The sequence below is a fragment of the Esox lucius genome, chromosome 10 (genome assembly GCF_011004845.1).
Source record: "Esox lucius isolate fEsoLuc1 chromosome 10, fEsoLuc1.pri, whole genome shotgun sequence".
Lineage (NCBI taxonomy): Eukaryota > Metazoa > Chordata > Actinopteri > Esociformes > Esocidae > Esox > Esox lucius.
Genome location: NC_047578.1, coordinates 2,902,513 through 3,044,781, shown reverse-complemented (window position 1 = coordinate 3,044,781; position 142,269 = coordinate 2,902,513). Strand labels below are relative to the sequence as shown.

The following is a 142,269-nucleotide window of genomic DNA, read 5'->3' as shown; positions in this document are numbered from 1 at the left end:
TATGATGTTTTTTATTCATTGGTCCCCAGCTCCTGTGTGTCGGCTTCACTTTCCCTGCAGTGATATTTCGTGGGGCAGGGCCAGGGCTGAAACACACGTCCATAATAATGATTTACACAGTCTGTTAGATGAGACTGTGGGGACTGACATTGGGGTCTTTTAAGGATGTGAGGACTTCCTGCCATCGTCTCCATTGTAAATTATGCTTCCAGTCTCTGTCTGTCTGTGTCTCTCTCTCTCTCGCTTACTGTCTCTTTTTCTCCATCTGCCTTTCTCTCTGACTGTCTGCCTGTCTGTTTTTCCGTCTGTTTTTCTTTTTGTATTTAATGGGGCTTTGTTGGCATGGGAAACATTAGCTCGCATTGCCAGAACGAGTGGAAATGTCTCCGCAAGGCAGGTACTACGTTCGTCTCAGGCTTCGGCTGCACCGGCCGAGAATGAGTGCGAGTGCCAAATCACACCCTGTCACCTATGTAGCGCACTGCTTCTGATCGGAGCCCCAGTGTTTTAGTGCAGGACGTGAGCTTCGGTTTCAATTAGGGACACTGGCAGTCAGAGATGTTTTATTTTACTGTGGCTGTGGATGATGCTGTGGATGATGCTGTGGATGATGCAGTGGAGGCAGTTTTCTATGAAACGACCAGAGGACTCGGATGCTGTTTCATCATTCTCTGGCTTTAAATCAGAGCTTTGTCCCAGACCGGCCTGCCGGCGTGACGAGACTGACCGCGGCACAGCAATCGTCGACGCCTCTGAATTACCGCTAACAAGTCTGAAATTCATCCAGCTCATCCCACTGTCTGTCGTGGACAATTTTATTGAGCGAAATGTATTGGAAAGACAATATATTTACCTCAGTGCAATTGGAAGATCCCCCAGGAACCCTCTCAGGTGCCAGAACCGTGGGCAATTGGTTTTACATCGCTGTGCCTCCGAGGGGGGCGGGAGACACTGATGTGAGTTATTTAGCCTTTCGTCCTAAACGAGCTCTGTGGGCCCATGTGTCGCTCCAGCGCCGAGCCAGATTAACGGCAGCAATAAGCCGGGCCCTCATTATGGCGTCATAAAGTCAGACACAGGGTTAGAAGGGCCCGTCTGAATCACCACGGCCGAGTCTCCAATGGCATCGGCTCTCTATATATGGAGCACTCCCTTTGGGCAGAGCTCAGTGCACCTTTTAGGGAACAGAGTGTCGTTTTGGAGGTGGCCTAAAAACCCACTGGAATTCACTCAAAAACATTTTACCCAGTGAACAGGGCCCGGGTAGGATTTCTTATTAGTGCTTCCTATCTGAACAAGGTTGTTTGCATGTATGCACTCTGTTGCTTCTGCAAGTCTCTCTGAATTAGGGCTTCTGCTAAAAAGCCCAAAAAGCAACCACTGTAGGGGAAGGAAGGTTGGTAGTAAGTCCTGCTCTTCCGTCAGTGGCGTCTGGCCGTCACAGGCATTTTTTTGGAGGGGGGTTCGGTTGGAAAGATCACGCTTGTATTGGACTCTTAAAAAAAGAGAATGCGAAGGGACCAACAACAGTTTTGATCGTTCAAGGTATTTTTGGAAGACACTGTTTGTAAGACAATGGGTTTTATGTAACCTTTGTCATCCTATGAACTGATTTGGGAAGAAAGGGTCATTTGATTATTCTTTGACACCCAAGAAAACTTATTTGAGGAAACCATATACAGTATAACAATTTACAGGACACTCTATTTCAAGGTGATTGTCAGAATTGTTTTAATGGTTTTTTTTACAGTTGGTTGATTCTTTTTACGCCTCTCAAAAATGCACAACACACAGTTTCTGAACAAATCTGTTAGTAGCTGGATTTTACTGGGCTGTTACTAAGATGTTATTGCACTATAGAACACTTATAGTCCACCCTTTTTTCATGCAAATTTGATGAAGCAGACATCTATCATTGATGAGACGATCATCTAGTCTTTGTCGTTTATGCCAGTATTTATGCCAGTATTTATGCCAGTATTTATGCCAGTATATATGCTAGTATTTATGCTAGTAGTACAGTTAAAATCTAAAATGTTTGCATTGTAGATAATCCTTACAAGGATGTTGTTCGATGTATGACATTACAACGACATTTTGCTCCTGGTGTAGAAGCGGTATGTTGTCGTCTTGGTTACAGACACACGGTTCTAGTAAGGTTCTAAGCCATCGCTGGTGATAAATACAATAGTCAGTGACTGGGGTGATCCAGGATGGACAAGATGGTCAGGCCCAGATTATTCAGTTTTTATTCTGCGATTCTCAATTAACGGTTCATTGCAGCAACTCCGGATGTTTCCGGAAAAGCAAAAGATACAAGCGTGTGTTTTCCGACACACCTTGACAAACCGTTTTGCTTGTTTTCCACACGGCTCTCTCAGCAAAACCCACGTGCTTGGCCTGGGGAACTTTCTCTGGCCAAGAACCTGGGTGGCGTCACTACTGTTCCGAACTACAGTTATCAACACCTCTGGTTAAAATGTCTTCCCACAGCCTTGGTTACGTCTGGAGAATGTCTGAAGGGGTTAACAATCTCTGAGATTTTTAGTTAATTTTCCAATGTCACTTCAACCTGTTAAACCATCCGTCTCTCCCTGTCAGTTTTCTTTAACTCTCTTCTTTCATTTCTTACCCTGTCTAGTATCCTCTTCTCCATCGCCTTTTAGCCAGGTGTCCTTGCTTGCCCTCTCCCTTTACTTTCACATCATGCACCTCTATCCGCTTGGAGGACCAGGCCAGTCAAGGTGTCAGTGCATTCAGGGAGAGAAACACTTCTGACAAATCTGACTCCATCCTAATCTGTTCCAAGGGCCGTTTAGTCTTTACATAGCCTCCTTACAACTTCTTTCCCACTGTGATGGTCTGGCCACTCCTCTTTTAGGAGCCATTTCTTCAGCCCATCTGGTCGCTCCCCTTTTAGGAACCATATAAACCCACCTGGCCACTCCCCTTTTAGGAACCATATAAACCCACCTGGCCACTCCCCTTTTAGGAACCATATAAACCCACCTGGCCACTCCCCTTTTAGGAACCATATAAACCCACCTGGCCACTCCCCTTTTAGGAACCATATAAACCCACTTGGCCACTCCCCTTTTAGGAACCATATAAACCCACCTGGCCACTCCCCTTTTAGGAACCATTTTCACTCTCTTTTGTCCTCTTGTCTCCCCACTCTTGGCTTCCATTTCTTTTAGGAACTCTTGTTCATCTTTTGGAAACGGTCAAACATATTAATAACTTGGAATATGGAAGTCATTTATTACCTTAACTCTCCTGTCTAGCATTATGTTTTCAGGAACCTCTACAAAACACAACCCCCAGTGGATTCTCATGTTTTTTTTGGCAGTGAATCTAACAGAAATCGCAGTCTTGAAAGCAGGTTGGGAGGCTCTTTGTCCTCACCTCAGAGTGTTTGTTGGCATACAGATTGTTTTCAGTAAAAGCTGAGGGGAGAAATTAGACTTCATCCTGAATGGAACCCTTTGCCCTATGCAGGTCCCTGGTCAAAACTAGTGTACCATATAGGGAATAGTGTGCCATTTGAGACGTAGGCACAAAAGGCTTTTTGAAGCAAGATTAAAGTATTCTCTGCACTGTCCTCCCTGGTCTGAAGTATTAATATTCAGAATACCTGGCATGCCTCGTGTTTGAGACATACATTAGTAGGCAAAGAGAAGAGGTGGTACAATGTCAGGTTATGCTAATGTTGACTTTGTGTTTGGCATAGAATGCCTTGACTCCTGAGGTAAAATGTCATGTCATCGTAATATCACGAGACTATTTTGCATTTGCAGATATTATATGAATCAACCACTGTAGTATCCCAGAGAACAGTCAGTCTTCGGAGACTCAGTGTTCCCTCTGTGTTCCCTCTGTGTTCCCTCTGTGTTCCCTCTGTGTTCCCTCTGTGTTCCCTCTCAGTGTTCCCTCTCAATGTTCCCTCTCAGTGTTCCCTCTCAGTGTTCCCTCTCAGTGTTCCCTCTGTGTTCCCTCTCAGTGTTCCCTCTGTGTTCCCTCTCAGTGTTCCCTCTCAGTGTTCCCTCTCAGTGGTTCCTCTCAGTGGTTCCTCTCAGTGGTCCCTCTCAGTGGTCCCTCTCAGTGGTCCCTCTCAAAATTCCATCTTTGTATTCCAATCAGGGTGTATCGGTCATGAGGCAGAGCAGAGGAAGATAGAGAGCGGATGGTGGACAGGAAGACCAAGGGAAAGAGAATGGTCAGAGGAAGATGAGAGAAAAGGATAGGGAGAGATAGAGAGGATGGGGGAGAGTGAGAGGATGGGGGAGAGAGAGGGAGCGGATGGGGAGAGAGGGAGCGGATAGGGGAGAGAGAGAGGCAGGCTTGGACATGGTTTTATTAGGGCATCGTTGCAGTTGGAGTCTGTATTATCCCAGAGGAGACCGTGAGCAATGCAAGTGCACTTTGGTTGGTTCCAGTTGGCACCCTATTAACTATAGAGTGCACTGCTTTTACACAGTACTACCTAGAAAAACAGGGCGCCATTTGGGACACACAGCGCTGTCTCTTACCCTTGACATCACAAACAGGGCATCGCAAGAGCATCCAACAGTCCTCCTCCCCAATGTGTCACACGCCCCAGGGACCCCAGGAAGAGGAGCTGCTGCATGTGCAATAGTTAATCAGGGTCCTAATTAACCAAACCAAAACACCACAGGAGTGAATCAGCTGATGCAGTGTTCCATTTCAGTGTTCCATTTCAGTGTTCCGTCTCATTATTTAATTTCAGTGTTCCGTCTCAGTGTTCCATTTCAGTGTTCCATTTCAGTGTTTCGTCTCTGTGTCCTGTGTTCCATTTCAGTGTTCCATTTCAGCGTTCTGTCTCTGTGTTCTGTGTTCCGTCTCTGTGTTCCATTTCAGTGTTCCATTTCAGTGTTTCGTCTCAAAGATAAATCTCTGTGTTCCATCTCAGTCGAGCGGAGGAGAGTTGGGAGGGGGGAAGCAGTGATTTATTTGGATGGTGTCATTTGGCCTAGCACTACTGCCCCCCCACAATACCATAGTCCCACATTATATGCACCTACTTGGTTTAGGAGGCAGACCTCAGCTATGCCAGAAGACATTGTGCTCTCTAACATTAGATTAAAGTGTGTGCAGCTAGGCTGTTTCTATATACATAGTCTCAAGTACAACTGAAAAACACATGAGTCTATAAAGCAGATCATTCAGTTTATATACAAACAGTTTTTGGTCATTTATTAACTGTTGCTCCATCTACAGAACATGTCACTCAATCTTTGTCAATTGGCACTTTGGTATACAGTAGAATGACTACAATGCTACTACTGTTACCTCTCCTGTTTTTCTTTTCAGTCACAACACATAGCAATGTGCTGCTACCCTTTTCCGTCCAGAAAAAGAATGTCCCAAGCATGGGTCTGGTGACAGCTACTACTCTGAAGAGTTGTGTCTGGGCTCACCTCCTAAAGAGAACTTGACCCTGGAGAAGGACTTTAAAGCCTACATAAGCCGTTTCCGTCAACAGCATCTCGCACCAGACGCCAAGCTGAATAACCTACAGAGAGCCCAGGAAGAGGTTGAGGACTGTAAAGAGATGACAAGCCTCATAAAAACCATGCGGACAAATAGAAGAACAGCCTAACCGCGACATTAGGTGTTCCAGTGACACAAACGGGACCTGTTCACAGCGTGTGGCTTGACAATGAGGGGTAACGGAAAAGCCCCGGGAACAACGCAACAGGGAAAGCTACATCAGCGTCGACAAGCGCATAGCTGGAGAACCCTGGGCGTTATGCTGGCCTGCCTAAACCCATCCAGGGGACCGAGAGCTAATGTGACGCCCGTGCAAAGAAAGCCACGACACTTCCAAACCCTTAATGACCACACCTCTAACCCCAGGATCAAGACGGCGAGCAGCTGCAGAAGCCGTCCAATAGAACACAGGAACGAGGACTATTTCTCTCACAGCCAGCTTTGAATGGGAGACATTGGTCCACACACACACTGGTGACAGATGGTTGGCCCCAGTTTGTAGCCTCTGAGCTGGCTTTTGTTTTGCGGAAGAGCAACATATTGTGCGTGTGACGAGTAGACCACTTGTCCCCCAAAGCAGTGCTGAAGCAGAGCAGGCTGGGACAACCTTTCTGATTAAACGAATGCGGTCCTAACAAAACTCTCGCCGCCCCCGGTACCACCCTAATGGCTCAAGCTGCTTCCCCAGATCAGTCGAGAACAGGGTGTGAAAACCCACAACTCCTTTTCCACCTCTATTCAAAACCAGAGTGGCCGGAGAGCTTTTTTCATGTTGAAAGGTAATAGAATCAATGGAAGACAGAGAAGCTACCCGGTACCACGGGCAAAGTAGAACACAGATAAAACATGTTTTTCTTCATCATGGATTGGCCCGAGGACATCAGCTGCTCAGGTCGAGTTCCTTCAACATCTCGACATCAATGGGGAACCTGAGTAGAAGCAAACTGAGGCCTACTGGACAATCATAACAACACAAGCTCTGGTCCCATAATAACACAACCTTTAAATGTAAATGTAGAGAGACACATATAGCTGAGTGGTTATAGAAGACAGGACACTTTCTGTTCATTAAGTCACCTTGAGTTTGCCAAAATGCACCTGGAAGCACCTGTCAAAACTCCTGGTGGAATGTTGAGTGGACAGATGAATCAAAAGAGGGGCTTTTGTTTGACTCGTCCAGCTATGTCTGTGGAAAATCATACTCTGCATTCCACAGTATGGACCCTATATCAAAGTTAAGCCTTGTGAAGCTGTGGTTGGACCCGAAACAAGCAGTTCATGCTCAAAGGCTTACAAATGTTGCTGAGTTCTGTCCGGAAAAGTGAGACAATGTCTTACATGGTGATGTGAAAGACTTTCCACATATGAACAGTTATTGAGTGTAAGCGGGCAATCGCTTGCTCAGGGGGGGACATTGAGGGGCTCTATTAACTTAGTGAACCGAATAAATGATATACAAAGTTAGGTTTTGGTTAAAGATCTGAAAACAACATGGAGTCACGTGTGTTGTAGAGGCAGCGTGCTGCCTGGAAAGTCGACTGTGACGAAGCTCAGGTTAACTCCAGCCACCTCTCCCATGGTTCTGTTATGTCACAACGCGTAACAGCGTAACAGCGTAACAGCGTTCATGTCCCTTGCAACAGTGTGACAGCCAAGTGTCACTGTCGAACTGGGCTGCCCGGCTGTAACCGGGCCTGATCACGCCGACTGAGCCTGATTCCCAAATGGCACCTGGTATATTACACTACTTCGGGCCAGAACCCAATGGGAATTAAAATGTTTTCAGGGAACATGGCACCATTTGGGACACGACCAGGCTTTGAAGCTCCTGTAGGACATCACAGAGCCAGCCCCGGGGCTCGTTCTGCCTGCCCCCCTGCCATTCTGCATGTCTTTACCAGGCTCTGACATGCCCACATGTCCAGCCACTTACCACTGAAACACAAAGCCCTGCCGACTCTGTACATTCTGGGGAATCTCTACTTCTGCTGTTACCTGTGGTTGACAGCTACTAGACAAACTACTACAACCACTAATACTACTGTGTATCATAGTTTTGTTTTGTGTGTACGCCGGAAAGATCCGCTGCTGTTTCATACTTTTACAACATGTGCAATGATATCTTTGCTACTATTAATAATAATAGATTAGATTAGATTCAAATGTATTGTCACAGAAGGGGAACACGGCCGTGTTGAATGCTGAGCTGAGGTCTATGAATAGCATGCTCACATAGGTGTTGGTTTTGTCCAGGTGGGTCAGGGCAGAGTGTAAATCTGTGGAGATGACGTCCTTTGTAATAATAATAATAATAATAATAACAATAATGCATTATATTTATATAGTGCTGTTCAAGAACCCAAAGATGCTTTACAAAATGAACATCTGTAGACTTGTTCGACTGGTAGGGATCCAGTGTTGGGGAGGCAGGACTTAAGGTGGGCCAGAACTAGTCTTTCGAAACACTTGATGATGAGGATGGGGGTGAGTGCAGCAGGTCAGAGGTCATTCAGGTTAGATGCAGATGACCGCTTTGGCACTGGCACAATAATACTGCTTCTATTATAAAACGTACAACAAAATATTACATGGAAATAACCTTGCTGTTATCCTTGTTAATTACCAGGTTTAGACAAGCCGACAGCCAAAGCTGTTGATTTTGCAATACGTCAGACTGACAGTAAGTATCTGTGTCTGACTTTGATCTAAAGAGGAAAGACTGATGAAGCTGCTGAGCCGGAACGTAAAATATGAGCCTTTCTGGTCGGCATGACTACCTCCTCACACGCTTTCCTGTGTCCCCGATGTCATCCTACTCCCTCTGCAGCTGATGGGGCATTTTGTTGGGGCCCTTGTGACACGGCGTCCGTTACTGTGTGTACTAATCATAGTACCATGAAGCATTGCAGAGCTCACATTCAGGCCGCAGGGACGGAGATGGGATGTTAAGAAGAGGCTTTACCTCGAAGTTGCCAACCCCAGGATGGACTAACCAAAGTGCCAGTCCTGGTAAATCCTCTAGACAAAGTAGCGGAGGCGTGTTATTCCTTTTTCACTGTAGGATGTCAGGAAGGTGAAGGGATGACAGTGGGACCCCGACCGTGAAGACGGAAAGTGCTTCCGCACCAAATGGCACCCCGTTCCCTATACAGAAGTGCACTACTTTTGAAGTGCTGCGATAGTGTGCAGTGTGGAGGGAGTGGGGGTTAATTTAGGACGCCGCCGATGTGTCAGTGTCTCTTTTCTGCGGGATTATTGAGCCGCTGTGTAGTAAGTGGCTTGTGAGTGTATTTGATGTGCTTAGTCTACTGCTGCCAGAGACCGTTGGATCCTACTGGGTTCTGATACGTGAAGGTACTGCAGAGCGGGATCAGGGAGCTGGTTCCCCTCTCGTCTGTCATTTAGCTTTCATTTGACAGGCTTTTTCTTTCTGAGACATGGTTCTGTTGTGCAGAGCACTGGTGCCTCCCCTCTAAGCAGAGGGCAGAGTATGTGTTTGTGTGTGTGAGTGTGTGTGTGTGTGTGTGTGTGTGTGTGTGTGTGTGTGTGTGTGTGTGTGTGTGTGTGTGTGTGTGTGCGCGCGCGTGTTTGAATGCGTGTGTTTGAGTGTGTTTGTATGAGTGTGTACATGTGTGTGTTTGTTTTGGTTTAACAGATCAAATTAAGGACCAGAAGTCCCCATAACGATAATAAAATATGGAAACAGCTGCCCTTATTTTGCCGCTGCAGAAAGTATTTGGAAAGCAAGGAGGCGGCATCACAAATGTCCCCCCTATCCCTCGCCGGTCTGAAGGGCACTATGCAGGGAATAGGGTGTCATTTGGAATACAGTCAGGCTGTTACTTCACTGCTGTGACGTTCTTACCCCGTAAAATACCCGGTAAAATAAAAACTGCCATCATGCCGTCAACAGACAGCCTCTGGTTCTCAGTGTCTTTATAAAATGCCCCTCAATTAAAGTGCAAGGACAGCCTGACCCTGGTGTTCGAAGGACTGAGTGCCACTGGGGGGCTGGTTTGATTGAAGAACATTTCCTCTGTGCTGACAGCTCCATCATTGACTAAGATGAACACAGCACCCGCTGTTACTGAGCCGTGTGGTTTTCCCACCCAACTGCTTAAAATGCGGTGACTTTAAAAAGTCGCTCTAGCTAAAGAGACAATCTGTTAATTCTGGGGTGTGACATGACAGAACGACACATCATTCTTAGGAGCGGAGCAATCTTTTTTTGTCTATTCGTAATTAGATATATTTTATTGGATACAAATGTGAGAGGGTAGAGGCTGTGCTAGAACAGCAATGGGGTGGGTTCAAACCCATGTCTGCTTTTGTATGTTCCAGAGTCTGACCCCCCCCACACAACAGATCGATTCACGTCGGACCTAATCACACACACTGTGGCAAAACAACATTAACTGCCCAGCCAACTATTCCATTGCAGTGACACATTCTCATGAAAAAAATACAGTTTCCACCCGATCTCTCTCTCTCTCTCTCTCTCTCTCTCTCTCTCCCTCTCTCCCGTGGAGGGCGTGTGTGTTTTTGAATGGGAGTTATTGAGTTTGTTTTTATTTATTTATTCTTTTGATGAGGATCTTTTCTGACAGAATAGACCTCCCCAGCTCTGCCTCTGGATTCCAGCGCGGGTTTCATCGCGGAGCTGTCGGACGGTCAGATTGCAGGGAGGGATGGATGTTTTCCCGAGCTCACCACTAAGGGTTGCGCTCTGTGACAGGCGCCTCAGGACTCTTGAGGGAGAGGCTCCATTCGCATCCCATAATGCACCCCACGCCCTGTGTAGTCCAGACATCTGGTCAGTTGCATTGCTCTACAGAGATTGGTTGAGATCGACGTTCAGAAGGCCCGAAGGGAGCAGGGCCACTGCTCACCTTACCTCATGACGAGGAGAACGTTAATCAGAACGCTGCCCTGACATTGTGATAACATTGCTGTTGCGTTTGACGGCTGGAGATCGGCATCAGCAAGTTTCTGTTAGAAAAATACCATGAGAACAAACGGTAGGTGCTGGCACTCTGGCAGTTATAGAGACCTTGCAGACAAATCGTGCCCCCCCCCCCCGCCCCCCCCCCCCCCCCCCCCCCACCCCCCCCCCCCCCACTTGACCAGGGACCTCAGAGCAGCCCTTGTTTTATTGCAGTGAAATGTAGATTTAACGGTGTAGTGGTCGATATGAGGGATTTTTACATTCTCTGCAGATTGTAATCTTGTCAGCACCAGCAGACCATTCGGACACACATCCTGCTTTCTGGAAGACCGGAAAACGACCGGGCTTTTCATTGTTTTGTATTTTTCGCAGATAGATTTTTGCTCACTCACTTTCCCCCGGAGTGCAATGCAGATACCCGGAAACCAAGACAAGCGATGTGACAAGGCGACATTTGACCGGGGCCCATATGAGCTAGTCATGGTGAGTTCACTAGGAACACACTTTGGATCACACTCAAAGAAGTCCTGAGCCACTCTCAGTAGTGAATGCATATATTTTCCATGCTGGTTCCCTGTGGGAATAACTGGCAAGGCTGTGGTTGCCAGTGCCAAACTGTGGGGTCTGGGTGTGTAGCAGTGGGATTCTGGATGATAACTGTACCTTAGTTTCTCACTAAACGACATGTCCCCTCGCTGTGGAGATGCGCTGGTCTTGGCATTATGAAGTCATCCAATTACTTTCACCAGGGCGCGGCAACATTGTTTGCTTTGCATCATTCGGCGACCCGCAGACAGAAACAGCCCCGGCTGCTCAAACCTTCAATTTCATGTGAAACAATGACCGTCTGAACGATCCCAGAATGCCTGAGTCAGTCGGAGAACAATGAGAACCACAGACCTAATATCTCTCTGAAACAGTTGCTGATAATCTCCCTAAATCCTTCAGAGGTTTTTATGTGCTTTTACGGCTCTGTGCTTATCATCGCTGCTTTTTCAACCCCCCCCCCCCCCCTGAAATATTAACATTAGCTTATCAGAAAGAGGAGCATGGGGTTACCATAAATCAGTTGATCTCACCGGTGTGGCCTTTTCAAGTGGCTACGGGTGGTATTGTAGTGGTGGTTGTGTAGCTAGAAGATATATTACCTCACACACAAGTGCTTCTTTCTACAGCTAGAGAGCTATTACTGTCACCAGCGGTGTTACAGATATTTGTGTCTCAATCTAGTTGTGTAGTTTTGTATTTTGCCCACCAGGGCCTTCTAATTTAATAAGTGCATTCTATCTTCCCAATTGTCTACTTGAACTATTAACAAATGGCTCCTGATAACTTGCTGCTCGCTAATGACTGTTGATAACTTGCTGCTAGCTGGTACTATTTTATTTGTTGACAAATAAACTAGTACTGGGGGGTCAATTTGTCCTTGTTTTGATCATCAGTGTCTGTACTGTAGGGGCAGTCCCTATAAACCACAAACAACCACATGTTTTTTCGGAGACTGATGTTTTCAGTCACTCGAGTGGGTTGTGAAGTGGTTCTGTATGGTTTACAGTGAATATTTTCTCTGAAGCAAACAGTTTTGTTGACTTGTTCCGCTGAGTTATTTGAGGAAGGAGAATGTTCCCATTTAGCGTGGCATTTCTACCACCAGTATTGTCGGTTCAATTCATATGGGTGACCAACTACAAAATAGGTTGAAAATGTAACCTACCAATTAGTCCAATTTACACATTCGAAGGCCCTGCGCCGTTCTCTCACCTGAGTATCTTGCCTGGGTTTATTACTAGTCAAATGTCAGACCTCAACTTGCACTTTGTTAGAATTGTCAAGTATGTAAAATGTGAGTTTCTATCCTTTTTGCTCCCCTCCCTGTAGTTTTGTCTGATGCTCTCCACCCTGTAGTTTTGTCTGATGCTCCCCACCCTGTAGATTTGTCTGATGCTCCCCACCCTGTAGTTTTGTCTGATGCTCCCCACCCTGCAGATTTTTTGATGCTCCCCACCCTGTAGTTTTGTCTGATGCTCCCCACCCTGTAGTTTTGTCTGATGCTCCCCACCCTGTAGATTTGTCTGATGCTCCCCACCCTGTAGATTTGTCTGATGGTCCCCACCCTGTAGATTTGTCTGATGCTCCCCACCCTGTAGATCTCTCTGATGCTCCCCACCCTGTAGTTTTGTCTGATGTTCCCCACCCTGTAGTTTTGTCTGATGCTCCCCACCCTGTAGATTTGTCTGATGCTCCCCACCCTGTAGATTTGTCTGATGCTCTCCACCCTGTAGATCTCTCTGATGCTCCCCACCCTGTAGTTTTGTCTGATGCTCCCCACCCTGTAGATTTGTCTGATGCTCCCCACCCTGTAGTTTTGTCTGATGCTCCCCACCCTGTGTCTAAACCCCCCAGAGTCTGAGTGTGTCTGGTCTGGTTAGCATGGCTAACAGGGCTAATAATTATTCTCTAACTTACTTGTCTAGGCCCTCGATGTAAATTCCATGCAGGCAGTGTCACTTGTTCATTCTGTTGTGTAGATCTATTATCCACAAGGTGGACAGCCAACGTCCTGACAACGACTGAACATTCATTACTGGGTGACTGCAACCTCTACCCTTGATTCATCTCTCTCCATCACAACTCACCATCGCTCCCTTGATGTACATGATTACATTGTGAGTGTGTTTAGTCAAACAGTGTGTTTAGTCAAACAGAGTGTGTTTAGTCAAACAGAGTGTGTTTAGTCTAGCAGAATGTGTTTAGTCAAACAGAGTGTGTTTAGTCAAACAGAGTGTGTTTAGTCAAACAGAGTGTGTTATGTTGTCCCCTGGAATTGGAACTCGAAACTCTTGGAATTCCCAGAATTTCAAACGGTTCAGGAGCATCAGTCTAACTTAATGTGTCTTCCACCTATTGTTGAGCATCTCCAGAAAATAATAGGTTTCACCACATCTGACTTGCACATCTGTGAAGGCACAATTAATGCTGAACAATATATACAGGTTTTGGAGCAACATTTGCTGCCATCCAGGAAATTTCTCTTTCAGGTAAGGCCTTTTCAGCAAGACAGTGTCAAACCACATTCTGCATGTCTCCATAGTAAAATAGTCTGGGTGCTAAACTGGCCTGCCTGCAGTCCAGACCTGTCACCAATGGAAACATCTTGGACATAAGTCAAAGGAGACCTCAAACTGTTGAGCAGCTGAAGTCCCATATCAAACAAGAATGGGAAAACATTTCACTTTCAAAACTACAGCAATTGGTCTTCTCAGTTGTCAAATGCTACAGAGTGTTGTTAAAAGAAGAGGTGATGCAACACAGTGGTAAACATGCCCCTGCCCCAAAAATGTTTAAATATGTTGCTGGCATCAAATTCAAAATGGGCATGTATTTTTCCTAAAATAATAATATTTCTCAATTTCAACATTTGATATGTTGTCTTTGTACTACTGTCTATTAAATATTGGGATAAATGATTTGCACATCATTGCATTCTGTTTTCATTTGCATTTTACACGGCGTCCCAATTTTTTGGAAAGAGGGTTGTAGATTATGATGATTATTTATGCAAACATCTAGATGCAGATTATCATGCAGCTTTGCATTTTATTACTGGTTTAAACTATTGCACACATCATTGTCTTTTATGAACATCATTTGGCTGGGACTTTCTGGCTTCCAGAAGGTTAAGACATTGGTTGATGTTAATTTTATCAAATGCGCTCTCAAGACTGGCTAGACTTAGAGATACCACATCTTTATTCAGAGGGAGTACCGCTTTTACCCATGGAATGAGCAGATTTACCTCATGTTAGGTGTTTTGGTGCCTATAATGTGATTCAAATGCTTGGCAAGTGAACTTTTTTGTGTTTTTCATGCTGAGGAAGGGTGGCAGTTAGTTCGGATGGCAAGGTTTTGAATGTCCTTGGACCATGATGCCCGTGTGGCACCTGGAGAGAGATTGATGGAGGTGGGAATGTGCTCAACAGATGTGTTCCCCTCCCATTGATCTACTGATGGTCCAGGGGCTCCTGTCTCACAGTTGCACATTTGACCCTTAAGGTACCGGACATGTTGACTGAGAACGCATCCATTTTACAGTAATTAACTGGGGAAAGTTACAAAGGAGAGGAAGGGGGAATAATTTTTTACTGTAGAAAACTTTACTGTAAGTTGATCTGGATGAGAGCATCAGTTAAATGACTAATAACAGTTTGGTGCGTGGTGTAGATTGGTGTGTGTGGTAGGCCGATGCATGGTGTAGATTGATGCGTGGTGTAGATTGATGCGTGGTGTAGATTGATGCGTGGTGTAGATTGATGCGTGGTGTAGACCGGTGCGTGGTGTAGACCAATGCGTGGTGGTGACCGGTGCGTGGTGGTGACCGGTGCGTGGTGTAGATTGATGCGTGGGGTAGACCGATGCGTGGTGTAGATTGATGCGTGGTGTAGACCGGTGCGTGGTGTAGACCAATGCGTGGTGGTGACCGGTGCGTGGTGGTGACCGGTGCGTGGTGTAGATTGATGCGTGGGGTAGACCGATGCGTGGTGTAGACCAGTGCATGGTGTAGACCGGTGCGTGGTGTAGACCGGTGCGTGGTGTAGACCAGTGCATGGTGTAGACCGGTGCGTGGTGTAGACCGGTGCGTGGTGGTGACCGGTGCGTGGTGGTGACCGGTGCGTGGTGGTGACCGGTGCGTGGTGTAGACCAATGCGTGGTGTAGACCGGTGCATGGTGTAGACCGGTGCGTGGTGTAGACCAATGCGTGGTGGTGACCGGTGCGTCGTGTAGACCGGTGCGTAGTGTAGACCGGTGCGTGGTGTAGACCAATGTGTGGTGTAGACCGGTGCGTGGTGTAGACCGGTGCATGGTGTAGACCGGTGCGTGGTGTAGATTGATGCGTGGTGTAGACCAATGCGTGGTGGTGACCGGTGCGTGGTGTAGATTGATGCGTGGTGTAGACCAATGCGTGGTGGTGACCGGTGCGTGGTGTAGACCGGTGCGTGGTGGTGACCGGTGCGTGGTGTAGATTGATGCGTGGGGTAGACCGATGCGTGGTGTAGACCAGTGCATGGTGTAGACCGGTGCGTGGTGTAGACCGGTGCGTGGTGTAGACCGGTACATGGTGTAGACCGGTGCGTGGTGGTGACCGGTGCGTGGTGGTGACCGGTGCGTGGTGTAGACCGGTGCGTGGTGTAGACCGGTGCGTGGTGTAGACCAATGCGTGGTGGTGACCGGTGCGTCGTGTAGACCGGTGCGTGGTGTACACCGGTGCGTGGTGTAGACCAATGCGTGGTGGTGTCCGGTGCGTGGTGTAGACCGGTGCGTGGTGTAGACCGGTGCGTGGTGTAGATTGATGCGTGGTGTAGACCAATGCGTGGTGTAGACCGGTGCGTGGTGTAGACCAATGCGTGGTATAGACCGGTGCGTGGTGTAGACCAATGCGTGGTGGTGACCGGTGCGTGGTGTAGACCGGTGCGTGGTGTAGATTGATGCGTGGGGTAGACCGGTGCGTGGTGTAGATTGATGCGTGGTGTAGATTGATGCGTGGTGTAGATTGATGCGTGGTGTAGACCGGTGCGTGGTGTAGATTGATGCGTGGTGTAGACCGGTGCGTGGTGTAGACCGGTGCGTGGTGTAGACCGATGTACTAACTTGTGGTTGTAAGCTTGTGGTCTGTTTCCTGGAGTGAGCTATGTAGGGAATAGGTTGTCATTTGGGACACAAATCTTCTCTGTCAGTGAGATCAGCCAGACTTCATAATATGGTGAGTCAACTATTTAGGGTTCCCCCTAGTCTTGTTATTAAAGCTACTCTGTTGCTGTTCTGGCATTGCCTGTCACTTACACTATATAACGGGGTCCAATCAGGGGTCTGCCTCTCTCTTTCTCTCTATCTCAATATCCCTCTCCTTTCCCCCCAACCCCCGTTTCTCTCTTACTCATTCTCCTCCTCAGTCTGACTCCTCCCCTCCTGCAGTTTGCCGGATTTCGCTCCTCTCTTTGATCCTGCAGTACCTTTTCATTTTTTCGAGGAGATAAGAACACGGACGTAACACAGAAGTCCACTCTGAGTCATGCAGATCCGTGGTTTTCAACCGCTTATATATATATATATATATATATATATATATATATATATATATATATATATATTATATATAGTATGTAATTACAGCAGCGAGTATTAACAGTATTATTATATTGAAAAGACAGTTGTGAAGACAGTTTTCGATGTATTTTCCCATAAGTTTATTGTTAATTGGACGGGAAAAGGTGGTGAAAGGAGAATTTTTTTTCTATTAGAACCCGCGTTGCCGCAGTGAATGTAGTCTACCCCTGACACCACGTCGCGACGCACTGGAAAACACAGACGCACGCACACACACACACACACGCGCACGCACACGCATGTTGAAAATACAATCCTAATTTACTGGTGTCTATTACTTTCCTGGAAAAAAACTTTCCTAAATGGATTATACAGCACACAACTTTTCTCCCAGGCTCAAAAGTCTCCCCTCTCATTAGGGCCCTACATTGGGACTGGGGTGCCATTTGGGACATGCAAAGAGAACTGCTCTCAGGAGACACATCGAGGAGATTACGTTTGACAGAGCCGAGTGCGAGTGGGCTCTTAATATCTGTTGTTGTCACACAACAATCTCTCTGATATCCTTTCCAGGCTAAAAATATTTCCCTAACGTCTGTCTGCCTAATTTCAGTGTCAGAGTGTGTCGGCTGGTGGTTGCAATGTGCCAACGCTTGTGTTTATTTAGTAGGAATTGTTGTTGTCGTGATACTAATTCCTCTCTTACCAATATAAATTGAACTTCACTGAACTTCACTGAACTGTGAAATTTGAATGAACAGTTACTGCATGTCATTGTTCTCCTCATTAGAAGCAAAAATGAGGGTTCCTCGCAGGTTAATTAGTTGGTGCTGTGGTTCTATGTGGAGCGCTAATGACCCAAAGAAATACTCAAGCTCGTCTATAATTCAGGGCACAAAATGGTTTTTGTTATTTTATGGATAATTACATTAAGGTTTGGCTAACTACAGTGTTTTTATCAGATTGGTCTGCTCACAGCTCTTTGTGTTCAGCTGTGAGAGTGTCATTCCTGTTTATAGAAGGGGTTGTGTAATGTCATGAGTTTATATATGACTATGGGCGGTTATGCTATTTTGTCGCAGGAACTCGTGGTAATTGGGAACAGTTTACTGCAGACGTCAGTAGTCCTTCATTCTCTCCAGTGGGCTGCTTTGGTACCGTTTTCTCAACAGAAACACCTATTTTAGTGGCTCTGGATAGAACCTCAGGAAAGAGTTCTTCATAGCATAAACAGGTCACCTTGAGATTCTTTACGAACATGGTTATTTATGGGACCTTCAAAAGAAGGGTTTTATATACAAACATGTTTACAAGCCGAATATGCCCTTTCTGGTATTATTTAATGCACTGTGTGTGATAAACTATGTCCACAAGTTTTGTTTTAATATTTAATATTGCAGGGCCTGTTGTGTGACCAACAGTGCAGTCCCTAACAACCTGCCCCAATGCACAGACATGCACTTTGATGCACTAATCGAATGTTGGTCCGGCGGTAGAATCGGAATGCGTAGTGTGGACGCATTCAGCGTGACACACCAGTGTCTGAGGGGAGGAGGGAGAACGGGAGTCTGGGTAATCGTGTTTAAGGAGAGTGATGGATGCTCACCAAAGCTCTCTCTATCTGCTCACTCCATCGGCCAGGCTGTAATGGCTGCCTGTGTTCATCTCCACAGACATTCCAGTGGCTACATTTAAAGGGTCCAAGGTGTCCGTGAGGAAATGCCTCCATAATGCTCCGCTTATTAAAAGAAAGATTTAACCTCCACTGTTGATGTTCCAACTGTAAAAATAAATAAATTAGCATTGAGGACATCAAAACTCAGCAGCACCGAACCAACCTTGAATTTAAGCTCCATATCGCTGCCTCTTCATTCACTTTCCTAAAGCAGAGGGATTTCTCAGTTCTCATTTCAACATATTCAGCATTCTATGTACAGTGTACGTATCTCCGGCCCCTGTCTACTTAGTATTTTATTTTGCACGGTGTGCAGAACCCAGAGGAAAATACACAAAGCATGAAAGATTCTTGCCAAGCGAGCCGGTTGGAGAATAACAATGGGAACTCTGCGACACCTGAGACATAACTCAGTCGAGTATGGAGTGTAGGTAATGTGTTTAGGGGTTTGAACCCACGCAATGCTGGGGCATCGGCATTCTTGTGAGCTGCACACATTCCCACTCATGGAAAACAAATGAATTTAACAGAAATTTTAGACCCCGGTTATGCTAGAATGGCACATTTAATCCTGTTCGTGTCCAAAATGGCACTCTGTTCCTCTTGTAGTGCCCTACTTTTGGCCACTAGCACCCTGACATACAGGAGAGAGTCACTGTTTACTTTACAATAACACCACGAAGGCTTTTAGGAAGGGATTAATCACACGTCTCCTGGAGCTGTGATTATGTTGGAACGTTAGCCTAACACATTGAGCATCTTGTCCTGTGATGGAATGAAAGTCTCCATCGCCTTAATAAGTACAAGGAGCTTGTTCTTTATGCTCGGAAGTTGGCTTTGAACTGAAGAAAATGAGAAAGTAGACCAAAAATAGAGGCATTGCTCAGTCTGCGCTTTGGACTAACATTACATCAAAGGTTTTCTAATGTTTGTATTTTATCCATTTGATCCTATTTCTACAGTAGTTTCCTGACACATTTTTGAAGGTATTTTTAAAACCTTGTGGTTGATATTTTTGGAGCATTTTCATTGCCTGTGTTTTTGTCATATCTCGCCAACACACAAATCCAACTTTTTCTGGTGAAAACCGCAGATGTTGTCTTAATTTGATTATTGGGTAGTAATAGGAATTTCCCTGCTAAGCATGAATTTCCAAGACTATTCCTGTCTAAAAAGACATGAAGTTTATAATATCAACCCAGACAAATAAGTATATTAATTGCAATCTACATAACACTTCACATTTCCAGTTGTTGCGTGATACTTTTCCTAATGCTACAAACTGGCTCAAATTAAGAATCGACATCTGTACCTATTCATTGCTGTTTTTTTATGTCAGATTCTTCATTCCTTCACTGGGCAGTGATGCCCTCACAGTAATGCTCTTTAGCCTGCAGTTCCCATAGGCTGCAAATATCATTCCACATCCATTTCTCCTTCTTTATACCTTTGTCTATACCTTCCCACTATATACAGTGGGGAGAACAAGTATTTGATACACTGCTGATTTTGCAGGTTTTCCCACTTACAAAGTATGTAATTTTTATCATAGGTACTCTTCAACTGTGAGTGACAGAATCTAAACCAAAAATCCAGAAAATCACATTGTATATTTTTTAAGTAATTCATTTGCATTTTATTGCATGACATAAGTATTTGATGCATCAGAAAAGCAGAACTTAATATCTGGTACAGAAACCTTTGTTTGCAATTACAGAGATCATACATTTCCTGTAGTTCTTGACCAGGTTTGCACACACTGCAGCAGGGATTTTGGCCCACTCCTCCATACAGACCTTCTCCAAATCCTTCAGGTTTCGGGGTTGTCGCTGGGCAATACGGACTTTCAGCTCCGTCCAAAGATTTTCTATTGGGTTCAGGTCTGGAGACTGGCTAGGCCACTCCAGGACCTTGAGATGCTTCTTACGGAGCCACTCCTTAGTAGCCCTGGCTGTGTGTTTCGGGTCGTGGTCATGCTGGAAGTGGAGAGGTTGGAGTCTGTTTGATTGAGTGTGTGGACAGGTGTCTTTTATACAGGTAACGAGTTCAAACAGGTGCAGTTAATACAGGTAATGAGTGGAGAACAGGAGGGCTTCTTAAAGAAAAACTAACAAGTCTGTGAGAGACGGAATTCTTACTGGTTGGTAGGTGATCAAATACTTATGTCATGCAATAAAATGCTAATTAATTATACAATGTGATTTTCTGGATTTTTGTTTTAGATTCCGTCTCTCACAGTTGAAGAGTACCTATGATAAACATTACAGACTTCTACATGCTTGGTAAGTAGGAAAACCTGCAAAATCAGCAGTGTATCAAATACTTGTTCTCCCCACTGTATACTAAACCACTCTATACCTTCCCTCTGTACAGTTGTGTTCAAAAGTTTGCATATCCTTGATAATATATGTACCATTTGTAAAGAAAACATGAGTGAGCAGGCAAAACATATGTCTTTTATTTCTTATGGGATTCACATTCAACTGTAGGTCATAACAGAATGGGACAATCATAAAACAAAACATGGCAACAAAGAAAATAATTAACTGACCCCTGTTCAAAAGACTGCATACCCTTAGTTCTTAATACTGTGTATTGCCCCCTTTAGCATCTATGTGCAGTCTTTTGTAATAGTTGTCTCTGAGGCCCTGAATTCTTGTAGGTGGTATAGCTGCCCATTCGTCTTGGCAAAATGCCTCCAGGTCAAGCAAAGTCTTTGGTCGTCTTGAACAAACCGCATGTTTGAGATCTCTCCAGAGTGGCTCAATGATAATAAGGTCAGGAGACTGTGATGGCCACTCCAGAACCTTCACCTTTTTCTGCTGTAACCACTGGAGGGTCAACTTGGCCTTTTGCTTAGGGTCATTGTCATGCTGGAAAATCCAAGAGCGTCCCATGTGCAGCTTTCGTGCAGAAGAATGCAAATTGTCTGCCAGTATTTTCTGATAACATGCTGCATTGATCTTGCTGTCAATTTTCACAAAATTCCCAGTGCCTTTAGAGCTCACACACCCCCAAATCATCAGTGAGCCTCTACCATGCTTCACAGTGGGGATGGTATTCTGTTCACTATAGGACTTGTTGATCCCCCTCCAAACATAGCGCTTATGGTTGTGACCATCAAGCTCTATTTTGGTCTCGTCACTCCAAATGACAGTGTGCCAGAAGCTGTGAGGCATGTCAAGGCTGTTTTGTGGCATTGGCGCAGTAAAGGCTTCTTTCTGGCAACATTTTTGTACACAATACAAGTATTGTTGTATTGTGCTCCTTGAAACAACTACACCATCTTTTTCCAGAGCAGCCTGTATTTCTCCTGAGGTTACCTGTGGGTTTTTCCTCTGTATCCCAAACAATTCTTCTGGCAGTTTTGGCTGAAATCTTACTTGGTCTACCTGACCTTAGCTTGGTATCAAGAGAACTCTGAATTTTCCACTTCGAAATAAGTGATTGAACAGGAATGACTGGCATTTGCAAAGCATTGGATATCTTTTTATATCTTTTACCATCTTTATAAAGTTCATTACCTTGTTCTGCAGGTCTTTTGACAGTTTTTTTCTGCTCCCCATGGCTCAGTACCTAGCCTGCTCAGTTTATCCACGTGAGAGCTAACAAACTCCTTCCCACTGTATATACCACCCCTCCCTCCCTCCCTATACCTTCCCACTGTATATACCACCCCTCCCTCCCTCCCTCCCTATACCTTCCCACTGTATATACCACCCCTCCCTCCCTCCCTATACCTTCCCACTGTATATACCACCCCTCCCTCCCTCCCTCCCTCCCTCCCTATACCTTCCCACTGTATATACCACCCCTCCCTCCCTCCCTATACCTTCCCACTGTATATACCACCCCTCCCTCCCTCCCTATACCTTCCCACTGTATATACCACCCCTCCCTCCCTCCCTTTACCTTCCCACTGTATATACCACCCCTCCCTCCCTCCCTATACCTTCCCACTGTATATACCACCCCTCCCTCCCTTTACCTTCCCACTGTATATACCACCCCTCTCTCCCTCCCTATATCTTCCCACTGTATATAACACCCCTCCCTCCCTACCTATACCTTCCCACTGTATATACCACCCCTCCCTCCCTTTACCTTCCCTCTACATAACTCCTCTCTCTCCCTGTCTATACCTTCTCTCTCTCTCTCTCCCTCCCTCCCTTCCATCCCTTTGCACACACAATCCCTTCTCATTCCGCTCTCGTCAGCGAGCATCTGTCCCCTAACCGGACTGAAGAACCCTAACCTCAACTTTCTGCTTGGCTTTTTTTGGGGTCCTGTTCGGCGCACAATATAGTTACTTAGCAACACAACATTATTCCGACCACCTGACGGACAACGCTGGAACCTTGACAGGTCAAGTGCACAGGGAACTGGCCAGTAACGCTGAGCTTGGAATGTTTTTCAGGTCATCTGCCAAGCAGAAAATACTAGAACAAACAGCAATTTGGGATTTGAATGGGACAGATGTGGAGTCCTTAGTCATCTGTGGTCTATTGAGACATACCTGTCAGCTTTAAATCTCCAGTGAACGGGAACCTGGACAGGTGTGTCTGAGTTTTTTGGCTCTCATAAATTCTATAATGTAGCGCTCTCCTTGAGGTACCAAGCTAGCAAATAATATCAATATGTGCGCCTTTTGTGCACCATATCATCAAAACCACTCGCTTTCAAAATTGGAATGTCTTTCCTAACCAAGATATGATAGTGATTCTACTTAAAGATTATGCAAATATGACCAACATATTACACAGCCATTTTAAAATGGGAGGTTTAAACTATTATTTTTTAAATTGCACAAGTCCCAGACTGCCTCTTGAAGAACTCTTGCCCAGTGAACAGCCTTTGTGTTGGATGCTGCAGGTTTACTCACATATCGTATCAAGGTCCTTAAAATGTGCGGAGACAGGAGTCCCAGCTGGTCCAGACAGCCAAGTGGAATTCAGACATTTCAGTGAAAGGGGGAAACTTCCTGGCTTCAGTTAAATGGTAAAGTAGTCACACTAAAGCATATAGAGCTACAGTCTGGGATCTGGGTGTTTGTGGTCTGGTCATTTAAATTATTCAATCATTCTATTTGTGGGTAATAACACAAATGAATGCCTCATTAACAGAGCACGACTGTCATACCTAGTTATGAGTTAAAATATAAAACACAGTTTAAAACATGTTTAAGACAAGAAGGTCATGGACTGGAAGTCTTGTCGATAGAATTCTGTCATTGCATTTGAGATGGTTTCATTTCCAAATCTGCCCCATCCCAAAAGTGTTTACCAAAACAAGACTGATGTTCATATTAAATTGCACCTGACTTTGAAGTAAATACAAAAAAAGTTTTTAAATGTAAGTTCCGTTACATTGGAGAATAAATAATCAAGCAGGATAGTTTAAGTCTATGAAGTTCAGATGCTTACCAAGACCTTAATACCAGATATGTTGGAAAAGGGTTTCAGATATAGTAGTCAGATGGCAGATGTTTTAGCTTCCTGAACTTCTGTCTGGTTGTATATTAATTATAAATGTTCAGTGATCCCGCTACCATTTATAACGCAAACATTTCCCCCTAAAATGTCCTTTTCAACTGACCAACGGTTTATTATGAATACTTTTTTCAAATGTATTTTTGTACTTAGATTAAATGGCCTGAAAGGGGGCTTGCTTGCTGCTGTCCCACAAACACACAGCTAAAAGAAACACCCCAACGTTTTCTTCGGAGGTTCTACACCCGTTTCCGATACCACAAAGCAATGCAACGCACACAAGGTGGAAGAATCCAACGCTTGCAACACCCCGCGAGCTCTGCAGCCTGGTCGGGCGATGGAGTCTCAGTGTCGATTAGAATGAATGGACTTCCTCCGCAACACGCGTGGGCGTCACTCTGAATGCAGTTCGTGGGTGAATAAGAACACGATGTTGGAGTTCCCCACTCAGCGTGGTTTCCAAGACAACGTAATGTGACTAGCAGCTCTAATGTGGCCAGTAAAGTACGAGTTTTAAGCCGCTCCATTATTTACTGTAACATCTTAAAGAATTCAGTTTTCATGACAGCGTAGTCAACTGGGATCTCAGGAGGAAGGTCACATGATTGCAGATGAATAAATGCAACAACCATGTCACGTTCACTAGCGCATCCGTGGTACTCACGGTACTAAAAAATTAACTGGAAATTCATCCTGGGAAATATGCAAGTTATGCATGAAACGCTACAACAGGGCTATTGATAATTCTTCAGAGTGTACAAAAAAGGTTTGATTTGACCTAGTGGAATCAAACCTTTTAAGCTTAAACATTTATCATGCAGTTTTTCCTCAACCATTCCCCCTGCCCTGCACAAGATACAGGATCAGGGCCAGAGGCCAGAGCTGTCAAAACCTCAGTCACACGTTTAGACACTTACTGTAACCACTTGGTAATTTGCAATAGATATTTTGTTACTGTAGTCGATTATTAATTTAATCACTTAATAAATTACAATAATTTTTTAGTTACTGTAGACATTATTCACTTAACCACTTATTAATTTACAATAGTTACATGGTCATTGTATTCATTCACTCATTAGCCACTTAATAAATGAGTCACTTACTGTAGTCCTTCATTGAAGGAGCTAGAGCACTTTTGCAAAGAATGGGCAAAATATAGCTGTTTCCCAATGTAAAAACCTTCACTTTTACATTATGGATTTTTTAATGCTGATCAGTGGCAAAACCTAGTGAAATCGATTTTGATTTAATGTTGCATCACAACAAACTGTGGAAAAGTCCAAGGTGTGTGAATACTTTATTATTTATGGCTTCAGATATATATTTAGATTTATGGTACCATGCTGTGGCTGACCTCCAGAATGTGTGTGGTTAAGTGTGTTTTTGTGTGTGTGTTTGGGTGTCTCATCCATTATGAATCAGGGTCTTCACTGACAACATGGATCACTAACTAAGAATGAAGTTATAAGATTTTTAAGTAGGCCATAATGCAAATGTCTGGCACTCAGACAACTTCACAGACGAAGAGAAGGGCAAAAGTGGTGGATAGAGCAAGAATAAGAGAGCTCATAGTACATAAGTTTATGTGAATCTTTCTGAAAAGCTGACAACAATTTAAACCCAAGCAGCATGTGAGAATGTCTGATAATTCATTGTTTGGATTGGTTGCGGTTTTGTTTTCCGTAGTACAATAATTCATGACGGTAACAAATGTGAGATGAGACGCTGGTGAGATGGAAAAGGTCTGATTATTCAGAGGGGCTGTTTTGTCTGTCAACAACACACTCTGCACACCACATACACACTCTGCACACCACACACACACTCTGCACACAACACACACACTGTACACACCACACACCCCACACAAATATAAATAGTAAGAACCTTTCTTACTCCTATTTCTTCTAAGTAATCGAGGGAAAATAAAAGGCATAATTAATTCAGATCTCTTCTATACTATAGAATATATATACTTCAGATCTCTTCTATACTATAGAATAGGTGCTTGGAAATAATAGCATTAATAATGTATTTATACTCCAGGTGGCAGACACACACACACACACACACACACACACACACACACACACACACACACACACACACACACACACACACACACACACACACACACACACACACACACACACACACACACACACACACACACACACACACACACACACACACACACTTGTTGTTAAACACGTGTGACCATTTGTTAACTCCCACCTCTTCCCTCCCTCAACCAGCTCATCCCCGCATCTGGCCTTTTAAAGTCAGACTCCAGAGGCTTGTAGCCTGGCGCTGATTACATGTGCTGACGATGTGAAGGAGAAAGTAGAATTTCTCTCGAGCCTCAAATTATTTTTCCATCCAATATTCATAACCGTTATGTAACGGGGGCATTTGGCGTTGGGCGAAGGGGCCGTTTGGCATGGGCTGGGGGGTGGGTTGGAGGGACTGGAGAGTTCAGTGTGGCTGCGAGGACTATGGATGGATTATTAGGCCAGACGAAATTATCTTTTAATACAATATTCATTTAATTGAGGTATTTAATATTATTCAAAATTTTAGTTACATCTAAATTTTACTTGTATTTCATGATTGATTATTGCATTTTGTTTCATTCAATTTCAATATAATTACATGTTTAAAGTCAATACATACAGTAGCAGTCAACATTTTGGACAGACTTCCCTATTCAAGTACTGTATATATGTACCTGTTCTGGTACTATATATAGTATTCACTTTCAATATGGTTGAAATTTCATTTATTGTCAATGTGGTATGTTTTTACAAACTATAATTTCCAGTTTAACAAACTTTAATACAGTATATTCAGTATCTTGTATGGATTAAGATTCTGTTTTCATATTTAATTAGAGACTTGTGATTTAAAAACTGCCCTGCCAAATTCCTAGTGCTTTGCCAGCCAGGAAAAGTAAAAGAGCAACAGTAATCTAACTCCCTTTTAGGCAGTCACAACATACAATAGAATATCTGTCAGATTAGCTACAAAAATTATTCCATGCAAAGATAGTGACCAAGAGAGGTAGAACAAATAGCTCAGGTGGGGATGGCTTTGAGCCTGAAGATATGAACGGGCAGTTCCAAATGCAGCTTCTTGTAAAGGATCTTGTAAAGGATCTTGTAAAGGATTTTGTAAAGGATCTTGTAAAGGATTCAGATACGCTATAAGGGTGAGATGGCTCAGGCAGGAAGATCCAGATGTGGGATGGCAATTGTCTGGAATAAGACAGGCATCACTTCCTGTGTAGGGTTCTCTACTGCTGTTACAGAGGATGAACCTGAAGGTTTTAAGGGCAGTCCAGAGGTCATGGCATGGTTCTTTGCGCAGGGGTCAGACATATTGTAGAGGTCTTGTCAAGGTTGAGCTTGAGGTGTTGGACCCGACATCCAAGCAGAAATGTCAGCCAGGCCAAACATAAATGAGTGTCACTTTTAGGGATTCAGGCTTCTAATTGGAAGGTTCCCGGTTCGAATCCTAACTGAGCCAGTTGTGCCTGTGAGCAAGTCACTTTACCCTGTGTTGCTCCTGAGAAAAATGTCCCTGTACTTACTATAAGTCATTTTGGATAAATGTGTCTGCTAAATGATTAAAGTGTCTATCCATCTACAAGGCTGACTGATTTGAGTTTAAATGCAGCCCTGAGAGAGCAAAATTAGTGTCACAACACTGAACTGAAGAAACCCAAGAGGACAGACATCAACCTCTGCAGCTAAAGATGCAGAACATTTGACCCATCAAATGTTCTGTATATATATGCAAATCTCCTAAATGACAGAAATGGAAACGTGATGGGACATTTCTTGCAACTGTGGTTACGTTGCAGGAGAACTGCATTAAACGCTGTGAACCCACTATAGAGTCAAGACTCTGGTTCGCTTCCATGTGTCTGGTTTGTGTGAATGCAGTATTTGCTGTGTGCGCTGACCCTGGGAAAACAGACTCCAGTTATCCCACAGGACATCAGGGGGAGTCGAAAGGAAAGCACAGCTCCCAAGGGTTACAAACATTGAGGTACGGCTGGAAGGCAGACGCAACAGATTTTTTTCCCCGTGACAATTATGCTGGCAAGGCTGCACAGTGAATGTGCTCTGATCAAACACAACGCTGAAGATCAAATCTTCTCTCTGGCTTGTTAGCGGGGGCACGAGGGCTCGGAAAAGAGAGGCTGCAAGCATCACCGGAATGCATGTTTCGCATTCCCAAGCTGCCTTTCATCAGTTGAACCAAAGACAATACAGACGTTAATTATTTCAAGACTGGGGATGTCAGACTACCCCTGTGGAACACAGGTGACCCCGCCTCCGTTATGCTCATCATGCAGCCGGTCCGTCTGCAGGCTTGTCCTTCTTTCCTTAAATATGGAAAGTGTGTGTTCAGTCTTTGCTGTTTGTTTGCCTGTGGAATATACTAGCCCATTCACTGATATGAAATTAGAGCGTTGATTTGAAAGAAACCAGGTCTGATCCTCAACGTGTGGCGCTCAGGCAGTTCTCTCTTAAGGGCTTGTTTACATCACGCTCAGAGTTGGGGAGTAACGGATTACAAGTAACGGATTACAAGTAACGGATTACAGTGCAGTGAAAAACAGTATCTGTAATCCGTTACATTATCAACTATAATGTTGTAATCGGATTACAGATACTTTTGAAAAAAAGTATGATTACTTTTATATTACTTCAATTGAAAAATAAGTATGTGCACGAAATAATTGTGACACGCTGCATGCTTGTTTTTTTAATGTAGTGTTTTAAAAACATCACTATTTGAACCAAAATAACAATTGAGCGCCTCAGTTGTGTGTGTGATAATAATGGGCGCAAACGTGGACGCACATAAACAGTTTAGTGACTGATGAAGCACTAGTTTAATTGGTAAAAAACAATTAAACTAGCATGTGTATCAATATTAGCCGACTCATTTAAAGGTGATTTAGTTATCTTTCTCAGAACAATGATAGGCGACAGGCCTACCTCGTGTTATATATTAGTTCAAGTGTTATATATTATATCGTTCAAGTTTCAAGGTTTATTTGTCAAATGCACCGAACAACACAGCCGAGAAGAGTTGCACAGAAAAACTCAGACAGGAAATGTTTTTGAAGATTAGGCAACTATTTGTTAGATAGCTGTAACATGGGCTGCCTTCAGGATAAAACATGATATGGAATTAATCAGGATATTTAAGGAGAAAAGGTGTGTTGGGAAGCACTCTGCCGAAGGATGATGATTTGCATTTGACGCAACCACCTCAACTCCGTCCATACAGGTAGGATGTGTGATTCTGCTTGATTTGCATCTCAGAATATTGCATCCATTGGTTATCATTGGCTGCTGACGACATGGACTTTAAGCTAAGAGTGGAGGTGTATAATCACAGTTTATTATCATTTGCGATTTGAAAATCAATTGCTGGTGGCCCTAATGATCATATTTTGTTCGCACAAGTAAAACGTATTTGTGCGGGTGTTCACAATGGCAAATGTGTGTTCGCGTGCCTTGGGTTTTTGCAACGTTTTGACAATGTTGGTGGTTGTGTAGATTAATGTATGTGTGAAAAAATTCTGATATCTTAATTTTTATATACAACAATGTCAATACCCTTTTTGAGAAATTGCCATTTAATTTTTAACAATGTTTTGAAGCAATCAGAAACATGAACAAAAGGTTAACACATCCTTTGATTTTGGGTTATGTTCAGATAAACAGCCATATTCTGGAAGATCGAGGCTTATTGGATTAATTGGGACAACTGAATATCTGACAGACTTTGAGCATGTAATGTAGAGATGTAGCCCAATCATATTGAAGAAAGCAATGGTTTAAAAACACGTTCCAAAGGTGCTGTACAAAACCCATAAGTTAAAATCCAAATTCCGTTTTTGGCCAGCTATATAAACTCTAACACTGACTGATCCTGCAACTGGTTATAGGCTGTTCCAGTTTGTTTTCTAATGCCTATTAATATGAAAGCAATCTAAAAGTAATTTGAGTAATCTAAAAGTTACGTTACTGATTACAAATGTGGACAGGTAACTTGTAACTGCAACGGATTACATTTAAAAAGTAACCTACCCAACCCTGATCACACTACATCTTCCAAAGCATATGAAAGAAAGTAGCGTTTACTCAATTATTCACGCAATCGACGGCCCCAATCCTAAGTGGTACATCTTGAACATGCCAGTGTAAATTTAACACGCTATGGAAATTATTATGCAAACTGAGATCAGGTCTATCTAGCGTTTTATTCGCTCTCTCGTAATGTAAACAAGCCCTCAGTCTGCAGTGTTTATTCACTGCCCCTCCCCTCTTTTCCCCTCACAAGTGTGGCTGTTCAGAGGTATGGCAACGAGTCTGAAGAGTAGCTAAGTGCGTGGAGCACAGTGCTTGTAATGCCAGAGTCCTTGGTTCAATTCCTACAGGGGAACTGTATCAAGATGTATGTACTTGCTACTGTGAGTTTCTCTGTATAAGAGTTTCTTCTAAATTATGCAAATGCAGTCTCCTTTGTTGGTAAAACACTGGGCAATCTTACCATGATGACGATGGGGAATGCCCCCTTTTCCCCTACTGTAAACCAAGTTGGAGCCTGCTAAACAAACAGTACGAGGCAGGACACAGCCAAGGTCCAATCATACTGTGGTACTGGAGGGTAAACCACGGCCGCATCAAGACAGCCTCATCTCAAAACGCCATGTTATGCTGTGAACTGTTTGCAGTGTAGCTGGCTAGTTACCTAAAAAATGTGCTTGATTTTGTGCCCCTTTGGTTGCTCCTGATTTAAAAAGGAAATAAAAATGATTTTAGTTATTCCAAGAGTTTGCATTACATTTAATAACAAACAGCTGAATGCAATAGTCAGCTGTTTGTTTACTTATTCAAGCCAGATAATTTCACTAATTAACATGTGATGAAAGTATTGACATGACAGACAGTTAAAACTTACCATTGAAAGTGGTGGTATTGTAATGTAATGTTGCTAGCTGATATGACTGCTGCCTCTAAACTCAGCTAAGACATTTGATTCATCTACTATGCTTTTAGATTGGTTGGATGGGAGTTTGATGTTATCTTTGTTCCACTTTTACCGGCTGTCAAAGTAACAGAATGTTACAGATCTAAATTTAGAAACTGAATTTGAAAACTACATTTGACAAATGAATTTGAATGAATCTTGAATGTATAAAACATTGGTAAACATTACATTACAATTTGGGAATGTAAAACACAGAGATTGGATGTATAAATATAGAATTTTAATATAGAATTCCATTTACGTTAAATTTTAATACTGAATGCAAGAACCAATTCAGTTTCACAACATGAAATATAAGTTGAATTTAACAGTTCGGTAACACAGTTGTGCATTACAAATTCACCTTTTTATTAAAATGAAATGTTTGAAAGCAAATTAAAAAAAATAAATAATTAAAATTACATTTTTGAAAGACACTAAAATCATAACAGAGAGGACGGGTAAGTATTGTATGGAGAGGATGGTGTGATGTGGGTTTCTTTTTGTCTTTGTATTACAGAGGTGCTTTGCTTCACCTCTCAATCCCCACAATAACACGTGCACACACAAACACACTCTCTCACACACACGTTTGTTTTTCTGTCCTTCAGGGGACCAGAAACACAGAAATCCCTGTTCCCAATCTCTGAAGCCTGTTGATAATATTTCTATTTTCTTATGTGATTTATTTAAAATGTATGAGTTGCCCTTTAAGCCTATTTTTATTGTTTGAATGGGACCATTTAGTCTGGAGATAACAGAGGGGGGTCAGTAATTTTGGGGTCATCAGGGTCCAGTAATTGTTTTTTTTTCATTCCCAAACTGGGCGTAGTCACATCTCATTCTTTCCCCTTCCCAATGTATAAATACTCTAAGGGGTGTCATTGAACTGGGAGAACACATATCTGGGTTCATCCAGAGTGTCTCACCTGCTGATTTCGTTAATTGTTTTGGCTGCCTAAACCCAGAACTTTCTTTCATCTCCAAAGTTTGGCTGACTTTTACAGCAACTGCCCTAAAACAAGAGCCCTAAAAACAAAACCCTATCCTTATCCCTAAACCCAACTGTAAACCCAACCATATCCTTACCCCTAAATATAACCTATAACCTCTTGCCCAAACTTCAGCTAGCCCCAATGCTTAAACCTAAAAGTAAACCCAAACTCTAACACTTTAATTGTAAGTTTTACCTAACCCACAAGCTGGAAATAACAAAGAAATTGTGAGGACCAATGTAGGCTGAAAGAAAGAAAGCTAGAACAATAAATACTGTGTGCAATTCTGAAATCCCCCTTGTTGAATCACCCTAACCCCCCCACCCCCAAAAGAAACCAAATTGACTCAATCCATGCAGAAATGGTGACCGTGCACCCACTTTCAAATATAAATTATGAATAAGGATTTAACGGTAAACAAGCCAAGCAGCCGGGGAAATCCCTACAACACATTTACACTTGGCACCATCTGGCAACACACACAAACAAACACACATATAAACATAAACACATAGTCAGTGCTTTGCAAAACATAAACATGGACAACTATGGAACAAACACACCCACCCATTAAATCAAACACAAAACACGCAAACCTGAGATATTCCCAAGGCCTTGACTTTGATTTAGAGGTGGTGTACATTAACTTTGTGATGTGATGGTTATTGTGATTTTTGTTTTTACAGGTGCTGGAGTTTATCAGCTTTGGGATTTGATGGTTTTCGTAAGTTTTATTATGGGGTGCTTGGGTTCATCAGGTTTGGGATGTGATGGTAATCTTAAATTTGATTAAGAAGTGCTGGAGTTTAGCAGCTTTGTGATGTGATGTTTATCTTGACTTTGATTAAAATGTGCTGGTGGCAGGGGCGGAGCTTAGCTTTCTCTCCCATGGGTGCAAACATTAGTCGCAGATGTGCCCCCCCACTCCTTCCCCACTAAAATCGTTACAAAACTTTGGCGCTAGCTGCTTTTGGACCTGGATCATAACAACCCCCCCCCCCCCCCCCCCCCCCCCCCCCCCCCCCCCCCCCCCCCCCCCCCCCCCCCCCGAAGCTGCAATCCTGCTCCTGTCTATCCATCTTGTCATGCTCCTGCTGCTCTTTGCAGCTTTACTAAAGATGTTTCTCAAGGGCACATATCACTATACTACATTTTTATAATGTATTGCTTTTCTTTTCTGTGAGAGGCAGACATATCTACGTTCCATTTTCATGTTTTTTACTTAAGCTCGCCATCTTCCACATCAGCTTTGTTTTGGAGTTCATCAGATTTGTTATGTGATGGTAATCTTGAGTTTCATTAAGAGGTGTTGGAGTTTATGTGGTTTGTGATGTGATGGTTATATGAACCAGAACATCAGAGGCTTTTTTCACACGGAAATACAAAGTAAAAGTCCTTGTGCACTTTATAGGGAGGGTGCCATTTTCCGATGCAGACTCTCTGTGCCGCCCCCCCCTCCCCCCGTCTGCTGGTGCAGGCTGACTCATACAGATACATGATAATCTAAGACTCTGCCTCCATCACATCTTTGTTTACAACACACATCACACATCCTGCCTCTAATACATCCCATTGTAGCATACACATCTCTCCCTTTCTCTTAACACATCCTACTGAAACATCTGAATCTTTCCCAGTCTCTTAACACATCCTACTGAAACATCCGAATCTTTCCCAGTCTCTTAACACATCCAACTGAAACATCTGAATCTTTCCCAGTCTCTTAACACATCCTACTGAAACATCTGAATCTTTCCCAGTCTCTTAACACATCCTACTGAAACATCTGAATCTTTCCCAGTCTCTTAACACATCCAACTGAAACATCTGAATCTTTCCCAGTCTCTTAACACATCCTACTGAAACATCTGAATCTTTCCCAGTCTCTTAACACATCCTACTGAAACATCTGAATCTTTCCCAGTCTCTTAACACATCCTACTGAAAGATCTGAATGTTTCCCAGTCTCTTAACACATCCAACTGAAACATCTGAATCTTTCCCAGTCTCTTAACACATCCTACTGAAACATCTGAATCTTTCCCAGTCTCTTAACACATCCTACTGAAACATCTGAATCTTTCCCAGTCTCTTAACACATCCAACTGAAACATCTGAATCTTTCCCAGTCTCTTAACACATCCTACTGAAACATCTGAATCTTTCCCTTCCTCTAACAATTTCCATTGTAGCATCTCACTGCATATTATGCACTCTACTTTCACCTCCAAATCTCTCCCTGACTTACACATCCATCCTTCTGTTACACTTAAATGTATCTGACTGTAACACATCTTACAGTTACATCTAAGGCACTGGAGGCTCCCCAGGTGGCCTCTCTGCTCCCTACCACAAACACACATTCACACATCTGAGTGGAGGAAGATCTTCCCACCCAATCTGGCTTCAGACAACACCCGAGGCTTCAGACAACACCCGAGGCTTCAGACAACACCCGAGGCTTCAGACAACACCCGAGGCTTCAGGCAACACCCGAGGCTTCAGGCAGAACCTTCAGTATAGAACGTCTCCCAACCATACACCTCAAACAGGGTTTAAAAGTGTGTGATTTGTGTAAGAATTGTCTGGGGTTTACACTGTGGTGTAAATCCACGTGAGAATGATTTGCGAGTGTGTGGTTGATTAGGGGATTGGAGAAGGGCTGTGGGCAGGCAAATCTGATGTCTGACGCGTGGAGTTAGAAGAGACATGGCAACTTGGGTGACTCCTGTGTGAGAGTCAAAGGTGCCTGGTGGTTGGGTATCTTGAATTCTGATTGGACAGTGAGTAGTTTCAGAACACTGCAGTGCCTGCCCCCACTTTTCTCTCCCACATTCATGCATGCGCGCACACACAGACACACACACGCGCCCCACCATGGGTTGTCTCCAGTCGATCTGTGTGGGGGAGTGTGTGATGCTCCAGGATAATCATGAAAAATGAAACTCACGCTGTAAAGAGAGAGAATGAGCAGGAGACAGAGAGAAAGGGGGTAGGGAAAAAGGGAGAGAGAGAGAAATAGAGAGGGGAAGAAGAGAGAAGGAAAGAGGTATCGAGAAAAAGCAAAGGGAGTATGCAATATTTGTGCCAAGGATATATCCATGTGTAATTTGAGAGGACTTAAACAAATAAAATAAGGGAGAAACACATTTCATGGAACAGGAAAGACGCTCCTGTGAGGTAACTCCTTCCTGCTAAAACATGGGCCTGGCAACAGGGGCACTTAAGGTTTGTCTTTTCATTCGGCTCTCCCGCGGCGAGCCAGGTCATCGGCTGGCAAGGCTCCGCACATCCCTGTACGCATCATCAAAGAGCGCCAGCAGGCTGCCAGAACAGAGAGGAACGGCAACGGCAGCTGCAGAGTACACAGGGAGACACTCCACCGTACATTCCCTTATGTCATTCCCTTATGTCATTCCCTTATGTCATTCCCCCTCTTCTCCAGCTCAAAACCCACGGAAAGGAGAAGACCAGAGGGGAGGTTGCCTCGGGCTGAGTCGGCCGATGGGTTCTGAGGAGACAAGGATGGAGGACACGACGATTGTGACACTGAGATCTTCCCTCCCTCCTACACATAGAGGATCATCTCTGCTCGAAGGTCACGGAGACATGAAAAAATGTCATTCCATGAGAATGTGAACTTCTACTTCTAAAGAAACAGGAATTGTTCTGATTTTAAGCCATTACCAGCGGGATTTGGTCAAGGTTGAACTTCTCAGGGCTAAATTTGAAGGGGATGGCCAAACCCTTACGGACATGGGAGATTCAGAGAAAGGCCCTGCAATACGTCCTGGCATCCTGTCCGAGGGGTGGGCCAATTCATGGCTTCTCAGGCCGGCCGAAACAGGACGTAGGCTTCTGTAAAGCACTCGTCCCGCCAAGCCTCTGCCTGGTCAAGGCCACTTATGAACAGTGACACGTTGTCTGCAGCTCAGTTACTTACTTCCTGTTGTAGGGTAAAGGGGTGGAGCCTGTGTTACAAACAGCACTCTGTCCTTTTTGGCCCTTTGAAGCCACCGTTGTGCTGGTAAATAATACATTGTATTTCCACGACTGATGCTTCACTACAGCGCTACAAGGCAAGGGAAAGGACTGTGTCACTCTCTATTACCTGAATCCCAGTGACTTTCATTATATTTAATCATCACTATACCATTCATATAACCGCCAAACCGCACTCCGTTATATCAGTGTAAAAGAGGGGCCTTGCTTCATTGCATATGCCATATAATTCCCAAAACACATTAACGACACGTAATTAAAATGAACGGCAGCCTGAGCTGGGACACCTTCCAGGCTAGGATAATGGCTAGGATAATGGTTAGGATAATGGCTCCATCAGAGCATATCGAAATATTGATCGTTTTAAGCACATGCAGACAATCTCCCGCCGTAATTCTGAATAATGATGCAACGGCATGACAATTCCTTCTGTGGCAGCGTCCTTAAAAGGCCTTGTGTTCGTTTCACACAGCGATAGGGTCAAAGGTTATGCAGACGGCCATACATCTCTGCAGGGTTTGCCCTTTTTTACGGATGCACTCATTCGCCATAATTCCATTTGCCATAGGAAAGCCTGAATAGCTGGAATCGGCCAGAAGCTGCATGTTGACCAGCTGCAAAGGAATAAAGCTCCATTTGAAGGCTTCCACCTGAGTGTCTTTCCGGTCTTTCCCTATTGGCGGATTGATTCAGGACGGTGAGATGGCAAGGCATGCATTTCACCCAGCACACTGTCCTCTATAGTTCATTATTGATAAGCAATACAGCATGAGGGGGTGTGGTGAATGGCCAATAAACCACAGCTAAGAGTTGTTCTCAGGCCAAGGCATCACAGCACTATACCCAAAACCCCCAAGATGCCTTACTGCTCTTATAAACCGCCTACCAAGGCAATTAATAATGTGAAAAGTTTTCATGTCATACCTGTGGTCTCATGCAACACGGCTTTCAGCCAATCAGCTTTCAGGATTCTGTGCACCAGTGGTTATAATTCATTAGAAACTGTCTGTTTCGAATCCTGAATGATGATTTGTAATAGCAATAAGGCATCGCGTGTTTGTGGTACATTGTCACGATGCGCCGTGCTGAGGAACAACTTTTAGCCATGATATACTGACCATATGCCACACCCTTTCGCTGTGTTGCTGAATTATGTAAAGCACTATTTCTGGGTATATACTGTAAATCCCTGTAGCTCACTGGTAACAGCATGGTAACAGCATAGTAAGAGCACAGTAACAGCATGGTATGAGCGTGGTAAGAGCGTGGTAACAGCATGGTATGAGCTCAATCTGCGCGGTATGAGTGGTTTCATTTCAATAGTGTCTGCTAAATGACTGAAATGAAAATATAGTAACAGAAATTGTGCAATATAGGGTCCCATTTAGTGACCCACACAGCCATGATCGCTGAGAGCTCAGTTTTGAATAAATCTCCCCTGGTGGAATGTGTTTAAGACAAAATGTCCCCTCAACTCTTTTCAGTTTCCACACTGTCCTTGTGATCTCAGTCAGAGTCTCCTGTCCTTTGGCAAACTAATTTCCGTTGAAAACACTGCGTTGGGTCCGCAACTAAAACCCACTGCCTTTTGAGCCAGTGAGACTGGGCCTCTGGGAATGACTGCAGTAAAAAACAATTACAACCAGCTTCAAGTCGTTCACCATGCTCACGCTCTAACGCACACGCACATCGTCCTAATTGGAGGGTTATGTCGGGTTGCGCCGGGCGACAAGTTGTCCCCACCCACCAGCATTTAATGTCTTCGGGTTTAAACACCAGGTCCGCAATCCACGCGACTTCTGACTGCGTTAAACCAATGGACCTCAGGAAATAACAGTGTTTCTAAGTACTCCTCCACAATTCCCTCTAAATCACACAACCCTGATCAGCTACGGGGTTACGTAAGTTGCTTTAGTTGCTATGATACAGGCAGAAGACCGGGGACTTCTGAGAACGTTTTAAGTAGCATTATCACCGATCTAATCGGCCAAAACGGCAATGGGCCTGGCACCTCGGGTTTCCAGTCACCCCCAACACATGGCGTCCGGCTGGCTGCAGATGGCCAGAGACATGGGGCACGTCCCGAATGGTAAACTACTCCCTACACACTGCACTACTTTAGACCAGGGCCTGTACCGTGAGGGTGAATAAGAGCTGCCTTTTTAAATGAGGTCTTGCTAATCTCTGCCTGCCAGATGCTAACGTTTCAGACACAGTGGTGGAGCTGCATATCACGTCGATGGACGGCGTCTTCGCCCCGACAAATCCTCTTAGGAACGGTTCGCAATATTCTTCTCTGGCGTGACACCGAACCCAAATCTGTCTAAACGGACTGACAGAATAACGGAAAGAAGGGCATTAAAGTGGGACAGCATGATTGTTCCCATCTCTTTTTTGGGTGATGTAATCCCCCCCCCCCCGACCCACACTCCACACACACTCCACACACACTCCACACACACACACACACACACACACCTTCTAATCTTCCACCCCCTTGTGGTTTTGGCAGGGGCGGGGCTCTGGGTCTTGTCGGCTACCTTTACGAGCTGTTAGAATTGCAGAAGCCATGTTTACAAACGACCAATTAAGTGAGAGATCACGGGAGCCTGCATACCTGCCCAGGAGGGAGCATTCAATCTAGAGGGGGGGGGAGCAGAGGACAATTCAATCTAGAGGGAGGGGGAGCAGAGGACAATTCAATCTAGAGGGAGGGGGAGCAGAGGACAATTCAATCTAGAGGGAGGGGGAGCAGAGGACAATTCAATCTAGAGGGGGAGCAGAGGACAATTCAATCTAGAGGGGGAGCAGAGAACAATTGAATCTAGAGGGAGGGGGAGCAGAGGACAATTCAATCTAGAGGGAGGGGGAGCAGAGGACAATTCAATCTAGAGGGAGGGGGAGCAGAGGACAATTCAATCTAGAGGGAGGGGGAGCAGAGGACAATTCAATCTAGAGGGAGGGGGAGCAGAGGACAATTCAATCTAGAGGGAGGGGGAGCAGAGGACAATTCAATCTAGAGGGAGGGGGAGCAGAGGACAATTCAATCTAGAGGGAGGGGGAGCAGAGGACAATTCAATCTAGAGGGAGGGGGAGCAGAGGACAATTCAATCTAGAGGGGGAGCAGAGGACAATTCAATCTAGAGGGAGGGGGAGCAGAGGACAATTCAATCTAGAGGGAGGGGGAGCAGAGGACAATTCAATCTAGAGGGAGGGGGAGCAGAGGACAATTCAATCTAGAGGGAGGGGGAGCAGAGGACAATTCAATCTAGAGGGGGAGCAGAGGACAATTCAATCTAGAGGGGGAGCAGAGGACAATTGAATCTAGAGGGGGAGCAGAGGACAATTGAATCTAGAGGGGGAGCAGAGGACAATTGAATCTAGAGGGAGGGGGAGCAGAGGACAATTCAATCTAGAGGGGGAGCAGAGGACAATTGAATCTAGAGGGGGAGCAGAGGACAATTGAATCTAGAGGGGGAGCAGAGGACAATTGAATCTAGAGGGGGAGCAGAGGACAATTGAATCTAGAGGGGGAGCAGAGGACAATTGAATCTAGAGGGGGAGCAGAGGACAATTGAATCTAGAGGGGGAGCAGAGGACAATTACAGAAGGAGTTCTACATCTCTACCGACCACGAGGACAGACCTGATCCGTACAAACTTAAGTTAAATGAATAGGCTGTGATGTTTTTCCGTTATTTTGTTTCACAATAGCTAAGTGAACTCGCAAAATGAAAAAAACTGCAGTTAAATAAAATCCTGCTAAATAAAAAAGACGGGAAACTCATTCAAAGTAGAAGCTGGGCAAACTGTCGAGCAAAAATAAAAAAGCTGGTTAGAGTGTCACGCCGCATCCCCATCCCTCCCTTCCTTATGAATCTCCTCATTTAAGCCACAATGCCTTAGAATATCCCTGGTCTAGCAGGAAAACGGTATGATTCGGTGTAGCGGTGAACCCTGAAGGTGTTGTGGCACCAGCCTGGTGACAGCCAGTGGGTCTGCTGGCCGGGTTTGAATCCCAGGGTGGACGTCCTTGGGCCGGGACCAAGAAAAAGAACCAACGCTCCTGACTAGCGAGGAATAGATTTGTGAGTGTCAAGCAACAACACAACTGCACCCCGTCCAACAGTGACAACACAAGAACCGAGTCCAACAGTGACAACACAAGAACCGGTATTGTTTTTTTCCGCTCTGCCTTGTATTTGAAACACAGGCATGGCATGGTTTTAATTGAATGGGTCTACAGGGCTGGACACAGCCAGCGATCGATCCGTCAGTGATATTGCGTTGTAATACATCTAGAACACAAATTGTCTCACCGACAATGACACAGCAAACAAAACAGGCAACATATGAGACAAAGAGAGAGGCGGTGCTAATGTGAACAGGAGCTGCCCTCTCTCCACATCAGCCAGCGTGTTTGAATGTGTGTGAGTGTGTATGTGTTGGGGGGGGGGGGGTGGGGGGCGTGGGGGGGTTGGGGTGTCCGCAAGGGAACCAGACAAGCTGAATCATGTACCCCCAGTTGCATACAGAAAGACACATTTCATTTCCACAAAATGAATTCACATCCCTAGAAACAGAGACGCAGTCGATACGGACTTATCCATGTCCTCCATTCCCTCACCTTCATTGGAGAGAGGAAACGTGGAGTGGCTGGAAAGAAACGAAAGCCCCAAATGTAAACCTATTCCCAATGAAGTGCACTGCTTTTGACTTCAACCATATAGGCCATGATGAAAACAAGTACACTACATAGGATATTAGAGTGCCATGTAGGACTTAGACAAGATGCATTCTGGGAAGGAAGAAGTAAGAGCTGAACAACTGGGCGGTAGAGGAGAGGAAGAGGTTATCTCACTGCTGATTCCCTCTTCCAGATTCCCCTGACCTGTGTTCCAAATAATATCCTTTATAAAGATCTACCCTCCTGTAGGTTTTAAATCCAACATTGTTCCTGGAGATCTACCCTCCTGTAGGTTTTAACTCCAACACTGTTCCTGGAGATCTACCCTCCTGTAGGTTTTAACTCCAAACCTGTTCCTGGAGACCTACACTACTCACCAACCCAAATCCAGCCCAACTGATTTTAATAATTAGCTGGATGAAAAGATAAATCAGTTGAGTTCCAACTGGGGTTGGAGTTAAAACCTACTGGAAGGCATATCTCCAAGAACCAGATTGGAGATAAAACCATACAAGGTTGGAGTTAAAACCTACCAGATGGTAGTTCTCCATGAACAGGTTTGGGCAGCTCAGCTTTAGGGCATTATCATAATGGGTCAAAGGTTAAACACTATAAAGTGTCAGGGGGCTTCTGGGACACGACATGGCTAATAACCAGGAGAAGGAAGGCCAGCAGACAACACAGTATTTCAAGGGTACCTACATAAGGTCTTCAATATGCATTCATAAGCCATACATAACACATTAGCACTACATTTAGACTTCATTAATGCTTGCATACTGTTTGTGGACCTGCAGAAAAAGTGCCTGTTGCTTCAGCGAAAACCAATAGGGCTCCAAATAAATCAACAAATATTAACATTTTAGCAAGTCCTTATTATTGTACAGTACCCTTCAAACGAAGTGTTGACAACCTCTCTTTTTGTTAAACACAGGCTATGTAACCATTATTCTGCATAACGTTAAAATCTGAGTGCACATCTTTTTCAACATGCACTTGTTTTGGTCTCTGGGGTGTTTCACTGAAATAGCTGCACTTTATTAGAAGCCGTCAGTAGCCTCGTTGGGCTCACCATGTCGTTTGGTTTTCAAAAATATATTGCACAGTGTAGACAGTCCCACATTCGGATGTGTTTGTGCTACCTCCCACATTCGGATGTGTTTGTGCTACCTCCCACATTCGGATGTGCTTGCTGTGTCCTGGAAACAAGCAAATGCTTTGGCAACGAAAGACAAACTGATTCCTCCACATTGCTGCCGAGTGCCAAGATGAAACTCCATCACACCAAATGAACGGGCTGCCACCCTGCTCCACCCTGCTCCACACTGCTCCACCCCAGCTCCACCCTGCTCCACCCCAGCTCTCACAGAATGGCGTTGTGGATTGTTCTCTTCCACCGCCAGCAACAAAAAATATTCCGGCCCAAACTGATCCAAATTATCCGCAGCCGTCCTCCCAAAACGTTTTATTAATAGTTTATATATATCCAACGGGAATAAACATAAACAGGGTTTTTAAAGGTTTGGATCAGGTTTCTTTAGGTTGGAAGGTGCTCAACGCTGTAGCATAAATCCCAGTAGAGTTTTGCATAATACGAGGATTTAACGAAAACACTTCACTCCCCCTCCCTCACAGGTTTCCGGAGTCAATGAAAACAGTGTGATCCAAAGAGGGGGGGGGGGGGGAGAAACTCACACTCCGAGTAATCGACACACACGCTAGCATCCCACCAAGACCCGTCACTCCAAGCTGAGGCGGGGCCACCTGTGCTTTTCACTGGAAAGGCCCTGAGCCGAAACTCTGTGAGCACTGGTGCTCCAACTGACCCAGCAGCCGGTCCACCGAGTCCTCCTTGTTGTCCAGCTTCAGATACCTGCGGCCACAGCCCGGGTCGAGCCGGGGCCAGCTGCAGTGCCTCTGCTCCTCCTCAGAGGTCCGAGGCCCAGGAGCTCCACGCAACCGCCTCCTAAGCCGGCCATGTTGACACACACATCAGAGCTGGGCTCCCTCCCCGTGGGCCCGGGTCCTCCGGGTCGCGGGTCCGATTCGGCCAGACCCGCTCCGGAGCGGGGGCCGTGACGGCCGTGGGGGTGGGGGTTAGTCCTGTAGCTCAGACTGTGGGAGCGCCTCGGCAGGGGAACTGTAATCACCGACGCCTCCCGGTTCTCCCCACCGAGGGCGGACACCGAGCCGGTGGACACCGGGCAGTTGTCGAGCCTAAAGAGGTGAGCGGGCCGGGTGTCCGGACGGGAGTCTCCCCACCCCCGGCTCGCAGTCATCGCGCCCCGCGGCTGAAGTCTGTGCTGCTGGAGTTGCAAGAGCCGGAGTGGAGGACGGGCGTGGCGGTCGAGCCCTGGTGGTGCAGGGCCTCCGTCCACAAGGTGTCCCGCTGGTATGGATACTCCGCCCCCTCCTCCGTCTCCCGGCGACCCCCGCAGGTTCGCAGCAGGGGCTCTGAGTTCGCCAGCTGCTGGAGGCAGATGATGTTGAGGTGTGCCGCCGGCAGGCTGCTCACCCACTGGTATTGTCGGGACATGGAGTTGACCGCCGCCATGTCCGAAAGGTCGGCCGAGGGCACGGCCGCCGACACGGAGCAGAGGACGCTGCGCATCTGGGCCAGGAGCATCTTGGTCTCGCGGTCGCGGTTCTCGTACAGCACCGTGTTGGCACAGATCAGAATGAACAGGCCCACGCCCATGATGACCGGGCCGAGGAGCTTCATGCGCTCGCTGTGGACCAGGACTGGCCCTGGCCGGGAGGCCTTTAGCCCCTGGCTCAAAGCTGGACGACTGGGACTCGGGGACCCCGCCGCCTCCGACACCCTCCGGCCCTGTCCGAAGAGCTGGAGCTCTTCTGTCCAGCTCCCGAGCAGCTGGGGGGACCGGTGGGTCCGGTAAGGCCAGTTACCCCGCCACCGCCAAGGCCAGTGCCCACTACCACCACGACAACGCCCAGCACGAGGAAAGCCCCCGGCATGGAGCGGATACGGAGCTTGCCTCGGATCAGGCCCTCCTTCTTCTTCCGGCCACGCAGGCTGAAGTGAGACATCCGTTGGCGGGGTGATGGGGAGCTTGGTGTGGGGCCCCCGGGGCCCCCGGCCTTCTGGGTATTCATAGTGCTGTTCGGCCCAGCGCCCTATCGGAACACTGTGAAAAGAGGGCAGAGATCTGAGCTACATAGAGGTCGGCTCTGTAACCCGTGCTGTTTTAAAAATTGTCTTAATGAATATACTGCTGTTGTAATTAATTCCCAAACCCTTTCCTTTAGGATTGTTTAGTTTCTCCTTCTTAGTCGTGCATAGTTTTGCTGTGACCTTGACAAGACGCACTTAAATTTTATTCAACGTGACTAGACAAGCTCAAATTAGCCACCTAAAATTCATTACCATCATGTTGCTTCTTCCATACTCAATAAAGATACATATTTAAAGATACATATAATTTATTTTTGAAAAAAAGAGAGTAAATTAACATTAAATGTAAAGATCGTTATAAAAGTTTGTGTTCATTTAGCTTTTAATTGTGTGACAAAACCAAATGTCTTCCTGTTGATACATTTTATTTATTTATTTTCCTGTTTATGAGTACGGTGGCCCAGTGGAGTCTGGCCTCAAATCCGAACTAGTGCTCCACTCAGCGCTCAAACTTCTTTCCTTCCGTTAAAAAAAAATCACACAAAAAAGAGAGATACTGATGGTATTTTGACAAGACTGCAACCCTTGCATGGGAGAAACTGATTTTAACAAAATGTTCTAACGTAAATAAGCTCAAACCATTCATGAATCTTTAAATTCTAAAGGTGCAAAAACAAACACAGAGAATACTGAGACATGTTGTTCCACGTAATTGCCCATGTGACCCTAAACAACTGTGTGGTGAGATGAAAAAAAAACACCTTCAAACTCTGTAACTACAATAAAGCAACAAAGCATGCAGTTTTACCATAATCGACTTGGTCATCTATTTTACAGTGAACTGATGACAGTATATAGAGCTCAAAACAAATTAAAGTCTAATTGTAACTGTCACATGGAGAATGTCTTCTACACCGTTGGGTAAATATTAATACAAAGACAAACCAAATTTGGCCACAGTTAATTGAAGTTATTTTGGTGTGATGCAGGATTAATGATAAAACATGACCCAATTTAGTAGGTCCTTTGGTCTCCCGAATTACTTTAATAGGTAGTTTGTTTTATTTTTTAAGCAGTTGCTTTCAGTTGTGATTATCACAGTACACTACCTTTAAAGCATAAGAGTTAGTCCCCTCAGTGACTGTCTTCCTTGAGGAATGGCAATGAAGGCCATTATTGCTCCAAAGCCTTTGTCACGATTACTGGCAGCTCTGCATTTAGTACTTTGTGCACCTTCCCCGGCCAACAAAAACAACACAGAGTCTTCTATAAAGCTGTGAGGTGGGAGAATATTTAGCAAGGAATCTGACACCATGTATCAACGTGGAATCTCCCCAGACCCTTCGAAAGTCCTAGGTCTGGCTTGTGGACCCTCCTCTTCAGCTCACCCCACAGGGTCTTTGGAACAGCCCCGGCAACATCACATCACCTTACTTCACAGTTATTTTCTGCATGGACATCCTTTATATATGCCAACCCTACCACTGGAATTTGGATTGTGGCCAGAAAGCTACATTTTTGTTTAATCTAACCATAAAACCCAGTTCCAATCAACATTCCAGTGATGTTTAGAAACTCCAGGTGTTGATGTTTATATCACTGTAGGAAAAGAAAGGCTTTCTTCTAACGTTCAAAAGGGGAACATCTAATTGTAGTTTAGGGGACTTGATGACCCCAAGATTTAACAAACATTTGCAACTTTCTAACTCTGTGGTCACACGGGTTTGTCTCATACACAGTTGTGAACATTTGAAAAACGCAGACAGACTGATAATGCCACAGTTCAGACCATTTGGTTCTAGTTTATTAAAGTTCTTTAGGGTGGCGATTAAGAATAAATTATGGAACACGACCCAACCTCATAGGTCCTGTGGGCTCCCCAATTGCTTTTATTGGTTGTTACACTTTCTTTTTTAAAGCAGTTGCTTGGAGTTGAGATCTATCACAATATACTGTATCTTAAAACTAAAAGGCTCCATGTAAGTTCATCCCAGGTCCAGTTGATGTAAACTCCTCAGATACTACCCTTACAGTGGAGATGCAGCCATTAATGGCTAATTTATGAAGGTCAACAACCTTTTATCTCATTTCATTTGTGTGTTTTCTAAGCATCCCCATGTTCAAAGGTGAATAAAATAATTTTATGCGAGTGTCATCTCAAATGAATTCACAAATTAACTTAGATGTTTTTTATATATCTTTGGGAAGATGCAGTACTTCATCTGTATTTGGTTTATTATTTATTTGTAGGGGTTTCAAAAATTGGGCCACATGTTTTTCAGAATAATATTTATTTCTTGATAAATTATCATTTTCTTTTTGAAGAATTTCACCAAAAAGAAACGTACAAATTCTCTCATATCTTGTAAGCTCAAACTATTAATAGACTTTTTGCTCACCTTCACCAAGAGAGGGCATGGTACTGGAGGCGCTGTATGTGCTCGCAGGGTATTTTTCAAAATCCTTTTAACATTGCAATTTCAGAAAAAGTATTATTAACCCGTATGTGATCGGTTAGTAAATATACCTAGGAATTTTTATGTCAACGCTAAATAAATCAAAAGTTTCAGCAGAAGTCCTGGAAATATTAGTCTTTTCCGGCAAAAAGACGACGAAACAACAAAGAAAGAATACAAAAAAGTTGACTGCGCTGTGCTGTTAAAAAAGTAAATTGATTGCGATCACTGGTTGCAGGAGTTGCTTTAAAAAAAAGAAACCCAGACACCGCGTGCTGGAAGCAGTGGGTTGTATCGGGAATGTAAATGTTTTCAGCATTATTCCACTAAACACTGTCCACGCTTACTCACTATGTTACGCAGATTTATTTTCTGGAGAAAAGAAATCTAACAAAACGTCCTAGAAAAAGATAAATTTCTACAAGCGGCCAGGTCCAAGCTCCTTAGCTAACATTCCAATCTCTGCCAATCCTTGTTATTGAAGGAGACTGGTACCCATGCTAAGATGAATTGGCCACTCGTCATTCCTGTAGCACTCGGTTAGTAGCCTACAAATATCCATGCTACATGGTCTGTCAAACGAACTGTTTTATGGCTGGTGTAGGGCTAGGCTACCCTGTTGCATGTTAACTACAACACTGGTTTGTATCCTATCATGCCTTGGTTTGTCTTATTTGATCTAACTGGGGAGGACAACCGTTGCGGTGTTTTCACAAAGCTTTTTTTAAACTCTGAAAGTGTCTTTTTTGTGCTGAAACATTCCTGTACAACAGCCATTGTGCCAAAGGTATTCTAGATTAGCTGCGTAACTTGGCTGTGCACAGGCCCAAGTCGTATACTATTGGCCACTCTCAGAGGTCAGATGTAAGACCTTCTCCAGACCAAAGGGTTATGGGGTTTGAACCCCCGTCGCGTGATATAGATTGCAAAAATCTAGTTACACAGCATAATTAAATCAGTCTGATCCCCAAAAGGGATGCTCTCTAAAAGGGAGTAATTAATGATGTTTTGTAAACACTGTCCAAATGAGAGCCCCACAGAACATCAACTAATCAACATGTTTTTAGAATAGCTGCCTGGCGTAAGAATATTCCCAGTAAGGCCATTGATATGGTCATCATAAATGAGTGATGTAAACCAGACCTCACCTTTCATTAGCTAGCTTGTTTTTCCACTCTTGCTTTTAATGAGTCTGGAATGTGGAGTATGGCCAAAAGCTGGCATTATTAGTCACAAGCAGTAAGCTCACAACACAACGTTGTAATACGACTAATCTCCGTGTTTGAATTCTAGATACATTAAGCTATATAATTAGCTAAAGTGCCCCCTGTCCCAAGGCAGCCACTTAGCCAAGGAATGAGTCTTTGCGAGGGCAATCTGAATACTCAAAATTAAAGTCACGTGATAGTTTTTGGGTTTTAAATGTTATACTTTACTTCTCCAAGGAAATCTACATATAGGCTACACTTTCTCAATCCTCTTCCACGTTTTTTTAATCTCAAAGCATTTCTTGATAAGGCCAATATATTATGCATAAGATGCCAACATAGAATACAATGTTGGCATAACAACATGCATTCTGCAATGTGTCCATTATTATGTACGTAATATGCGTTAATTTGCCCATCAATAACTTAACTATGCTATTGCGTGCAACATGCTATTACGCGCGCTCCAAATTGACATCGTATTCCACTACCAATAACTGAGTATAATATCGTTTCTTTCGAATTGCCATTTTAAGAAAATTTTACATATCCAATTCAAACCAAAAGTAAATAGCGGTTATATGTCGTTCGCGTCATACTACGGAACCAGTGTTGCATTCCTTCGGTAGTCTACTGATTGTTCGTTATATTGTGTTCACATTACCCTGTCTCATGAACACGTCTAGGTTTGAAAGCTAATTTTATTTCAATTTAAATATGAAACGTGAGAAATAATACAGTTTCAATTGTACGCTTCAGACCCTGTGGATAGTCGTTAACTTAAGCAGATGTGCAGTAGGGCAAAAGAACATCTGACCTTCCAGAAAAGGCTGAAATGTTTCAACATGAATGGTCGGAAGTTGCCGCTCTAACCCAAAAATTCCGCAACACTGTAACAATCCTCTTTTCACCACCAGCTGTGTGATAATGATAGCATTTGAAGGTTAACTGGGAAAGTTATAGCCTACTTGCCTTCGATGCCGTATTCTTCGTTGGTATTCATTGTCCCCCAGCACATAACGATACAGTATCCTTAGTTAATCCTCTGATATAGCCTTAAAATCTTTCGTGATGTCCATCGGTGAAGGAACGTAATTTGCCTATAATTTAATCCAAAACGGAAGGATCAAATATGCGCGTGGTACTGTGGCTGGCCGTCTCATATCTTCGTCTCAATGATGTGTTTCTTTAGGCTATAACCTGGTCATTCGTAACGGGGGAGATATGCATTTTCAGAACCATCTAGCCCGACAACAAAAATTACGCTACTTGTGGTCGTCCTACTCACGGAACTGTCCAAACCTTTACACTGCTACTTTTCCTTGGCGCCTCCTTTCCTTCACTAGCCGTGATGCGTACCCCTTCGTGGAATTGAGCATTTAAGTAGGCAATACTTGCCAATGCCTACAGATGCATTTTGAATACTGCGTATGACATGTTCACACGTACAAGAATAGCGGTCTCAGAAATGTCTTAAATAGAAGAAATCTTAAGTATTACAAAAAACTAAAAAGAAAAATGTTTTTTTTTCATACATGCTTCGAGTGGCATGCAATAAACTGTGGTCTGCCCCTTGATAGGTTTTAAATATTAATGACGATAGTGAAGTGCCTGGTTAAACGAAATCGACTATGCAAATTAAACATGGACATACAAACCATAAACATAGCCTTAATGGCAGCAAGGATGAACAATAACAGTTCAATTCTGCATATGTATGGTAGTCTACCGTGAATGTGGTTTTCGCTAACCGGGAGGGTGAAATTCAATCAAATCCTCATTGCAGTGTTTACGCAGCTCTTCTCAATAGTACAATAAACTCGACTGGTCTTGGGTACCGTGAAAGCTACTAAGCAACTACTACCACGGACTCTCTACATGGCTTTCATGCTTCATAATTACAAGTGTAGGGACGGGATAAATATTGCAAATGAAGACACTGCGTAAACATTACTACGGCGTTGTGAACGAGCCCGTATTGTGATACATGCAAAACATTGGGAAAACCGGCGACATCAATTACATTACTTTGGTAACCGCTCTCCGCCAACATTGAATGAGTCCGTCAACACGAATGCTGTACTGTCAAATTAAGACTACGCCATCTTGTGGCCAAACAAGGTAAATTCATATCCAATTTGGTTTGCAACCCGGGCACCAGTAACTGAATTAGGCAACCGTTAACTAATCATAACATAACCCCATCAGAACAAAGAACTAAGCTTACATAGAATACATTAAGTAGAAACTCAACTCATATCCAGAGCAATTTAACACATTTATATAGTTTTTACAGGACCACACTGGCAATCAAATGCAGACTACACCCTTGACCAACTGGGTTAAACATGACCAAACCAATACCCCTCCCCACTTTCTGATTTCAGCGGGCATGTGTAATGGTGTGTACAGGTGTGCTTTACCAAATATGAGGTGCAACACTGACAAAACTGACTGAAACCTTTTGTTTGGAAGGAACACTGGTGATGTCAAAACACATGGCGAGCTGGAGATGGACAGACGACTCCGAACCATTCAGCGTGGGGCTTTAATTTTTTATTATTTTTTAAGTAACCGGTAAAAGGATTTTTCCACAAATTGAAAGAGACGCAACAGAATAAAATAACCCCCCCCCCCCCGAAAGACAGTTAAAGCACAGAACGCTGATGTATGTGATACAAAGTTTTAGACACTACAGCACTTTTACACTTGTCATTTCAACCTATAAAAACCTATCCAAGCGAATACATTTTTCATATTTTACAAACACCTCGATTAGAAGACAACACTACTGGGGAAAAATACAGACTGGACCACACTATATTTAAAAAAGAAATAAAAATAAAAGGGGCGAGCAAATGGGTGAAAGACACGTAGAGCGTGAGTGCCTGTGTTTCTCTACAACTATTTATAAAAAACAGAACCGAGGTGGGGGGGGGGGGGGGGGGCAAGGTAACAATGGGTGATTTTGGCACCCCAACTCAGGACTGCGATCGAGAGCGGGAGCGAGAACGAGACGCGGAGCGAGATTTGGAGCGGGACTCAGAGCGCGGGGAGCGAGACCGAGCCTTGGCCTCGGCGCGCGGGGAGCGAGACCGAGCTTTGGCCTCGGCGCGGGGGGAGCGAGACCGAGCCTTGGCCTCGGCGCGGGGGGAGCGAGACCGAGCCTTGGCCTCGGAGGGAGACGGAGATTTGGACTTGGACTTCGGTCGGGATTCGGCAGGGGTGGGTGAGCGGGAACGCGAACGGGAGGCCACCCGTTCAGCGGGGGGTGCCTCGTCGTCGCTCTTCGCCGGCTCGCGGCTCTTGGACCCAGACTTCTTCCTGGTACGATCCTTGACCCCTGACCTGGAGCGGGAACGGGACCTGGAGCGGGAGTCCTCCTTCCTGCTCCTCTTCCCTTCTTTCTTACTGCTCTTTTTGCTCCGACTCCGGCTCCTGCTCCGGCTCCTCCCCTCCTTGGCCTTGTGGGCTCCGTTGGTGCGCTCCTCCTCTTTGCGACCCTTGGCCTTCTCTTTCTTGCCACGGGAGCGACTGCGGGAGCGGGAGGCAGCTCCCCTGGGGAAAAGGAAGGAGCAGCTAGGAGTTAGATGCAGCTAGGAGCTGGAAAAACTAGCCATCACCCTTAGCACTAGTGTCAAGAGCACATAGGAATCACACACAACTGTAACCTGTTTGGGAAAGCGACAAGCCCAGGAAAAAGCCCAGGCACGCGCTGATTCTGCTCACCTGGAGCGAGAGCGAGAGCGGCTGCTGCTCTCACTGCGACTGCGACTCTTGCGTGACCGACGGCTCCTGGAGCGCGACCTGGGGACAGAGGACAGACGTGAAATGCCAGCATAACGGATCACTCATATCTGGTGTTTTCCCACAACTTCTAAAGGGGGGGGGGGGGCATGTTGAGATGCTTCATGAGACCAGATGTCATGAAATCTCTGTTGTTGTCCAAAGCACTCATCCTCCCACACAACGTAGAATAGCGACTACTCTGACAGCAGGGTGTCCACGGGTCCATAAAAAGTCTTAAATCAAATAAAAGGCCTTGAAGTCTAAAATTGCAATATTTGGTCATTTTAAAAAGGTTCTTTTATTAGGTTCTGTCAACTTTGTGAAGTGATGTGTGGTGGTTTTTGCTTTGGTCACACGCAGAGCGGAACCGCGATTTCAGTCAGAATGTTAGATGTTGGCAAGACACGTGACCATTGGCTGCTTGTCTCCCAACACAGTGGTTCATGAGGTAGATAGCTAGCTAGTACCACGCCAGGTCATTTAGCTAGCTACATGGTGGACGTTGGCTGTACAACGTCCCACAGGTACCATGGGAAAGTACAAATTCAGTCAGAGGTCGTTGGACAATAGCAAGAGTAAGGAAACAAAACGCACTGCGTTTTGCAAGATCTTTCAAATGTGGCACTAAAACTAAAGCTGTGGAATCCCATATGAAGCGTGAGAAAGAAAAAACAAACAACGCCGCAAACAGCCCCCAAAAAATGCCAGGCATTTCTCAGTAGTGTTTGATCGAATCACAGATGGCAGTCCCAACAAGCACAGCCATGCCCGGCCAACACGTAAACTCAGATACATCTGAACCAGAAGATGTTTTCTGAGGAACGTGTCACCCAGTAGCTCTTCTGTCACATGGTATCTGCAGGTTTCAGCAAGGTAACATTTAAGAATGTAAGACTTTAAATGCCACTTCGAATCCAATTTGAGACCAACACCACATGCAAAAAATACATAAGGACACCAATTTGACTGAAGTGCCCACCACTGTTAGAGCAGTAAGCCTACTGCAATAACATTGCTGCCTCTACAGAGTTGCTATGCCCATAGACTGATGGCCCAAATACACTTGAGGCAGTGCCGTGACACCCATCCAAAACAAACCCCATCAGTTTCCCTAAATCGATTTAAGGCGCGTGACCGCAATTGAACGGAATACCAGACAATACAACAGACAAGCAAACTGTTTAGGAAAGAGGCATGTCAATCATATGAATCAAGCGCTAAAACGGTAATCCAATGTGTTGCGGCGTAGATAGATTTGTTTTATTCTGGCTACCCAGTTGGTCAGTTCTGTTATCTTGTATAGGCTAGGACTACCTTTCTGCTGAGGTAGTTTTCGGATCAGTCAGACTCAACTGTTGTATCATATATTAGTTACATCTGCGGATGGTAAGCAAGGGCATTACCCCTACAGCAGTGTTTCTTAATCCTGGTCCTCGGGACCCAAAGGGGTGCATGTTTTTGTCCTAGTACTCATACTCCTGATCCAAATGTTACCCTACCACTTGATTGACATAACCAACCTATCATCAAGTCTTTAGTTTGAATCAGATGTGTGAGTGCAAGGGCAAAAACTAAAACGTGCAACCCTTTGGGACCCGAGCACCAGGACTGAGAAACGCTGCCCTACAGGGAACAGGGCGACATTTGGGCCCCTTGTTGTTACCTGGAGCGGCTGCGACTGCGGGAGTACGATCGCTTGCTGCGCTTGGCCCCCGGCCGGTCCTCGATGAGCCGGATCTTCCTGCCGTTCACCTCGGTCCCGTCCAGCTTCTCCAGGGCCCGCTTCATATCGGAGTACAGCCTGAACTCGATCACCCCCTCGTTTCTGCGGCCCTTGTTGGTGTCGGCGTAGGTCACCTCACCCGCCTGCCTCATGTAGTCCTACCGGGAAATAAAAGAAAACCAGACCAATCGTTCACTCCGACATCGAACAGTGATAAAAGTGTAAACAATGCGTAATATCACCAAACAAATCTTCGCCAACGAGACCACACAAAGGCATCACGGCCAAAAGGAATTCTCTGCTCACGAAAACCGTTGAACTGTACCTTTAGGTCCTGCCAGCTGCAGCGGCTGGACAGGTTCTCAACAATCAGCCGATAGTCTGTCCTGGCTGGCGGACCGTACCGGTCTCTGCCGCCACGCCCATACCCGCCCACGCCTTCAAGATGACAAGGAGAGAGCACCAGAGATTAGGACGGGGACGCGCCGAGCCGACAGCTTCAACACTAAACTCCAAACTAGATTCTGTCAACAAAGTCCATTTAAAATCTGGGGGAAATGTAATAGATAAAGGGGGAGGGGCTAAGTAAAGAAAAGAAGCTATACAAAGAAAAGGGTTAAAGAAAATTAAATGAAACCTGTGTGTTAATTACTTTGTCAAAGCCTATCCTTCATCTTTAAAGCTTTTTTACTCTAAGTAACTAAATCACTAAAACTGATTCAAGTTTGAGTAGAACTGAATGCAAAATTCTACATACAAACTTAAATCAAAATAGGAAGGTATATTTTCATAATATAAAAAAATAAATAAAATAAAAATCTCACTGAATACAGTACTTACGGTGAACTAATGTCAAATCTAACTAACACATCTAAAAAGACAATGTACAGTTTTTTTCAGGCACCTATAAGAGCTCCACCCACATCTGTTCCTAACCCAATGGTATCCTCACCACCCGGACCGGGCCTAATGGGAAAAGCGGTCTTCATTCACAATGGCTCCCTTTTTTGGTCTGCCCAGGGGCCCAGAATGGTCAAACCACACTCTTGGTTGGAAAGGGGACACCATGGCCAGGCCAGCAATAGGGGCAGGCAGTCAGCAAAGGACTCTTTCAATTAAAACATTGAGGTTCTTTGTTAAATCTTTACCTTTAATAGTTCAACATTCATTTTCAAAACAAAAATTGAGAAAAATCCTGAGTAACATAGTAGATTACAGAGATTTTCTAAATACAACAAATGTTTTTAAATTTACACTATTCAAAAATCACAGCAGATAACTTAAGTAAACATTTAATGGTAGGAAGTCTCAAGATAGGTTTCCAAAACTGCGAATAAATTTGTTTGCTTGTCAATCAAACATACCAGTTCTTATGGTAACGGGTGTCATTGGTGGCTGTCGTGCTTGCGATCCCTCAAACTCAGACTAAATGTTATCAACCAGTTCCTGGCTATAAAGGGCTCCTTCGGTAGTAAGCTTCTGCAGGATGACTAAACTGGACAGACTGGCGTGTGTTAACCTGTACCCTGGACAACACACATATGCTAAATAGACTATGGGTGGCTTAATAGGACCGATTTGGAATAAAAACACCTTGAACTTGACACTAGCAAATGAAAGATTAAGTAGAAGTGTTACCTTAAAAGCTGAAAAACAACTACCACCACTGCAACTTAAGAGCAATGCAAAAACTAGTATTGTGCATGACAGGGCCAGTGGTGGGCATGAATACCAGTAAGATACGGGCAGTGTACGTACTTCTGACTACAACTTTCAATTTCTTCTACCCCCAAGGATACAATGAGCATAGGGAGGGTGTCCAGAGTAAATTCATTTTACATGTCAAGAAAGGAGAAACCCAGGGAACTCAGACCTTAAAAGGAACCTACATTCTATACAGGACAGCCACCAAGGACAAACTTGAGCAGTCATGCACACTAATAGTGTCTCAGTCTCAATTACTAAGCACTGTGATGAATATCGCTTAAATAACAATCCCACCCAAAATAATTTTAAAAAGTCACTGAGTACTATACTTACTCCTTCCGCCACCTCCGCCGCCGCCTCCTCCTCCACCTCCCGAGCCGTAGCTCCCGTCCCGCCGCGGGCCTTTTGTGTGCTCCACAATGACCCTCTCGCCGCACAGGTCTTTCCCATTCAGGTCATACACCGCGTCGTCCGCGTCGCGGGGGTCATCAAATTCAACAAACCCATATCTTCACACAGGAGAAACAGCGGGACAGAGATCATGGGACAGAGATCATGGGACAGATTTGGTTTGAAATCAGTTATGGAAAACTTTCTGCCAGATCCCAAAGACATTTTCCACTGTCTCCTTAATGTCTTTCAACGCCGCTGTCTCATTAACATAAGCGGCCACCCTCCAGTGCAATGAATCATGGTCCAGTCTTAGTTAGCGGGGACTATGTCGAAATACTCCGTGTAATGAACTTGCATAAATCAATGACTTAGCGATTTACATCCACAAATTAACCAAATATTTTGATAATGCTAAACTATTAGCATGGGCTGGGGAGCAACATTCAAGTGTATACGTAGCCAGCTAGGCCAAGCCAAGTTTTACTTCATGATACACAGCGGGCCAATTCAATTGACGTGTTACATAGCTACGATTTTGTCCATTTACAGTACCACATTAAACGTACGTTGTCTCTTCTGAAATATGGCTGCATTTGCATTATGCTTATTATGAAAACGCGGACAGTACATTTGGTATCTCAGACAGCCAACAACAAACATCACGGCTACTGTACTCGAGTAGGACAACGAAGTCCAGGTTAGCGAATCAGTTAGCAAAACATGTCTGATCCAAGCTAACTGAACTGATGCTAACTAGCTCGATAACACAACGTTAGTTCACTATCAAATCAAAGTTGTACCATCATCCCTTATAAGATAATGTAAGATGACCGTAAAAAACAAGTGAATCGACGAAAGCGTTTTACAGCAATACTCGAAAAAAGGCCGTTCAACAACAGGGCCTGCTTACGAAGACCGTCCAGTACCATGTAGGCCACAGACACAACGCGGTTAGCGAGCTAGCGCTATCCCACCGATCTCGCTAACGTTACGAGACGAGAGATGCATTTCCTTACCCGTTTTTCAGGTCAACTTCAAGTATCTTCCCATAGCCTTTGAAGAACTTCTCAACGTCCTTTTCCCTTGCTCGGTAGCTCAATCTTCCAATGTAAACCCTCGACATTTCCCCGTGCTGATTTCGTATGCCGCACACACAATCATGAATAAACACACAGTGGCGCGGAGGTGAAAACCTCACTGAAGTGTCGCGCGCAAAAGTGGGCGTGCCAACAATATAATAAGTTTAAGGTGCAGTAATATCCAAGCCAAGCGCTATTCAGCTATGGCATGTTTAGATCACGATTATAATTACATATTGTAAACTGATTACTTTGGGGTTGAATAGCATGTAGTTAAATAATTGTCAATGCCGTTGTGTTCAATAGCTCATTCAAAAGTTAATGCCATTGACAACTATAACAACCTTGTGAGCGAGACGCAACTCGGAATGCTCAGATACAGCCCATAGACATGTTATATCGGCCATATACATATTGTTGTTATAACAGTAACCAAAGCAATTGGAAAAATTAAAAGTAATTGTCTTGTGCATGGTTTTCAACCAATCTACATTCAGGCTGAAAATGTATTACGTATTCATCCTGGTTTGACATCTTTTTCTCACATATTGTAAATAAACTTCAAACACACTGTATAAAAAAACATTGGAGCTATTCGTGGAACCTGACCACAGACGTCATCACATTACTGCCTCTGACAGATCGTTATGTGGCTGATGGGAAGAGGTGGTCATCCGCTGAAAAGTCGTACAAACGAAGCGCATACGATGATTACGAAACACTTGTCGGCTCTTTGCGTGCGTTTCTGAACATAATAACCTCAGTCAACTGAGGACAGCTCGCGAAAACCAGGTCTGACCAAAATCATAGGTGCTAAAGACGCCCCAGTTTGCCACCTAAATAATGTACAATAGTGTTTTGGAGAATATTCGGGTTAGGGCTGAACTAGTCATTTTTGCACTTGAATTTGCCTCATCGCACAACTATTTATTTCCCACTTACATACATTATACCTAATACTTGTAAATGTTATGCCCTCCTCTATTTGCCTTCATTACACATTTAGAATTGCCATTTATACTGCATTTGCTTTCACTGCACATCTCTAAATTCCACTTGTAACATACACTATACGTAATACTCGTACATTTCCTGCCATCTTCTATTTGCACTTCTGGTTAGATGCTATATGCATTTTGTTGTATTGTACTGTTCATTGACAATAAAGTTGAATCCAATCTAAATCGAATCTAAAAATCATTCCAAAAAGTGCCCAACGTCCGAGCGATTCAAACGCAACAACCTTTTGTTGTGGGAGGGGCTTCATTAAGTTTTCGTGATGATCGATAGGGCAGGCGTGGTACACACGTCACTGGCATACAAACTAGTCTTGAGATCAACGTTTTGCGTTACAATGAAGATGTGATGGCTAGCTGCAATAGTTGTCCTCGCTTCATTGTTTTGTTCAAATGAAACTAGAAGTTGTGTTCCATGTTTACTTTTAGTAACGGATACTTCGGGCAATAGGAGCGAACTGACGAAATTCGTGATTGCGGAAAGCTCGCTCTAAAGATTCGTCAACAATGAACGAAGCAAGAAAGCTAACGGAAAAACTTTAGACAGCGGCCGGGCCGGGGACATTTGACCATGGAGAGCCCAATATTTTCTAAGTACTCATGGCTTGATTTTTTCTTCTCGGTAGTCGGTGTGTGTACTTACTTGTTTGACGTGGGATCCGATATTTGGGTTGGTACGGAGTTCTACTCGCGTGGAGATTTCTTCTGGTTCGGTGTGTTGGTCGGCCTCATGGTTCTGTCTTCGGTTGTGGTCCAGATGTTTAGCTGGTTCTGGTTCAAATACGACCGCGAGCTGGAGGGATTCGATTCGCAAGTTGACAAAAATGTCCTCTTTGGAGTCTGCGTCAAACTTTCATTCATACTCCATGTACTTCAGCTGGGATTCTTTTGCAGGTATGTTCGCTTTTTTATTTTGATTCTCTGATACAGTTAACAAAACTGTATGCGTGATGCATTGGATAGTTTTTTATTATTTAGTCATTGGACAAATATAACATTATATTATCATATATTATTATATGTGGTTTTATATAGCATATTTTTTGCTGGATTTTCTAAGCCATCTCTTCAAAAAATGTCAGGAATTTCATGCTTGCTGGTGTGTTGGAGGCGGTTTTTAAAATGCTTAATTTCTTAGTCGTGCATACTTATGCGCACTGAGCAGGTAATGGGCAGTTAATAACATGTTACGTGTGCAAGAATGAGTCAAATGAAAATACAGGTGTATACAGGAATGTATGCAGGAATGTAATAATCAAATAACAATGAGCGTGGTAGGTAATCAGGCATTTAAAAGATTTGCTTATGAAGCGTAAGCTATAGTTTTCCTCTTAGCCATGTGAATACTTATTGTCTTAATGTATTTCCGTCAAGTTAATGCACAGGTGATCAAAGTTTATAATCTGCCCAATGTCCTCTGGAATCTCACTTGGCATTGCAAACTCAAAATACTGGTCTTGAGTTGCAAGTTCTATCGAGGTCTTTTTGTTTTTACTTTTCACAGCATACTAAAAGATATCCCTATAGAAGTGAATATATAAGATAATAGCAACAAAAAAAAAACATTCATATTTTGGTGTTCAATTTCAAATCTCCATCACAGCAACTACACCAGTGATTAGGAATACATTTTATTCTGTAGGCGCCCGCTTCCTGTTGTCTTTACCAAAGACAAGTTTTTGTTCTTGCTTATGGCTTATTTGTAACACAACTGGAATTGAAACTATGTAGGTGGTATCAGGCCACTACCGAAGAGGAGTTTTTCTCCTTAAAAACTGGGTGGTTTGAATCTCGATTGCTGATTGGTTGATAGCAGTGGTATATGAGAAAGTATACCACAGATATTACATCACATTACTTTTTAATGCTCTAATTACTGGTGTATCAGTGCAGTGGTTCCCAACCAGGGGTACTCTCCACAGGGGGTCCTTGAAAACACTCATGACACAATAGGCTTACTAGTGAAATTAACATGAGGGTGTACTTCAGGGGTACTCCAAGCAGTGCGAAATATTTTTGGGGGTACAGTAACTGAGAAGGGTTGGGAGCCACTGTATCAGTGCAGTGAGGCATCTCAGGCGTTTGTGACGAATTGCCAGTAAACCACAGCTGAATGCTGTGTCCAGACACTCTGCAATGCATTGTGCCAAAGAACAGCTCTTAGTTGTGGTATATTGGCCATACACCACACCCCCCCCCCCCATGCCTAATTGCTATCACTCACAACCGACGACTAATTGGCACAGGGTTGCGCAACATCTCTTTGCCGCTGCTGCTAAGCGACAGTTTTCTTCCGCAGGCACGTGTCGGCGATATGGCAGGGCTTCCGCGTGTGGTGGCGGCGGGAGGAGGGCTCGGAGTACGCCGTGTACCTGACGCACGACCTGAGCATGCTGCGCCTCATCGAGACGTTCTGCGAGAGCGCTCCACAGCTCACGCTCATGACCCACATCATGCTGCACACCGACAGGGCCAGGGCGGTGCAGTGTGAGTACGCCCCCAGCTCCCCCCAGGCCCTGGCTACACATTGCGGTTGCTAAGAACTTCCTCTCTATTGCTTGTTATTACGCTTAATTTACAGACTGTCAGCGCACTTCCTCTTGGCATTAGATTTTTTCTGGGTCACTTTTTTATTATTATTTTTTTTAACTGATGTTTCAACAGGTTAATAAGAAAGGTATGAATAATGAATCTAAATAATAACACGTTTAAGTAATAACCCATTTAAGTAATAACACATTTAAGTAATAACCCATCTCCGTGTCTCTTCTGTAGATGTGAGTGTCATGGCGTCCATCACTTCCATTGCCTGGATGGTGGTCGACTATCACCGGTCGCTGCGTTCGTTCCTGCCGGACAAGGCTAAGCAGGGCTGGTGTTCCGCATTTGTCTACTTCCTGTGGAACCTGCTGCTCATCGCCCCACGCGTGGCCGCCGTCGCCCTCTTCTCCACAGTCCTGCCCTCGTTGGTCGCCGCCCACTTCCTGCTAATCTGGCCGGTGCTGGTGTTCTGGGCTTGGCGGCAGCAGACCGACTTCATGGACAGCGTCGGTGGGGAGTGGCTGTATCGGGCCACCGTGGGTCTCATCTGGTACTTCAGCTGGTTCAACGTCGCGGAGGGCGGGACCAGGTGGAGGAGCATCATTTACCACGCCTTCATGGCCACGGACGGAGGGATCCTATTGGTCACGTGGTGGTGCTACCGAGACCCGGTCGCGACACAGGCCTACGCCCCGGTCCTGCTGGCCACTCTTTCCCTGACCTACCTGATGGGCCTCCTTCTGAAAACCCTTTACTATTGCTGCTTCCACCCAACGCTTTGGAGGCCTCGGGTCCGGGCGGACGGGTTGGGAGCCGAGCTGACCGATGGTCAGGGGATGTTGTTCAGAACCTTCACCCCCCCCGCCAGTGTAACCCCCCAAGTGTGGAACAAGAGAATGGCGAGCCATGCCACATGCTTCTACTACAACGCGGAGGTTCTCTGAGGCGACCGGGGCGCGAGGCTGAGACCGACCTGGCTGGATGTGATTCCACATGGCTGTCGTTCACGCGCAGTCGTGGAACGTCGGGGCCCTCTTTCGCTGGACCGTTTTTCGTATTTATATCGATGACTCTGCCCAACTGATTGTGGAACCGACCGGATGTAATGTAGTAATAGAATGCCGCCTGATAAGGTGACATCGATCAATGGTCTGAAGTTGTTAGGAATTAGCTGCTCCTGTTTATTGACACCTGTCAGACATCCAACCTCACATATTTATGTAGCCAATGCTGTCAGTGCGAGTTTATGTGTTTAGAAAAATATGTTAATGTACCTGAATTGTGTGTGCGAGCGTGCGTGCGTGTGTGGTTACACACGTCTGAGTAAGTTATTTTGTCACTAGTTATTTTGGCGTCTGAAGGATAAAGCATCCATTTTTATATATACATTTTAACATATGGTGAGAGGTTAGTCCATAATTACGTCATAATTATTTTGTCACTGGTTATTTTGGCGTCTGAAGGATGAAGCAGACGTTAAAGTGCCGGTGTTGTTTACATTCGCTGATGCTTCCTCGGTTTGAGCCCCCATGATGCAGTGCATATTGGCCAACATCGCTCAGGGTAATGGCCGATGTGGTCTCTGAGGGGTTCCTCCAATCATCGTGTTTTACGGACTCATTCAGACTGGTTGGTAGTCGAGGGAGCGGGACCTCTCACTTTGATTCTGTTGACTTTCTGACTGGACAATCAGTGTGAAAAGAAGCTAAATGTCTCCACTCAATGCATCTCAAAGTTAAAATGTTAATTTTCAACACAAACCTGTTGGCTAATTTTCCACAAGCCCGTTGGGGAAATGCTGCAATGAGACAAAGGTCCTCATTTGAATCTGGAAGGGTTTATTATTCTTATTATTATTTTTTTTACAGTTCTCTGGATAAAAAGTGCTACTTGAATGTTAATCATTGTTAGGTACTGCAGAATGCACAGAGAAATTTCCTGTTTTAACTGTCAGCTTTTATGCACATTGCCTCACAGTGTGATGTGTGAACGCCCAAAACATCAACACTCAAACTCTTACCTCATCATTTAAAGTTCAAGTAATGCAGGGTTATTAAAAATGTAGACAGAATTTCATTTTGCCGGCGTATCTTTTTTCATCAATTCTATCTGTTTAATCAATTGTATCTAGGGCAGGGGTGTCCAAACCATTCCATGGAGGGCCGTGTGTCTGCGAGTTTTTGGTTTTTCCTCTACATTGGTTACCAGTTCACACCTACACAACCAGGTGAGGGTAGAAACTAACCAATTAGTAACCTAATTAGTCAATCAAGTACAAGGAGAGGGCGAAAACCTGCAAACACACAGCCCTCTGTGGAATGGTTTGGACACCCCTGATCTAGGGGTTGGTGTATGTTCCTGCTCGATGGCTACATCTGCTGGCCAGGAGAGGTAATGGCCAGAGTGGCTAATGACCACACCTGACAGCAGTTAGCCTTAATGCTTGGTGGGGGCTATATCAGCAGGCCATTCTGGCCAGTGGTTGCGGCCCTAAATAAGAACACATTGTGCTCTGATGTTCAGTTTGTTTTGATGAGTGCTGATGGGAAATCAAGGCTTTCTGAAGCATTTGAGGCTTTCCTGAAATTTATCTGAAAAAAACGGTTGATATTCTCTCATGGGTTTTGAACTCTCCGCACAGTGGTGACACCTGCTGGTCAGGAATAAATATCACACGTTTAGATGTATTTTTCCATAATATCCGAAAAGCACCGGTGTCAGGGTGGGTCCGAAAGAACAACCTTACAAGGCCCGGCTGCAGATTTTCTCCAGGTAGTCAGCCATGACGATACACAGTCTGTGTGCCAACTAGTTGTCCAGACCACGATGAACCTGATCAGATCTGGTGTCTTCCGGCTGTGGTAAGACATATAACCCCGCAAGGAGACCGTTGACTGAGTGGGCCGGGTTCCCAACACCCCAGTGCCCCTGCTGGCAGCCTGTGAATTTCCCTCCATTTACCCAACTGACTGAGAAGCAGAAGGCCATGGGAAGGCCCTGGGTCCCGGAGATAAACTAAGCACTGGCCAAGGACCACAACGAACTTGGCCCCTTCTGTTAAGATACCCTCAGTTTGTAATGATAAGGGCAATTCATGTGAGAAAGAAATGTATGGGGGTTTTCAAGAGCTGGTTCTGTGTCTGAAGGACACACGTCCTCATATTGTAAAAGCTGGCCCACTCTCTTGTCCTTGAAAGCCACTGGTCGACAGAAGGACAAGGAACAATCCACAATTCTATCACCCTGAGACTGATGGATTTGTGGGAAGATTGAACAAAAACCTTGAATAGAACGTTCTGTAACGCATGGAAGGACTTGCCATGTTTTCTTTAACTTTCCCCTGAAAGAGGTACCCGGGCGTTCACTGGGTTCTCCTGATCTGAGGTACTCTGCACAGAACCACCTGGAGACAGTGCATAGAAGACCTGGGAGCCACAGTGGGGATTTTCAGCGTTGTACAAAATGTCCACCTGTAAAGCTGGATGTCATTTTATTTTTGCAACTTGAAGGCTGGTATTGTAGGTGGTGGTATTGTAGCCTGTTCATGACACTAACGTGTGTGTGTGTGTGTGTGTGTGTGTGTGTGGGGGGGGGGGGGTGAAATCCATTCCACATGCACTTCAGGACATTACTGACATTCTATGGACGTGTTGCTGTTAACTCTGTCAGCCAATGAGTCATCAAACGTGCGCGCCCGGCAGACATGTAAGGGCAGCACGCTGGAAATGATTGGCCAATTATTTGGTTTGGAGGCAGAAGGAGTTTCAAAGGAAGGGTGTGTTTTGAAACTGATTATACGAGTGAAAATGAAAGCAAACACAAGTGTTAGCATGGACAGCTGTTGTATTCTTCATTTTGTTATTTTCCACCTGGGTAGTTAAAAGTTAAAGCCATGGAGCAAGTTGAGGCAGAGACATTCCAGAGTTTTTTTTGTGATCTCTTCTGCCTCGTGTTCTTTCTCCTGGACGCGGTCTTAGATGTGTACACAGTGGTGTCTTTATATCAGGAGGAGGCATACGTGTTCATGGGGTTCCTGGTGTTCATACTGCTGGGCTCGTCACTCCTGGTCAATGGCTTCAGCTGGTTGTGGTACGTCCATGACAAGGACGAGAGGGAGATCAAGACTGAGGGCCTCGTCCAGAATCTGCGCACTCTGAAGATCCTTCACTTGTTCCAGATGGGCCTATTCTACAGGTTGAGAAGTCCTTTACTTTCTGTATTGAACTGAGAGCGTTTATGGCTTAACAAGTTTGTTTTCACGGTTATTGTGAGACTAGGAAGAAAGGCTCCTTCAGCAGTTGAGTGGCTTCACTCTCTTTCTGCCGTCTGTCAATATGGCAAGGCTCCAAATCAAATTCAATAATAACACAATGGGTATTGAGCAACATTCCAAAGTGGTTCATTCTTGGAGTAGGCCAGTGTATGTTTCAGTAAATTAGTAATAAATAATCTGACGGCATCTTGCCCACCTCAAGACAGAAACATCTGTAACCAGGCTTAGTTTTATGTGAATATTTATTGGGAATGTTGCGTATAAAATCTAAAAACACGTGCACGGCTGTCATTCCAGATATGTTAATGGGGTGTGGAGCTCGATTCGTGCCCTCTGGTGTGGGAAGCGCTGCGCAGGCCATCAGCCTCTGAAACATGACCTGTCCATATTGTGCTTCTTTGATGCCTTTTCCGAGAGCGCTCCACAGCTGGTCCTCATGGTCACCATCATAATCCAGACGGGAAAGCAGGAACTTCTCCCAAGTAGGTGTATACAGCAGGGGTATTCAAATCTCTCCCTATGAGGGCCGGAGCCTGCCGGTTTTTGTTTCTACCTCATCATTAATTGGACCCACCTGGTGTCCTGGGTCTCAGTAAGTCCCTGACTAGGGTGTTGAAATGAAAACATTGAATGCAACTGGCTTCAAGGGCTTACTAATGATATACAGTATTTAGAACAAGCTTGAGTCCCAAATGGAAACCTATTTCCTGAGGGTTCAACTTTCACCAGATCCCTGTGTGCCCTAGTCAGTGTGGTGATGTGCAATGACAAATGTGAGGCAGCTTTGAGGCTACGACGAACCCGAGAGGCATGACGCTGCCTTGCAGGTATGAGACATGATGGCCGCATGTATGACTGCTGTTCGGCGCTAACAGTATTAAACATACATGGTTTCAAACATTAACGGTTTCAAACATACATGGTTTCAAACATTTAACGGTATCAAACAAACATGATTTCAAACATTAACAGTATCAAACATACATGGTTTCAAACATTAACGGTTTCAAACATACATGGTTTCAAACATTTAACGGTATCAAACAAACATGATTTCAAACATTAACAGTATCAAACATACATGGTTTCAAACATTAACGGTTTCAAACATACATGGTTTCAAACATTTAACGGTATCAAACAAACATGATTTCAAACATTAACAGTATCAAACATACATGGTTTCCATGTTCAGCACATTTGGGAGACATCCTCCCCCTGACTGGCCTCCCTCGCTGGTAAAGCCCTGTTACATACTAGTGAGGATCTGTATTGTTGTCCCTACTCATTATGTAAGTTGTTTTTGACTCTGCACAATATGTCATTGTTATTATTTAATTGTCTGTTAAATGACGAGTCTCAGTTATTTATTTATTTAATATTTGTTTTCTATCTCTCGTAGTCTTGAAGGCTGTTGCTTCAGCGTCGGCCATCGCTGTCAGTGTGACAATGTACCACCGCTCTCTACGTTCCTTCCTCCCAGACAAGACCAATCAGGGCTGGCGCTCCTCTGTGGTCTACTTCCTGTGGAACCTGCTCCTGATTGCGTCACGTGTGGCGGCAGTCGCCCTCATCGCCTCGGTCTTTCCCTGCTACATCGCTGCCCACTTCCTGTGTTCCTGGATGGTTCAATTTGTTATCGCCTGGCGCCATAAAACAAAGTTCATGGACAGCACTGGTGGAGAATGTCTCTACCAGGCCACCGTAGGACTCATCTGGTATTTTATCTGGTTTAACGTGGTGGAGGGACACTCTAGATTGGAGCGGAAACTCTATCACGTCTTGATGGGACTGGATATTTCTATACTTTGTGGTATTTGGGTTTGGCAGATGATTAGAAACCCTCCATATTTTGACCTGCCCATAGAGCCTTATGTCATCCTTGTTGTAGTGATGTTTCTCTACATTGTTGGAGTCGTTCTTATGTTGATATACTACAGATTCTATCACCCAAACCTTCCACAGAAAACATTTACAAGTGTGGGTCCTGAAGGCACTCTTACCGGCACCACGAGTGAGAATGACGTGACACCCGGTACTGGGTTCCGCTACGCGGTCGCTGACGACAACCCCCTAGAAAACGTCATGAGGGTCAATAAGAGGATGAAGAACTTAGCCGATAACTTCTACTTCCGAACTGGTTGACATTTGTAGCATCGAAACGTGGTAATCAAATGTTTCTGATATCTGCCCCATCGGCCTGCATTAAGACCTGATTCCCTCATCTCTTCCACTATTCAAGTATTTCAAACTTGTACGTCAGCTTTTGAGCTTCTGACCCTGTTGATCAATCCATATTGCTGAGGAAGTTGTCATTACTATGCTTTGACAAAAAACTTTGGAGTGGTTTAAGAATTATCTCCGTGGCAAAACCAAGGCTATAACCGTAGATGGAGTTAAACTCCATATGTAGAGGCACCTCAAGAGTTGAACGCACTCGGACCTCTCCAGTTTGCCCTTTAAAATAACGACATTGGGAATTATAGGAAACATTTCATAATGCATGTTAATGCTGAGGATTACAGCATTATGAATTGTTGCTAATTCTGTAATACAGGCCTTTATTATTGTAATACAGGCCTTTTCTTTATTACTGTAATACAGGCCTTTTCTCTATTACAATCAATTACATTTTGTTGCTCATTCTGTAATACAGGCATGTACTCTATTACAATCACATTTTCAGGCTTTACCAATATTGCGCCTAGATCTTAAACCAGAAAAAACATACTACTCTGAGGGCCCATAACATGTCAGTCTAAAGTTACAAATGCAGAAGGAACCCTAATTTAATTGGCGCTCTCTTACAAGTATCTTGGATTTTGCTTGATGATGTCAGCTAAAATACATCTTACTAAATATTAAATTACAAAGTTTCTAAATTAATTAGGAAGCTCAAGTTAAAGTTTGGATTCCTTTAAAGAAATACTGCATGCCTATCATGATATTGTTGAAACATGATGGTCCAAACTTATTTCATATCTAGGCTTATTTACGCTTATGTATACAGCCGCTTGGACTTTTAAACTGTTGGATCACTGTTCTTTTTGTTTTATCTCTGGTGACATTTCAGGGCATCATTTTAAACCATCATTTACGGACACGATATTAGGATATAATTTCAGGTCCTTTAGGTTTGTTGACCTTTTTTGGTTTTCATATTGCAAATAGATTGACTTTGGAACTCCTGCCATCCTCTTATTGTATTAAATACTGTAACTTAATGTTCCGTTTGTTTCTTGTTTGTTTTGTTATATTCGCCCTTTTGTGTTCTCACTTGTGATTGACAACCAGTTGTAAATGTGTTTTCCCTATGTATCTGGATGGAATCTGTGTACTAAGCCAAAATAAAGGTAAAACAAAATGTATAACAAATCAAACTGAATGGAATACACAAATATGAACAAATAATAAAAAGAAAACAAACTAGCCTAGAAAGAGGATTAGAAAGTAACCAAGTAGTCTACAAAGTTCATTATCCAAAGGATCATTCCAAACTAGTTTGGACCAGTTTGATGATAAGATCGGTCACAGTCAGATCAATATCTACAGCTCTGGAAAAAATGAAGAGACCACTGCACCTTTTTCTTTCCTTTCCAAAAAAGTTGAAAAGGAAAGTTTTCAGTGAGGAACAGAAGTGTTCAATTTGCAGTGGTCTCTTAATTTTAACCCTTCTGTTCCTCACTCAATACCTTCCTTTTCAACTTATTTGGAAGGGAAAGAAAAAGGTACAGTGGTCTCTTAATATTTTTTGGAGCCCTTTTAAATATTTCTAAACCAGTTTTTAGATGATTGTTTTATCTCGTTTTGGAATTTCACATTTCTTCCACCAAAAAACAACTAGAATATTTGTACACTTCCCGAACAAAGTATTTTACTGGTGTCACAAAAGGTGGTGTAGCGATGTGTTGCTAGAACAAGGAACCAGGTGCAGGCAGGGGTAGTCGGTGTGGATTCTTTAATGGACAAGAAATAAACAAACACCGAGCACAAAACACACAAAAACAAAGGGCTGACTAAAGCAGCAAAAACAACAATATGCAATGGCACAAGTACTTACAACAACGGCAACACACACAACATCCAAACACGACAAGAACAATGAGCCACAATGTGGGGAGCAGAGGGGAAACATACATACACATACAAATTAGCTAGATTGGGACCTGGTGTGGAAGATTGGAAACATGTGACAGTCCGGGATGTGTTTGTGAGATATGGGAACTTGAGAAATTATGGCACGGTGGCGCCGCTGCTCACCGCACCATGACAACTGGTATGACTGAAAGCCACATCGTAGTCAGGTTATGAGGTTCAAAAATGAAAGAGAAACAACAACACAAATCACTAGGATTTTTCCATCTCCTCTCTTTCAGTATGTCAGGTGCAGAATACCCGAATGCACTCTTATCCAGAACGTTCCCAGCATTGAGACGCTAACTTCCTTAGGGACAAATCTCAGGAGGCCAGAATCAATTGTTGGTAAGATATCAGGGGCCACCTGAACTATTTGTAGCCCCATGTAATGTTTGAAGTAATCACACACCTGTACCTTCTGAAACTTTTTGGAAGGAAATAAATATATATATATTTATATTTGATTATATATTTGATTATATATGTAACACTGAAGAAATGACACTTTGCTACAATGTAAAGTAGTGAGTGTACAGCTTGTATAACAGTGTAAATGTGCTGTCCCTCATAATAACACAACACACAGCCATTAATGTCTAAACTGCTGGCAAGGAAAATCACCAGGGGTGAGACAGACAAAACCGTGTCATGTCATGTAGATACTTTATGGATGTTTTATCCAGTTTAGAAAGAGAAAGTGTCAATAAATAGATTTCAGTCAATAAAGGGTCATCAACATGCTGCTGATTTATAATAGGAATTTAATAATTTTTAGTGTACTGTAGGGTGTGAAATGTATTTAGAGGGGTTAGTGGTTGTTGTGTTCCTCTTCAGTCACCAGAAAAATGACCAGGGCTTGTTTACAACCTGTTTCAATGTTGACAATTTTATGGCTCATGTTTTCCCTGGTGAGTGGTTGAATGTCCTATTTCCAGAAGACATAACCTACCTTTGCGTTGGTGATTATCTTCAAGGTGTTTTGTTGGAGCACTGCTCAATCTTCACTGCAGAGCTTGTGCCAACCTGCAGGAAACGATTTCAGCCATTAAAAAGAACAGGTTTATGTCATATCCAACATAGTGGGGTTATGTCATGAACATGAATGGAGCATGACCTACGGTTATAAACGTTTCATAACACATTTAAGTATTTCTTATTGTAACAATGCAGGATCATCTCGTGCGCTGGAAGGATTAAATACTGAAGTGAAACAAATATTTTCAGGAATCAATTATATTAAAAAGAAAATGAAAACAGTGAAAGATTCTCCCCTCAGACAACTAAATGTTCAGGTTGAAAGTGTAAATGACAGTCTGCCATCCAGTAGGCAGATTGCTGAGCGGGCTGTGTGGTTTTTCTGCGATGGTTTCAGTGGGAAAAAACTAAATGAAACTTACACACCATCATGGAATTGTATAAGCATTGCGGAAGCTTATATTCCCACACTTTGTCACAGCAATCATGTAAGCGCAATTTCATAACACAACCTGAAAAAAAAGAATACCTTTGACATTGAAGAATTTGGTTCTGAAACATTTCTAAATATTTGTACAAAACACTGAATTGTCTACCAGTGGGCACGGACTTCTATGTGGAAGTCAGAAAAATCCAATCAGATATTGGGTTTGATGTCAGACTGGGAAGGCAATTTTCCAGTAATGATGGAAAGTTATCAGACAGAAGATCGACTACAAAAATCCTCTCTAGATGCACTGTAGAAAATGTACTGTAAATTTGACTCACAAAGGCCCGGTATCACTTTATGAATTGGATTCGCCCTTGTTAGATTCTGTCCAAGTTTGATCCATGAACAAAATAAATGCAACCGAAAGTCAGGGGAGAGCCATCTTTATTCAGCATGAGTCTATGATGTTGAGCTTCCATTTCTCATTTCAATCTCCCTCCAATGATTACAAAGTGGACACAGTATTTATGCCTCAGCACATCCCCTCCAATATCTGGCTGTCTTCCAACCACATACATGTATTCTACATCCTAACCTTACATGGCCTAATAGTGTCCCCTCTTAAATATCTTGGCTCCTCAGGTTATCAGGTTGTGTGGGGCCCCTCAGTAGTAGATACCAACTGTTTGTGATACGGTACCTCATACAGCACAAGATAATGAACTGCTCCTCTAACAAGAGAATAGAACTAAAATACATGCATATCATCAGGTACAGACAGGTTTCCTCACAATGGTATGTGCCAACCTACGGTCCATGGGTCTATTCATAGAGTCTATGAAAGTCAGATGGAAAAACTCCTATCAGGAGGTATGGACAGGATGTGTGGAAACCATCAGAAATGGGGCATCACATTTCCTACCTAGTGTCCTTCGTACAGAGATCATTAATACTCTCATACATTGTGTAATTCAGCTACTTTTAATGCCCAATATCTATCACCCTCCTCCCTTTTGGGTCTTTACTAAACATCTATTTAGTTTGGGTCTTGATTTGGTCTCACTTAAGGTGACCTTGAACAAAACCACACTCTTCTGCATGCCAATGTACATATCGAGGTCTCGTCTCTCCCCAAAGCCTATAGGAGGCAGGAACCATTTATAAATGGGTGTGTTTAAAACTGGCTATTTATTTGTTTGCTTTCAGTTACAAACTACCAAAGCTGCTCAGACTTACCAGGAGTTAACAGAACAAGCAGATGCAGTTGTTTTCTTACATTTCACCTCTCGTTCCCTGAGTAGAAACTGCTAAATTCATGGAGCAGGTTGCTGTAGATGATCCCTCTTTAAAGGATAGGGGATGTAAATCAAGGTGTATGTCCACTCTGTCTGATCTCATTGATCTGGGACTTGTTCTCCTGGACGTGGTCTTAGATGTGTACACAGTGGTGTCTTTATATCAGGAGGAGGCATATGTGTTCATGGGACTCCTGGTGTTCATACTGCTGGGCTCATCACTCCTGGTCAATTCTTTCAGCTTGTTGTGGTACCTCGATGGCAGGAGGGAGAGCAAGACTGAGAGCCTAGTCAAGAATCTGGATGGGAGGGACACCAGGAAAGAGAACCATTTGAAGAATCTCTGCTCTCTGAAGATCCTCCATGTGTTCCAGTTGGGAGTCTTTCTCAGGTTGGATTCACTTTGCTGACTTCTCATTGAACTGACCGTATTTATGACCTAAATAGTTCAAGCAATATTGTCAGTATTGTGAATAAAATCTAAAACTCCAGGTGACATACATGACTGTCATTCCAGATATGCTAGTGTGCTGAGGATCTCGATTTGTGGCTTCTGCTGTGAGAAGCTCTACACGACGGACGAGGTCAGATCCCTGAAAAATGACCTGTGCATATTGCGCCTCATAGAGACCTTTTCCGAGAGCGCTCCCCAACTGGTCCTCATGCTCACCATCTTCATCATGAGAGAAGATTTGGGACCCATCACAAGTGCGTTCATATACAGCAGATAGACAGAGTCTGCGTCACAAATGGCAACCTCTTCCCCAAGGCTACAACTGTGACCTGAACCAAGTGCGCATTGCAAAATATGAGGCTGCCCTGCGGCTGACACACATTGTGGCTACACGTGACTGACTGCTGTTCCCCATTGTGGGGATCCACAGTCAAGGGCCGAAATGGGAGAAGTTGAACAAAATCAAACAGATAGATGGTTTTAATTTAATACCATTCCAATAATTCCTGTTATTTCTATGATCTGTTCATTCCTCACTAACCGTCATTACTGGGGCATCTCTGTAAATCATCAGGCCTTGTGCTCAGGACTTACTATTGTCCTTAATTATAATGTAAGCTGTTACAGATTTTAAACAATAGGACATTTTCATTAGTGAATTGTCTGTTTAATGATAAGTGTTATTTAACATCCTGAGCTGTTTTTTTTTTATCTCTCTCAGTCCTGAAGGCACTTCTTTCAGCGTTGGCCATCTCAGCCAGTGTCACCACGTACCACCGTTCTATGTGTTCTTTCGCCCCAGACAAGGCCAAGCAGGGCTGGGGCTTCTCTGTGCTCTACTTCCTGTGGAACCTGCTCCTGATTGGATCACGTGTGATGGCGGTTGCCCTCTTCGCCTCAGCCTTTCCCCGCTACATCGCTGCCCACTTCCTGTGTTCCTGGATGGTTCTATTTTTCTTCGCCTGGCGATGCAAAACAAAGTTCATGAACAGCGATGGCAAAGAATGGTTCGACCAGGCCACCGTAGGTCTCATCTGGTATTTCAACTGGTTTAACATGGTGCCAGGCAAGAGCAGGTGGAGAAGCATTGTCTACCACACCTGGATGGTACTGGATATTGGGATACTTTGTGGTTTTTGGGTTTGGCAGATTAAAAAATCTTCTCCGTATTTTGACATTCCACTAGATCCCTATTTTGTTCTTGGTGTGATAATGTCACTCTACTTCGCTGGGCTCGGTCTTAAGGTGATATTCATGTACTGCCACCAGCAGACCAAAACTGATGAACGTCTTGAAGGCACCACAAATGAGAATGAAGTTAACTCTGCGTTCCGCTGTGTGGGCCATGAAGAATCCTTCGGCCCCCCAGAACAGGTTATCAGGGTCAATAAGAGGATGAAAATTTTAGCGGATAACTTCTACTCCTGATCTGGATCAGCTGATGCTTCCCAAACATTTTATCCAACATGGCAGCCAGGCTGGAGGCCACAAACTCAGTCCGTAAGCTTCTGCATACCTGGGTAAACTGGTTTTTTAATATTATGCAGCGCATTTAATTTGAATAACACAGGATGGATTTGTTAATTTTAAATAAATTCTGCTTCATTATTATTTTGATGTTGAACTTGAATCGCATTGAACTATGTATCTGGATGGAATCTGTGTACTAAGCCAAAATAAAGCTAAAACAAAATGTATAACAAATCAAACTGAATGGAATACACAAATATGAACAAATAATAAAAAGAAAACAAACTAGCCTAGAAAGAGAATTAGAAAGTTACCAAGTAGTCTACAAAGTTCATTATCCAAAGGATCATGCCAAACTAGTTTGGACCAGTTTGATGATAAGATCGGTCACAGTCAGATCAATATCTACAGCTCTGGAAAAAATTAAGAGACCACTGCACCTTTTTCTTTCCTTTCCAAAAAGTTGAAAAGGAAAGTTTTGAGTGAGGAACAGAAGTGTTCAATTTGCAGTGGTCTCTTAATTTTAACCCTTCTGCTCCTCACTCAATACCTTCCTTTTCAACTTATTTGGAAGGGAAAGAAAAAGGTACAGTGGTCTCTTAATATTTTCTGGAGCTGTAGATATTGAGAACATTGTAGGTGCTTGTTGAACATTGTATCCAACATGGCAGCCAGGCTGGAGGCCACAAACTCAGTCCCGGAGATACCAAAGCTTCTGCATACCTGGGTAAACTGGGTTTTGAACATCATGCAGCGCATTTAATTTGAATACCACAGGATGGATTTGTTAATTTTAAATAAATTCTGCTTCATTATTATTTTGATGTTGAACTTGAATCGCATCAGTCAAGTCACAAGTGTGTCTGGAGGTCGTCGGATCTGCTGATGTCCTCATCGCTCTCTGGAAGTCACCCTCAGAGTTTCGTCAGCAGCATGTGACCATGGAGAACCCTCAGAGGATGTGGTTAGGAACGAGTGGCTGGTTGGGATACTGGGAACCCCTTAAGTCCACTGATGTAATTAAAAATCATGAATGTGGCCCCTTTCAAATATTTCTAAACCAGTTTTTAGATGATTATTTTATCTCGTTTTGGAATTTCACATTTCTTCCACCAAAAAACAACTAGAATATTTGTACGCTTCCCGAACAAAGTATTTTACTGGTATGACTGAAAGCCACATCGTAGTCAGGTTATGAGGTTCAAAAATGAAAGAGAAACAACAACACAAATCACTAGGATTTTTCCATCTCCTCTCTTTCAGTGTTTCAGGTGCAGAATACCCGAATGCACTCTTATCCAGAACGTTCCCAGCATTGAGACGCTAACTTCCTTAGGGACAAATCTCAGGAGGCCAGAATCAATTGTTGGTCAGATATCAGGGGCCACCTGAACTATTTGTAGCCCCATGTAATGTTTGAAGTAATCACACACCTGTACCTTCTGAAACTATTTGGAAGGAAATAAATATATATATATCTTTTCATATGACAACACTGATGAAATGACACTTTGCTACAATGTAAAGTAGTGAGTGTACAGCTTGTATAACAGTGTAAATGTGCTGTCCCCTCATAATAACACAACACACAGCCATTAATGTCGAAACTGCTGGCAAGGAAAATCACCAGGGGTGAGACAGACAAAACCGTGTCATGTCATGTAGATACTTTATGGATGTTTTATCCAGTTTAGAAAGTGAAAGTGTCAATAAATAGATTTCAGTCAATAAAGTGTCATCAACATGCTGCTGATTTATAATAGGAATTTAATCATTTTTAGGGTACTGACGGGTGTGAAATTTATTTAGAGGGGTTAGTGGTTGCCCATGGTGAGAGGCGGCGGGCTGGTGTGGGTTTGCTTATAGCTCCCCAGCTCTGCCGCCGTGTGTTGGAGTTTACCCCGGTGAACGAGAGGGTTGTTTCCCTGCGCCTACGGGTCGGGGATAGGTCTCTCACTGTTGTTTGTGCCTACGGGCCGAACGGCAGTGCAGAGTACCCGACCTTCTTGGAGTCTCTGGGAGGGGTGCTGGAAAGTGCTCCGACTGGGGACTCTATCGTTCTACTGGGGGACTTCAACGCCCACGTGGGCAACGACAGTGACACCTGGAGGGGCGTGATTGGGAGGAACGGCCCCCCTGATCTGAACCCAAGCGGTGTTCAGTTCTTGGACTTCTGTGCTAGTCACAGTTTGTCCATAACGAACACCATGTTCAAGCATAAGGGTGTCCATCAGTGCACGTGGCACCAGGACACCCTAGGCCGCAGGTCGATGATCGACTTTGTTGTCGTTTCATCTGACCTGCGGCCGTATGTCTTGGACACTCGGGTGAAGAGAGGGGCGGAACTGTCAATTGATCACCACCTGGTGGTGAGTTGGATCCGATGGCAGGGGAGGAAGCTGGACAGACTCGGCAGGCCCAAGCGTACTGTAAGGGTCTGCTGGGAACGTCTGGCCGAGTCTCCTGTCAGAGAGATCTTTAACTCCCACCTCCGGCAGAGCTTCGACTGGATCCCGAGGGAGGCTGGAGATATTGAGTCCGAGTGGACCATTTTCTCCACCGCCATTGTCGAAGCGGCCGCTCGGAGCTGTGGCCGTAAGGTCTCCGGTGCCTGTCGAGGCGGCAATCCCCGAACCCGGTGGTGGACACCGGAAGTAAGGGATGCCGTCAAGCTGAAGAAGGAGTCCTATCAGGCCTGGTTGGCTTGTGGGACTCCTGACGCTGCTGACGGGTACCGACAGGCCAAGCGGGCTGCAGCCTGGGTGGTTGTGGAGGCAAAAACTCGGGCCTGGGAGGAGTTCGGTGAGGCCATGGAGAAGGACTATCGGCTGGCCTCGAAGAGATTCTGGCAAACCATCCGGCGCCTCAGGAGAGGGAAACAGTGCCCTACCAACGCTGTTTACAGTAGAGGTGGGCAGCTGTTGACCTCAACTGGGGATGTCGTCGGGCGGTGGAAGGAATACTTCGAGGATCTCCTCAATCCTGCTGTCACTTCTTCCATTGAGGAAGCAGAGGATGAGGGCTCAGAGGTGGACTCGTCCATCACCCGGGCTGAAGTCACAGAGGTGGTTAAGAAACTCCTCGGTGGCAAGGCACCGGGGGTGGATGAGATCCGCCCTGAGTACCTCAAGTCTCTGGATGTTGTGGGGCTGTCTTGGCTGACACGCCTGTGCAACATCGTGTGGCAGTCGGGGACAGTGCCTCTGGGATGGCAGACCGGGGTGGTGGTCCCTCTTTTTAAGAAGGGGGACAGGAGGGTGTGTTCCAACTATAGGGGGATCACACTTCTCAGCCTCCCCGGGAAAGTCTATGCCAGGGTTCTGGAGAGGAGAATATGGCCGATAGTAGAACCTCGGATTCAGGAGGAACAGTGTGGTTTTCGTCCAGGCCGTGGAACACTGGACCAGCTCTATACCCTCTACAGGGTGATGGAGGGTTCATGGGAGTTTGCCCAACCAATCCACATGTGTTTTGTGGATTTGGAGAAGGCATTCGACTGTGTCCCTCGCGGCATCCTGTGGAGGGTGCTTCGGGAATAAGGGGTCCTGGGTCCCTTGCTAAGGGCTGTCAGGTCCCTGTACGACCGAAGCAGGAGCTTGGTCCGCATTGCCGGCAGTAAGTCAGACTTGTTCCCTGTGCATGTTGGACTCCGGCAGGGCTGCCCTTTGTCACCGGTTCTGTTCGTAATTTTTATGGACAGAATTTCTAGGCGCAGCCAGGGGCCGGAGGGTTTTAGGTTTGGGGACCACACGATTTCGTCTCTGCTCTTTGCGGATGATGTTGTCGTGTTGGCCCCTTCAAGCCAGGACCTTCAGCATGCACTTGGACGGTTTGCAGCCGAGTGTGAAGCGGTGGGGATGAAAATCAGTACCTCCAAATCCGAGGCCATGGTCCTTAGTCTGAAAAGGGTGGCTTGCCCACTTCAGGTTGGTGGAGAGTGCCTGCCTCAAGTGGAGGAGTTTAAGTATCTAGGGGTCCTGTTCACGAGTGAGGGAAGGAAGGAACGGGAGATTGACAGACGGATCAGTGCAGCTTCTGCAGTAATGCGGTTGATGTATCGGTCTGTCGTGGTGAAGAAAGAGCTGAGCCGCAAGGCGAAGCTCTCGATTTACCGGTCAATCTACGTTCCTACTCTCACCTATGGTCATGAGCTTTGGGTCATGACCGAAAGGACAAGATCCCGGATACAGGCGGCCGAAATGAGCTTTCTCCGCAGGGTGGCTGGGCGATCCCTTAGAGATAGGGTGAGAAGCTCGGTCACCCGGGAGGAGCTCAGAGTAGAGCCGCTGCTCCTCCACATCGAGAAGGGTCAGCTGAGGTGGCTTGGGCATCTGTTTCGGATGCCTCCGGAACGCCTTCCTGGGAAGGTGTTCCGGTCCCGTCCCACCGGGAGGAGACCCCGGGGAAGACCTAGGACACGCTGGAGGGACTATGTCTCCCGGCTGGCCTGGGAACGCCTCTGTGTCCCCCCGGAAGAGCTGGAGGAAGTGTCTGGGGAGAGGGAAGTCTGGGCATCCCTGCTTAGACTGCTGCCCCCGCGACCCGGCCCCAGGTAAGCGGAAGAAGATGAGGATGAGGGTTAGTGGTTGTTGTGTTCCTCTTCAGTCACCAGAAAAATTACCAAGGCTTGTTTACAACCTGTTTCAATGTTGACAATTTTATGGCTCATGTTTTTCCTGGTGAGTGGTTGAATGTACTGACTGGTTACCAAGCAACATTTTCTTTGGTTTCCAGAAGACATAACCTACCTTTGCGTTGGTGATTTTCTTTGAGGTGTTTTGTTGGAGCACTGCTCAATCTTCACTGCAGAGCTTGTGCCAACCTGCAGGAGACGATTTCAGCCATTAAAAAGAACAGGTTTATGTCATATCCAGCATAGTGGGTTCATGTCATGAAAATGAATGGAGCATGACCTACGGTTATAAACGTTTCATAACACATTTAAGTATTTCTTATTGTAAAGGTGCAGGATCATCTCGTGCGCTGGAAGGATTAAATACTGAAGTGAAACAAATAAAATATTTTTAGGAATCAATTATATTAAAAAGAAAATGAAAACAGTGAAAGATTCTCCCCTCAGACAACTAAATGTTCAGGTTGAAAGTGTAAATGACAGTCTGCCATCCAGTAGGCAGATTGCTGAGCGGGCTGTGTGGTTTTTTCTGCGATGGTTTCAGTGGGAAAAAACTAAATGAAACTTACACACCATCATGGAATTGTATAAGCATTGCGGAAGCTTATATTCCCACACTTTGTCACAGCAATCATGTAAGCGCAATTTCATAACACAACCTGAAAAAAAAGAATACCTTTGACATTGAAGAATTTGGTTCTGAAACATTTCTAATTAATTGTACAAAACACTGAATTGTCTACCAGTGGGCATGGACTTCTATGTGGAAGTCAGAAAAATCCAATCAGATATTGGGTTTAATGTCAGGCCGGGAAGGCAATTTTCCAGTAATGACGGAAAGTTATCAGACAGAAGATCGACTACAGAAATCCTCTCTAGATGCACTGTAGAAAATGTACTGCAAATTTGACTCACAAAGGCCCGGTATCACCTTTATGAATTGGATTCACCCTCCTCCCTGTTGAGTCTTTACTAAACATCTATTTAGTTTGGGTCTTGATTTGGTCTCGCTTAAGGTTATCTTGAACACAACCACAGTCTTCTGCATGCCAATGCACATACCGAGGTCTGGTCTATCCCTAAAACCTGTAGAGGCAGGAACCATTTATAAATGGGTGTGTTTAAAACTGGCTATTTATTTGTTCATTTTCAGTTACAAACTACCAAAGCTGCTCAGACTTACCAGGAGTTAACAGAACAAGCAGATGCAGTTGTTTTCTTACATTTCACCTCTCGTTCCCTGAGTAGAAACTGCTAAATTCATGGATCAGGTTGTTGTAGATGATCCCCCTTTAAAGGATAGGGGATGTAAATCAAGGTGTATGTCCACTCTTTCTGATCTCATTGATCTGGGACTTGTTCTCCTGGACGTGGTCTTAGATGTGTACACAGTGGTGTCTTTATATCAGGAGAAGGCATATGTGTTCATGGGACTCCTGGTGTTCATACTGCTGGGCTCATCACTCCTGGTCAATTCTTTCAGCTTGTTGTGGTACCTCGAAGGCAGGAGGGAGAGCAAGACTGAGAGCCTCGTCAAGAATCTGGATGGGAGGGACACCAGGAAAGAGAACCATTTGAAGAATCTCTGCTCTCTGAAGATCCTCCATGTGCTCCAGATGGGAGTCTTTCTCAGGTTGGATTCACTTTGCTGACTTCTCTGTAATTGCCATCAAAGGTTTCTGTACCAAATATTAAGCTCTGCTTTTCTGATGTATCAAATACTTATGTCATGCAATAAAATGCTAAATAATTATTTAAAAATCATGCACTGTGATTTTCTGGATTTTTGTTTTAGATTCCGTCACTCACAGTTGAAGTGTACCTATAAAAATTACTGACGTCTACATGCTTTGTAAGTGGGAAAACCTGCAAAATCGGCAGTGTATCTAATACTTGTTCTCCCCACTGGACATGACTGTCATTCCAGATATGCTAGTGTGCTGAGGATCTCGATTTGTGGCTTCTGCTGTGAGAAGCTCTACACGACGGACGAGGTCAGATCCCTGAAATATGACCTGTGCATATTGCGCTTCATGGAGACCTTTTCCGAGAGCGCTCCCCAACTGGTCCTCATGCTCACCATCTTCATCATGAGAGAAGATTTGGGACCCATCACAAGTGCGTTCATATACAGCAGATAGACAGAGTCTGCGTCACAAATGGCAACCTCAACCAAGTGCACATTGCAAAATATGAGGCTGCCCTGCGGCTGACACACATTGTGGCTACACGTGACTGACTGCTGTTCCCCACTGTGGGGATCCACAGTCAAGGGCCAAAATGGGAGAAATTGAACGAAATCAAACGGATAGATGGTTTTAATTTAATACCATTCCAATAATTCCTGTTATTTCTATGATCTGTTCATTCCTCACTAACCGTCATTACTGGGGAATCTCTGTAAATCATCAGGCCTTGTGCTCAGGACTTACTATTGTCCTTAATTATAATGTAAGCTGTTACAGATTTTAAACAATAGGACATTTTCATTAGTGAATTGTCTGTTTAATGATAAGTGTTATTTAACATCTTGAGCTGTTTTCAATCTCCCTCAGTCCTGAAGGCGATTGGCTCAGCGTCGGCCATCTCTGTCAGTGTGACAATGTACCACCGCTCTCTACGTTCCTTCCTCCCATCCAAGGCCAATCAGGGCTGGCGCTCCTCTGTGGTCTACTTCCTGTGGAACCTGCTCCTGATTGGACCGCGTGTGGCGGCGGTCAGTCTCTTCGCCTCGGCCTTTCCCTGCTACATCGCTGCCCACTTCCTGTGTTCCTGGATGGTTCTATTTCTCTTTGCCTCTCAACTTAATAGAGATTTCATGGATAGTATTGGTGGAGAACGGCTCTACCAGGCCACCGTAGGTTTAATCTGGTATTTCAGCTGGTTCCATGTGACGAGGGGAACCAGCAGGTGGATAAGCACCATCTACCACACCTGGATTGCAGTGGATATTGTGATACTTTGTGGTCTTTGGATTTGGCAGACGAAGGAAAGCCCTCCTTATTTTGACCTGCCACTAGAATCCTATGTTATCTTTGTTGTGAATATGTTGCTCTACTTCTCTGGGCTTGGTCTTAAAGTGATATACTACAAGTACTGTCATCCAAAATTTACACTGCAGATAGAACCAGATACTGACTCCCAAGAGGGGGAGGATGAAGTGGACTTCCACTGCATGGTTTCAAGCCAGCCAAAACCATCCACCAGGGTCAATAAGAGAATGAGGAACTTAGCTGAAACCTTCTACTCATGATCTGGAGCAGCTGATGCTTTATAAAGACACTGAACATTTCACATTGGCCTTAACATTGCAGACAGATCTCTGCCGACTGAGTCATCTACATACAAATACCCCAGCATTACTACCAACTACTGACTTTCATTTTGCAGACAGTCCAGTTTAACCTGAAGTGTCTGTTGATGTGGAAAATAAATTCAAGTGACTGGAAACTCAGTTCTCTTTCACACCGTTAAAGCTTTTGAGAAGGTTGGAAGAAAGGTTGAAACCTTCAATCTCAGGAATTTAATCACTATTGAATGTATTTTATAAGACAGGGACAGCAAAACTAGGTGGTCCCGTTTGGCATCGTTGCCACTTTGATGAATGAGGTTTACAGAGATGTTCGCTCAGTGTTATTGATGCAAGCACTACAACCAATAGAGTGAAAATGAAACAAGGCACCTTCTTTGTATTTTATTTGTATGCACATTGTCACTAGTGTACTGACTGAACACAGGAAACCTTACTGGGACCTCAACAGTTTTCCGGTCCCATAAAAACAACAATTGGACTGGGGGGAAATATGATTTGGTTATTTTTCACAATCTAGGCTTTTTGTCAGCATGGTTCAGCCAAATTTTAGTGTTCAGGAAATGCCATGGTCTAGATGATCCACATCTCCCTACCAAGCTGCTTGGGGTCACAGGTCCTTCCTTCTGAAAGAATATTACCAGAAAAATGAAAACTCTACATGACAGACAACACAGCCTGGTAAAATGCACTTCAACAAAAAGTTTTTGAGAATATACAACTGGTACATCGTCATTGGCTTTAACACAAATCCACTGATGAAAAAACAAGACCCATCTCTGGTTAATAGGTTTAAAAAAAGGAGAGAATCATACATATGGTTAGCAACAGATTATTTTAAAAACACATTCCTCACAAAGAAACAACATGCAACATAAACACAAAGACACAGTAGACTAAAAATCATACAGGGTAAAAAGCAACAAAACCAATGATCTAATGACTAACCACAACATATGTGTTTTGGCTGGGGGTTGATGGTGGTCTGAGGATCACTGATTTCCTGGTTGAAGGCGATCTCCACCAAAAAGGATATGAGGCAACAGACCGTGTTGATTGTGCAGTCAATATAAATTAAATACGTCTGTCAACTTCAAAATATTCCTTGTCCGGGACACCCTCCAATTCCAAAGGATCCAATTTGTGATTTTAAAATGCATCCATTTTATTTCTTTCCACTATTAGCTAGTAACGTGTGCAGTTTTGAACAACTTGCAAAGCCTACTTTATATACATGCTTCACCATGTGTCGTGGACCAGGACAACATTCAATTTAACATTTGATACAGATTCGAATCGCCGACAAAGGGTAGGAGTAGTAAAATAAAAGAAATAACACTTTGACTAAAGTTCGCAACAACAACAACCACAATGATGTCTCTAACACATCTTAAGTGTTTCCTTTAGAGATGATTCATGGATACATAACATGTAGATGGCAAAAAGGCACAATGGAAAATATTTACAAGACAAACACAAATAACACAATCCAAAATGTCAAGCTGCAGGTGTAAATGTAAATGTGACAACTCATCAGGCTCAGTACTGTTCAGTCGATGATCTCACACGGCCCCGGAGTAATGACATCACACTTCTAATCATCTCTCCGGGCAAGCTCGGTCACCCGGGAGGAGCTCAGAGTAGAGCCGCTGCTCCTCCACATCGAGAGGGGTCAGCTGAGGTGGCTTGGGCATCTGTTTCGGATTCCTCCGGAACGCCTTCCTGGGAAGGTTGATGGTGGTCTGAGGATCACTGGTTTCCTGGTTGAAGGCGCATTTCCACCAAAAAGGATATGAGGCAAAAGACCGTGTTGATTGTGCAGTCAATATAAATTAAATACGTCTGTCAACTTCAAAATATTCCTTGTCCGGGACACCCTCCAATTCCAAAGGATCCAATTTGTGATTTTAAAATGCATCCATTTTATTTCTTTCCACTATTAGCTAGTAACGTGTGCAGTTTTGAACAACTTGCAAAGCCTACTTTATATACATGCTTCACCATGTGTCGTGGACCAGGACAACATGATTCATGGATACATAACATGTAGATGGCAAAAAGGCACAATGGAAAATATTTACAAGACAAACACAAATAACACAATCCAAAATGTCAAGCTGCAGGTGTAAATGTAAATGTGACAACTCATCAGGCTCAGTACTGTTCAGTCGATGATCTCACACGGCCCCGGAGTAATGACATCACACTTCTAATCATCTCTCCGGGCAAGCTCGGTCACCCGGGAGGAGCTCAGAGTAGAGCCGCTGCTCCTCCACATCGAGAGGGGTCAGCTGAGGTGGCTTGGGCATCTGTTTCGGATTCCTCCGGAACGCCTTCCTGGGAAGGTGTTCCGGTCCCGTCCCACCGGGAGGAGACCCCGGGGAAGACCTAGGACACGCTGGAGGGACTATGTCTCCCGGCTGGCCTGGGAACGCCTCTGTGTCCCCCCGGAAGAGCTGGAGGAAGTGTCTGGGGAGAGGGAAGTCTGGGCATCCCTGCTTAGACTGCTGCCCCCGCGACCCGGCCCCGGGTAAGCGGAAGAAGATGAGGATGAGGGTTAGTGGTTGTTGTGTTCCTCTTCAGTCACCAGAAAAATGACCAAGGCTTGTTTACAACCTGTTTCAATGTAGACTGCTGCCCCCGCGACCCAGGCCCCAGATAAGCGGAAGATGATGGATGGATGATGGATGTGTATTGAACTGTAGCTCCCCAGTGCCGGCAGCACTCATGCAGCCCCAGACCATGACACTCCCACCACCATGCTTGACTGTAGGCAAGACACAATTGTCTTTGTACTCCTCACCTGGTTGTCGCCGCACACACTTGACACCATCTGAACCAAAAAGGTTTATCTTGGTCTCATCAGACCACAGGACATGGTTCCAATAATCCATGTCCTTAGTCTGCTTGTCTTCAGCAAACTGTATGCGGGCTTGTGCATCATCTTTAGAAGAGGCTTCCTTCTGGGATGACAGCAATGCAGACCAATTTGATGCAGTGTGCAGCGTATGGTCTGAGCACTGACAGGCTGACCCCCCACCCCTTCAACCTCTGTAGCAATGCTGGCAGCACTCATATGTCTATTTCCCGAAGACAACCTCTGGATATGATGCTGAGCACGTGCACTTCTTTGGTCAACCATGGTGAGGCCTGTTCTGAGTGGAACCTGTCCTGTTAAACAGCTGTAAGGTCTTGGCCAACGTGCTGCAGCTCAGTTTCAGGGTCTTGGCAATCTTCTTATAGCCTAGGCCATCTTTATATAGGCAATCATTATTTTTTTCAAATCCTCAGAGAGTTATTTGCCATGAGGTTCCATGTTGAACTTCCAGTGACCAGTAGGAAGGAGTGTGAGAGCGATAACACCAAATTTAACACACCTGCTCCCCATTCACACCTGAGACCTTGTAACACTAACGAGTCACATGACACTGGGGAGGGAAAATGGCTAATTGGGCCCAATTTTCACTTAGGGGTGTACTCACTTTTGTTGCCAGCGGTTTAGACATGAATGGCTGTTTGTTGTGTTATTTTGAGGGGACAGCAAATGTACACTGTAATACAAGCTGTACCCTCACTACTTTACATTGTAATTTCTTCAGTGTTGTCACAAAGTGAGTACATTTCTGCACAACCAGATCTGCACCAGGCTACTGTAAGGGCTATAATGGTGAAGTGGAAGTGTTACGGAGCAACAGCAGCCCAGCTACGAAGTGACAGACCACACAAACTCACAGAGCGGGGCCCGAGTGCTGAAGCACCTATCACCTGGTGCATCACTCACCTCAGAGTTCCAAACTGCCCTGTTGCAACACGACTGTGCTTCTGGGCACAACGTGGGGTCCATAAAGACATCGTTCGATGAGGTTAGTGTGGAGGAACTCGAGTGGCCTACTCAGAGCCCTGACCTCAACTCCACTGAACACCTTTGGGATGAATTGGTACAGTGATTGTGAGCCCGGGCCTTCTCGTCCAACATCAGTGCCTGACCTCTGGAAAATGCTCTTTTGGCTGAACGGGTATAACATTTCCACAGAGACACTCCAAACTCTTGTGGAAAGCTTCCCAGAAGAGCGGCAGCTGTTTTAACTGCGAATAGGGGGCCAACTCCATATTAATGCCCATGGTTTTGGAATGGGATGTCCAACAAGCTCATATAGGTGTGATGGCCAGGGGTCTACATACCCATATACACTCACCTAAAGGATTATTAGGAACACCTGTTCAATTTCTCATTAATGCAATTATCTAATCAACCAATCACATGGCAGTTGCTTCAATGCATTTAGGGTTGTGGTCCTGGTCAAGACAATCTCCTGAACTCCAAACTGAATGTCAGAATGGGAAAGAAAGGTGATTTAAACAATTTTGAGCGTGGCATGGTTGTTGGTGCCAGACGGGCCGGTCTGAGTATTTCACAATCTGCTCAGTTACTGGGATTTTCACGCACAACCATTTCTAGGGTTTACAAAGAATGGTGTGAAAAGCTGATAGAAGACCAACTTTGACTTAAATAACCACTCGTTACAACCGAGGTATGCAGCAAAGCATTTGTGAAGCCACAACACGCACAACCTGGAGGTGGATGGGCTACAACAGCAGAAGACCCCACCGGGTACCACTCATCTCCACTACAAATAGGAAAAAGAGGCTACAATTTGCACAAGCTCAGCAAAATTGGACAGTTGAAGACTGGAAGAATGTTGCCTGGTCTGATGAGTCTCGATTTCTGTTGAGACATTCAGATGGTAGAGTCAGAATTTGGCATAAACAGAATGAGAACATGGATCCATCATGCCTTGTTACCACTGTGCAGGCTGGTGGTGGTGGTGTAATGGTGTGGGGGATGTATTCTTGGCACACTTTAGGCCCCTTAGTGCCAATTGGGCATCGTTTAAATGCCACAGCCTACCTGAGCATTGTTTCTGACCATGTCCATCCCTTTATGACCACCATGTACCCATCCTCTGATGGCTACTTCCAGCAGGATAATGCACCATGTCACAAAACTCGAATCATTTCAAATTGGTTTCTTGAACATGACAATGAGTTCACTGTACTGAAATGGCCCCCACAGTCACCAGATCTCAACCCACTAGTGTCAGGAACACAAGGTTAGAACAAGTGTGAAAATTTGAACAGATCAAAAAGGTGAACCCAAATGCAGAAAACCAGATGACAGTTCTGTGCAATGTCTTCAAATATTTTATTAGATGAAACTTTCATAGGAAATATCCAAAATGTAAACTCCAGAAAGAATTCCAAAAATAGTTTGACAATGGTTCCAAAAAGTAAATCCCAAAAACTCCACAGAGAAAATCCAGATGGAATTTTCAGAAAAAGTTCACCAAAAATCTGAGTACTCTAAAAAATTTCAAAGAGCAAAAGTCAATAAAAAACAAAAAGGAACCATACCAGTTTCACAAAGTAGATATAAACTCTAGAAGAGGCACAGCAAGAGATAGACCTAGACTTGGTCATGCCACTGGAAACACTCAGGAGAAGGGTGACTTAAATACACAAACAGGCAACAAGGCACAGGTGACAACTATAAGACATAATGACAGAGACTGAGAACCAACAAGTGGCCAGAAATATGTCTAAAACCCTGACAAATAGAGCATCTTTGGCATGTGGTGGAACGGGAGCTTCGTACCCTGGATGTGCATTCCACAAATGCTATCAATATGGGCCAACATTTCTAAAGAATGCTTTCAGCACCTTGTTGAATTAATGCTACGTAGAATGAAGGCAGTTCTGAAGGCGAAAGGAGGTCAAACAAAGTATTAGTATGGTGTTCCTAATAATCCTTTAGGTCAGTGTATATGTTTCTAATATCTAAATATACATTTATTTGTTTCTAATATTTATTCTTAGCTTTTCCTTAAAGAAAAACAGAACTTTTTGACTACAATTAACAATCTTTATAAGGAATTAGACACATTGCCACGCATTTCAAATAAGGCTTTTATGTTGAAAACGATAAGTTAGTGCTGCCAGCATAATATCCTGCTGCTAGCATAAGAGCAATAAGTAGCTGCGCATAGCCTGGTTTCTGTGAAAATGTCATATTACTTTCATAACAAATGTTTCGCACACACAAGCCGTAGACATGACTGTGGAAGAGCTATGCTGTGCCATGAACATACATCCAATTTTCTGTAGGCCTACTGAAATACTATAACACTCTTTAATTTGTATAAATGTTGTAGGCGGGATGAATTTTACTTTCAGTTTTACAGTACAACAGTCGCCCAGGAGTTAACCGGAGTATTTCGATTTCCTTGGGTTGTTAAACGCAAAAGCAACTGTCAATTCTTACACGTTAAGTTTACACGGTAAACATGGAGGAGGGCTTGGGGAATACTCTACCCTTCAAGTATCCATTCTCTGACTTTCTGTTCACTGTTGTTGGCTTGTTTTGCTTTGTTCTGGACATGGTTCTTGACGTGTGGGCTGTGGCTTCATTTTATCTGGAAGGGGAATACGTTTACATGGGAATGCTAGTGTTTCTACTGCTGGGCTCGTCGCTCCTTGTTCAGGCTTTCAGCTTGCTGTGGTACCTCTGTGACAAGGACGGGACAGAGACGAGGACTGGTGGCCTCGTCAAGAATCTGCGCTCTCTGAAGATTCTTCATGTGTTCCAGATGGGAGTCTTTGTCAGGTTGTTTAATTGGTGTTGAATTGTCTGTGTTTATAACAAGTGTCTTTAATTAGTATATTAGCATTACACGTTATTCTAATAGTCACTGTAAGTCTAGCAATCAAGGTGTCTTTAATAATGGGATTTTAAGACGCTGCAGAAATAACATACAGGGATGCCTTGTGCTTTTTCGAAATTCATGTGTAACAAACTACCGACAGAACTTAAGTTCAAAATCTGTAAACGTGTGTTGAAACTTCACCGTGACGTTGTTAGTATAATTCATTTTGTTAATTGTATATGTCTTGTAGTTTAGACTGCATCTTGTTGAAGTATAACACTTCCCCGAGTTGGTTTGTTGGAAAGGAGAATAAAACACCAGGAGTCAGGTCAATTACCGTACCGCATAACAATTAATATTTTGCTTCATTGGTTACAACAGCTTACAACTGTTCACTAACTTATACAATCAATACATCTACAATCTGTAAATATGTTTATGCAGGACGCAGTTGCAAAAGTGACCTAGGTCTCAGTCAGTTTTTTCCTTTTAAAGGTCAAATAAAAATACATTAATTAATAGCTTAATTCTGCATTTCTGATCCCCAATCGTGTTGCAGATAAGGATGACCGGGTCGATTCCGATATTCCTGACTTTTTTATTTTTTAATGACACTGAATGGGTACCAGATGCTGAAAAGTGAAACAAAACAAATGTCAGAAAATAGTTTACGAACTACTTGCCCTCCCTCTGCTTCTCACGTAGCCTATACACAGGAAATACAAAGAAAATCAGTGACGTTCAATTAGAAATTAGTTAATTTTCTGTGTACTTCAGCGCTGCAGGCGTGATCGGAGCATTCCCACCAAATTCGTGTGCGTGAATTCTATCCCAGCTGCGTTTATGTCAGCTGGCAAAACAATATCCATTTTTGGAATTGGATCAATTAAGACCCACTGAAATCCCGTTCATAATGTATAGCCACTGGTATTTTATCTTAATATTTCCCTCTTTGTAACAAGACATGTATTTAATTTATTTTATTTAAGTTCTAGAACCTGAAGTCACATACTGTCCTTCTAGATATGCTGGTGTGGTGAGCGTCTCGATTTGTGGCTTCTGCTATAAAAAGCGCTACATGGAGGGCGACGCCGTCTTTCTAAGCCATGATCTGAGCCTACTGCGCCTTTTTGAGACGTTTTCCGAGAGCGCCCCACAGCTGGTTCTCATGGTCACCATCATCATCGGGGAAGGATCGGTGGATCTCATCACAAGTACGTGAACACAGTCTCCCATAAAGCCCCATGTATCTTAGCCAAACGTAGTGAAGGCCAAACGAGGATTCATTAGCGTTATTTTAGCAGCAGGGTATTTTTTGCAGCACTCAAATTTTCATTTATAAGGCTATATAGTTAACAATTTAGTCTGTAAAAAAGAACAGACAAGAACAACATCGGAACGGACAATCAACATAAAATGACAGACTAAACTATTTTGCCTTGTATATTTCAATGATGGCTTTTATTTTGAAAAAGGAAATCTGAGTTAGCGCTGCTAGCAAAATATCCTGCTGCTAAAAGAACGGTAATGAAGCCTCGAACGGCCATCACTAGCCATAAATAAAGAACTAACAAAAGCACTAAATAAAGAATAGCTTCACAGATGCGAAGCTGAGGCAGCTCCATGATTGCTGCACCTGACTGTTGTTCGGCGTCAATTTGGGTGGAAGGCTTTTAGTAAGGGCTGGAACTGGAAAAAATGTAGTGTCAAACATAAATGGTTTCCATGTTTAATACCACTCCATTCATTCCGGTTTTAACTACAAGATATCCTCCCCCTCACTAGCGTAGCATCCCTTGCTGGCATAGCCCTTTAACTATACTCACGTTAGCTGACTCATGTTAATGGTTGTAATTTTGTTGTCTGTTAATATTCTGAGTTGGTGTTTTCAATCTCCCTCAGTCCTGAAGGCGATTGGCTCAGCGTCGGCCATCTCTGTCAGTGTGACAATGTACCACCGCTCTCTACGTTCCTTCCTCCCATCCAAGGCCAAGCAGGGCTGGCTCTCCTCTGTGGTCTACTTCCTGTGGAACCTGCTCCTGATTGGACCGCGTGTGGCGGCGGTCAGTCTCTTCGCCTCTGCCTTTCCCTGCTACATCGCTGCCCACTTCCTGTGTTCCTGGATGGTTCTATTTCTCTTTGCCTCTCAACTTAATACAGATTTAATGGATAGTATTGGTGGAGAACGGCTCTACCAGGCCACCATAGGTCTAATCTGGTATTTCAGCTGGTTCCATGTGACGAGGGGAACCAGCAGGTGGATAAGCACCATCTACCACACCTGGATTGCAGTGGATATTGTGATACTTTGTGGTCTTTGGATTTGGCAGACGAAGGAAAGCCCTCCTTATTTTGACCTGCCACTAGAACCCTGTGTTATCTTTGTTGTGAATATGTTGCTCTACTTCTCTGGGCTTGGTCTTAAAGTGATATACTACAAGTACTGTCATCCGAAATGTACACTGCAGATAGAACCAGATACTGACTCCCAAGAGGGGGAGGATGAAGTGGACTTCCGCTGCATGGTTTCAAGCCAGCCAAAACCATCCGCCAGGGTCAATAAGAGAATGAGGAACTTAGCTGAAACCTTCTACTCATGATCTGGAGCAGCTGATGCTTTATAAAGACACTGAACATTTCACATTGGCCTTAACATTGCAGACAGATGTCTGCCGACTGAGTAATCTACATACAAATACCCCAGCATTACTACGAACTACTGACTATCATTTTGCAGACAGGCCAGTTTAACCTGAAGTGTCTGTTGATGTGGAAACTACATTCACGTGACTGGAAACTCAGTTCTCTTTCACACCGTTAAAGCTTTTGAGAAGGTTGGAAGAAAGGTTGAAACCTTCAATCTCAGGAATTTAATCACTATTGAATGTATATATTTTTTTTTTACAAGACAGGGACAGCAAAACTAGGTGGTCCCGTTTGGCATCGTTGCCACTTTGATGAATGAGGTTTACAGAGATGTTCGCTCAATGTTATTGATGCAAGCACTACAACCAATAGATTGGAAATGAAACAAGGCACCTTCTTTGTATTTTATTTGTATGCACATTGTCACTAGTGTACTGACTGAACACAGGAAACCTTACTGGGACCTCAACAGTTTTCCGGTCCCATAAAAACAACAATTGGACTGGGGGGAAATATGAGTTGGTTATTTTTCACAATCTAGGCTTTTTGTCAGCATGGTTCAGCCAAATTTTAGTGTTCAGGAAATGCCATGGTCTAGATCACAGGTGTCGAACCGGTTCCACAAAGGGCCGAGTGTCTGCAGGTTTTTGGTTTTTCCTATAAATTGGTTCCTAGTTCATACCTACACAACCAGGTGAGGGTAGAAACTAACCAATCAAGTACAAGGAGAGAGCAAAAACCTGCAGACACTCGGCCCTCCGTGGAACCGATTTGACACCTCTGGTCTAGATGATCCACATCTCCCTACCAAGCTGCTTGGGGTCACAGGTCCTTCCTTCTGACAGAATATTACCAGAAAAACGAAAACTCTACATGACAGACAACACAGCCTGGTAAAATGCACTTCAACAAAAAGTTTTTGAGAATATACAACTGGTACATCGTCATTGGCTTTAACACAAATCCACTGATGAAAAAACAAGACCCATCTCTGGTTAATAGGTTAAAAAAAAGTAGAGAATCATACATATGTTTAGCAACAGATTATTTTAAAAACACATTCCTCACAAAGAAACAACATGCAACATAAACACAAAGACACAGTAGACTAAACAAAATCATACAGGGTAAAAAGCAACAAAACCAATGATCTAATGACTAACCACAACATAGGTGTTTTGGCTGGGGGTTGATGGTGGTCTGAGGATCACTGGTTTCCTGGTTGAAGGCGATCTCCACCAAAAAGGATATGAGGCAACAGACCGTGTTGATTGTGCAGTCAATATAAATTAAAGACGTCTGTCAACTTCACAATATTCCTTGTCCGGGACACCCTTCCATTCCAAAGGATCCAATTTGTGATTTTAAAATGCATCCATTTTATTTCTTTCCACTATTAGCTAGTAACGTGTGCAGTTTTGAACAACTTGCAAAGCCTACTTTATATACATGCTTCACCATGTGTCGTGGACCAGGACAACATTCAATTTAACATTTGATACAGATTCGATTGTCTAAGCAGTGAAAAAGCCAGTCACAGTGACTCTGAAACGCTAAAATAAGATTCAACATTAGTTGACAGCATTGGGATTCAGTTTTCAACAAGGAAAAGGATGCCACAACTTGGCGCCGTGGTTCCCGAACCTATCCTCAGTGACGCCCAACCTTTCAGACCCCGGATTTAACACATCAGCTAATCATCAACCCTTAATTAGGGGGTCAGGTGAGCCAGATAATGACATTTCTACTGTGGGGGACCAGAGGAAAGGTTTGAAAACCACTGAATTAGTGGCACATAGCTGTGACATCATGAACAGAAATGTTCACCTGTAACATTATTGGCAGAATAAAAATCATAAACACAAAAAGAAAAAAACATTTGTCAATGAGGAAAAATACTACATTCACACACACGTGACCTCGGCATTACAGACAGTTAAAAGATAAATGCCGACAGACGGTAGGAGTAGTAAAATAAGAAAAGAAATAACACTTTGACTAAAGTTCGCAACAACAACAACCACAATGATGTCTCTAACACATCTTAAGTGTTTCCTTTAGAGATGATTCATGGATACATAACATGTAGATGGCAAAAAGGCACAATGGAAAATATTTACAAGACAAACACAAATAACACAATCCAAAATGTCAAGCTGCAGGTGTAAATGTAAATGTGACAACTCATCAGGCTCAGTACTGTTCAGTCGATGATCTCACACGGCCCCGGAGTAATGACATCACACCTCTAATCATCTCTCCGGGCCAGATACATGCGGCAGCAACGCTTCCTTTGAAACACAGGCTAGCTAATTAACGGGCATGCCAGTATCGCTAACCGGAAATGTATTGCAGTCGCCGCTGGCTTTCACCCCACCATTAGCATAATGACTATACTGCACACAGAAGGCGATCAGCTATATATTCTGGGCAGCTGTCCAGCACAATCAATAGCACATACAGACGGTTCCCATAGGTAGACATCCAGCAAATGCATGGGGGAATAAACTAATGGGGGCTTCAAATGACTCAAATCTGTAGCGTTTTGAACCTGTCATTTGGGAACACATCAATTGCGATTTTTCTTTGGTAAGTTAATTTGGGTTTTTCTGTGACCCATGCCATGAAAATCAGCCAGAGATATTTCTGTACCAAGGATACCTTATCGAATTTCCAGCTAACACAAACAGTTGATATCTGTGATGACAACAGACAAATGTGGACCAGTGACAAGAGAAATCTATAACTCGGTCTAACCCACCGTCCTTTCCAGTTTTTAATTAAGAATTACACTTTTATGTGCTACACCAACCAGGGCATTTGTGCCAATGTGTATTTTGCCCTTTGCACAGCAAAACAATTAAACGCTCTTGGTCAAAGTCTCTGGGAATTCAAGGACACGCAGGGTCTGTTGTCTGAGGAACAGTTGACCCTGTGGAGAGGTCGTATCTTCTACAAGATAAGCGTGTAAGTATAGAAATTGAACCTTATCGGTGTGCTAAAAGCAAATCGCCCTGTTTTGAGGGCCCACTCACTGCATGTTAATGTTAATTCAAAGGGACCGTTTTGGCTAATTTTATAAAATACTTAACCACAACCTGGACAACAAATCATGCAGTGGAACAGGTCAGTTAGCCCACAGTTACAATTGCAGCCTAATTCAGATTTTTCAGACCAGTTTGTCACTGGACAAGACTACAGAATCTGTTGGGCTTCTGTGACACGCTGAAGGGGTAAGGACGGATGGAGCAGGGTTGTTCTATACCCAGAATGCCGCTCTGGTTTAGACAGAAAACACTGTCAGTACCTTCAGTTAACTAAAGTACAACTGGTTGAAGTTACATCCAGAAGGCAACTCATTGAAGGTCATTGCTGAGTAGCAACCTCGTTATATTCCATGATCGCGGCCCTCATCAAGACATTTGTTTTCAAGCATTGGAACGAGTGCAAAACAACCTTGAAAGAAAAATAAATCAAAAGACAGATTTGAAGTGACATTATCCTTTTTTTGAATACGATAGCTCTACCAGAGAAAGAGAGCAAAGACTGAAAGCTCTAAACATCGTAGAGCGCCTGTCGCTGGCCGGCGCTGCAGGTCCTCAAGACTGTCCCAAATGGCCCCCGATTCCCTGCATGTCACCCCGCACTCCACCAGAGCCCTTATAGACACTAGTCCCAAACAGTGCACTTGGCAGGGAACAGGGAGAAGGCAGAGGACCTGCTGTGGGTCGTGAGGTCAGAGTTTACAGACACTCCAGTGAGCGATGCAGGTTCTTCTTCCCGTCAGGTCGGTCCATCCCGTTTGGGCCAGGCTCTGCCCCCCGGCTCCGCCCCAAGGTGAGGATAGCTGCCGTGGGGGGGGGCTCTGTCCGGTGTCATTCCCCACCAAAGTCCAGCTCGGTTCAGTTCTTGGCCATCGCCCGGGGAGGGTCAGGTGTGTGTGTGTGTGTGTGTCTGTGTGTTTATTTGAGAGCTGGGGTGGAGCTGAGGACTAAATAATATGCCACTCCCACAAGCGAAAGGAAGGTCGACTGACAGCGTTTCCCTCTGCGTCAGACCTCCACCTCCTCATCTTTACAAGAAGTCTAGTTCCAGGGCTTGGTGGAGGGATACCAAGTCCCCGTGACTGGTGATGCGCCAGAAGGGCATGTTGTGCTGTAAAAACATCAACACTCGTTCACACCAAAGTCATTTTGCAGACGCTCTCATCCAGAGGCACTAGTACAGTAGTGAGTGAACACATTCATACTGGAGCCACTGTGGGACTCGAACCCACAACCCTGGCGTTGCATGCGTGTGAATGGTGAACAGCCGACGGACTAAGACAACATTAAACAAGCGCAACCGGCTGACAACCGGCCACATGCGGGAATATCTCCGCCAGATGCACATCCTACCTGTTTGGCGGCAAACTCTTCGTCACGACCGTCTCCGATCACCACATAGGTCACCTTTTTCCCAAAACGAGAGACTATGCGCTCAAAGCAGCTTTCTTTACCTACGGAATGACCACAGGAACATCACAGGCAGACAGTCACCAAACCGAACAGCACGTCCACAACCGGACCGCCTGCCAGCTGAGACTTCAACTGGATTTGTCTCGGGTCCAATATCGGTTGAAGACAGGTGGTCTTGGGGTTTAGACTGTGTGGTCTGGCTTACCTATCTTGGTGGCGCTGTAAATGTTCTCCACAGGGAAGATGTCTCCCAGCCCGTAGAGGAGCACTTTGGCCAGAGCTGGAACCAGCTGGGTGGTGGTCACCAGCACATTCATACACTTACCCCTGCGAACACAGTGACCCCAAGACCACAGGAAACCACGTAAGATCAGACTTTCCCTCCAATACAAAAAAAAAAAAAGGTAATAAAGAGTAAGATGAAAATTCCCATTTCTCTAGATGTCCAACTCACTGAGCTGACCTGGACTGGATGAGCAGCAAGGACTTGAGAGCTGTGCTGAGCCAGGCATCCGTGACGTTCTCAATCTCAGCCTGGATCTGACGGAGCAGCTCCCTCTTAATGGGGCTCAGCAGGCCTGGAGAACAGCAGTTAGACGTGTCACCACCAGGAGGCACCGCAACGCAGAATTACAACCTCATCATAACCACATTACTCCTATCTAATTACTGCTGTATCCTCATCTCCGATTACATCCAATGTCCGGACAGAATTTTTGATTCCTGTGTGTCAAATATTAGACAGATGCCTCTGTGACCAGGTGACCGAGTCAGTCAGTCAGTCAGGTGACCGAGTCAGTCAGTCAGTCAGGTGACCGAGTCAGTCAGTCAGTCAGGTGACCGAGTCAGTCAGTCAATCAGGTGACCGAGTCAGTCAGTCAATCAGGTGACCGAGTCAGTCAGTCGGTCAGTCAGTCAGGTGACCGAGTCAGTCAGTCAATCAGGTGAGCGAGTCTGTCAGTCAGGTGACGGGTCCATGTGTAAACAGATCCGTCTGACAGGAGTCCTCGCCCCTCACCTCCCACGTTCCCCTTGTATCCGTTGTAGATCTCCTTTAGGCGGCGGTAACGGAAGGCCAGTTTCCTCATCCACTCAACCCCGCCCTGGACCCCTGTAGTGGCTCCCGGGACCCCTCCCCCACTGGGGCCGTTAAAGCCGTCCCCCAGGAAGTTGTAGGTGCTGAGAGGAGGAATGGGAGAGAGGGAGAGAGACGGGTTGAGGGTGAGAGATTTGTACGTGGCAAGCAAAGAAACGGATGGAAGAGTCCGGAAGACGCACCTCAAGTCCTGTCCGTTGTCGTCCGAAGCGACGTCCTCGACGTGCACCTGATCGCACTCCTCCAGGTCGTTGAAGAACAGGTGTGTGTCAGCCAGCTCAAAGATCAGCTCCTCCATCTGTAGGCCCAGGTTCAGCACTGTGGCTGGGTCCTGTGCAACACCCCCCCCCAAAGGACAGGGGTTACATCCAAGCCCATGCGTTTAACGTGGAAGCCGGGTCCAGAAGGTAACCTGGCTCATGTTTAATCCTCAACTCAATCTGAATAACATCCGTGATGTAACTTATAACAGAGACGTACCTTGCCGAACTTCTGAGCGAAGGAGCCAGTGAGAAGAGAGTGGAAGATGATTATGGTCTCGTCCAGGTCCCACAGAAAGATCCGCTGGGAGAGGCGAAACATGTCAGTCCAACAAGTGAGATAAGGAACGATGTCTAGGATTACGGGGCTACATTAGAAACACACTGAAATGAATACAATTCCGCAGCAGCTGAGCATTAATACAGATGAAACCCAGGTTGTAACTCCGACCTTGACTGTAATTACTACATGATTTACACTCAAACCTCTTTGTCATTGTTTTATTTCAAATCAAATGTGCTGGAGAAAAGAGCCGAAACAATGTGGGATGTATCCATGTCAATGTGGGATGTATCCATGTCAATGTGGGATGTATCCATGTCAATGTGGGATGTATCCATGTCAATGTGGGATGTATCCATGTCAATGTGGGATGTATCCATGTCAATCCGCACTGTGGTGCTCTTTTAACAGTGTACTTAAACGTATACTTAATTCCCATCACGGTGATTACCTCCAGGTCATTGTCAGTGGGTTGGTTGCTGTCTGACTTCTTGGCCTTCCCTTTGGCCTTCCCAGCAGAGTTCCTCCGCCCCGCCTCCTCCTGGTCCCGTGCGCCGGTGGGCAGGGCGACGCCGGTTGGCAGGGCGATGCCGGTTGGGAGGTTCTCACGTGGGGAAACCTCTGCGGGGTGGGGTGGGGGGAAGGGGGGCAAACTAGACCAGTTTAGGACTGACTGTACAGAGGTGCGCTCGAGAGTCGAAGCCCTCAGAGTTGGCCTCACAATCCCGACAATCCATGTTGATGAAAGAAAACAATGGATTTGAAACTCCCAGTTGATCCCACATTGTCGAACCCGTAACACTATAAACAACCAGTGACATCGACGGCACAACCAGGATGTATAACAAGGACCTACAGATCTGCACATGGCGTCAAGGTGTGACGGTTGGCACAGCACGAAGGAAACTCCCCGCTAGCGCTGGTTCGTTAGCGTACCTGTGGTGCTGGGCAGGCCAGCCGAGGCAATGCCCTCCGTCTTGATGGCTGGGTACCCAGCCACACCCACAACGGACCCGTTCTCGTCGCTGCTTGGCAGCCCAGCGGGCGCATAGCTGGGATGCGGAGTGTAGTACTGAGGTAACTGGCCCAGAGAGTTATAGCCGGTGAACTCCTGAACCAACACAGAGAGATGTTCAATTCGACGGGGGCTTTATTGTCATGGAAGAATAAGAGGAGAAAAAAAGAGCTCTGGTGAAAGTTAGCGCTTTACGTAGGGATTGAGGAGTGGACACACTATTAGACATCCATGGTTAGCTCAGATAGAAATTCAGAACGTAAGTCACAGAGCTGGGAAACTGGTTCGCATTAGGGAAGGGCACAGATAGTCGAATACCCGAAAATAATGTATTATTCGAGTACTTACAAAAAAATAATAATAATACGTATATGTATTATTTTGGTTGAATTAAAGTGACCTGAATATTATTTTTCGAAATACTATTAAAAATCTAATATAAAATGTTTACATATGACGATATACCATAACATTTATAAACAGTTTTTTTTTTATGACATGCTCCGTCACACGTGTTTGTTTACAATCGTCAGTATGAGCGATAGAACTGTAGTGTGGTGGGGTCCAGATTGACGCAAATGTTGGCAAGTGGAAGAAAGTTAACTCATCCCAGGGAAGATGGAATATATTTACTGAATCAATGTTACCTACGGGAAAATATTTGTCCACAAAACGCTACGTAAAGCTAAGCTCGGCTGTGGACTGGAAAGGCGTTTTAAGAGTGCAGAAACGGTGAGTTAAGCAAAAAGCATATAGCTGGCTGGCTTAGCTAACGGGTTGCTCTAGACTCTTCCATCCAATAAACTCTATTTACGTGGCTGGGCTGTTGATAAATATTGTCTTATAGATCTGTTGCCTAGTTTTGCGTGTCAACCACACGGCTTCTTATATTTACGCGCAGTCGCTCTTTTCTCACACACGGTCATTGAAACGATGTAACATGAATAAGACACCCATTCCTTCGGGAGTTACGTAGTGGTGCTCATGTTGTATCGGTAGTTTTTAAAAACATGTATTTCGGTTAACCGAATACTATTCGAATAATAACACAAACTATTCGGATAGCAAAATCTTGTTCAATGCACATCCCTAGTTCGCATCTCCAGTGAAATACTGCCTTTTTGAATTTTTTGAGGCAATAATTTAGCATTCTATAGCCGATCGGTTGGGTCCGTACCTGGTGAGCCGCTGTAGCTGTTGTGGTAGCAGAGGGGAGGTTAGTATAAACACTGGACGTGGTGAAACTGGAACCTGACGAAGAGAACCCAAACGTCAGAATGTCAAAAGCACTGGGTGGTAACAAAGTGCACTCAACACACGAAATCCACTCCTGACCTACATCCAGCTCAATCAAAAGATCCTTAACTCCAGTGAACACAGCAACATCAGTAGTGAAAGGTGCCTGTAGCGTAAGAGTGTGCCTGATTCACACTATCGGACAGATCACAAGAGGAATGTTCTGGCTCTGATATTTTCTTGCTACATTGTCCTTTCCAACAAGGATTTGGTGTAAATCACACATATAACAGAAGCATTTAGCCCATTAGTGCGAATCAGGCCGTCCTAAAGAGCAGTAGGGCACAGAAGCACTGGGACTAAAATATTTATACTTCAAAGTGACTGCAGAAGTTAAATAAACCACACCAAGTCAGAAACAAGGGTTACTTTTTTACAGATGATCCCGTGGAAGAGAACAGGTGCAAATTGTGCTCACAGAATAAACCGTCCTTCTGTTTTTGCGCTGTAATTATTTTTCGGAAACGTTTAAAACGTGTCCTTGTGCGCAAAGCAGTATGGTTTGTTTAACTTACATTGTGATAATAAAAAAAAAAATTGTACAATAAACTGAGCCTCAGAGTCACCATAGAAACCCCCCAAGCCCATTCACAGGTTGCACCAGCATCACTTGGTCAGTCCTTGCGGTTGATATCAACATTCAATGCAATGCCAGACAAATTCTCCTACCTACCCTTGTTCATAATTGACTAAGCGAGTCTGACGTGTGTCACCTCATATTTACACCCTAATCAAACAGGAAGTCCACTTAATGCCAGAGTAAGAATTGGTAGGGCTTCCAATAATCATAGATGTTAACTTTACCTCACGTTTTATTTCTCATTTATAGGGTGTAAGATAAAGTTGATAAACAACAATTACATTCTTTCTTTGACTTTTTTGCTCATCTTTACCAAGGAGACCAATCATTTAGGAAAGCACTGTATTTATTTGTCAAAAGTTAAAAAGCTAGCATAGTCAGTCAATAAATATCTAACAATGCTAATTTTAGCTTGCTGAAACAGTGGATTCCCTTCAATCTCAGCTAGCCAGTTAGCTAACATTTCACTGGATTATAATCAATTCGGCAACATCGACATTATGATGAAAGGCATTGTTACTAAATGAGCCTTCATCAGAGATGGCATTGTGTTTTCCAGCATTGAACTGGAAAAATTACCAGTGAGGTTGAGAACGCATTAAGCAGAAGGCTCAGTTGGGTATTAGCTCCGAAACAAACACTGAAAACGGTGTCGTGATGAAACGTGCAACCCACGAATGTGATGCCAGACAGGGTGAGACAGACGTGTGGCGATGGCTTGCCTTGGCTGGGGTATGAGTAGTGCACGTGGCTGGGCTGTGTTGAGGAATACGCAGAGCTGAAGCTGAAAAACCCAGTCTGGCCAACAGAGGGCGCTGCATCAGGCAGCCCCGTCTCTGTCTTAACACCAGGCCACATAGCACCTGAGCGGGGATGAAGAGACAAAGAGGAAAGAGAGGGAGGTAGGGAGCAGGAGGAGGTGAACAGGAGAGGAAGGTGCAGAGGAGGTGGTGAAGAAAGGAGTTATAAAGGAAGACCTTTCAGTCGAAGGAGTGAAATGATGTGGCGTTATGACTTAACAGAAGAGCAAAAGCATAACAAACCAATGGGGAGCCTGGCGTTAGGTTACTGTGTGGGTGGAGTTAGGTTACTGTGTGGGTGGCGTTAGGGGAGACAAGATCAGGGGAGGCGTGTGCAGGACTGACCGAATGGTGGCAGGCCGTATGTCTGTCCCGCCTGGGGGAAGGGAGTGTACACAGTGGCCTGGGTCAGGGGAGGGAAGGCCACTGTGCTGGCGTAAGACGTCACTGCTGGGCTGTGGGGCAGACAGGCACTTGAAAACCTACTGCAGGAACATTATCTGCCACAAAAAGCACCCAACAGAGATCTGGGATGCTTATAAAGCATTGTGACGGGGGGGGGGTTCTGACCTGTTTCCATGGTAGATGTGGGTGTTGTACTCGGAGGCAGTTGTCGCGGGATGCTCTTTGCAGATCTCCGCTGAAAAAACAAAAAAACAATGCCAGCCAGGTCTAAGCAAACGTGGCCGTGTGTACTGTGCTAGATAGAATCCCAGAGCCGGAACGGTGAAAAACCTGCCCTTCTGTCCTTGAGCAAGACTGCTCCTGTAAATCGCTCTGGATTAGAACACCCGCTAAACTACTAAAATGAAAGTAGGAGGTTTTGTGCTATACACCAGTGTGTGACTTTTTTGTGTGGGTGTGTTGTCTCATACCTGTGTGTGTATAGGAGTTCATGGACTCGTCACAATTCTGAGATCCCACTCCTCCCCTCACTGAACCAGACTGCTCCCTGCTCCCTGAAATCAACACACAACAGTCAACAACGCCTGTAGAAAGTAGGTCGTGTTTTGAACGGACGCCACGTCGCTACTATTAAGCGCATGCATTTATATGTTAAGTATTTGGACATGCTGTTTAGTGACCACAGGATTTTTAATCGTCCAGTGTCACGTAAAAGCATCATAATACAGAAGCCACAGAAGTCCGGTCACGTCAACCTACTCCACATTGCAAACCGGGCGGCTCGAAAATGGAGTGCTGGGTGGCGCTGCAGTGCCATGGCATATTAAGCTGTATAGCACTGGTATGACGAGGATTTACAGTCTGGTGTTCTAATTGCATTGGTAGCCCGTTTAGAACAGCAATAAGACGCAGAGTTTGACCTTTCACCTCGGCCCGTTGAACGATACATTCAATAGCACTGATTTACTAAATCCATCTCACCGTTACTGACTCACGTGGCTCAATAAAACGCAGCCTGGGCCTCCATGCTGGACCACCTAGTTCTGGTGCCAATCAGGATGTGTTTCTCCAACGTTCTCACCGGTAGACTGAGCCGCCACACTCTCTCAAAGGGACCTTCTGTCGTCACCAGTGACAGTACACGAGAACTGGGCTGTGCAACCCCTGCCCAACGCCCCAATGGCAAACCCAGGTGCCGTTCTCTAGCGTGAGCCAGCCAATCAAACCGTGAAACACTCTGCGTCCCCGCAATAGTGCAGCCAATGTGTGCTTCTTCCAAAGCAACATCGAAACCATCAACAACTAGGTAACCACACTCTGGGCAATAGGGCCGATCACCTGATCACACCTGCCCATCTCAATCAGTTAGCCCAAAATATCGCATTTGTTGATAATCATTTCCCCCTCTATTCCGTCCAGAGTCTAAGAGAAACAGCCCCACAGCTTGATGCGGCCAATACCATATATGGCAAGGTGGTGTGCCTTAGAACAGCCACTAGTGGTTTACTGGTCATATTCTGCACCACATGGCGTACTGGTGCTTAAATACACAACATGCCTGTGCTTCATTCCCACACACCCTGGCAGTAGATGGACATCTCATATTACCCACTCACCTCCATCAAGCTGGACATTAGACAGGTCAGAGTAGGAGTTGTCTTGATCTCCAGCACTCAAGAGAGTTGCGGGGCTCAAACCACCACCGATTCCCCTAAAAACACACATCAACGTTAACTGACCAAATACCCAAGCCTGTTTAACCACAGACAACAACACTACTATCAAGGTATTCTGTAATCAACTAAACAACACATCACTGAAGGAGCCACGTGATGAAACAATCACAAACAAATCCATGACACACTTCATTTGGATAGTAGATTATCAACGAACTATTAGCTGATAATCAATGGCTTACTGAGATTAGTTAAGAATTAAGGCTTTCAAAAGAACCTGATCCTCTCTTATTAGCCATCTTGAAAACCATTTTGGGTTTAGATTTAGTTTTGGTATAGAGGCTTTCAGAAGTTGGTTTTAAGTCCTAATATTTAATAACTGAACTCCTCCCAACTCACATGCGTTATGTAAACATGGCCATTTTATATTATCTAGTTTACCATTCCAGAATTTTGCTAGAATCTTTTAATCACAACATAGATTTTTTTCAATTGGATCTTTTATATTTCCTATTTGGGTCCTGTTTTAGTAACAGGGAGATTAAACCTTGTTGCTGGGTTTTGGATAATGTTCCTTTATCATAAGAGCAATTAAAACAAGCTAATAAAGGCTCCTTGAGTACATCAAAAAGGTAAGATACACCTCTGATTGTAATCCAACAAGCCCTGGTGACTTACAGGTCAGAAATGACTTCATAGATTCTAGAAGTTCTCCTAGTTACTTTCATTGAACGTTCTGTGCATTAGTTAATTTTACATATCTTTTTTTTTTATAGATTTTTCATTCAGTGGATAAAATGGAGATTGTCCAGAGAACTTCTTCACAAAATACTTTGTTTCCTTCTTTAAAATGTTCAATAGTATATAGTGTACAAAGTAATATCAATTAATATAGTTGATATAGTGTACAAAGTAATATAGTGTACAAAGTAATATCAATACTTGTTTTATCTCCCAAATGACAAACATCTTATAGCACTATTCAGCGCAGTTGACGTTACAACACTGGAAATAACGGAGCTATTTTTCCGCCATTTTACCCTTTCACATTTGTTTACTTCTTGCAGGAGATTTCCCGGGCTGGAGATTTTCCGTAGATGGATTTCCAATAACCCCTTGTTCCAGTTGAAAATTATTTTTTGAAACTACATTATATAACTCCTAACTCCCCTACACAGGTGATGTGGTTTGTTGGAGATCCGTTTTCTTCAGGCTTATTCGCAAAATATTTGCTAATCAACATTAGAAGAAGAGGGCCACTAAAGAAAGAATGGAATGTTTCTCGAGATGACGTAATTAGCCACGTAAGAACAACACTTAATGTAAGAAAACGAAAAAACGGACCTTGGCTCTTTGTCCAGTCCAACGCTGAGCTCGTGTCTGGCTTTCTTGGTCTGTGAATCACAACGAGACAAACACCCACACACACACACCCCCACAAACACACATAAACAAACACGCAAAAACACACACATTGACTTTCCGGTCAGTTTCAAAACACCACATAATGTGCAAACAGTCAGCCAGCAGTGTTTCAAAGCATGCGCAGGTGAAGTCGGGAGGCGGCAGGTGAAGGTGGGAGGCGGCAGGTGAAGTTGGGAGGCGGCAGGTGAAGGTGGGAGGCGGGGTCTGAGGTCCAAACTCACGGGCAGTTCGGGCAGGTCCTGCGAACGGTCCACGTCTGCCGAGCCCCGTCCTGACATGTCTGCGGTGCTCTTTCACTCTCTCGTTCCGGGGACGCCGTCTGGACCCTGTTTCAGACAGGCAGGCAGATGTGTGTTTGCACAGGGTGAGTGCACACGACCACTGCTTTATGTAGTCTCCCGATGCCGCCCCCCCTGCCTCCCCCATCACGGGAGTCAATCAATAGCGAGGTGCGATGTCCTCCCCCCAGTGGGGGTGAGCGGCGTGAGGCTGACCTAATCTCTTGCACGGGAGTGGCAGGTGAGGCACCTGCACCAGTCAGTGTTTACAGTTGGATTAATGGGGAGCGTGCTTCTTTACATGTGACCTAGCCTACATTTGGAGAAATGTTTTTCTCTGCGGATAATTCGAGAGGCATTAGGTGTTCTGGAGCAAGCTGTCGTATCAATAGATGGTCTGCCGGATAACATCTAACCTCATTTTCAGCCACCTTCCGCCCCCGCTAGCATTCTGCCTGTGAGCTCAGGGCCTAGTGAATAGACAGCCTATGACCAGCATATGGTGGCCTATGACTGGCATTTGAGGAAAGAAAATAGGCCACCTTGGAAAATTCAAAACACTCCAATTTATCAAGCAATTGTTAAAGAAACCAAACACATGATCAGCCAATTCAAACTAATTATGCAGAAGTATTTCCAGTAAATGGACTACAAACATCTCTATAATACTTTTTTTAAATCATCTTCTTCATCCACAAAATCTGTTGTTTCTCTAAAATCAGTTTATAGAATTCATTAAAGTACTTGAGTTGTGATAGCGAGCGCAAATATAATGTCCCCTAAAATGGAATCGCCTAGCAGTGTACTACTATTAGTCTACAACAAAAAAACGAAACATGAATCAATCACGACATTTTCATTAACATCGGGATGGTCTCAAGATTAAATCTGGCATTATTCTCTATTGAATACAGGCACATTTTCTGTTCTACGGTCCGGCTCGTGAGACTACTGTAAACTGAAGACCATCTCATTTGTCCCGACAACCATGCGCTTGACCTACTCTCCGCACATGTCAACATCAGTAACCTGTACCGGAGCTGTACTAACTGATGGGCTGATTTAACCCTGCGGTCTTCAACCATATGGTTTACCAGCTCCTAAAACCTAAACTATTTATTTCTAGCAAACTGAATAACAGCGCATACACACACACACTTAAGCTTTATGCAAATCAATGAGGCAATATAACCAGTAAAGAGGAGATAAAAGTCTGCACCACAGATTGAGGTAAGTAGCCCTTTTAAATACGCTACAGCATAGATCTACTTCCTTAAAATATGACAGTTCATATTTGATGCCCGAATAATGACTGATCCACTTTCAGGAGGCGTAGGTTACGGGTATCGAAAGTTAAGTCGAGCTGTGACCAATTTCCACAGACAGCAGCGCAGGCGCAAATTCTATTACATTTTAATAAACATAATAATAAGCACATTTTGTCCAGAATAACAGGCTCTACGCCGATGTTATTCATTCAAACAAAAAGTCTCACCGAACGTGAAACTAATCAAAGTTAGTTAGCATGACTAAAACTGCAACGTTCTAGATAGATGTCTGCAAAGGCTAATCTTTTAGTATTTGTGACAAATCCCATTCAAGGACCGATATTAGCATTTTTTTTCGTGCATCATGTCCAAACGTGTCTTGAAACGAATTTATATCACTTGTAAAAGGGCTTTTAGTAAGCATGCCAAACTGAAAAAGGAATATAATCACCAGATAGATGCCTACATGCACCAACATTGAATTGCACAGTTGATGTTAGCACTAGTTTACAGGTTAGCTGAATTTTAGGTTTTAAAGTATATATAGTTGCCTTTAGCTTTACTCCTATAGTAGACATTTACAGACAAACAAAATACAGGGTATTACAAATGATGGCACGCCTACTCGAACATGCTAAATATGCGGATTCAAGGACGGTTTCTGAAGGTGAAGTCCAGTTACAATAATAGCGTTAGCCAGCAAACAAGACAAAAAAAAACTCGCTAAGCTACCCACTACAGTACTAGCTAGCTAGTTGACTTCATTTGTTTAGCTAACCAACTGCCGACCAAGAGGCATTTCAAAGCTATTGCTAAACAAGGTTTTCGATAATTCAAATATACATTATCAAGAGGATTACTGTTGATATAGTAAGCAAGAAAGTTTCAGCTAGCTAACGGTTTCACATAACGAACAGCATTGTTTTTAGCTAACTAGCGTACGCTAGTTCTCGATGCTATGCTGCTACCTGGCCTGGCTAGCTAACGGATTATTTCGGTGTAAGTGTGTTAAAACTTCCTTTTTTAAGTTTCGAAATTCACCAAAATGGATATAGGTCATATAGGTCTATAATTATAGTTGGACAGTCTGTACCTTACCATTGGGGTAACGTGTAAATTTTATTCGAATGCCTTTGTACTGAATCCACGCCGCTTAGCTTTGTCTGTTGTTAGGGACCACTATTTGGCAGGAAGTATTGGCTTGGCCGTGCGTGTGTGTGTGTGTGTGTGTGTGTGTGTGCGTCCGTGCGTGCTCCTTGACCATAAGGTCTAGCCCGTATAAAGCTGTTCTATTATCTATGGTATAGCCTTTATTGCATATTTAAAATGTATAGCGCCGTGGGACATTTTGTTTACATGTTTCTAGCAATGTTATTGACTAGTTGCTGCAATGTAACTTTTTAGTTAAGAGATGTAACTTATACTGATAATGCTCGAGAAAAGATCTATGAAAGGAGATGTCTCCTTTTCAGTTTTTTATTTATGAGCAAATTTTATTTGGTTGTCTTGTGTTCAATGCTAAATATTTTAATACATTTATATGGAATATAATTGATTAATGTAGCCAATTTTTCCAGCACGAATAATACAAGTAGACTATGTTCTAGGTTAATTTAATTGAAATCTATTAATCTAATATAGTATTTTCACGTCTTGTGGAAAACGTACTACTTACTACACAGAACAGAAATATAAATGCACCCTTTATTAATATTTCATAGCTATAAAATAGTAATAATAATAATAAAAAAAAGAGTAATAATATTCATAAGTCATGATAAACAATGTTTAACAAAATCTCAGAGAAATATGCTTTTTGTGCATTTTTGGTATCTTTTATTTAATCTCATGAAACATGGGACCAAAAAGTAACATTATAAGTTTCTATATTTGTTCAGACCTTTTCTAAAATATGTTTTCTCATATCTCCTTAGTTAACCCCAACCCCCCCATAATCAGTTCTTAATACATTCCATTAGAATTTGGTTAATACATTTTATTGACATTTGATGGATTACAATTTAATATTTAATTTGTCCATACTAGGAATTTGTCCTCTGGTCTTTAAATATACAATATATAACGTGTCATAGCATGTAAATAAATACAAAAGCAAATACGTAAAGCTTCCAAATATGGAAGAAAATCTTTATTACGTTGTGTTTGTTTGTCATTTTCTACAATAAGAAAGAGGTACCATGGAATGGTTTGTGGACACTCATTGTGGAGTCAACATGTCTGTTTAGGGCAACATTTTCAGACTCGGCAGGATCAAGAAAGGTCACGTGACCAATCACATGAAGTGTTAGTCCTTTATCAACTTACAAAATATGACATTTATTTTTCTGAAATGTATATCTTAGGGGATTTTCCTCTAAGAATTTTTTTTTCTGAGCCATTACAATGTTATCATACTTATTGTTTAAGGCCAAATAAAATCTAATCAGTGAAAAATGTTTATATATATATTTTTTTTTTTTACTATTGGCACCTGGTGAACACTTTCGTCCTCCCTGAATCTCAATAAGTTTATAGGATAATTTCTCATAGCATAAAGACTAATTAAAAACAAAACATGAAATAAGACGATATCATGCCAAGCCTTCAGTGTTATTGCACTATTCTGTACCATTATTAAATGAATGGCCATAGCACTGTCAAAGGGAACTTTCAGTCTAAGCTGTGGTCATTGCAACTGCACAACCTTTGTCATCGTCAAGATCATGAGGACAATAGGGAGGAAACACATGGACACATGTGGATCAGGCCGTTCTAACATGGCCGTTCTAACATGGCCGTTCTAACATGGCTGTTCTAAAATGGCTGTTCTAACATGGCCGGGACACACAGGCACAACTGTACAAAATCAAAGAAATGTACAGTTCCTTCCTAACAATTTAGGAGGGTTTCTGTACACAATACAAATGGACATAACAATGCAATGTATCCTGTAGAGCGTTTTGCCAGCAAAACAGCAATCTATTTTACTAGCAATAGTAAAAAAAAATTGATATATGTGCTATTACTGTAGATGACCCATTATTGCTGGTCAAACTGAATACCCCCTTTTCTGTATTCATGATAAAAAATATATGAATATGTCTACTAACAATTGCTGACAGTGTCATGAGCGAAGGGCAGGTCAATGTGTTAAAGTGCAGGTATTAGAAGAAAGACAAAAGTAAAAAAATAAGACATACTTTTTTTCCACATAGGAGCATACATTTCTTTTTAGACATATAGTTTAAAACGTTGATCGCTTGCTAATATATTGTTGTAAGAATTTGTCAAAGATGCAAGAGAACAATGTATTTTGACGGAAGAACTGTACTCTTGTAAAATTATTTTGTAAAATTTGTAAAAAAGCTTAAACTGACATACAGTATAGCAGTAAACCAATGAACTGTTTGGTCAGGTGAAGACTACCTTAATAAACCATGACGTGACAATGCAGATTAATTGCAACATAAAATATTCTATGTATGTTTTTAGAAATTGCCATTCTTTTGTGCCAACATTGTGCGTACGTCGGAATAATTGGCTACCAGAATGTGGTGCAAACGGTACCAGTCACATATTCGGGCCATTCTAGACGAGTCTGACATTTTCCTACGTATTTGAGACATGATATTTCAGCGTGAACAGCTGACCAAGAGACCGATCAGAGGATTAAATAAGCTATGCAATCCGGTACAGTCGAGGATTAACATGAAACAGGAACAGACGTGTAAATCTTAATCGTACGCAGAAAGATCAGGAAGCCGTGGCCCTGTGTGGCCAGCGCCTCAGTCCAAACAGACAGGGCAGCCACTCTGTGCGCGATGCAGCAGCGTTTGGCGCCTCTCCGGGCCGGTCTGGCACAGTTCACCAGTGTCCCGGCCGTTAGGCACTTCACTGTTATCCCAGAAGCCGTTGTTGTCCACCACGGTTCCAGAGAAAAGTCCTTTCCTTGGTACAAAATGTCAGTTTCACCGCCAACGGCACACTTTGCATCGGTTTCGGGGTGGGTGGGGTTGTCGAGGGGGGTGGAAGATTGGAGACCCGCATGCAATCTACAGCCCACATGCAAGAACCCCACATGACCCCGAGAGACAGACCCTCTAAGGCAGGTCTGGAGCCCTACGGGCCATGCGAACGTCCTAGGGGGTCTCATTGACGGCGCGCGGTCCCTGTCTGTCCGGAGCGATGTGTCTCTGCGTCTTCGTCTGTTCCTGTTCTCCCTCTCGTCCGTGGCCGGTTGAGGATCGAGGTGGACGGAGGGCCCCTTCACAGGAAGCCGTCAGCTGGTCCATAAGAGAAGCCTGGGAAAGCTCCAGCGGCCTCTCTGATGCTACTGGTCACCATCAAGCCGTCTGTGTTGCACAGGGACGAGGTCACAGGGAGGTGCGTGAACTCTGGGTCAAAGTGTCTGAGGTCTGTGGGCCCAGTCTGTGGAAACCAACCAGAATAATATGTTAGAAACTTTCTACAAACACACACACACACACACACTATAGTCTTGTAGTTGTTTGTGGACATTTTTAAGTAAATACAACAACAACAAGATATATACTTGTTCTAAATAAGAAAAAAAAATCTAAATAAGAAAAGTTATTTTTTAAATGTTTCTGTTGATAAATATGGATTAACTCACCACTGATGGAACGTACGGGGGCGTGACCTTCCTGGCCATTAGGTCATCCCAGTTGATGGGAGAAAAGAAGGCGTGGCACTTCAGCTCCATCTAGAGGCAGATCAAAACACTACATCAATAAACCTGTACAAATCACCACCAAAAGGGGAGAAGCATTTTGTCTGTGGTGTTTTTAATGGTGTATTTGCACATTTAAAAAATTGGTGCATGTACTTCTATGCGTGTGTGTTTAAGTGGGCGTGGGTACTCACAAAATCGTCTTTCACTCCCAGCCTCTTGGTGCAATCCTTTTGCAGGAGCCCCTCCAACAGTTCCCTGCCGGCGTTGGAAACGTTGGGCTTCAGTATCAGAGGCTTGTTCAGAATGTTGTTGTACATCTCAGCTGTGTTGCGACTGTAAAAGGGGGGCTGTGGGGAAAGAGGAGCAACAGAGAGGGACTATGACTTTCAGCGTACTAGTAGTTAATACTCGCATTATTTATGCCAAACAGGCACTGAGACATGACTACCCTCTTCCCTTCATAGTGCCATATTGTTTTTACCGAGGTCCATTAAGCTCTGGTCAGAACAAGTCAACAGTGGGGAGGTGCACATGGCAAGTGTCTACATTTACGGGGAGAACCGAAGGGGCAGTGGGTGCAGAGACCCGGCACCAGGTTGGCCCGGCTCGGGCGGACCCAGTCAGCGATGACTCACCAGGCCATACAGCATCTCGTAGAGAACCGACCCCAGGCACCACCAGTCCACCGTGCGGTCGTATGCCTGCTTCTGCAGCACCTCGGGGGCCAGGTACTCCGGGGTTCCACAGAAGGTCGTGGTGGTACCCGTGGGCGTCAGGCCCTCTTTGCACAGCCCAAAGTCAGTCAGGACGATGTGGCCCGCTGAGTCCAGAAGGATATTTTCAGGCTTCAGATCTCTGTGGAGGAGAAGGGCAAAGGGGGATGGTTAGGAAAAAAAAATCTACCCAAATCTGAGCAACATCTCCACACTAATTTCCTTTTCAAGGTTAACCCAAAGCATTCTACTTTTATTCACTAGTCATCACTGTGAAGTTGTGTGTGCCGTTACACATGGCCACCACCAGGGTGCACTGTGGTAGCTTAGTTCTCACCTATAAACGATATGAAGAGAGTGGAGGTATCCCAGGGCGCTGGCAATCTCCGCTGCGTAGAACCTGGCCCTGGGTTCTAGAAACACTCTCTCTCTCTGGAGGTGGTAGAAAAGTTCCCCTCCATTGACATAGTCAAGCACAAAGTAAAGCTTGTCGGTGGTCTGGAAGGAATAATGCAGCCCCACGAGGAATGGATGTTTGATGTTCTTCATCAGCACACTTCGCTCCGCCATGATATGTTTTTGCTGGACGATGGAAGCAAGAGAGAGACCAACATGAGCACACTGCTCGCAATAACAGTGGTCCAGTTTCAACAACGGCGCAACCAAAGGCCTGTTTCTGGGTCACTGTTAGTGTTTGCCTGGACAACTGGTGTGCTTGAGACTCACCTCTTTCTTCTTCAGTATGATCTTCTTCTGTAAAACCTTGACAGCGTAGTATTTGTTGGTCTCCCGGTGCCGAGCCAGCAGAACCTTTCCAAAACTTCCTTTGCCAATGATTTTCAGGTAGTCAAAATGACACGGTTTGACTGCCAGTTCCTCAGCTAGTGAACTTCTTGGAGAGGTCCGGAACATCTGATCACAAACGGCAGAGGAGAGAAGGTAAGAATGGCTGTCTTCACACAAATCTGATTCATGAATTGTGCACTGTGATCAGGCTAAAGTCAAAATATAGGGTGACTTCTGGCTGAGTCTGGCAAAGTCAAATGTTATTCTCACCGGATTTAGGAGTTCATCATCATCCAGCTCTTCATTCTGGTTCTCATCGATCTGGAGGAAGTCAACTTCAGAGCTGAGGAATGACCAAAGACAACGTTACACTTTGAATGGAATTACAACATTAGAATGGAATACTCTGTCACAGAATTCTGTGAGATTATTTTAGCTGATACACTTACTGACACTTTATGATTTTAGACAGGAATGTCCGCAGTGAACTGAACATGACAACGTGTTTTCTTGTGACTGCTGATAGCTTATTTCAGGGGAACAACTGGGGTTTTAGACGGCTAGAGAAGGCTCTGTCTGAAGTTTAACGGACCCAAAAAAGGCACTTTTCTCTAAATTCTGAGAGTTTGACACATTTGCATGTGACCTGCCCGACAATCTGGACCTAAGGCTAATTCTAAGCAGACGGGAGAACAGCCCAATCTCTGCTCTACCCGCCCAGCGCCTGGAGAGGTCAGAGCTTGGGAAATTTCCACTGAGCCAAACACCTACCTGGACAGGCTGTCCAGGACAAATGCATTGGGTGGTGCGGGCTTAACAGAATTACTGTCTGGGAAACTCAAAGGATTTGCAGAAGCGGTGCTTAAGCAGCGGATGGGCCATGGCGGGAACGCGCGTGACATTAAACAACTATTCTTGCCCCGGGGATTAAGCGTGGGACAAATACCGCCAGGAAGCCAGAGCGTTGCGTTACCTGAGGCTGATTGGATTGGATATTTACAGTATAGGGCTTCAGTGACCTGGGTCCACCTACCGGTTGGCAATTCTAAATAAACACGTAGATCTAACGTTGTCCAGGCCGACGGACTGACACTCTGGTGCCTTCAGTGCGCGCACTTGTCTTATAGAGACAATACTCAGAATATTTTGTAAATATCTATACTTTCACAAAACATAATTTGTCACGATCTTATTGTCTTTTCGATAGAATTTCATAGGCAAATGTCATATACGAACATTTAATTTTGTCACATACGTGCTCCATGTAATACTTACTGTTGACAAATATTTGGATTTGACACCAGCCTGGATATAAAGTCGTTAAGTCCAATTTTCCTCTCCTTGATGAAAGCTGCAATACAAAAAGAGGCATTTACGTCAACTTGGAGTCCAGAGAATACAACGTCATGATTGAACACCGCATTTCAACAGACCTAGGTAGGCTATACCATTGCATAACCAGGACAATGACTAAACTATTAACTGCCTGGTATAGCCTTCACATGTCATCAAACGTTAACACAAAAATAATCTTTCTTATTTCCAGAGCTTCAAAAACAATATTGGAATGGGTCCCGCAATACGCATTATGTGCCTAATTAAGTCGCTACGCACACGATTCTGCCGCATCGCATAAAAAACACACGACTGTTTCACAAATACTTGAATATACCACCTATAGGTTCAGTCATCAATAGAAATCTGACCGCATTCCGATGTTTAATTCAGTGCAGGATCCAGTATCTGCCATTGCCAGTCACGGAAGTTCCAGAATAAATATGCGTTTGAATGAGCCCAAGACAAATCGATGCGTAGGGCTAATATTCCCACCACAACGTAAACGCCGCATGTAAACCGCATGTAAAAGCATATCCAAGTAAAATAAACAAAATAATTATAACCTACCAGTGAGAACAGATACAATTCCCCTCATCTTGCAATAGGATAAGTCACACGGAGCCTCCGTAACAGCCATGCTAAAATTTTATAGACCAACAAAAAATAAAAACTAACTTTAAAAAAATGAAAAGGTAAAAATACAAAGCACCGTTGTGAAAAAGAAAAAGCTCTAGTCCCGATGGCTCCACTAAACGCTCACTGACAGCCGAGTCGCGTCTGCTTAACCACCAGTTCTGAGTGCCTTTCCAGCGCGCGGGGCGGTGTGCTGTTATATACGGAGCACGTGGTATGAGGAGAGAGGCAAACTGACATCAGTTGGTTACCAAGCAACTGTTAGGGGCTGTGATGTCACGGGATTCCGCAGCTCCTTGTCTTGCCTGCAGGAGGCGGGGGATCACAAGGAGCACCAGACCCCCCCCCCCCCCACCCCCCCCCTCACACACACGAAAACTATGAAAACTGATGTATGCATAAACCAGTGCAACATTGAACCTGACTTGAGTTCACATGACTTATAAATTACTGATCTCAATACAGGCTGGATCTCAACAAGCAGGAGTCATTTACATGATGGAACGTGCATTTCATAATGAAAACAGTACATTTTCTTCAACCAGTTCTCTGTTTGGATCTTCAGTAAATAATATCCAATTATGCTAATCAAAGAATGTAACCCAGTCCATTATGGCAAATGGAAATGCAGATGGAAAAAATGCCAAAGGAAAACAGAATTCTGTTTACATTCAGACCACATATTTCTGTGTACATATTTTCTTACAATGCATTTGCCAGATCTTAAAACAGATAAAATCGCAATATAGCACAAGCGTGTCTGCTATTTGGCCAATACACTCAGCACTTAGCCACGGTATATGAACCACACACCACAAACCCCAGAGATGCCTTATTATTTAAACAGGCAACCTTGATGTTCAGAACGACACCATCCCCCTTTAAGCCCAGTGATCTGTCCTGGCAGCGCCAAATGTGGTCCACTGTCCCTGGATGTTATGTAAGTATGTCATAAAATCCAACAACTCTCTCTGCCCTTGCCTGCTTGCTAATGCCAATGGGCAGTTGGCTGTATGACAAGCCAGGAAACCATACAGAATGGGTAGATATAGGGAGAGCAGGGAGGTGTTCCACCATCCATTCTCAACGCTGTCCTTCACGTCAGGGAACGCATTACGTTGACAACCATTCGGCGGGGTAATTCATATGCCATGGTACCAAACAACAACACTATAGTACCCCAATGTAAAAAGTGAACTAAACAAAACGAGAACTGTCAGGGGAACTTCCTGGGTGAGTCCCAAATGGTGCCCTATTCCTCTAGGGCATTACTTTGGCCCAGACGCCTATTTTATGGCACAGCCCCAATGTCTTGTTTGCTTAAAGGCGTGTGATATTCAGTCACGGCACATGATCCTGTCTCTCCTGACAGTGACAGGTAGTTCCCATTACGTAAAAGGAAGCATGTTGCCATGCCAACCAAGCAGAGCAGCTGAACATCCAGTCATGTCAGGCTATCCCTGTTGTACATCCAGTCATGTCAGGTTATCCCTTTTGTACATCCAGTCATGTCAGGTTATCCCTGTTGTACATCCAGTCATGTCAGGTTATCCCTGTTGTACATCCAGTCATGTCAGGTTATCCCTGTTGTACATCCAGTCATGTCAGGTTATCCCTGTTGTACATCCAGTCATGTCAGGTTATCCCTTTTGTACATCCAGTCATGTCAGGTTATCCCTGTTGTACATCCAGTCATGTCAGGTTATCCCTGTTGTACATCCAGTCATGTCAGGTTATCCCTGTTGTACATCCAGTCATGTCAGGTTATCCCTTTTGTACATCCAGTCATGTCAGGCTATCCCTGTTGTACATCCAGTCATGTCAGGTTATCCCTGTTGTACATCCAGTCATGTCAGGTTATCCCTGTTGTACATCCAGTCATGTCAGGCTATCCCTGTTGTACATCCAGTCATGTCAGGTTATCCCTGTTGTACATCCAGTCATGTCAGGCTATCCCTGTTGTACATCCAGTCATGTCAGGTTATCCCTGTTGTACATCCAGTCATGTCAGGCTATCCCTGTTGTACATCCAGTCATGTCAGGTTATCCCTGTTGTACATCCAGTCATGTCAGGCTGTCCCCATGTCATTATACATTCCCAGAAAGGGAAAGGTCAGAATGAAATGGCATAACATTGACACCTGGGATGATATATGCCTAGAGAAGGGTGATGTATGCCTAGAGAAGGGTGATGTATGCCTAGAGAAGGGTAAGGAATGTCTAGAGAAGGGTAAGGAATGTCTAGAGAAGGGTAATGTATGCCTAGAGAAGGGTAATGTATGCCTAGGGAAGGGTAATGTATGCCTAGGGAAGGGTAATGTATGCCTAGGGAAGGGTAATGTATGCCTAGGGAAGGGTAATGTATGTCATAGAGAAGGGTAATGTATGCCTAGAGATTTAATGCACTACTGGTCTGAAGAAGTGCACTGCCTTATACAGTAGATAGCCTGTCATTTGGGAGGGTGAGGCTAGCTCCTGACCTTTTTCACCCCCCCCCCCCCCCCCCCACACACACACAAAGCCTACTCTCTACCATGCTAGGGTAGCATTTCACAACTTCAGAGGAAACATTTGTCACCAGCACAGAGTGTAAACAGCCAGGGAAACTCAACATGAGTTCCCCGACACTGTTGAATCAATTTCAAATAAATATTCAGCGTTGCTTCAACACACCAGCTGGTCCTGGCCACGCGGAAGTGGTTTGGTGTTTTTGTACTGTAGCTACGCAGGAGTGACCCGTGTTTCCCCAGTCAAGTGACGCTCACCCCTTGCAACACCCGTGTGAGCGTGGGCAACTCTGTGCTGTGACAAAAAGGAAAGTATGTATTGCAATGGAACGGGGAACTCCTTTCCTCTCTCAGCCTAAACACGATCTGGCTCCGCCCTCCTCTGAATATACTCAGAGCCGTCATCGTGTTTTCGCAGTCTGTGGTTGGAAATGGTTATGAACCACCATAACGGAAATTTGTGTGAAATCTGAGGTTCTGTTTTAACCTATTACACAGCTGTCAGGCATTCAGCCAAGCCGTGGCGTGGACAGCTTTGGCTGTTTAATGCGGTGACAGGTGACCTTTCACTCTCCCTAATCAAACGACACTTCAGTGCCAGCGTTGTCACATAACGGCTTTAAAGGGTATGTTTAGCGTGCTCTCAATCCTCCCCCTCACGCTGTATGACTGTCCGATTGTCTAGAATCCAGGTTCTGGTCGGGCTGCCATAAACGTTGTTTTATAACACAGCAATTACTCACGTTAAGTCATGAGTCACCTAGCCAGGCCCAGCTGCCTCTCAGAACCACCTGCTGTCGCCCAGGCCTCCCCCACACAACCCTCACCCAGGGAGGGTTGGAGCAGAGTTGGCGGTGGAGGGGAACCGGCCCTTGAGCATCTCCATTCTGACTGGTTGAATGAGGTAGGTAGTGGCATGGCGCACGTCACAAATGCCCCCCCCCCCCCGTTCCTTACCGACTCCGCTCCGCACCAGGGTGGTGACCATGGTGATGTAGTGCGCAGTGTAGGAAATAGGCTGCCATTTGTGACGGAGGTCGGGGCTTTGGCTTCCCAGTCACGCTGCCAGCAGATCCATTCATCCCCACACGCTGTTGAGTAATGAATAACCTCTGGTGTAATTCCACAGGCGGACCAGTTACAGCATCTCTCTCCACGTCCGTGATCCCTGCCCTTCAAAGGCTTCTTCCTTGCTCTTCTTCTCTCTCTGTTCTTCATTGCCCGCACTCATCCTAAATGGCAGATATTCTCTATTGCTCAGGGAACAGGGCTTCAGGAGGGATGCCAACAGAGTGCTGGAGGTGCTGGAGGTGCTGGAGGTGGTGGAGGTGCTGGAGGTGCTGGAGGTGCTGGAGGGTTAATCTGTAGTCAAGTGGTATGCAAAACTCTGCTTCCTTCTGCAGTCCTCATCATACAGGTGATATTCAAATTACATCCAGCTGGGATGAGAGGATGTGCCTCGCAGCGCAATTGCTAAGAAGGAAGCTAAAGATAAATGACAGCTTATCTGACAAGAGGTGAAAGGTCATGGAACAGATATATTTACAATAACTTACTCTCAATATCACTGGTACAAGTGGAACTACTATAACCTTTAGTTAATTTGCAGAAAGAAGAATTTAGCTCAGTTTAAATTAATTCCACCCAGACATAGAAAATATGAAATCCATTGACTCAGACAGGACGCCAGACAAAACTACAACACTACAATATAATGTAATTATGCACAGTTGAATGCAATCTCTCCCCAAGACGCACAAAGCCACATGTAACATTCATATAGTCTCAAAAGTATCAATTCTAGGTGAAGACTTGAAACGACAACCTTCACCAGCACAGAACCCCCTCCAAGGTTGTGTGAAGTAAAGGGGAACGTACCCAGGCCCTTGGCTAAACCAAACCTGGGCGGGTCGTCAACCACAGGACTGATTGTCACGCCAGACTAACTGTCCTAGCATCACAGTTCTCAACGATGAGGGATTACGCTTCGCCGTCATTCGAAACAACCAGGTAAGTCGTGTTTTCCAGCAGCACCGAGTGAATCCCCCACTGGCCAGCCGATCCCTAGCCGAATCGCTGGTACAAGAGGACGTGGTTTGAAACTGGTACTTGAGGTGTCTGCACAACCACACCTCATGACAGTTTTGTTTGGAATTTGGAACTCAAACATGAAACTTTTGGGCATAAGACCACTCATCCTGTCTGACCAGTGTTTTAACTTTTGTATCTATTGCAAACAAAGATTCGTTGGGACATAACAGAATGCCAAGAGGTTATATCATGGTGCCCTAGACCCTTTACATGAATTATAAAACACCTGCGTCCTCTGAATTCTGACCACTATTGCCTGTCACCTCTCTTTGTTAAAGAACCAAAGAGAGCAAGAGAGCAACAGAAGAAAAATGTGACTAAACAGATAAAGCTGATTATCTCAGCTATGATCATCGGAAAGATGATATATACTGTAGATAAATAGATATAGCATGAGAGATGGGTAGAAGGCTAGAATGAGAAACTCTGAGAGATCAAAGCTGACAGACAGAAAACCACAGAAGGAAGTGATGAATGTTCAAAGAAATATGCAAAACATGAATAACACATGAACGTCACGTGGAAAAGGTACGAACAGAGAATCTGAAAGAGATGGAACAGAGTGAAAGAGAAAAACACATACAACAGTGGAACTAAGACGCTAAGCCAACAAAAAGCAACAATGAACCAAACTTAAACTCCACTGACCTATGAAGGATTTCTTGCTGGTCTTCATGTCCTCTTCTGTGTGTTGTCACAAAGTATTGTTTTATCTGTATGTGCGTGTGTTCTTATGTATCTATCTGTGTGTGTGTGTGTGTGTATCTACATGTGTGTGTGAAACAGTATTCTCCTAGACCCTGCTTGCATGTGTTTGTATGATGTAATCTCTGGCTCCTCTCTGCCGCCTCTCTCACCGCCGCGCCATTTGAAGCAGTCCTCCTCTACGATTCACAGAGCTGGCGAATCATTGCCCTCATCACGCTCCCCTATTTCTCCCTCTCTCCAAGTCTTCCTTTAATTCCACCCACACAGGCAGCGCCGGCCGAACTGATGAAACCGCAGAGGTGAAACCGGAGAAGTGTGACACACCTGCCCCCCCCCCCACACCTGCGAGCCACAAACACACCCAGCAGGTTTCGGGTTACTTTTCCCCCGTCAGCACGGGAATCCCGCCTGAGGGGACCCAGTCTCCATCCTGAATGGCATCCTGTAGCCGACGCAGCACCTTAAATAAGACCAGGGGCTTGGCCTAAAACAGGGCACTCTTTAGGGAGGAGGATGCCATTTAGGACGCCAACCTAGTCTCCATGACACCAGAGTCACCATGGTCACCTGAGGAGCAAAACACCTGGCTTTGTAGATCCACCTGTATAGCAGAGGGTAGACAGGGTTATATGTGGGAATTGGGTTGGCAACTATTGGGTCAGGAGGGGTTTGTTTACAGTATCTTGTAGCTGATTGATTCAAGGTCCCAAATTAGCCTAGTTAGGAACAACCCTCGCCTTGTCGCCTAGGTCTCAGTTGGACTCGACTGACAAGTCGACTGACAAGAACAAACATTTTAATCCATCAGAAATGGGTTTGTGACACCCGTTATTTAAGATTTTCAGATACTATTAGTTGAATCATTCCTGCTAACACACAATAACCCAAGCGACAAGAAATCTGTTTTTCTAAATTATTGGCTACATAACAGATCTCATGGGTCAAAACAACAATTTGGTGATCATAATTGCTTAAATGTAAATGTAATCAATAAAAAATACTACTGCCTGTAAAGACATTTTGCACCTGGGCTCAGAGTCACCACGCTACATTGGTGTTATTTAGGGATGGTGAATGGTACACATAGTAAGCCCAGGACTAAAGAACTTCAGTCAGAGGCCTAGTAGTGTCCAGCCGTTTGGATCCGACTCCAACAATATCTTTAAAACATATGCTCTCCATTGTAAGAGTCTGAGCCCATGATACAGATATTGGGATGTTTGTATTCCATTGATTTGCCCGGCAAATTAAAATGGCAAACTTTCCTCTCCATTCATAACCATATTGATTTTATCATGCACTTTGTGAAAGAAGATCAAAATGCATATTACTACCGTGACCCTGAAAAGAGAAAGCATTCCTGTATACACATCCCTGGGATAGCAATTGTTTTGTGTTATGGCCTTGCTGTAACCGAGGCCCACTCCCTGGGCCAAATCGCACCCCATTCCCCAGACAGTGCTCCGCTTTAGATCAGGGCCTACTTGTCAAAGCCAATGCACGACATAGGGTGCAATTTGGGATTCAACCTGTGGAAATGAGATGTGCTGTGTCATGCAGAAAAACAGTCCTGACTGCCTTGCGTGGTGATAAAACGGGTTATGTTTAATGACTCAGAGCCGGGGCGATGCGACAGTCTCGCTGCGGCTGTTAGATACACATTATCTGGTGCTTCTGTCCGAGGCCACTTGCATGTTTCTGTCTTCACACATCCTTCAGCCCGCTCAGTCACCCTTCCGCTAAGCTGATGTCCCAAATGGCACCCTTTTCCCTATTTAGTGCGCTACTACAGATGGAAAAGCATTGCACTGAATAAATGACAGGGTGCCATTGGGGACAAACTTGTTGTACTACTGCAGTGGATTGGGCTAGCTTGCCCCATTGTTGAACCCCTGGATTAGAACAAACAGCCAGACTCGCAAGCCATTTGAATGTGTATGCCTTAAAGGATACGTTTTGCGTGACTGTAACGGGCACATATCTTTACTCGTATCGGTGCTTCCATGGAATTGTATTGAAATAAAAATGTGCTTCCATTCTGTTTGACAGGAGTACGCTGTTTTTGTCTTATATTTTTTCAAAGATTGTTAAAAGAACATGACACATTTGTACACCTGTAGCTTCATTCTCTCCACAATAAACACATGTAAACTAGATATGAATAGCAACTATTTTCTGAAAGGGTTGAATTTATATTGAACGGTTCATCTAATGGTGAACTGCATCTGGCAGGATCTAAAATGATTCAAATACTGCAGCATGCTACTCTTTAAGGTTATTTTTATTTCTCAGAACAATCCAGAGCAAACATTTGAAAGAGAAGATAAAGATATTGTCTGTCTGATTCCATGGAACTTGATACCAGGTCCTGCAATCACAAAGTGTATCAGAGTAGGAGAGTAATTCCCCCTTGTCCATAAAAAAGCGAAACTGATCCTATATCAACAGTCATATTCACACCCATTGGGCTGATTCAGATTTCTATGTGAAGCTGACATAGTCAGTAAAAAATGGACACAGTTATTTCACTTTCAGACCTTTTCCTGTGATTTACTTAACTTTTCCAGAAAAGTGATTTAGTCTTTGAATACATAAACTTGGGTAGTGCCCAAGCTAAAAAAAAAACATGTTTTGACCAAAATATTGTTTTTAAAAGTGCTGTCTCATCAGCTCCTCCCATTCGCCTTGAAGCCTGGACAAATGAATCCCCCCCACGAACTAAGACAGCAGAGTCCCCCCCATTCCTCTCGAACTAGGACAGCAGAGTCCCCCCCCATTAAACAGAAACCTCTGAACATCTTTTGAAGTATTTCAAATGAATCCACCAGAGACACTTAACTAAATGATGCGATATGTGGACATTGACTCAGGGAAGGGTTGGGAGACCAGGTACACAAGGAATATAACAAACACAGATCTTGGGCAAATCATGTGTCAGTGTTAGACCAAACGGTAATCAAAACCTAACTTCTCTTGCAGTTATATGTCTCTGGCCAGGTCTATAGAGACACACCCGGTTAAATAATGATGAAATTAAATTCAAATGGATAGGCAGGCCAGGTGACAGTACGTAAAAGCCCAGGACTGTCCTGCACAGATCCCCATGACCAACAACACCATGTAATTGGTCATGCAGAGTCATGGCAACCTGGCCAAACAAATGCATTATGGGCATTTTATTTGTGAAAGCCTTGGTGTCATCCCAAATGGCACTGTCCCGCCTACATCGTTCCCTAATTCGACCAGTGCCCTATGGGAGTAGGCACACTACATAGGAAATAGTGCGCGATTGATGCAGACACAGTCTCATGACAGCCTTTATTGAATTGTTCAAAACTGGTTTTTGAATTTAATTCCGGGGGTTCAAGTTCAGGTGGGGTAAAACATCTGACGTAAAATAACAAAATGACGTCCACACTTATGAAAAATGCCTTTTATAAATAAATAATCAGGTAAGGTCGGGGGGGGGGGGGGGGTGAAAGAGTGTGAAAGTCACTGACAGTCTTAAAATGACAGACACAGCATTCGGACAATGAGCGCATACGGCTGTGGGGTCTTTCTGTGTGAAACATGACGCAGCGAAGTTCTTCCTCTTTCGCCGTGGACCGTGCCGCCTGAGGCGTAAGAGAAAGCTGATGAGGGCGGAGAGGTGGTGGACCCAGTCGGGACAGTAGGACAGGTCTCTAAATAGCCTCGTCTGAGGTCAACTATAGACCGGTAAGCTGGTCATGTGAGGGAGGATCGTGGGATCTGTGTAAATCGGGACCTACAGACTGACTCATTCCCTGGGCTGGTGACCTTGGACCAGAACACCCGCAAGGCAGTCTTCCCCCAATGCCGGTACAGCCCGTCTGCTGCACGTCTTCTGGTGGTTGAATTTTTCGTGTACATTTTTTCAGACCCCTTCAAATGCTAACACACAATAAAGCAGAACTTCTATTTCAAACCTCTCCCACAGCCACAAGTGGCGATTTGACTTGAAATAGTCTCTGCAAAACGTTAGGGCGCAACGTGGCGGTAACTGTAACAGGGAACCACGGTATAACAGAAAGATCAAATGAAAGGTTAGCGACATGGTGCTAAATGTGTCCCTGGTTTCCAGCAGTTAATCAATGGGTCACATTTAGCTCCACCGCTGCTCAGGAACTCGTCGGTGCTACCGCCACTAATACCGTCTGTCACACGTTAAGCTCTCCAAGGCCTTGAGCACCAGGACACCTGCTCCGCGCATCCACACTCTCCATTCAGTCGACAGCCCTGCTTAGTTACTGATCATCCAGAGATATGGGAAAGGGATGTCTTGTCTGACCCCGTGCTAAAGCAAAGGCACATGCACATCGCCCCTTCCCTCTTCTATCAGTCCATCTGAGCTGCTTAGGCAACCTTCATAGACACTGCAGGGACTGAACGAGGAGGGAAGACCTCTGCAAAACATTCCCCAAGGCCTGTGTGTCACCTCACAGGATTGTGGGTAAACTAGCATGGCCAGGTTTCAGGAACTTGAGGTCACCATTGTTTCAGAGTGCAAATACATCAGCTAGCACCTCTCCTCTCAATCCAGCTGAGCTGCTTAGTCACCTGTGTTGCCGAGGACCACGTGGGGCCTGAGGAGACACATACGGTGTGTCGGATTATTGGATTGTTGTCAGGTTAACAAAACCTAGTTTGAGGAAGCTGAAGTCTCCATTGTCTTGTTCTACACAACTCCCCTGCTCTCTGCTGTCCCACACAACCCCCCCTCCTCTCTGCTCTCCCACACAACCCCCCCTCCTCTCTGCTGTCCCACACAACCCCCCCTCCTCTCTGCTGTCCCACACAACCCCCCCTGCTCTCTGCTGTCCCACACAACCCCCCCTCCTCTCTGCTGTCCCACACAACCCCCCCTCCTCTCTGCTGTCCCACACAACCCCCCCTCCTCTCTGCTGTCCCACACAACCCCCCCTCCTCTCTGCTGTCCCACACAACCCCCCCTGCTCTCTGCTGTCCCACACAACCCCCCCTCCTCTCTGCTGTCCCACACAACCCCCCCTCCACTCTGCTGTCCCACACAACCCCCCCTCCTCTCTGCTGTCCCACACAACCCCCCCTCCTCTCTGCTGTCCCACACAACCCCCCCTCCTCTCTGCTGTCCCACACAACTCCCCTGCTCTCTGCTGTCCCACACAACCCCCCCTGCTCTCTGCTGTCCCACACAACCCCCCCTCTTCTCTGCTGTCCCACACACACCCCCTCCTCTCTGCTGTCCCACACAACCCCCCCTCCCCTCCGCAATTTGGTATCCAGCTGGGGTGTACTGACTGGATGTTACTGACCGGGCGATACCGACCGAATGATACCAGCTGGAGGACACTCCCCTGAACAGGGGAAGAGAGCTTGCAGGTGTCAACCTGGCCAGTGTTTCTGTATGTGGTACATCACACACCACTTCATTAACGGGATAGCCCAGACGTTCCTCGAGTAGCTACGCATCCCTCTTATCTTGGGCTTACTTCACCTCTTTGACCGTCGCTCATCTGCTGACCACTGAGCAAAAGTCCTTTCAACCAGAATCGCGTCATATCAACACCTTTTCAATGTCCTGCGCTAACAAGGTTGTGTGTGGGTGTGGTTGTGTGGTTTCATGTGTGTGTGGGTGTGTTTGCATGTGTTTATGTGTATGTGTGTGTGTGTGTATATGGATGTATGAGTGTACTCTCTCACAGAGCAAAGGGAATGTTCTGGGGCCAAACTCAGTGGGGAGCCACTGAAAACCATCATTAAATGAGAAACTAACTCATGGTACTAAGTTGGATCTGGAAAATTATTGTTTTCAGGCAACATTCTTCAAGCTTGACTCCATGTTGTCGGGGAACCAGAGTGGAGGTTTGCTTATTAGAAAGGCTCAAAAATTTACAGAAAGGAGTTTATGTCCTCAGATGGGCCTCTTCCAGAACAGAGACCCTGCTTGCAGAAGACCACTCAGTGGTGTTAATTTATGTCTTATTCACAACCTCAAAAGCTCCCGCTTGGAAAACAAACAAAAAAAACCTACAGTTAACTTTTGAACAACAAATGTGCTTATTGTGAAAATATAGTAGCCACTGCCCTTGAGCAAGACCATTATCAACAATTGTGTGTTAGCAGTTTTGGATAAGTGCCATATAGATACACCACATGTAAGTGAAGTACACCAATGTGACTCGGAACAGAGTGGTATGTGGCCATTTGACCCGGGGCCACTGTAAGTACATTACATATCCCTCTTTACACTGACAAACCCACATCGTAGAGGACACGTGATCCCTGGAGGCCGTAGGACGAGTACTGGACAAAAGGCAGAGGACAAGGCTCTTTATTTCCTCGAGGAGAAATTCCCCACTCACAGTGAAATGTGATTATGAATTTTAAAATAATTCAGGGAGTATATTTCAGTAGATACTACATATCTTACCCAACATCTATGTCTATGTCTGGACTGTAGAATAAAATAGCCACTTTTATGACAGCCTTGTATTATGGGGACGTAGGCTTCTACAGGAAACCATCAGATGGTCATTTATCTCTGGTGACAGTTTTAAGGCTCATCGCTGTGTTTTGTAACAAACAATGGAATGTGTCGTTTTATCCTGTGTTCTGTTTACAAGCCCTTATTGTGAAAACATAATAAAAGTGTTTTTATTTCAAAAGGTAACAATAGATAAAACAAAATACATCTTTTAAATGCCCTCCCCCTAATACAATACATACAATTATGCAATGGCATACACACCCTACCGCAGGTTACTTTAAATAAATTGCTGACATTTTGTACCCAAGCTAAGGGAGGGTTGTTCAAGCAACTGTTAAAACCCCAGGGAACTGTGCCTAACTGTAATACCCCAGGGGAACTGTGCCTAACTGTAATACCCCAGGGGAACTGTGCCTAACAACAGAAAGAGGTGAAGCGTTTCCATGAGTCGTTGTCACATGTCAGATGAGCAGTAGTGAAAGAAGAAGTTAACCATCGTCGTCATGCCACAGAATGCAAGAGAGGGGAACACGTACCAAATGGCACACTATTCCCTACACTCTGCACTACTTTGACCAGATCCCTGCAGGGCCCATGTGTAGTGGATCTGAACTAATCTGAACTGATCATTCTCTCCCTCTCTAACCAAACAGATTCAGTCAACTACCAGCAACCCATCAGCCCCCCAGTCTGGGAGGTGAGAACTTCCCCTGGTTGGGTGGTTATAGTAAGTTAAAAAAAGGGCCACAATTTCTGTCAGCCACTGGCAAAACCCGTGCCCCACAATAAATAAAAAAGGGATTTTTACAAAAGTAACCAAAAGTGTACTGACCCCTGTGGGATTGAAACCGTTAACATCTTGCATCAGTAGGATGCAGCTCTACAAACGTAACTAGAGTTGATGGCAATTGCCTGAGAAATATATGGAGTAGATTTTCATTCAATGAACCTGGGGACACGGCCGTTTCAATCAGGAGGGATTCATCCCAGAAATTACTCAACGTATATTGTATAATTTCATTCTAGATTGGGGTTTCATTTATTTAAAATAAGACGACATTTCGATCAGCCACTGGCAAAATCTGTAAAAACAAAAACAAAAAAACTGTTCAATGCTGTAATTAAGATCGTCTTCTCAGGACTACCTGGTTGGTAAGATGTGGGTAACATTAAAATAATGGGGTGCCCCTTGGGACAGGGACTACAGCAGTAGGGCAGCAGTGGATTAGGTGTCATCATCAGGAAAGACAAACCCATCATCATCATCATCATCATCATCAGCGACTGCTCAAGTGAGAGTTGATTAAATGACACTACTAATGCTGTAATCCCCCTACTGATGTCCGATGGATGTGAGGTAATGACTGCATTGGGCTGAAAAACAGCGTTCATCTCTGTGACCCAATTGAATTCCATGGACAGATAGATACAGTGGGGAGAACAAGTATTTGACACACTGCCAATTTTGTAGGTTCTCCTACTTACAAAGCATGTTGAGGTCTGTCATTTTTATCATAGGTACTCTTCAACTGTGAGAGACAGAATCTAAAACAAAAATCCAGAAAATCACATTGTATGATTTCTCTATAATTAAATTGCATTTTATTGCATGACATAAGTATTTGATCACCTACCAACCAGTAAGAATTCTGGCTCTCACATACATATAATTTTTTATTTAAAAAGCCCTCCTGTTCTCCACTCATTACCTGTATTAACTGCACCTGTTTGAACTCGCTACCTGTATAAAAGTCCACACACTCAATCAAACAGACTCCAACCTCTCCACAATGGCCATGACCAGAGAGCTGTGTAAGTACATCAGAGATAAAATTGTAGACCTGCACAAGGCTGGGATGGGCTACAGGACAGTAGGCAAGCAGTTTGGTGAGAAAGCAACAACTGTTGGCGCAATTATTAGAAAATGGAAAAAGTTCAAGATGACGGTCAATCTCCCTCGGTCTGGGGCTCCATGCAAGATCCCACCTCGTGGGACATCAATGTTCATGAGGAAGGTGAGGGATCAGCCCAGAACTACATGGCAGGACCTGGTCAATGACCTGAAGAGAGCTGGGACCACAGTCTCAAAGAAAACCATTAGTAACACACTATGCCGTCATGGATTAAATCCCTGCAGCGCATGCAAAGGTCCCCCTGCACAACCCAGCACGTGTCCAGGCCTGTCTGAAGTTTGCCAATGACCATCTGGATGATCCAGAGGAGGAATGGGAGAAGATCATGTGGTCTGATGAGACAAAAATAGAGCTTTTTGGTCTAAACTCCACTCGCCGTGTTTGGAGGAAGAAGAAGGATGAGTACAACCCCAAGAACACCATCCCAAACGTGAAGCATGGAAGTGGAAACATCATTCTTTGGGGATGCTTTTCTGCAAAGGGGACAGGACGACTGCACCGTATTGAGGGGAGGATGGATGGGGCCATGTATCGCGAGATCTTGGCCAACAACCTCCTTCCCTCAGTAAGAGCATTGAAGATGGGTCGTGGCTGGGTCTTCCAGCATGACAACGACCCGAAACACACTGCCAGGGCAACTAAGGAGTGGCTTCGTAAGAAGCATCTCAAGGTCCTGAAATAGCCTAGCCAGTCTCCAGACCTGAATCCAATAGAAAATCTTTGGAGGGAGCTGAAAGTCCATATTGCCCAGCTACAGCACTGAAACCTGAAGGATCTGGAGAAGGTCTGTATGGAGGAGCGGGCTAAAATCCCTGCTGCAGTGTGAGCAAACCTGGTCAAGAACTACAGGAAACATATGATCTCTGTAATTGCAAACAAAGGTTTCTGTACCAAATATTAAGTTCTGCTTTTCTGATGTATCAAATACTTAAGTCATGCAATAAAAAGCTAATTAATTACTTAAAAATCATACAATGTGATTTCTGGATTTTTGTTTTAGATTCCGTTGCTCGCAGCTGAAGAGTACCTATGATAAAAATTACAGACTTCTACATGCTTTGTAAGTGGGAAAACCTGCAAAATCGGCAGTGTATCAAATACTTGTTCTCCCCACTGTAGATAAAAGGTGTTGGCTGCAGGTGCCGGGCCCAGCCATCATCTGGCACAGACAGCAGACAGGATTCACGTCCTGACAAAACATAACTGGATTTGTGCGTTGTTATGTTTCTGGGTGAGATCCAGTTCTGCGTGGACATGTGGGGACCTCACAGACATATTCAAATCTGAGAAATGGGCACCCAGAAGGTCTGGCGTAGAGATTAAGTTTACAGTGAAATTTACAACTGGACATAGGGTTAGAATAGGGGTTTGTTTGAGGTGTAAGGTTAGGCTTAGGTTAAGGATACGTCTGTGAGGCTTTGAGTGTGACGGACAAACAGAAGAAACAAAAGGGTGTGGGGAGCGCCAGAGTTTGGTGACTCAATAGAAAATACTAATTATTTCATAATCACAGAAAGAAATGCAAAGGGAGAGAGATGTGGAGTGAAAGACGGAGAGAAAAAGATACAGACGGAGAGTCATTTCCCTGCTGGTCTGCACAGGTTCATTCGTCAGACAAAGCAAGTCCCAAATGGCAAACTACTCCCTTTAAAATGCCCCACTGCTTTAGTAGTGCACAGCCAAGTGTTTAGGGTGTAACTCGGGATGCGGACGGTCTTTCAGGTACATCTCCTTGATCTTCACGTCCACTCCCCCGCTCCCCCGCTCACTTTGGATCTTCATCAAAACGAGTACCAGAGAAGCCAGGGCTCCTTAGAGGAGCTCTTCAAAACCTTTTGGTCGATTCTCCTTCGCGGCTCGGGCTCATCCCTAATTAATAACGCAATGTCTGTTTCCAAGAGTCCCCTTTGAGACAGGCAGGTCCAGTACAATGAAGTGCTGCTGTCTGTCTTCAATATTATTGTCCCTCTGCCTGAGGCCCATATGAAAGAGATGGAAGTGCTTCTCCAGCGGCACCTTCCTCCCTCTAAACTACAAAGGCTGTAGTCCCTGAGGGCACTAACTAGGGATTGGGGTGCCATTTGGGAAACCTTGGGAAACCATTCCAGCCTGCAGCGACCAAAAGCTTTCCCCGTTTCACCCCCTCAACCCCCAGGCTCTTAACTCAGCCCAGATGCAGCCTTGAATCCCCAGAGAGTGTGGACTGACCTGTAAATGCAGTGGCCTGTGTGTTGGGTCCCAGGTTAATGTCATCTTCTATACACGGCTCTTTACTCGAAAACGAATTCAAAGAATTGCTCTGAGGCTAGTGTGTCAGTGTTGGTGTATGGATTGATTTAACCATTTGTAAATGACAACACATTTGGTACCTTGATCCCTGATTTCAGGGTACCAAATATATTCAGACAGATATACTCAGGGCCGGTTTCACAGATATAGATTAAATCCACAGTCCAAGTTTGGTACTTATTTGGTTGCGACAACTGCTTGAAATCTTTGACCTATTGACCCCACCAGATGCTGGGTGTCTTCTCTGGTGGTTCTCTACCAGGCCTGGACCGCGGCCATTTTCAATTGTTGTTTGTTTTGAGGTATTTTTGCTTTAAATCCTCAGCAAATGAAACTCGTGTTCAATATTAGATTTAAATCTTAAGATTAACTCGGCTAGCCAAGAACTTCGGGCTCTCCGGTTGCTATGGCAATGTGTTTGAGGTCACCACTTTGCTGCTTGACGAAATGTCTCTCAATGAGTTCGGAGACGTTGGTTTGTACTATAGCAAACAACAGAGTTTCTGTGCACTTTAGAATAATCCCTGGAGCTGCTCATCCTCCAGAGGCAGCCATACATGCCCAAGCCATAACATCACCTTCATCATATTCCACAGTTCCTGTTTTTCTCCACGTTCCTTCCTTCCACACATAGCCTAAAATGACACCAATACGGCATTGTTCTCAATTTGGTAGCGCTCAATTCGTTGTCATTCCAATGAGAAAGTAATCTTAATCTGATTTTGAGTGGTTATGCTCCTGCAGCCATTTCTCTAAGCTTTTCACCAACAGTGGTTCGTCTCCCTTTGAGCTTGCCGCGGTGAGAAATTGGATTGGAAATATATAAATATAGAGATTACAGTGTTTGAGCTTGACATTGTTAATTTAAATATGTTTTAAGTGCGACTTTAGAATCTGAATAATGACTGGTTTTGAGTGCCTGGGACACAGCAAGGCTTGAGTCACGATGAATGAAATTAAGTCCTTGTTACGCTTGTATAAATGACAGTGGATATTAAAGAGAATCCCTTTGATGTCTCTTAATTGGCTATTATCTAGTAACTCCCCCCCAGCGCAGTTGATTTGGGGACCTGTACAAAGCCCTACCCGCTAGGCTAACAGCTTCTCGTGTCTTACAGAAGGACTACAAAGAGCTCTCTGACAAGGCCGCCTTCAGATGAAATAAACAAGGGGCGACTTCACTAAGTTACCAGGAAACAACTGGAGCATGAGCACGCTGAGTGGTGTGGGGTGTGTGGACAGAGTTGCACTGTGCACACATTTGACACGTGCATGGCACTGTTGAATAAGCATTCTGCAGTTTTATGAGTACAAAGTGCAGAACTATACCTGTTCACAGTGATCACATAGTTTAACTCGGAACTTGGGAATAACTTAAACGGCATCCGGTCACACGGCACGTTACCCATAATGCATAGCGCGCATTCTCTCACAGTCACATACGTAACACATGTGTGGTGCATTTAGGCCAAGTAGAGTGGCAGTTTTAACAGAAACCGATCTACATTAGTTTATTTCTAGTCCCAGAGTCTTAGGCTGTAAACACAGCAACTAACACCAGTCACATCCCTCCACCTCCTGTTAAACTGTCTGAGTCTGGAGCCCAGACAACACAACACCTGGAGTGGCGCTTGGTCCTGGCACACTGGCTGTTATCCCCAGTGGGTCCTTGTTCCTGTTGTTATCAGCGCAGTTTTAAAAACGTGTTTCAGTTGTTGCACCTGTGGTATACAGGCTCAATAACTTTCAGCCAATCAGCAATGAGGGTTCATCAACACCGTTTATAATCAAAAACAGACTGAGCAGAAACTCTGAGGATCCTATAACAAAACACCCCCGCTAACCTCCACCTCCCACATCCTCCACCTCCTTGCCTCATCTCTCTCGTCTCCTCCCTCCTCCTCATGTAAGCTCATCCTGTGCTTCACTTTTCAATCAATTAATCAAATTTATGTGTATAGCGCTTTTTACCTCAGCAGTTGTCACAAAGTGCTTTTACAAAACACGCAGCCCGGATGTAAGCCATTATGGTCCAGTCAGTGACATAACGAGTGTGATTCAGAGGTGCATTAAAGTGCCAGGACAGTCCCGAGAGGACAGCGTTTCTGCTGAGCTTTCTAAAGTCACAGCTGATTGCTGTGGATGCAGCTTACACAGAAAAGCTTATGTAAATTCCTGGATGTGGTCGGTTAATCTATTGCATTTAGGAACAAACTGGTATGGAGTGAAACAAGAAACCAGGCAAGCCTAGTTCAACCGGACTGCAATAGAAAGTATTGTCCTTTTGATATTCAAACCCGGGTCGCCCACGTGAAAGGCTGTGTCGCTAAACACAACACCACAGAGCTCTACCTTCAATGCGTGTCAGTGTAGCCTCTATCCTTAACAAATCCTTGTTTGCCACTGGCTGTTTTAACAGCGTATTAGCCAGTAATAGGCTTTACCAGTATATACTAACTTACTGGAATAGTCATTTGTATTTAGCAATTGCTGGCGAGTCTGCCAAAGCTATTTCATTTCAGGGCATAACAACAATTTTTTTTCTTTAATGGCATAACAGCATACTTTGTTCTTTCATTCGTGAACGACATTGATACAATAACTATAAAGAAAGGTGACAATAACTAACTTTTTCATCAAGTGAAATGACTAGAGAATCGTGGAAATAAAATAAATAAATGTTGTTGTTCACAATAGATGTTAACTTGAGCCTTCCACGTGAGAGGCACTGTGTTTAACCATAACGCCACAGCATTACGCATTTCACCAGTCACTAAACACTATTGAGCATTGGGTTAAACTGAGTAACATTTCAACAGTAACAAGTTTACCTCCACCAGAAATAACGTGAGTTGTTAGCTTTTGCCACTGTCCGTTTGAACAGCTTATTAGTAATAGGCTTACTGGTATCTACTAACTTCTTAGGAATAATCATAAGAATTGAGCAATTCCTAGCGAGACTGAAGATTAACTTTTCCATGCCAGGAACAGTCGCAATATAACCGTACACAATTTCAGGTTTCAGCCAGCGAAGCTTTCGTCAATACGGAATAATTCACAAGGCGTACTTCACTTTGCCAGCGAGGAGATACGAACTCGGGTCCTATAGTTCTCAAGTCTGCTTCTCTAACCACTACGCTATTTAACAAGGGGTTGTCGATCAGTCACTCACTCACTCAGTGACATTCGCTCTTGTTAGCCGGCTCCAGCAAAAATGCTCACACTGTAGCGGATTCACTGCAAAACAAAAAAAGAAACAAAGGCTTTGTGTGTCCTATGGCGAGCCACACAATTAAACGCCTATGTCAGGGTTGCAACAGACAGACAGACAGACAGAATCAACAACCAATCAGATGACACCCCTTCTTGACAGCCGGCCCACACAGCCAATGAACAATGTAAAATCCTACTTTAATGGTGCTATTTTGACACCAGTTTTGACAGTTGATTTTTCTTTTCTTTCCCACATCGTGCGACGTGTCTGAAATAGGTCTAAGTGAGTCTGTATTGGCGCAATTATAACAGTATTGACTATTATATATTATCGTGCAGTACTGGCTGAAGTTAGATATTTCTCCAATCTATTCCAATCTTAAATTAAAAGTGAAAGATTTGTATTCCTGTCCCCACATTCGGGGATATAATCTTCAAGAATCAATGGAAAAATATCATGAATTTATTGGTAAAACAAAAATTTAATCCAGATTCCACCGTTAAGCCTGTATTCTGGAAAACGATAGAGCAATGATTGGCTGTTTTTTGAGCCCTTCAGATTAAAAGTATTTCCTTAATTTGCCGGTTTTTCTCCCACACACCAGATCAGCCAGCAAGGCACCCTATCCCCTAGATAGTACACTAACCTCCCTAAGGGACGTGTTGAAAGCAGGGCACCCTATCCCCTAGATAGTACACTAACCTCCCTAAGGGACGTGTTGAAAGCAGGGCACCCTATCCCCTAGATAGTACACTAACCTCCCTAAGGGACCTGTCCAAAGCAGGGCACCCTATCCCCTAGATAGTACACTAACCTCCCTAAGGGACCTGTCGAAAGCAGGGCACCCTATCCCCTTAGTATGTACACTAACCTCCCTAAGGGACCTGTCGAAAGCAGGGCACCCTATCCCCTAGATAGTACACTAACCTCCCTAAGGGACGTGTTGAAAGCAGGGCACCCTATCCCCTAGATAGTACACTAACCTCCCTAAGGGACGTGTTGAAAGCAGGGCACCCTATCCCCTAGATAGTACACTAACCTCCCTAAGGGACCTGTCCAAAGCAGGGGCACTGTGCAGGGTGCCGTCCGCTTAGATTAAACACATTTTTAATTCTCTCCTGCTGCTGACGTCATTTTGCCCAAGCAACACGCCTGATATACTTGCGTAAGCCTTGGGGCCAACACAGAAAAACTAAAAGGATTATGGGAAAAAGGGGACGGGGGTGGAGGGGGCTGTTAGACTCTTTTAATGCCACTCAAGTATTGATGTTTGGGTGTTTGTGAGGAAAAACCGTGGTTGGCTAGTGTGCACTGGGAAAAACCTTGGTTGGCTAGTGTGCACTGGGAAAAACCGTGGTTGGCTAGTGTGCACTGTGAAAAACCTTGGTTGGCTAGTGTGCACTGTGAAAAACCTTGGTTGGCTAGTGTGCACTGTGAAAAACCTTGGTTGGCTAGTGTGCACTGTGAAAAACCTTGGTTGGCTAGTGTGCACTGGGAAAAACCGTGGTTGGCTAGTGTGCACTGTGAAAAACCTTGGTTGGCTAGTGTGCACTGTGAAAAACCTTGGTTGGCTAGTGTGCACTGTGAAAAACCTTGGTTGGCTAGTGTGCACTGTGAAAAACCTTGGTTGGCTAGTGTGCACTGGGAAAAACCTTGGTTGGCTAGTGTGCACTGTGAAAAACCTTGGTTGGCTAGTGTGCACTGGGCGTAGACACAGAAACAACCCCTGTTCTTATGTGACTCTTTGTTCCTCTTGTCCTTTTCATCTCAGCGTTGGCTCTTTCTTCCTGTCCTCCCATCCATTCACTGTCGGCTCCTACTTTTTGTTCTCTCTGTTCATCCTCTTTGGTCTCTACAGGACAGAGCCCTGGTGTGGCCACGGGGCGAGGATGTCGCTGGACTCGTTTTCCATTCAGTGCCCCCCCCTGCGCCAACAGTATCTGGGTTAATGCAGTGGCTTGGAGGAGGGGTCAGAACAGAAAAGCTGGGCCCGGGGCCGTGACCAACATGATGCCCCGTTCTTCATAGTGCACTCAGTTTGATTGGTTCCTCTGGTCCAAGTGGAACATAGTTCCACAGGCCCTTGGACAGGTTTGTAGATGTGCTGTACATAGTGCTCTACATAGAGAACCGGGGGTTTTTGGGCTACATACCTATTTTATGAGGAAGGAGAGGGCAGCAGCCGACCTTGAACTGACCGTGGGCCCACTAGTCTGGTAACTGACAGGATGTCTGCAGACTTCTAGCATGAAGTTGTTCTGATCACCTTTTTATTGGTGAAAATATGTTCACTTTGAATGTGATGTGTAGCTGTTCCGTCTGGACGTCTGTAGATGAATGAACTACCGCTCTGGACACAAATGCCTGCTGAACAACCACAACGAAATTAAATGCAATTCCGAAGTGCACAGATGTAATGCAATAATGATGCAGTCATTCCTATAAACAAACAACAAACAAACAAAAATAAGCAAAGAACTGCTGAAACAAAAACAAATAAAACACCACAGTTAAACAGCACATCTACAAACCTGTCCAAGGGCCTGTTCAGCCGCAGCTTAAAACCAAAACCAACACTGAGATGAGACAGTAGGTAGAGAGACCTCCACATCTAACTGTTATCATCTACATCAGTGTCTGTAGAGCCCTGGTCTGAATTAGTGAACTACAAAGGGAATAGGGCAGCATTTGGGCCCGGACATCAGTCATACTGGCCGTCAAACCCCCCCCCCCGACGCTGGCGTTGGAGCAACAGCCCATAAGAGCCGACGGTACGGGACGCTGACACTCTGTGTACAACATACAGTGTGTGTCTATGTTACAGAGCCCAGTTGGCACGGTTACCACACTACCCCTCAAGGTTACGACATCATAAAACCCATCTTCAGTATCACAGCGCATCTGCCCATCTAGTTGCAGTGTCATGGCTGTAATGGCCAGGGAATGTCACAAGCGCTTCAGCAGAATCGCGGTCAAAGGCAACTTGCTTGCTACCACATTTATTCACGTGTGCAGGGGCGCGGTGCGTATCGCAGAGGCCGTCCATCCGGTCTGACGACGTCATGCATGAATGCACTGCTCGACCCAGGAACGGAGGAACACTCCTGTGGCTGGTATTGACTTGCAGCCACTCTTCCTTAGTTGGTCAAGCGTGTCCACGCCCCCTGGCTGCCAGGGCGCTCATCTGTACAGACACTAATTGACCCTGTGTCTATTTTTAGAAAAGAAGAAAACGCTGGCTAAGGCGGGTCTAAAGGTGGTCTAGTGGTGGTCTAGTGGTGGTCTAAGACTGGTCTTGTGATGTTCTAGGGGTCGTCAAGTGTGGTCTAGTGGTGTTCTAGCGTGGTCTAGTGGTGGTCTAGTGGTGTTCTAGGGTGATCTAGTGGTGTTCTAGGGTGGTCTAGTGGTGGTCTAGTGGTGTTCTAGGGTGGTCTAAGTTTGGTCTTGTGATGTTCTAGGGGTAGTCAAGGGTGGTCTAGTGGTGGTCTAGGGTGGTCTAGTGGTGGTCTAGCAGTGGTCTAAGTGTGGTCTAGGGTGGTTTAGCAGTGGTCTAAGTGTGGTCTAGGGTGGTCTAGCAGTGGTCTAAGTGTGGTCTAGTGTTTTTCACTTCTTCATTATCCAGTGTTGAGTGTAGAATGATTGTAATTTTTTAATCTTAAATGAAATCCATAGCACAAAAACATGTGGAGAGAAGGTGAAAAGGTCTTTCCAAAGGCCCTATATACTGCACAAGCGCACACACACGTGCACGCCCACCCACCCACCACTATGAGGTCAAACTCCCAGTCTGGAAACACTTGGACAGGGAGTTGTGATGTAATCACCAAGTTGGAAACTGCAGATGGGATGTACCACTGGGCCAGGAACACCACACCATCTGTCCACATACTGGGCGTACTGGAAAGGTGTCAACGCTGAGTCAGAGCCATGTGGAACTATGGTCTAGTGCAAGTCTGGGGCCTAACGGATCAAAAACACGTTGTCATCAATCACATTACCCACAAAGATGATGGGCTGGGAGTCGGCGGGACCCAGGAAAGCCATAATCATGATTTGGACACCCCCAAAACAAACTATCTTGGTTCCATATTTTAATACAGCAGAAAATCACAAATCTCACAGGCTTAATGACCTCCTGGAAAACCAGTGAGTTGTTGTCCTGTAAAACTGTACATTTGGATTCATGGACTTAATATTGATATAGTAAACAAATAAAACATTACTTAAACATATCTTTTGCAAGCTTAGGTTCATCCCCGATCTCCAACTTGACTGAATGATTCTCTTCTTATTACATGCAAATTCCAGAACTCTTGACCTGTTGTCCCATTAGGAAATGCAGAAAACCTGTAGACGAATTCATCTCAGTGAGCGAGCGATCCGCTGTCTCATCCGCTCGAGGCCAGGAGGCAGAACAGGTCATGGTTTTTTGATTAAAGTTTCAGGCTACCTCATTGGGAAGATGATCGCCCCGACGGAGACCTCTCACAAAGCCTCCCACGTCCTGAACGGTACCCTTGTTCCCTATTTCGTTCACCACCTCCAACCAGAGCCCACTGGTCTCCTGTGCTCCTGCAGAGGGCATGGAACGTCATTTAGAATACAGATGCTGTCTGGCATCGGGTGGGTGGAACGTTCCAGAAGACTCAGCATTATGGCGTCATGACGGGAGTTGAATAACCGCAGTCTGCCGAGGTCATCTGAAGGGACCCTGGTAAATACCGTCTGACGGATAGGGAGGGAGGTAGAGAATGGGGCAGAGGGAGGGGGAATGGGTCCCTGAGCATTAGGCAGTGCAAGAGGCTTGATTAAGGGAGAGAGAAAAACAGCTGGATGGAGTCAGAGACGGTGAAGTCCGGCCCGTTGGCTGGGATTAAGAGAAGAACATGGGATGTGTTACGAGGGAACTGGGGACATCTGCTCCTCTGACAGCGGGGGACTCAGTCCGATACCCTGCCCTGCTCCGAGCACAGACACGCCTCCTCACACTGCATCTCTCAGAAGGACCCTTGTGTTTGGCTTTGGCCAAGTGGGTGAAAGCCAGAGGCAAAACCGGTTATATAAATTAATCTCTCCGGGCAGATGCAAATGCAGTTGAGCTTACGTCATTCAACCCTCATCAGAACACGTTTCCAGAAACTCTATATAGACAGAGAGCCACAGATGAAAAGTCAATGCAGAAATACACACAATTAAATTTCAGAATACTGTAAAATCACCACAAAATCGAGGAGTATTATTATTTCTCGTAGTATTTTTTTTCTCAAGGAAAGTTTAATGAGATCTGTGCACTTGGGATTTGGAAGTTGTTTGTTCAGTGTGTGTTCCTGATTTGTTTAGAGTAATTAGGTCATGAACTACATCCTCCACGCTTCGAACCACCTGTAGAATGCCATGTAAGGGCTCTTTGTAATCTCTAATGTTTTATCATTCAGACATTCGCATGGCGTGGACGGATGTTTCCAGACATGAACACTGAAACACTGAAAATAAGAAAATTTAAATGAAAGGGGCAAACGTGGAACGTGAAAGGGCCTGATCAAAATCTTCATCCAAATGTCCATTTCAAAATGTTTTGCTAACGGCAACCGACTTCATGATGTGACGGAGGTTAAACACTCCTGTCTGTTTTCACACAATCTCCACCTCCGCTCACATTAGTTACATAACAGTTCCGGCATTGTAATGTATGATCAGTCTGACTGTGATGAATGATGTCCAGATGTTAAGATTTGATCCAAAGGTCTGAACGTTGTTGCTTTCTTAATGCCTCATTACACACGTTGATTTATTAACTCTGGAGCTGAGTGTGACAGACATTTTCTACTTGATGTGCTGTCCCATAATCTCCGCTGTGTTCCTGATTCGGGCCAACAGTAAATTATTAAATGAAGTAAATGACCAAGTGAGATTCCTTAAAGGTAAAAATAGACTTGAGCTACATGGACACTTGTTGAAACATGATTCGGCTACATGCTCTGTGGTTTGTACTTGGACAAACAGTAATTTATTAAAGGTAGTTTTTTATTATATGTTCTTGTTAGATAAGAGTCATATGATTCCTGTCGACTTAAGAGTCCCTACACTCCACTGACAACATAAAGAGACCAGTACAGTGTGTGGGAACTGCAAGCCAAGCCCTTCACTCTACTTTCCGTCTCTAGTCCACTGGGTCAAATGACATAGCAGGCTTCTATCAGGGCACGGCATATCGGGTTTATGGAACAAACTAATCAACGAACATGCTAAGAAAGATACTTCTTCATAAAAATACCCACCTGTCTCCCTCCCTCCCTTTCTCCCATCTATCCCTTTCTTTCTCCCTCCCTCTCTCTCTCCCTCCCTCCCTCCTATCCCTTTCTCTGTCCCTCCCTCTCTCTCTCTGGGTAGTATATGCTTTTTGGTTTGCAGAGGGGAGGGAGGGGGATGAAAGACACACAGATTGAGAGCTAGGGAAACAGAGAGGGAAAGGTAGAGAGACATAAGAGAAGGCTAAGGAGAGAGAAAGTGAGGCAGAGGAATAGAGATTAGGAAGAAAGAGGAAGAACAAGCACAATGCTCCTTTCCCAAACCAACTCCTTTAGTTTCCCAGAGTCCACAGATAAAGAGGGTTATTTTTCAGAACAATGCCCATTTTGTCCAACATTAGGCCGCGTCTCAAATGCCACCCTATCCCCTCCACATCGCCTTATGTCTGACCAGAGCCCCACGGGGAATAGTGTGTCATTTAGGACTGTTTTCAGTGGACAAGAACCCAGCTGTTTGGCCACAAACCCGAGGAGGAATTTTCCACTTGGTGCTCCCCCTGGGGAGAAGAGCCCATGGGCTTCAGCAGGTGGTTGTGGGTCGGCCCTGACTGGGACAATGTTTTCAACCAGGTATTGATACAACTGGGTGAAATATCAATATTTACCGTTAATTGCGTTTTGTCATGAAAGTCAATTGCCTTTGATTTCAGGACTACGCGGTTCTGGAATACACTTTGTGTCCTTCATCTTGATAAACTACAACAATTAAATCAAACCATGATTAATTTCCATTGGCTAGAATTGATGGTATAACTGACAGAACAAACGGGAAGGGAGAGGTGACTCATTAGCTTTGTCTCAATATAGGATCTGATCTGTGCCAAATTGTTGAAGAATCATGGTGGTAAATCATGCCTGCCGGTGTAACTTTATATAGCGGCCTGGTCCCACCCAACGCCACGGTCAGGCCAGTTCACACAAAAAGAAGAATGTTCTTTACTGCACATGCAGAGGATCAACATTGCTGCCAGGATTAACATTTCGTGCTCGGCCAACAACTCTTTCCACACCAATCTAAACGAGAGTGACAGTGGCCCAGACTCTACTCTTAGTTTGACGTAAATAACAGACAAGAACACCTCCCCGCCTCCCTGCCCCACTCACCTCCCTGCCTCACTCCATCCCTGTCTTTCACACCTGCCTGACACACCCACCTCCCTGCCTCACCCACCTCCCTGCCTCACCAACCTCCCTAATAGTAGTGATGCGTGTTAGTGGGGAGGAGAACTCAAAGGGACATTTTGTGTTACCTGACATTTATACCTGGATGTGTGTGTGTGTGTGTGTGCGTGGGTGTGTGTGTGGGTGTGTGTACGCAAGCAACACTCAATCACACCTAGAGCGAGAATGGAGCCGACATTGTTTAGAAATGGGTAAGATTATGCTTTTGTCATAGATTGGCACAGTTTTAATATGGTGGTTGATAAGACCTGTGAAACTGTTGATGTTAGTTTTCATAACATAGGTGTTCTGTCATTTCATCTGGACAGGACAGGACCACAACAGGACATGATATCTGTATAAGGTTAACATTGTGGGAACCCACACCAAAGATGCATGTCTAAATAAAAAATCAGTTCAGGTGTGGATTACACTAGAGCTTGGATTTGATTGAGTGCCTGCTTGAGTGGGCTATACTGAAACTAGGTTAGAGTTACACAGAAAATTGTCCAGTGCGGAAAGGACACTCACGGTGTTAAAAGTGATTCCATGTAAAAACTGTATAAGTGTTGCATGTTAACAATGAGGGTGTGAAAGTGGTTCCTCATAAACGTTGTTTAATCTTTTTTTGGCATATGAAGCTCATCACCTATTTATGTGTGTGTTATTGACAGAGGGATAGTTGTTATATTCATCATATTTTGGTGATTCCAAAATATGATTCAAATAAATGATTGAGCACAACATCATATGTACGGTGTTGCAAATATCTCATTTTGATGGAATAGTTTTACCTTGATATAAGGGCCGAAGCATATGATTATCACTTTAAAACACGCCATTCGGTATCATGTTTCCCAGCATGCTCTATTGCAGTTTAATTTTTTGATTTGTATTTCTTTTTTTCGTGTTTATCTAGGTCCACTTCTTAAACTCAGTGTGTTCATTTAACCCTGGATAATCTGAGGTGTAGATATGTTTAGAGACTCGAAAACAACTGGACAGAATATATAACAGAGGAGTTCATATAAAATATATGCACGCGCCTCTGTTTTTCTAGGAACATAAAAGTACAAATGGTGGTGAAATGGAAAACACATTAAAGAACAAACGAAAAGCAACAAATTAAAGTGTAGTGCCCCTCACACAAGGGATGCCCCTTTTTGCAGTCCAAATGCCACCCTATTCCACATGTAGTGCAATGCTTTTCGCCAGAGCACAGGGCATGACGTAGGCTGCAGTTTGGGACTAAGCCACTGACTTCAAACGTATAATGAAACGAGTCCAACTGCATTCTAAGGTTTTGCATTCTTACATTCCTTCATTCCTCTCAGGCGTTTTTTCTCTGACGCACTCAGGCCCTCCAAACAGAGCCACCGTGCGCGTGTTCATATCCGGGAGCAGATGCAGGCTGACAGAAACGTGAACACACACTCCCCGCCCCGGACGGCCGAAACCCCTGCCTCTCATGTGAGCTACTAAAAGAGCAAATTCCTCGTATTCGTAAACGGCTAAACTGTGTACAAACACATGATAGGGATTATGTTCACATTTCGCGCGTTACGCAACCGAAGGTAGCCGGCGTAGAAATGAAAGCCTCAACCAATCCCATGAATGTTTAGTAGGCGCTAAGATGCCATTGTGACGGTTGCTCCGCTTGGCGCTGCATGCTGTCTCCCTGTCCGGCGCTCTTCCTCGCCGGTGTACTAACCGCCGGCTGTAGAAAATGGCAGCAGCACACCCTCACACCTGTTATCAGTTAGCAATCACGATGTCTATTCAGGGTTCTCATTTGCACCCCCCACCTCAAGGGTTATTGTGTCTATGTTGCTGTTCACCGTGTGGTGCAGTACCTTGTGATAAATAAAAGAGATTATTCGTGTTAGCGCTGTTTTGTTTTGTGCCTCTCTATTACGCACGCTCAGCCCTCGCACCTCACAGCCACCGTGCCTACACCAAAAGAAGCCACAGCCGGTCTGTCATTTCCCCTGAAGACCGGAAGCATCCGGTTGTTTCCAGGCCTGCTGAGTCTTGTAATAACACGGTACGAAGGTAAAACAACGACATAAGGTGTAAAAAAAGATTAGCAAATTTGTAAATTGTTTTGTAGTTGTAAATTAAGATTTGCGTACTGGTCTGTAAATTAATATTTGGAATCATGCAACTCATTAATTACACTTGCCAGTGTTAAATACCCACCCACGAGTTTTATCACAAAAATTTCCCTGGACCTGTGACAAAACGATTTGTCCTTGTAAATAACATTCTGCAGTTGTACGTTATACAGCGTTTACAAGCAGAGATACCGATGAGGACTCTGATTGGCGGGCCAAAGCCTTTTCTGATTAATGACCTGAATGCATGAACTTGTCACATTTTCACCTTTTCACCATTCGGAGTAGACTCTTTCTCAAGTTAGCAACTCTTTTTTTAAGGCAATGAAACCTGAATTGCGGATATACGCCCCTTGAAGATGCAGAGTCCCTTAAACTTTGTGTTCATTAAGTTAGAAACACTTGGTCCTCTTAAATTATTCCTCCAGCCTACAATACAGGGAGGACATGCTTATTGGCTGCCATGTGTGCCGGCTTTTTTTTTTTAATAAAATGCCACCTCTGATTTTTCCAGCAGGGGTAGATGCAGTTTTACAAGCATGTTGATTGACAGGGTTTCACCATGTGTATATGTGGTTTTATAGGCCTTCCCCATGTGTATATGTGGTTCTATAGGCCTTCCCCATGTGTATATGTGGTTTTATA

At 44.5% G+C, this 142,269-nt stretch overlaps 9 protein-coding genes across 15 annotated transcripts; 5 read left to right on the top strand and 4 right to left on the bottom strand.

Moving 5' to 3' along the window:
* Positions 1 to 42,718: 42,718 nt before the first annotated feature.
* On the bottom strand, positions 42,719 to 46,156 carry LOC105008065 (transmembrane protein 200C-like). The gene is made up of 2 exons (XM_010867260.5): positions 45,994 to 46,156; positions 42,719 to 43,607 (listed from the first exon to the last, which is right to left on the bottom strand). The coding sequence occupies exon 2, from the start codon at positions 43,181 to 43,183 to the stop codon at positions 42,737 to 42,739; it is 447 nt and encodes a 148-aa protein (XP_010865562.2). The 5' UTR covers positions 43,184 to 43,607; positions 45,994 to 46,156; the 3' UTR covers positions 42,719 to 42,736.
* A 3,643-nt stretch (positions 46,157 to 49,799) lies between these two features.
* Positions 49,800 to 56,066, bottom strand: srsf4 (serine and arginine rich splicing factor 4). 3 transcript variants are annotated; one of them, XM_034294818.1, is made up of 7 exons: positions 55,887 to 56,066; positions 54,811 to 54,986; positions 53,096 to 53,208; positions 52,711 to 52,928; positions 50,988 to 51,065; positions 50,432 to 50,816; positions 49,800 to 50,398 (listed from the first exon to the last, which is right to left on the bottom strand). In XM_034294818.1, exons 1-7 carry the CDS (start codon positions 55,991 to 55,993, stop codon positions 50,240 to 50,242), a joined length of 1,236 nt encoding a protein of 411 aa, XP_034150709.1. In that variant the 5' UTR covers positions 55,994 to 56,066; the 3' UTR covers positions 49,800 to 50,239. The 3 variants fall into 3 exon arrangements, with proteins under 3 accessions (XP_034150709.1, XP_010865563.1, XP_010865564.1); XM_010867261.5 differs by having other exon boundaries at positions 49,800 to 50,816; XM_010867262.5 differs by lacking the exons at positions 54,811 to 54,986; positions 55,887 to 56,066 and adding an exon at positions 53,675 to 54,804 and having other exon boundaries at positions 49,800 to 50,816.
* Positions 56,067 to 57,279: 1,213 nt separating this feature from the next.
* Positions 57,280 to 61,569, top strand: xkr8.3 (XK, Kell blood group complex subunit-related family, member 8, tandem duplicate 3). Of its 2 annotated transcripts, none has more exons than XM_010867263.3 (3): positions 57,280 to 57,859; positions 59,265 to 59,452; positions 59,741 to 61,569. In XM_010867263.3, exons 1-3 carry the CDS (start codon positions 57,537 to 57,539, stop codon positions 60,448 to 60,450), a joined length of 1,221 nt encoding a protein of 406 aa, XP_010865565.2. In that variant the 5' UTR covers positions 57,280 to 57,536; the 3' UTR covers positions 60,451 to 61,569. The 2 variants fall into 2 exon arrangements, with proteins under 2 accessions (XP_010865565.2, XP_019905601.2); XM_020050042.2 differs by having other exon boundaries at positions 57,811 to 57,859; positions 59,252 to 59,452.
* Positions 61,570 to 63,289: 1,720 nt separating this feature from the next.
* Positions 63,290 to 67,003, top strand: LOC105008068 (XK-related protein 8). Its single transcript, XM_010867264.4, has 3 exons — positions 63,290 to 63,700; positions 64,077 to 64,261; positions 65,182 to 67,003. Exons 1-3 carry the CDS (start codon positions 63,399 to 63,401, stop codon positions 65,922 to 65,924), a joined length of 1,230 nt encoding a protein of 409 aa, XP_010865566.2. The 5' UTR covers positions 63,290 to 63,398; the 3' UTR covers positions 65,925 to 67,003.
* A 3,560-nt stretch (positions 67,004 to 70,563) lies between these two features.
* Positions 70,564 to 72,632, top strand: LOC109616171 (XK-related protein 8-like). Of its 2 annotated transcripts, none has more exons than XM_029122685.2 (3): positions 70,564 to 71,007; positions 71,134 to 71,324; positions 71,873 to 72,632. In XM_029122685.2, the coding sequence occupies exons 1-3, from the start codon at positions 70,637 to 70,639 to the stop codon at positions 72,496 to 72,498; spliced, it is 1,188 nt and encodes a 395-aa protein (XP_028978518.2). In that variant the 5' UTR covers positions 70,564 to 70,636; the 3' UTR covers positions 72,499 to 72,632. The 2 variants fall into 2 exon arrangements, with proteins under 2 accessions (XP_028978518.2, XP_028978517.2); XM_029122684.2 differs by having other exon boundaries at positions 71,792 to 72,632.
* Positions 72,633 to 73,204: 572 nt separating this feature from the next.
* LOC114839977 (XK-related protein 8-like) lies at positions 73,205 to 80,426 on the top strand. Its single transcript, XM_034294823.1, has 4 exons — positions 73,205 to 73,267; positions 78,583 to 78,806; positions 79,101 to 79,291; positions 79,729 to 80,426. The coding sequence occupies exons 1-4, from the start codon at positions 73,205 to 73,207 to the stop codon at positions 80,424 to 80,426; spliced, it is 1,176 nt and encodes a 391-aa protein (XP_034150714.1).
* Positions 80,427 to 86,515: 6,089 nt separating this feature from the next.
* On the top strand, positions 86,516 to 90,322 carry LOC105012347 (XK-related protein 8). Its single transcript, XM_010873124.5, has 3 exons — positions 86,516 to 87,144; positions 88,208 to 88,398; positions 89,087 to 90,322. The coding sequence occupies exons 1-3, from the start codon at positions 86,825 to 86,827 to the stop codon at positions 89,782 to 89,784; spliced, it is 1,209 nt and encodes a 402-aa protein (XP_010871426.5). The 5' UTR covers positions 86,516 to 86,824; the 3' UTR covers positions 89,785 to 90,322.
* Positions 90,323 to 90,544: 222 nt separating this feature from the next.
* On the bottom strand, positions 90,545 to 105,882 carry eya3 (EYA transcriptional coactivator and phosphatase 3). 3 transcript variants are annotated; one of them, XM_010873125.4, is made up of 18 exons: positions 105,768 to 105,882; positions 103,345 to 103,449; positions 103,043 to 103,092; positions 101,639 to 101,733; positions 100,493 to 100,576; positions 100,188 to 100,257; positions 99,963 to 100,072; positions 99,540 to 99,680; positions 98,119 to 98,192; positions 96,863 to 97,037; positions 96,378 to 96,547; positions 95,864 to 95,947; positions 95,566 to 95,714; positions 95,306 to 95,466; positions 94,742 to 94,865; positions 94,493 to 94,614; positions 94,228 to 94,328; positions 90,545 to 93,985 (listed from the first exon to the last, which is right to left on the bottom strand). In XM_010873125.4, exons 2-18 carry the CDS (start codon positions 103,399 to 103,401, stop codon positions 93,905 to 93,907), a joined length of 1,848 nt encoding a protein of 615 aa, XP_010871427.1. In that variant the 5' UTR covers positions 103,402 to 103,449; positions 105,768 to 105,882; the 3' UTR covers positions 90,545 to 93,904. The 3 variants fall into 3 exon arrangements, with proteins under 3 accessions (XP_010871427.1, XP_010871429.1, XP_010871430.1); XM_010873127.4 differs by having other exon boundaries at positions 94,751 to 94,865; XM_010873128.4 differs by lacking the exon at positions 99,540 to 99,680.
* A 904-nt stretch (positions 105,883 to 106,786) lies between these two features.
* si:ch211-195b13.1 (STKc_SGK domain-containing protein) lies at positions 106,787 to 113,025 on the bottom strand. Its single transcript, XM_010873129.3, has 9 exons — positions 112,767 to 113,025; positions 112,137 to 112,212; positions 111,132 to 111,204; positions 110,802 to 110,987; positions 110,413 to 110,657; positions 109,998 to 110,217; positions 109,554 to 109,709; positions 109,303 to 109,392; positions 106,787 to 109,097 (listed from the first exon to the last, which is right to left on the bottom strand). Exons 1-9 carry the CDS (start codon positions 112,834 to 112,836, stop codon positions 108,936 to 108,938), a joined length of 1,278 nt encoding a protein of 425 aa, XP_010871431.1. The 5' UTR covers positions 112,837 to 113,025; the 3' UTR covers positions 106,787 to 108,935.
* Between the last annotated feature and the right edge of the window lie 29,244 nt (positions 113,026 to 142,269).

Coding starts and splice junctions, on each gene's coding strand:
- LOC105008065 (XM_010867260.5), bottom strand. CDS start 43,183: ATGAAGCTCCTCGGCCCGGTCATCATGGGCGTGGGCCTGTTCATTCTG.
- srsf4 (XM_010867261.5), bottom strand. CDS start 55,993: ATGTCGAGGGTTTACATTGGAAGATTGAGCTACCGAGCAAGGGAAAAG. Junction 53,209..54,810: donor CGGCGGAGGTGGCGGAAGGA/GTAAGTATAGTA, acceptor GTCATCTTGAAG/GCGTGGGCGGGTATGGGCGT. Junction 51,066..52,710: donor CGCAGTCGCAGCCGCTCCAG/GTAACAACAAGG, acceptor CTCTGTCCCCAG/GTCGCGCTCCAGGAGCCGTC.
- xkr8.3 (XM_010867263.3), top strand. CDS start 57,537: ATGGAGAGCCCAATATTTTCTAAGTACTCATGGCTTGATTTTTTCTTC. Junction 57,860..59,264: donor CAGCTGGGATTCTTTTGCAG/GTATGTTCGCTT, acceptor TTTCTTCCGCAG/GCACGTGTCGGCGATATGGC. Junction 59,453..59,740: donor CAGGGCCAGGGCGGTGCAGT/GTGAGTACGCCC, acceptor TCTCTTCTGTAG/ATGTGAGTGTCATGGCGTCC.
- LOC105008068 (XM_010867264.4), top strand. CDS start 63,399: ATGGAGCAAGTTGAGGCAGAGACATTCCAGAGTTTTTTTTGTGATCTC. Junction 63,701..64,076: donor CAGATGGGCCTATTCTACAG/GTTGAGAAGTCC, acceptor CTGTCATTCCAG/ATATGTTAATGGGGTGTGGA. Junction 64,262..65,181: donor AAAGCAGGAACTTCTCCCAA/GTAGGTGTATAC, acceptor TATCTCTCGTAG/TCTTGAAGGCTGTTGCTTCA.
- LOC109616171 (XM_029122684.2), top strand. CDS start 70,637: ATGGAGCAGGTTGCTGTAGATGATCCCTCTTTAAAGGATAGGGGATGT. Junction 71,008..71,133: donor CAGTTGGGAGTCTTTCTCAG/GTTGGATTCACT, acceptor CTGTCATTCCAG/ATATGCTAGTGTGCTGAGGA. Junction 71,325..71,791: donor AGATTTGGGACCCATCACAA/GTGCGTTCATAT, acceptor TATCTCTCTCAG/TCCTGAAGGCACTTCTTTCA.
- LOC114839977 (XM_034294823.1), top strand. CDS start 73,205: ATGGCAGCCAGGCTGGAGGCCACAAACTCAGTCCCGGAGATACCAAAG. Junction 73,268..78,582: donor CAAAGCTTCTGCATACCTGG/GTAAACTGGGTT, acceptor TCTTTATATCAG/GAGAAGGCATATGTGTTCAT. Junction 78,807..79,100: donor CAGATGGGAGTCTTTCTCAG/GTTGGATTCACT, acceptor CTGTCATTCCAG/ATATGCTAGTGTGCTGAGGA.
- LOC105012347 (XM_010873124.5), top strand. CDS start 86,825: ATGGAGGAGGGCTTGGGGAATACTCTACCCTTCAAGTATCCATTCTCT. Junction 87,145..88,207: donor CAGATGGGAGTCTTTGTCAG/GTTGTTTAATTG, acceptor CTGTCCTTCTAG/ATATGCTGGTGTGGTGAGCG. Junction 88,399..89,086: donor ATCGGTGGATCTCATCACAA/GTACGTGAACAC, acceptor AATCTCCCTCAG/TCCTGAAGGCGATTGGCTCA.
- eya3 (XM_010873125.4), bottom strand. CDS start 103,401: ATGTCAGGACGGGGCTCGGCAGACGTGGACCGTTCGCAGGACCTGCCC. Junction 99,681..99,962: donor ATACGGCCTGCCACCATTCG/GTCAGTCCTGCA, acceptor ATCCCCGCTCAG/GTGCTATGTGGCCTGGTGTT. Junction 95,948..96,377: donor CCACTGACAATGACCTGGAG/GTAATCACCGTG, acceptor CGCCTCTCCCAG/CGGATCTTTCTGTGGGACCT.
- si:ch211-195b13.1 (XM_010873129.3), bottom strand. CDS start 112,836: ATGGCTGTTACGGAGGCTCCGTGTGACTTATCCTATTGCAAGATGAGG. Junction 111,205..112,136: donor AATCCAAATATTTGTCAACA/GTAAGTATTACA, acceptor GTCATTCCTCAG/CTCTGAAGTTGACTTCCTCC. Junction 109,710..109,997: donor ACGAGATGCTGTATGGCCTG/GTGAGTCATCGC, acceptor CTTTCCCCACAG/CCCCCCTTTTACAGTCGCAA.